A 139,537-nucleotide genomic window follows, 5' to 3' on the forward strand; every position below is an offset into this window, starting at 1 on the left:
GAGAGAGGCACGTAAAGGGCAGAGAAATTTTTCGTGTTTAAATTTCCTTGTCTTCCATGAAGCGTGAATTTTATTTCACACCATCTTCAACAATTGGCATGAAGGGTCACCCATTTCTTCAATTGGGAGGTGAAGGCCTGAGTCCGGGAGTGGGACGCGCAAACTCCGCTGTGTCGTGAGCCTCCGGACCGCAGGAGGCAGCAGCGAGCGAGGCGGATACAGTGTATCCAGGGCGGCGATGGATACGCTATAACGAGCCCGGCGGGGCGGCTACAATGTAACCGGGGCGGCGGTGGTCAGGTGAGCGGCGGGAGGGGCGCGGGCGGGGTTCTGGGTGGCGGGGACTCGGACGCTCGGGCCACCGCGCCCCGGAGCCCGGGGAGCCTCTCTCCCGAAACGGACACCGGTGCGTAGGGGACGAGGAACCTGGCCGAGGCCCAGGCCCGGGCGCAAAGTAGGATTCAGACTCCCGGACGATCACCTGGGGGCAGAGGGGCTTGGGGAGCTCAGCTGCCCCGATCCCGCTCTGTCAGGGTCTAGCTGGGAAGGCCGTCCCCGGGCACACTGTCACCCCTTCCAGCTGTCACCGCGCGCGTCTGTGGGATGCGAGAGGCCGGAAGGGACCCCACGGCTGTGCCACCGTGCTCTGGGGCTGGACCACTCTGAGCCTGTTTCCTCATCTCTGAAACTGACGAGGTGTGGTGGAAGACACCTGTCCCTGTGCGGAGCCACTTAGCGAGGGTCCCCAGAGTGTACGTTGCTGCTGTTGTTGTGGGTGAAGGTGGGGGAGGCCCTTTTGGGGTGGCGTCACCCAGAGGCAGGGGTGGCGCTGCCAAGCTTCAGTGGCAAGCAATCCTTAAAGGGACAGTAACGGCCCTGCTCCCGGTGGGGTCCTGGAGGCCTCCTGATGGCTGTGAGCAGCTAGGGTGCACCTTCGCCTTGTCCCCTCTGGGGCGAAGTTTAGGGACCTCTGGTGGCAGCTGGGTGATGACAGGACCTCTGGTGGCTGTGTCACAAGCAGAACAGGCAAGGCTGGTTCAGGCACCTCTGAGCTCTTTGTTCTCAGGGTCCTCTAAGTGCAAAGTCGTGGGCTCCTCACCCCGACCCCCGTGAGAGGAGGTCTCTGGAGAAGGGGAGACAGTGGACTAGTGGGTTTTCTGCATGCTGCTTGCTCAGTGTCCACCTTCCGGCCTGCACCTGCGAGGTCAGGCCTGAATTTGGGGTGCAGAGCTCTCTGTTGGCGGAGAAGGCAATGGCACCCCACTCCAGTACTCTTGCCTGGAAAATCCCATGGACAGAGGAGCCTGGAAGGCTGCAGTCCATGGGGTTGCTGAGGGTCGGACACGACTGAGAGACTTCACTTTCACTTTTCACTTTCATGCATTGGAGAAGGAAATGGCAACCCAGTCCAGTGTTCTTGTCTGGAGAATCCCAGGGACGAGGGAGCCTGGTGGGTTGCCATCTATGGGGTCGCACAGAGTCGGACACGACTGAAGTGACTTAGCAGCAGAAGCAGCAGCAGCTCTCTGTTGGTGAACCCGGTCAGGTGGTTAGGGTTGCTATTGCTCTCCTCTAAGCCGTTGCTGTGTACTTTGTCAGCTGGGCCCCTGCATTAGGGCCCCTTCTGGCTGCTCCTGGTACCCTCTTCTCCCTGGAAAATGCAATTCTCTTAACTTTGGCAGGAGAGGAACTGAGGCTGAGAGAGGTCAGGTTACCCCAGTCACTCACTCATCCATGGCCTCTCTGCCTGGCCTACCCATCAGGAGCTTAATGAGAAATGTGATTTCCAGGAGGGCTTGTATCCCAGAGAAGGGCAGCTGAGCAGTGTTACTGCCTTTGAGCTCCTCAGGCCATATTTTATTTTCTTTCTGACTAAGGCCTAAGAACCTGTGCATTTTGAGTATTTTAAAAAATTTAAATGTAATTGATTTACAATGTTGTGTTAGCTTCCGGTGCACAACAAAGTGCTTCTGTCACAGATACAGTTATCTTGTTCACGTTCTTGTCCATTATGGTTTATTACAAGATGTGGGCTATATTTCCCTGTGCTATACAGAAGGATCTTCTTGTTTATACATCCTTTATATAATGGTTTGCATCTGTTGACCCCATAACCCCAATCCAACCCCCACCCTCAACCACTTGGCAAACACAAGTCTGTTTTCTACATTCGTGTGTCTGTTTCTTATTTGCAGATAAGTTCATTTGTGTCATATTTTAGATTCCACATTTAAGGGATATCACATGGTATCTGTCTTTTGGACTTAGTGTGGTAATCTCTAGTTGCATCCATGTTGCTGCAAATGGCGTTGTTTCATTCTTTTTTTATGGCTAATATTCCATTGTGTATATTTGTACCACACCTTTGTCCACTCACGTGTTGATGGACATTTAAGTTCTTTCCACGTGTTGGCTATTGTGAATAGTGCTGTGATGGATGCTGGGTGCGTGTATCTTTTTGAATTACAGTTTTCTCCAGATGTATGCCCAGGAGTGGCATTGCACGATCATATTGCAAGTCTATTTCTAGTTTTTTCAGGAATGTCATCCTGTTCTCTATAATGCCTCTGGCTGTACTGTAAAACCCTGAGAGGTTTCTGAGGAGAGACCCATGGGGGTGGCTCCTGACCCTCCAGTCTTTGGGGGCTGGACTGACTGGCATGTGGTGTCACTGCCATGCACCTATGCTTAGTCTCCTGTTTGTAGTCTCCTTTAGACTGTATCTCTTTACAGCGGATACTCTTATTATCCCCGCTTGAAACATGCCAGCTCAAAGCACAGAAAGGTTTAGGCATTTGCCCCAGGTCACACAGCTAGAGCTGATAGAGTGTGGATTTGAGTAGGGCCAATTTGCCTGCTGATCACAGTCTGTTGGGGGTGATTAGTATGGATCTGTTTTGGCTGCAAGAGACAGAAATCCTCCTCCTGATAACAGTAGTTTAAGCAGAAGTTTATTTGTGTCTCAGTTGAATGAAGCCTGGGGGTGAGCAGCCCAGGGATTCTTCACCACTTGGGAAGAAGGGTCTGGTGAGTATGGGGACAGCTGGGTCTCCCCTGCATTCTGGAGGCTTCCCTGGGCCCTGTGGTTCCTGTCATCTGGGGAGGTGCTGGGCATCAGAGCCGAACAGTTTGTGAGCTTCCCAGAGACCTCAGGTTATAAGGGAGATAGGGGTTTGGGCTCATGGCACCATGTCCTGCCCTGCTGTGACCAGTAGGTAGCTGGTCTGCAGGTGCCAGTTCTACCGGTCCAGAACCTTCAACCCACATCCCTCCAGAGGCAGACAGGTCCCGCAGAGGTGTGGGGGTCCCCACCCAGGTGCAGGGCAACACCAGGGGTGAAGGGTGGCTTCGGGCCATTGCTGCTGGCTCAGTTTTCCTTTCAGTGTGTGTGTGGGCACACAGGAGTCATAGGATTGCCTTTTATAGTTACAGGTTATTTCAGACTGCAACCCAGGTGTCAGTAGAGCATAGCCAACATCCATGTCCTTCCTACAAAGTTTTGAAAACATCTTTCAACCTCCTGTGAACTCATTTTGTCTTTGGAGCAGAGAGAAGCTAAGGAATGTAGGTCAGCTAGTTAAGTGTGGGCCTCTGTCTCAGGAGCCACCAGCCCTGTGTGTCTGGTTTGCTGACCTCCCAGCTGTGAGCTCAGCACTTGTTGCCTGTGCCCTTGGGTTCCGGGGTGTGGGGCCAGCCGTGGGCTCAGGCCGCATGGTGGTTATAGAGCATTCAGGAGGCCTCTCCACAGGGCAGTGTTAAGGTTGGTCCTGCCCTGGGCCACACTGCAGGTGGCAGGGCAGGCCTGAGCCCTGGCATCAGCACTGAGCCTTCTGTTGGCTGGGCTTTCTGGGTGCTCTGACAGGGAAGGAGCACCCTGGGTCCTGGGCGAGAGGGAGGCACTGAGTGTTGGCTGTCCAGGCAATTTGTGCAGGACCAAAGGGGCTCCGTGCCGGAGGTCTGGCTGGGCACCCCCAGCCCTGCCTGCCCCATCGGTGGGCATCACTGCTTTCACTGAGGGGCCAGCCGTGGGGGCTGAGCTGGCTTGGGGAGGGGGTGCGGGGGGGAGGCCACGGTGTGGGGATATTTGGCCTGGACCCTCCAGGGGAAGTGAGAGGGGCCAGGTCTCCACTCTGATATCTCAGGCACTTGAAAAGGGAAGGAGACCCCAGTGAACCTGGGTTCTGGACACCCACCTCTGCTCTGCTCTGCTGTCTGCAGGTAGGATGCTATGGAATATGACGAGAAGCTCGCCCGGTTCCGGCAGGTCCATCTCAACCCCTTCAACAAGCAGCAGCATGAGCAGGGGGCTGGCGAGGAGGCCCTGGACATTACTTCTCAAGGTGGATGCGGGGGGCTGGGGTTGTGTAGGTGGTCTGCCCTGCTCACGCCAGCCCTCATCCTCTTAGGTGGTTCCCCCTGGGCGCATGCAGGTGGCTTCTTCACAGATCAGACTGCTTCCCCGTCGGTCCTCAGGAGAATGAACACGCCCCTGGGCGGGGATGTCTCACTGTCTTGCCTGCCTTGTCCCAGGGGCCGCACACAGCAGGCACTTCCTCAGGGAACACTCGGGGCGTGAACTCAGAGCCGAGCCCTGCAGGGTGAGAGGTCAGCAGGATGTGAGCCCTGAGATTGCAGACTGAGCGCACAGGGTGCCAGAGTCCACCCAGGGGCTCCCATGTCCTGGTATGTAGCCCTTCAGAGGTCCTCCTCCAGGCCACAGATGCACACACAAGCTGTGAGCCTTAGAAACTGGCGTGCTTCTGTAACCCTGGTTTTGCACGGCTCTGTCCTGTGGCCACAAGGACACAGGGTCCTCTGCTGGTGGACACGGGGCTCACCCCAGAGTAGAGCCCTGCTTCCCTGGGCACTTCTGTGGGCTCCCTGCTCCCCGAGGGTCCCTCAGCGCCCTCCTGGGGTGGCAGGCTGACTTGTCTCTCTGCCGCCCTCCCCACCTGCCCTGCTGCAGCGCGCCTGCCTGAGCTGCCTCCTGGGGAGCCAGAGTCCCGCTGCCCAGAGCGTGTAATGGATCTTGGCCTGTCTGAGGACCACTTCGCTCGCCCCGTGGTAAGGTTCAGGGTCTGTGGGTGGACAAGGTGACCACCCCCCCACCAGAGTTTGAGGGGTTGGCCATGTCCATCTCAGCTGGGTCTCCTAGGTGTGGAGTCTGAGGCCTGTGTGACACCCGGCTCCCACCTTATACCTGTGTGCTGGCCTGCAGAAATGGGTTGGATGCGGTGTTTGGAAGCCTGGGCTCTGTTGTCCTGGGCAGCCATTCTCTCCCCTCCATGCAGGATACTACAAAGCAAATATGGGGGTTGATTCCATCTGGGGTTCTGGGGAATCCTGTGGTCCATTGCAGGGTAAAGGCGAGGGCAGCCGCTGCCCACCACCACCTGCTCAGCTAGGCAGGACCACTCCTGTCTGAGCTAGGTTTTGTTCCATGAAAACCTTGTGGGGTGTTTTTTTTTTTTTTAAATTAAAAAGCTCTAATAACTCCTTTACAGTTTCAAAATCTTTGCAAACTATCTCCAACTGTTGATTGAGAGAGATGCTATGGTAACATTAACATAGGACTTTAAGATTCACCTGAGCCCCCATTTCTCGTTTGCTGCTCATTTTGCTGGTCATGTGGCCTTTAACTTTACATTCTGCAGGTACATACACTCCTCTTAGTTATGTGTTTGAACCCTTATTTTGCACTCCTGTGGGCAGTGACACCCCTTTCTTGGGGCCTCAGCCTCTAACTCTGAGACCTAGCCTGTTTCGTTGCCCAAGTTTAGGGCTTTGTTGGACCCGAGCTCGGGTCAGCCTGTTAGGTGCTGAGCCCAAGGGCAGGTGGCAGCCAGGGGTGTCTCTGAGCTTGGCAATTGAACCAGAGGCCACTTCCTCTCCTTCTTGACAGACAAGTGTCATTTCCCCTGCTTTCATCCAAGAGGAAGTTCTGTAGAAGCAAGCGAGATAGCACAGCCAGAAAAGCAATTGGATTTCTAAAAGAGGGAAGTTGTGTTTTGAAGAACACTGTGAGTTAGGTCTCCAGAGGCCCATGGGTGGAAATGTCCAGAGAGCGGGCAGGTGGTGTGGGCTGGTGCCGGCCTCTGCTGCTGATGGTCCTGGGCCTTGAGCAAGTCTTTGGGCCATCGGGGCTCGAGATGGGTGGGGAGATCTGTTCTGGGCCCAACGACACACAATCCGACTATCATCATCCCCAAACTGCCCTCCCCCATGTGAGCAGGGCCTGTTCCTGGCCTCTGATGTCCAGCAGCTGCGGCAGGCCATCCAGGAGTGCAAGCAAGTCATCCTGGACCTGCCAGAGCACTCGGAGAAGCAGAAGGACGCCGTGGTGAGACTCATCCATCTCCGGCTGAAGCTGCAGGAGCTGAAGGTGGGTGCCGGCCCACCCCCACCAGCAGCCAGAGCTGAAGTGGGGGCTGGGGGAGTGATGGGCCCTCAGCCCAGCTCTGATCCTGCCTGTAGTCCTGGGTCATGTGTCCACCCACTGAAGCAGGTGGGTGAGTTAGTCCCACCTTGAACCACATGACCCAGAGCGTGGCCTGGTTCCCTGGAGATGACAACAGAAGGGGTCGTGGATCCTGGACGCCAATAACCACTGGGGTCCATCATGTAGTCCTTGAGTCTGGTTCATGAGTCCATGGGATTTGGACAGTGGTAGGTTCATTAGAATATAGGTAAGGCAATAGTATGGGCTCAGACACCCCGAAAGACAGTGGCTTAAAGGATTGGTTGTGTAGATTTACTCACATGGAAGTGTTGCGGGTTCCCTGGGCCCATCTGGCAGCTACTGGCATTGGAGACTGCAGGTCCCCCTCTAATGTTGCTCTGCTCGTCCCTGGCAAGTCCAGGACAGCTTCCACCAATCTGGGTCTGCTCTCAGCCAGCCGAAACAAAGCAGGGAGGGCAGCGAGTGCCCCTCAGTACTGCTTACATGCCCTTGGCCCTAATGTGGCCCTGGCGCAGCACCTAGGTACAGAGGTGGTCTGTAATCTCAGTGGACCAGGCCTGACCGGGCACCCTGTTCTATTATAAAGGGAGGGGTCTGTGGTAACCTTTGCTGTATGTGGTGCCTGGAAGATGCAGTCAAGGGACTCATGTGCCCAGAAGGAGCTGTGACCCCTCCCTGGTCTCCTCCCTAGGACCCCAATGAGGATGAGCCCAACATTCGAGTCCTTCTTGAGCACCGCTTCTACAAGGAGAAGAGCAAGAGTGTGAAGCAGACATGTGACAAGTGTAACACAGTCATCTGGGGCCTCATTCAGACCTGGTACACCTGCACAGGTGGGCGGAGACCAGACTGCCCTTCTGGGCTGGCAGTCTAGGTCTCCAGGGAGAGGGGTTCTCTATCGTGTCCTCAGTATTTGCAGAACCCTGCAGTGTGTGGTGGGTGTAGCAAGAGGTGTCTGCCTTCACTGGGCTTAAGTCCACTAGCCACATGTGACGTTTCAAATTTAAATTATTGAACATAGATAAGTAGCTCCTCAGTTGTACTGTGCATGTTCCAAGTATACCATAGCCATGCAAGGTTGGTGGCCACCCCGCAGGACATTGTAGAAACACATCACTGTATTGGAGGTGCTGCTCTGGATGAGAAATCAAATGAGTCAGCGATGTGGTATGTTAGAAATAGTGAAGAAGGCTAGGTGAGGCACAAGCATGTCAGGGGGTGGGGTGCTGCTATTTTAGGGTGAAATGAAAAGGCTTCATGTGACATTTAATAAAAAAGCTTGGAGGTTAGGGGCAAACCAGGAGCATATCTGGGAAGGAACATTTCTGCAGGGGAGCTGTCTGTGCAAAGGCCTGTGGTCAGTGTGTGTCCAGCGTATTTGAGGAGGAGCAGAGAGCAGCGTGGCATAGAGGTGCTTCAGAGGTGGCAGGGGGCTTTTCTCTAAGTGCACTGGGGCCATTTGGGTGGATATACTTAGGTTTTAACTCCACCTGCTGATCTGAGTGTGGCATGGGGGAGGGAAAATGATGGGCTTCTGACCAGGGTGAGACTCTGACATTTAGATGAGAAGGGCCAAGTGCAACTGTGGCTAAAGGACTGGACATGGGTGTAAGAGAGGAGTCGGGATGACTTCCCAGTTTGTAGTCTCAGGAGGTTGAAAGACAGAGTCCCTGAAACCTGAGATGGGAAGCTGGGGTGGATTTGGGTAGGAAGAACCAGGTTTTACTTAGATGGCTTGGCCTTGATCCCTTGGGTATCCCAGTGGGCATGGCTGGTAGGCCCCTGGACTTCTGAGTCTGAAATTGGGGGAAAGGTGTGCACGTACCTTCAGGGCAAGGCTTGGGGTGGGGACATTTGGGGACCTGCAGTGGCACCTGGAGAGGCTCTTGGGTTGGTCTGGGAAGCCGAGTGGAGCCCCCTGGGGGTCCCAGAAGCTGAAGGTCATCCTGGGCTGCAGAGTGGTGCTCTTCCTAAGAGGCCTGCTGTTGGGCCCCCATCCCAGGGTGTTATTACCGCTGTCACAGCAAGTGTTTGAACCTCATCTCCAAGCCCTGTGTGCGGTCCAAAGTCAGCCACCAGGCCGAGTATGAGCTGAACATCTGCCCTGAGGCAGGCCTGGACAGCCAGGATTACCGCTGTGCTGAATGCCGAGCACCCATCTCTCTGCGTGAGTGCCCCCGGGGTGGGGGGCAGGAGTTGGGCAGGGCACAGGGCTGAGGGGAGCTGTTCTGGGCAGGGTGCCCTGCTATCAGCGGAGTGAGTAAGTGGGAGGAATGCGCAGTTGAGCTCCTCTCCTTGGGAAGCCAGAAAGGACTGCTTTTGGCACCTTTTCACGCCCGCCCAAACTGACCAAGGTTCCCCTAGGAGTCCCTGTAGGGCTGGGCTACAGTTTCCCTCCTGTGACTGCATCATCACAGAAAACCCACCCCATGGGAAGACCACACTACACTCACACCCTGTGTGTCAGGCCTTCCTAGAAACACACTGACATTGACTCGAGGGATTCCCTATCTACTGTCCCATTTTACTGATGGGAAACGGGAAGCGGGGCGACTTAGAAGAGGACGAGTCAGGGGCGGGGCCGGGCGGGGCGGGGGGCGGTGGGGAACCCTTGGTGCAGCTGGGGGAGAGGACCTCTCCGGTCTCCCTGACTTTGGGACATCTCCTCCACAGGGGGTGTGCCCAGCGAGGCCCGGCAGTGCGACTACACTGGCCAGTACTACTGCAGCCACTGCCACTGGAACGATCTGGCTGTCATCCCAGCCCGTGTGGTGCACAACTGGGACTTCGAGCCGCGCAAGGTGCGCGGGGAGAGAGAGCGGGGAGCGAGGGGTGCCGCCCTGGGGATTGGGTCGGGGCGTGGTGTGGCCGGGGGCGTGGCGGAGCGCTGGGGGGTGGGACGTGGCTGCGGGGGCGGGTCAGGACACAGACTGGGGCGGGGCCTCGGGGTGGGGCAGAGTGGGGCGGGGCCCGAGCCAGGGCGGTGCTGCGGGGGCGGGGCGGAGTGCAGAGGTGGCACCTTTCCGTCCCTCTGGCCCAGGTGTCCCGTGGCAGCATGCGCTACCTGGCGCTGATGATGTCGAGGCCAGTGCTCCGGCTCCGGGAGATCAATCCTCTGCTGTTCAACTATGTGGAGGAGCTGGTAGAGATCCGGGTAAGACAGGGGAGGGCCGGGCGTGGGGCAACCCTGCTCTCCCTTCGCAGCTGTGTGAGGAGATGCCACCTGTGTCGCTGGGCACCCCCCTCCCCTACTGTCCTTTAAGTTAAAGTCGCTAGAGCAACTGTCCAGTCACAATACGAAAGAGGACGCGAGGCTCAGAGGCAGTTTGAAATTTTCTAGCAACCACAGTAGAAAAATGAAGTTCATCTCAGTGACGTCTTTTAGTTCGTGCACATTATTGAGATACATCGTGTGGCGTGTCTGTATTGTGTTAGTCTGCATCCCAGTGTGTATTGTCAAGAGCAGCCTCACATTGGCCCAGCCATGTCTGGTTGGTGTTCTGAGGAGCTGTGTGTTACTGAGGGTCCTCTCTTTGGCACTCAGCAGGAGGGCAGGGTGGGGTGTGCCTCAGGCAGGTGCGGAGAGGAATGGGACTTGTTGGAGAGGAGCTGAGGCACAGGGCCACTGAGCTGAGGAGGGAATCTGGGTTCAACTGGGCCGTCTGATGCAAGCTCAGGTGCTCCCAAGGGGTGTGTTCACGTGTGGAGCTGGGTGGGGAGCAACTGTGCACGAAGGAAGTTTAGGGTCCTGCCTGGTGGGGAAGCTGTGGCTTGACCTTGAGCTCGGCTGGAGGGCTCAAAGCTGGGACTGTCGTGGGGGGACGGGAATGCACTTACAGTCCTCTGCTGACCTGGAGTGTAAAGTGACAAAGCTTCCCACAAAGCCAGCCCCGCCCCACCCGCACTGACCATGAAGACATGCCTGGCACAGCCCCTGCTCTGGCCAGAAATGCCCACCTGCCCCTCTTGTCCACAGAAGCTGCGCCAGGATATCTTGCTCATGAAGCCATATTTTATCACCTGCAGGGAGGCCATGGCAGCGCGCCTGCTCCTGCAGGTCAGTCCACCCGTCCCCCGGGGTAGGGGAGGGGTGGGTGGGGAAGGGGTCCTCCAGGAGGGCAGGAAACAGACCAGGATTGTGAGGGGAAGGCTTGACACTGAGCGTGTGCTGTGCCGTCAGCAGAGGGTCTCCGCACTGTTCCAGGGAACACCAGGTCTACCCACAAAAGCATTCTACCCGCAGAAGTGGTTTCTGCTTCTGTCAGCACGAGAAGCACTGAGAGAGTGGGTGTCCCCCTGCAGCCTTCACGGGAGCCTCCACAGAGTGGACCCAGGGAGGGCCAACCACAGAACACTTCGCGGCTCACCTACTTGTTTGCAAGCGCTCACTGGGTGCCTGCTGCGGCCGACAGTGTTCTGGGTCCTGGGGAGCAGCGAGCAGAGCGGGCGGCACCTGGCCCTCACCTAGGGGTGCACTCTCCAGATTGGGCTGACAGGAAGAGTAGGAAGCAGCGCATGGGGTGGTGAGATGTGTGGACAAGATAAAGCTGGGAAGAGGGCTCCGGGCAGGCAAGGGCCGGGTCTGGCGGCCCCGGGGTCACATGGCTGCGCCTGCAGCTCCAGGACCGGCAGCACTTTGTGGAGAACGATGAGATGTACTCGGTGCAGGACCTGCTAGACACGCACACGGGCCGGCTGGGCTGCTCTCTGGCTGAGACCCACACGCTGTTTGCCAAGCACATCAAACTGGACTGTGAGGTGGGCCCCCACAAGCCAGGTGGGGAGGTGGGAGGGCGGCTCGGGAGGATGTACCCCCCCACCTGGGAGTGGGCACTGACCTCCCCGCCTCGCCTGCAGCGGTGCCAGGCCAAGGGCTTTGTGTGCGAGCTCTGCCGGGAGGGAGATGTGCTGTTCCCCTTCGACAGCCACACGTCCGTGTGCGCCGACTGCTCTGCCGTCTTCCACAGGTCTGTGTGAGCGTCTGCCTCCATAGACTGTAGACAGGTGTGGGAGAGACAGGTGCTGGGAATGTTGGGTGGGGAGAGGCTGGGGCTTGACCTTTGCCACCTGGTTTCAAATGGGACTTAAGTTTACTGAGGCTGGAGCTTCCTAAGCTCTCTAGTTTTTGTGATTTTCTTTTTTCAAACATCCCTAGGCCACAAGAAATACCCAGCAGTTTTATTTATTAAGTACTTAGGTTCAACAATGGAAGCATTTATGTCCTAAAGACTTGTGGATGTTTGGAAGAATGACACACAGAAGTGGGAAGAAGATATTTGAACTCTTTAAGTACACTTAACAGTAGGCGTGTGCCTGTGGGGCCCACACGGCTTGTCACACTGGGCTCAGATGGGACCCCACCACCCTGTTTCTGTCCACACTGGACTTTCCTGGCCCTTGTTGTTTCTCAGAGTGACCCACAGCCTCACAGATCAGCAGAGCTGGACTGCAGTCTCAGTAAGGACTGTAGCAGAAAGTGTTGAAACTCTGAGCTCCCTTGAGCTGGCAGTTTGTGTGGTGTCCTATCAAATGTTGCTGTGTCCCTTTCAAAAATTAAGCTGCCATGGGAACTGTGTGCACCTCCACAGAGCCCTGGGCGGGGGACGCTTTACACAGTAGTGGAAACAGGTCAGGGAGGGGAGTCACTGAGAGGGTCAGAGGGTACCAGGTGATAGGTGTGGCCCCTTGGGATGTCTGTGCAGAGGTATGTATGGGATACAGGCCTGGCCGGCACACCTGGGTGAGACTGCTGCAGGCTCCCGTCTGCTAAAGGAATATTGTGAAGACTCAGGGTTACAATTCTACTTGTGGAGCCCCCTCTTCATGGCCATTCCTGTCTCCCCCAGGGACTGCTACTACGACAATTCCACCACGTGCCCTAGGTGTGCGCGCCTCACTCTGCGGAAGCAGTCGCTCTTCCAGGAGCCTGGTCCAGACCTGGATGCCTGAGCAATGGAAGCCCTTCTAGGCCTGTCTGTCCTGCTGGCCGTTGCCACAGTCAACATGTTTCCTGTACTGTGGAGACCTAGGGTCTGGCCCCTGGACCCCGCCACTGCTGAGCCAGCACCATCAGGACCACCGTCCCCCGGCTCGTGCTGGGGCTTGAAGTGTCTGTTTTTTGGGTTGGCTGCTGTGAGGGCCAGGATGTGCACCCTTCCTCCACTGCAGAGCTTTGAGGGTCAGGTGGGGGGAGCATCCCTCACCTCCTCTTTGGTCAAGAGCCCCCCACCCTACTCTGCCCACGTTGGGAGCAAGGCTGCTGGGCCCTGGCTATCCTGGAAATCCTGGAAGTCTTCCGGGAGTGCTGACAAGACTGAGGATGCAGCCTTAGCCTGACTTTTGCCTGTGGTGGATGGTGTGGGTTCTACTTGGAGGCCCCTCCCCCAGCCCCTGGCCTCTTTGAGGTCCCCTGGTTGTCCCTGGCTGGGGCTGTGTTCATCACTATCTCCCAAGGGCCCTGCCCCTGCCCCCGGGTTCTCTCTCTGGGGTCTTCGCCAGTAGGACCATTCCAGGGGCTGCTGGCTGCCGTGGAGATCTCACCTCCTAACCGCCCCTGCCTTGGCCCAGCCCAGCTCACTCTGGTGCTTCATGCTGGGTGGCTGAGGGGGTCCCACCCAGTGAGGAAGTGTGCTTCCAGGTATTGGGCAAGACCATGCCCCTGGCAGGTCAAGGTTAGGTGAGAGGGCTAGGGGACAGTAGACCTGGACCGAGTGTGCCTATGGAGGACTCTGAATCACTCAGAGACCCCCCAACCGGGGCCTTCTGTTTGGGGAACTGAGATCAGGCACTGGAAATACTTGCTCAGGGGAGCACCAGGCAGGACTCATGAGCTGTGGGAGGTCCTGCCACCAGCGGGCAGAGGGAGCTGGGCATGGAGGACTGACCCAGTGGGGAAGATGCATTTGTGGGGACCATCCAGGGGAAGGCTGCCCTGGCTTTGCTGGCCTTCTTCTTGCCCTGGATTGTGCTTGGCTGTTGACACCTGGGGCTGACACACACATGTGGTGGCTGGTGGGCAGGAGGCTGTCACCTGGACATCCATCACCTTTGACTGGGAAGCGCAAGGAGAGGCTTGGCCAACAGGGAGGCCAGCTGAGCCAATGTGGGGGGTGGGTAAGGACAGTGCCAACCCCTCCATGCCCCTTTGCACCCCAGGGAAGCCCTGCCCAGGGACTTTAGGCCACCCTCTGACTGTGCTGGGCTGTTCAGAATGTCAGTGTGGGGGGCTGGTCCAGATGGGGCCACCCTGCTTCCCATTCTTGGGTCTAGGGGGTTAAAGGCTAAGCACCCTCTTCCTACACCTCAGATCTGTACGTCTCACTGTGGCATCACATTTCTGTCCCAGGGATCCTGGCTTCTCCCAAATGGACTCTGTAATCAGCATCGTGTTATTCAGGTTACAGTCACTGTGTCCGTAAGAAATGTCAGTAGCCATTTGTTGAGCAAGGTTGACTCTTTTTTTTAAACTTCCTCCCACATCACGTCTTCTCCTCCCCCTTCTGGGTGACAGATTCTTTAAACGGAATCATGTGTAGGTCTTTCTGAGACCACATCACAGAACCCAGAGGAACCAGTTAGTATGGGCAGGCCTCCCAGGAGAGCTGTGTGGGCTGGGTGCTGCGGACACAGCAGGGTTTGCTGCAGGGTTAGTCAGAGCCCACAGGCCCCTCCCACAGGGTCAGGTGTAAATGGGGCACCTGACCTTGGCCTCAGTGTGCTGACACCTCTGTAGGCTGCACTAAAGCACACCCTCTGGGGTTGTTTGGGTTCCAGGAAGTGCTGAGCCCAGTCTGACTCTGTAACAGAACCTATGTCTTCTCTCCTGAGTCCTCCCAGAGGGAGGACTGTCATGTTAACTCAGTGTAAGCAGTGCCAGCCCAGGTCTAGCTCCCAGAAGCACCTCTGGTCTTCAAGTTTGACTCACTGAAAGGGCCCTTGGAGCTCAGGAGAACCCGAGACCCCCTCCCAAATGACATTCAAACCTCTGTGTATGTACATTTCTCTCTGGAGATACGACCTCTGGTTTTGAGGATGATCTCAAAGAAACATCAGCAGTGTGTGACACAAGGGGTGGGGGAAGGGTGTGTGTGGGCTGTCTGTGGGCCCACGCTGGCGCCTCCACGTCAAACAACTAAAGCCACACTTTGGTATCAGAGGGAGCATGCAGTCTCCACCCATCCACTTCAGGTATGAGGATGAGTTTTTGTTAAACTTTTAACTTTAACAGCTGTAGGTTTACAGAAGTGCTGCAAACACATTCCCAGGTACCCATCTCCTGGATTCCGTGAATGTTAACATTTTCCCCATTTTGCCTTACTCTTTCTCCACACACTTTCTTTTGAACCATCTGGTGGAAGTTGCAGATGGTGCCCCTTTGCCTCTAAGTGCTCCTGTGTTACCCCAGCAAGGACATGCCTCCCACAGCTACGGCGTAGTCATGACATCAGGATGCTCACGTGGATGCCGACCATAAAGCCTACAGCAAGTGTGTTCAGATTGAGCCACTTGGTTGCCATGTCATTTTAGTCTTTAATCTGGAAGGGTTCAGGACTCTGACACAGAAAATCACAGATAAATTATTCTGAAGACTTTCCTTCAGTGTGGGTTTTTTTTGACTGGACTCAGGCTTTGCACTTTTGGTGGGATTTTCCACCCACCAAAGTGGTGGATGGGTCCAATTTGTCATCTGTCCTACTCAAAACGCTCTGGTCCACTTGGTCCAGCTGACTGACATCTTCCTGGCACTCTTTAGGCACTTTCTTACTTCTAGCACAGGAAAGTGTTTCAGGCTTAGTTAGTAATTGCCCCAGTCCCAGCCCTGACACCAGTTATTTCTCTGAGGAGCCTTGGGATCTTCTGGTGGAGGATGAATGTGATAGTTGGGTGTGCTCACTTTTGGGCTGATCACTGCCCATAGGTCCTTTCAGTAGTGTGGAAATAGTACTCCTTATCTATTTCTTTTCTGGTCTATAAACATTAAAAACCATGAGTTCACAGTGAAACTTCCAACTTCAAAACAACACAAGTCATTCTTTCCCTTTTTTATGTTTATTATTTCCTTGCTCGACAGTGAGAAAGCTGGCTCCCTTATCCAGAGTACCCTTATTTGCTCAGTCCAACAGTACACAGAAAGCACCTTTGGGACTGGTCACTTACGCTGGTGAGAAATAAGGCTACTCATGAGCCTTTAATATTTGTCTATAGCCCAAGGGCATACAGTCAAAAAGTACTTGCTTTTGCTTCTTCATTGTGGGTGTGCGGTTCCTGTGAAATACGGTTCCATTCAGGTAGTCTACTGATTTATTTCCCCATCCTTGTTTACTTTTGTTTGTGCAGTACATTAACATGGTCCCCAAAGTCAGAACTTCATAAAAGGTAAAAAAGTTATATCTCCTCCCACCTCTGGAACCAATCTCTTTAGTCTGATTTCTCCCACCTTTGTTTCTTATTGTACAAATGAGTATGATGTATGTGTATTTTCTTACTTCCCTGTCTTTCTTCCACAAAAGGTAGCATACTCTACTCCTGATGTTGCTTTTCTTCTATTAATAATATATCCTGGAAACCACTCCACATCAGTTAAGTTCGTCCTTGTTCTATTATTGTAGTTATCATCACAACTGTCTAACTCGCCCTTGTGTACAAGCACCATTTCATATTTGACTTTTTACATGAGACTCTTCAGGCTATTTCCTAGGTTTTGAAGTTACAAACAAGGCTGCAACAAAATCCATGCATCTGTATTTTCTTTTGTTGGAAGTGTATCCTCCTAAAAGTGGGATTGTTAAATCAAAATAAATATATTTTGTATTAGTGCTTGATACTCCTCTGTAAGGGACGTACCAGTTTGTGTTCCCACCAGCAGTGAGGGTGCCTGTGACCCCACAGCCTAACCAGTGGAGTGTGTAGCCATACTTTTGATTATTGCTGATCTGAATAATGAGAAATGGTATGAGTGTTGTTTCATCTGCACTTATGTTTGAAGAGCTAATTTACTTACTTATGAATTATATCTTTTGTCTACTTTTCTATGGGGTTTTTGGTATTTTCTTCTCAATCTTTAAGAGTTCTTCACATATCAGAGATATTAACTCATTATCTGTGAGAAATTTTCTTCCAGTGTGTCGTTTGCCTTTGACTCTGTTTGTCCTCTTTTATTCTCATGGAAAAATTTTATTACATTTTCACATCATCAAACTGATTAATCTTAAATTTCACCTGGACTTTGAGTTACAGAAGATCTTCCTGATCACCCCTGGGGAAGAGGCATATATCCATGGGTTGTGTAGCATTTGTATTGTTTCAGCTTTTACAGTTAGATCCCTCATCTGTTTGTTTATTCCTGTGTATGCTGTGAGGTGTGAACTAACTAGCTTTTGCCAAATTTTAACTAGCTGTCCTGCACTATTAAAAAAAACCTATCTGTATCTACTTCTAGACTTTCTATTGTATTCTACACATTTGAGTACCTCCTTGATTCAATCAGAGGTTTTATAGTGTGTTTCAATGTCTAGCAGGGCTGGTCTCATTGTGTGTTTTAAATAACTTTTCCTGGATTTTTCTTTCAATCTTCTTAAAGCGCATATTTAAGCACAATTTCAGTAACAAGATGTGATGCTCTTTAGTGTCAAAATGAATGTACCAGAAGCAGGGTTTCCAAGGATGTTAAACATCTAGAAGCCAAGACTTGGCCAGGTGTCACCTAGGAGGTTGCCCTGTCATGTCTGGTCTTCCTGCCGCGGAGTGTGTTGTGCACTGAGGTCACCTAGGAGAGCTGTTTGGAGCACCGCTCCTTCTCACTGTACAGCTCCCTGTAGCAGCTTATTGCATCATTGATTGCTCTTGAAACTTGACGTTTCCACATGGCATCAGGGCTGTTACTGGTAAGGACCTGCAAGCCGGCCTCAAAATGTGAGAAGGCTGCTGACAGCTCCCGTGTGGTTAGTTGGCGCAGGGCAGGGGCAGCCTCTTCACCCTCCTCCTCCTCTCCTGCGGGCTCCTGCTCCAGCTGCATCAGCTCCTCATTCGAGAGACCCTCCTCGTGGGACTGCAGCAGCTGGTCCACATCAGCTTCTCCCACCTCTCCAACAGCCACACTCTTGGCAAGGATCACAATATTTTGTTGAAGCTGTGCAATGCCATCTGTTTGGGAAGCACTCTGGAAATGAACACACTCAGGCCAAATCTTCTTCCACACACTGTTCATTGTTGCTGGTCTGAGCTCTCCCCAGGCTACTGCAATGTTGTCCACAGCGTCCATGATGCTGTAGTTTCTCCAGAACTCCCTGATCTCTGCTGTATCCTCCCCATCTGTTGCTTCTAGGATGTGCTCAAAAGTCCTTCTCAGGTAATGAGCTCTGAAGGCAGAGGCTACACCTTGACCCATGGGCTGGATCGAGTCAGCTGTGCTGTCATGAAGATACTCCACTCTTACATTATTAGACAGATCGCTCAGATTGACTGGGTGGCATGGTGCCTTGTCTAAGATGAGCAGGGCTTTGTTGGTCAGGTTATTTTGGGCACAGTATTTCTCAATGGCAGGGCAAAAAAAATATGTGAACCATTCATGAAAGATGCTCCTGGTTGCCCAAGCCTTTCTGCTTGAGCGCCAAATCACGGGCAGATTGGGCTTGGAGTACCCCTTCAGAGCCTTGGGGTTTTCTGAGTGGTACACCAATAGGGGTTTCAACTTGAAGTCCCCAGCTGCGTTGCCACCAAGAAGCAGCATCAAGCGATCTTTGGATGATTTAAATCCTGGCTGAGCTCTCTCTTCTACTGAAAGAAACGTTCTTTCAGGCAGTCTTTTCCAATAAAGACCTGTCTCATCCACATTAAAAACTTGCTGGGGGGTGTACTCACCTTCCTGAATGATGCTCTTCAGTATTTCTGGATATTCATCCTCCTTGGCAGGAGCTGCAATGTTCATCTTGAAGTGGGGCAAACAGTGGCGTTCCTTGAATCTCACAAACCACCCTTTACTTGCAGTAAACTTTTCTGTTTGAGAGCTTTCACCTTGCTCACGCTGTAAGTCATCAAACAAACTCTTGGCCTTCTTCTGAATAACGGTGACACTCAGGGGCACGTTTCGCTGGCTCTGGTCTTCAAGCCACAAGCGCAACAACCGCTCCATGGTCTCCGTGACTGCACTTCGGTGGCGAGTCAACCGGGAGGCTCTCAAAGGAGTGGCTATTTGTGAACTCGCTTTGATTTTGTCTTTATTATCTCTGATGGTCGCCACTGTAGAGGTAGCAAGGCCTAAGGCCTTTGCGATCTGGCTGAGCTTCTCACCCACTTCAAACCGTCTTAACACTTCTAACTTCACGTCGAGGGTGATTGCTTTCCTTTCCCTTTTGGCACTCCGGATGACTGCGGCGTTTAGGGACCTTTTCCCAGGCATTTGCCGCCCGTATGTACTAACCACAGCAGTCTCAGGGGCAAGAAAGCCTGTGGTTGCTCCACGCCCCTTCGCAGAATTTGGGGAAGAGAAAGTGGGGCTTCCCGGAGGCGCAGGATGACGACACCGGGGACGTGACCGGGTCAGCACAGGCCGGCCCACGACACAGCCCAGGACAGGGCCGGTTCCTTCTGGGTTCCAGGGAGTCGATCAGAGCGGCCAAATCCCTGGACAGCAGGACTGGGTTTCCCTGATGCAGAAAACAAAACTCCGTGAGGGGCGGTAATACCGCACAGCCCACGCCGCCCGGGGTCTTCGGTTCCTGGGGAACCGGTTCCCAGCGCTGTACCTGGACCACAAGGAGCCGGCGGGCAGGGGGGCTGTTGTACGCCGCTTCCCAAGGAGGACTCCAGATTTAAAGTAAGTCTAAAGGCTGTCTCCTCAGCACCTAGCCCGCGTCTGCCACCGTAGTGTAGGTGGCGCAAACGTTCAGATCCGAGTCAGGCCGGACAGTAGACACCTGAAGCAAGGTCCCCACCTAGGCGCCTTGGCCTCACCGCGCATGCGCTAGACGCCGCGGTCCGCGGGAGGTGTAGTGCCCTATGACCTACTCGCCGCCGCACTGGGCGTGCGCGCGCCGCGCGGCGCGAGGTCTGAGGGGGAATGTCGCAGCGGCTGGTGGCGGCGGCCGGCAGCAGGGCTGTGGCGGGGCCGCTCGCCGTGCTGTGGCGGTGCGGCCTTGGCCCACGAGGGGGCAGGACGTTCGGGGCAGGCGTGAGGGCGCTCGGAACCGCTCAGCAGGTGAGCGGAGAGGCGCAGCCCGCCAGTTCCGGGCGGTGGGGGCGGTGGTCGCTCTCGACTCCGCGGTGACGCCATCCACGTGCGACGCCGGCTCGGGGAACGGGTGAGGGAACCAGATGCGCGAACCCGAGCCCCAGAAGCTGAGGCGCGTCGGCGGCGGCCACAGCTCTGGCCGGCTGGCTGGCCCCGGGGCTCCAGCCCTTCCCAGCGGCTGAGGCGGCTGCCGCTGGCCGGAACAGGTCTCCGTGTGCTTTCCTTCCTGTGGCCTCTTAACTCCCTTTTCTTTGAGAGTTCCCTGAGCCTCAGTGCCCTGCCCACTGCCCCTGCATACTTGTTCCCCGCTCCCAAGAGCCGCGTTGAGCGAATTGCGTTCAAGCCTTGTTCCGCTGTGAGCCTACCTTGTCTTCTCGGACTCTCGCTCCGACTGCGAGGTGGTTTCCTCCTGGGCTCAGCGGTGATACCACTTCTGCTCAGTGTCACAGGGTTGTTCTCCGTCATGATACAATTTTGTAAAGTGTTATGTATTTTTTATTCGGACAGCATTCGTCGAGCCCAGTTCTACACTGTAATCATAGCTAACGTTGTGTGAGGGGTTTCATCCTGAGGGCTTTACAGGGACTGTCTCATTTAAGTCTTATACCCGTGCGGCAGGTAGGCGCTGCACTAAACCCTGTTTTATAGGAGAGGAGACGCTAGAGCATAGCTAGTCAGTATCTCCCCTTTTAGATACTTTTGTATCGTATGCCTTCCTCTGGGTTAGATTCGCTAAAGTAGACCATACTTTAAGGTTTATTTTTGTATTGAGCATCCCAGGGGGACAGTGATCACGTTGATTTCTTTCGTGGCGGACTGATGTGGAGCCTCTGGATTCTGGTCAGAGAAAGCTGTCTTGATTTCAGACAGTATTAAAAGAGGAAGAAGGGGGCCCATGCGTTTGTTTTCTGTCCTGTTTCCAGGAGTCAACTTTTCCTTCTTACCTCTTCATTTTGGGCACCGTGCACTGTCAGTTTGATTGTTTTTGGCAATATCAGTGAAAGGAGAGCCTTTCATCTGTGGCCACGGGCCAACTCAGCATTGCAGGGGACTGTTCAAGTTGTTAGCTGGATGGAATGCAGTGATTGAGGGGTGCAACACAGTTGTGTCATGAGGCACTGAATTCCATGGAGCTCAGTGGTTTTAGTTAGGGAGGGAGGAAGTTGAATGATCTTTGAGTTCCTTCCCAGACAAAGCTGTTCCTCTGTGGAGTCTATTAGCCACAGCATCTCATCTGGAACAGATGTGAGCTCTCTTTTGAGGGACTTGAAGGCTTAGACCCGGTGTGGGAAGGCTGGAAATGAAGTCGCAGTTTGCCTTCTGGTTAAAAGAAGTGTGGGAGCAGTCAGTACTCCTCAAGGGGAAGCTTATGTTTTGGATGCTTCTTGCGGTTACGTTTTCATTGACTGAGCTTCCTACATTGTCCATTCCACTCCAGAAGGAGAACCAGACAACAACATGTAGGTAGTGTATTAGGAGATATGAAGGAGAAGGAAACAGAACAGAGGGAGTAGACAGTGAAGAGAAGGGTGGCGGAGGATGAGTGCCACGCTATGAGAGGTGGGGTGATCGACTCCTGAAGGATGTGAGGCTTGAGCAGGAACTGTCAGCAGATTTGCAAGCGCCTGCTGGGGCTGCACCTGTATGCATCTGAGACACAGGCCGGAGTCACCTGATTCGTGACCTGACAAAGAAAGGACAGTGGCACTTTGCCTGTTACGGGAAGACTGCTGTGCACAGCTTCACATGCTGGCTTTGCATATCCAGACACCAATAATGGGTGGTAGATCCCTGTCTTTGCAAGCTGTATCTGACCTACTGTGGTCCCCTAAGCAAATCAAAACACTAAGTCGTGAAATAAAGGAGTGGAATGTTTCTCAAGTTTTGAAGGCCTGAAGATCATACTTTGTCTTTCTAGGGCTGGAGACCTCCTAACACCTCTAGGAGCCCCAGCTCCTTCTCTGGGGAGCTGCTGGGGAAACCCTGGGGGCTGGGCGCTAGAGCACTCATCACATACTACTGGCTCCCAGTCACCTTACCTCAGGCCCTCACCTCCCTCTCCTCACTTCTGTGTTTTCCACCTGGCACGGGAGGGCCTTGAGGAGCAGAGGGGCCCAGGACCATCTTCTTCTGTGAGCCTTTGTCTAGGCCTCCCCTTACGGTGACAACCTTTGTGACATTATGTTCTGGTCCCCTTGCGCGTGGTGACTTGCTGTATGGGGGGAGGGGACACTCATGGAGCAAAGGCTCCAGGAGCCTCATCACCATTTCTGCTGTGTCTCCTTCCTGAGCCCCTTGTTTATGGTTTTCCCAGATTTCAATATTCTCATGGCTTACCTGACTTTTTAGTGCTCTGTGGCCTCTGATAAGGATGTGTGAATGATTGGGCTTATCAGCAAATTAATAATTACTAGGAAATGGAGTTTGCACTGGGGAATAGCTTGCCACCTTGACAGACGACACGGCTGAAATAACACAAGAGTCGTAGTGTATGGATCCAGTTTAATTTTAATAAAATATTGGGAACAATCCAAATCTTTGGTTGGGGTGCTTTTTTTTTTTTTAAACCATTTATGGACCTTTTTAAAAAAGAATTTTGTTTTTAATTGGAGGATAATTGCTTTATAATAATGTGTTGGTTTCTGCCCTGCATCAACATTTAAAAGAGTTTTTTCTTTAAGTATTTATTTGTATTGGCTTTACTGGGTCTTCGTGGCTGTGCGGGGGGGCTACTCTCTAGTTGTGGTGCAAGGGCATCTCATTGCAGTGGCTTCTCTTGTTTCAGAGCATGGGCTCTAGAGCAGGGTCTCAGTAGTTGTCCACAGGCTTATTTGCCCTTTGGCATGTGGAATCTTTCTGGACCAGGGATCAAACCTGTGTCCCCTGCATTGGCAGGTGGACTCTTACCCAGGGGACCACCAGGCAAGTCCTGGTTGAGGTATTTTGGCTGCAGTTAATACTAAGTGACTGTGCTTAGAACTGGTTTTTTACTGTGGTGGCTTCTGTTGTACTCGTTTTTCCTGTGATGGCTTTTGACCTATGATAGTGAGAAACCAAAATTGTCTTTTATCCTGTCTTTAACTGATGTTAAGTATTGTTAGTAGCTTATGGTAATAAAAACTGTCATTTTCCTTTTTGAGAACTCAAGAAAATACAGGGTTTCTCAGGTGGTGCTCCCTGCCAGTACAGGAGACATAAGAGATGTAGGTTCAATCTCTGGGTCAGGAAGATCCCTTAGAGAAGGGAACAGCAACCCACTCCAGTATTCTTGCTTGGAGAATCCCATGGACAGAGGAGCTTGGTGGGCTACAGTTCATAGGGTCATAAAGAATCAGACACAACTGGAGCAGGTTAGCAGGCAGAAAATGTTTGCTTTCCTGACAAAACCACTAACCTGTGGCTGATCAAAGATAAATCGTAATACCCTTTGGTTTTTAAATTTCACATGATTTTACTGTTTGTTTTTAAGAGTTATTAATGTTTGTTTTAATAGCTTCAGGGGCAAAAATTGCCTCAGGTAGGAAGTGATTACTTAGCAGTTTTTTTTGATAGCTGTAGCTATAAAAATTCTTCATGTATTTCTGCACTGAATGTAGTTTCTGTTTCTCCTACTTGAATCATATTTGTTTTTAAAGATTTTTTTTGATGTGGACTGTTTTTAAAGTCTTTTTTGAATTTGTTACAATATTGCTTCTGTAGTTTATATTTTGTGTTTTTTGGCCACAAATCTTAGCTCCCCAACCAGGGATTGAATTCTCACTGCCTGTATTGGAAGGCAAAGTCTGAATACCTGGACCATCAGGGAAGTCACATTGAATCATATTTTTAATGAGATAAAGCAGGTAAAGTCCTCAGGTTTATGTCTCCGCTCGAATCCTGGTCCTTTCAAACCTGGAACTGCCATTGTGAGAAGATGCTGCATCAGAATTTGTGGAAGCTAATTCTGTCTCCCGTTTCAGCGTCTCCAGGGAATCCGCTTTCAGCAGTCGGCTCTGCCGATAAGACTGGCGTCAGTTTCCCAGTGGCTGTGTTCAAAACCACCCAAAGGTACGTGTCTTTCTTCTGCCGTCATTAGCAGCATGAGGTCACAGGACCTGAGTGTGGCTTCCTTGGTTCCCTGTGTTGTGGGGAGCAGGGACAGGGTGCACGACGGTCCAGGAGACCCAGGCCGCCCCTCTTCTAGCTTCTGTATGTATTGAGTCACACCTAGCTCCTCTCCCGTTTCTGGGTCACCTGCCCAATGTCTTTGCAGTGTTAATATATCTGTGAAGGTGGCAAAAGAGAGAAGGTGTTCCAGAAGGAAGTGGTGGGTGAATCTTTGGGGATGCCTGGGAGCAAGCCTTTGTTTATGCACATCTGAGGGTTAAGCTGAGTCTCATGTTTGGAAAGCAGGACAGGGACCTCATGTCTATTGCAGTTAGTTTGGAGCACGTGTGCCCCTTGAGCGCAGGCTGTGGGCTGTGCAGTGGGTCTCTGAGACCCTGTGTGAGGAGGCTTGCAGAGTTCGGACTTGGAGCTGCGTGTCTATTGCACCAGGCTAAAGCCAGGAAGAAAACTGGCTTCTCCCTTACTCCTTTCCTGTTGGACAGTCTGGCTGCTTATGTGAGTGTGGTGCGTGCTTTTAAAGTGCCAGAATCTCATCGTTTTCCCTATGGGTTTGAGAAATTCTTTAAGAGGAGGAGAAGAAACACAGAAATGCAACAGCTCATAAAACAGCTCATAAAAGGAACAATTTGACCAATCAGACTATCAGAGTTTTACATTTGAGAATTTTAAATTTTTTTTAACTTTATTTTTGGTCATGCCACATAGCATATGAAGTCTGGGTTCCCCAACCAGAGATGGAACCTGGGCTTCCTGATGTGGAAGTACAAGATCCTAGCCACTGGACCACCAGGGCAGTCCCACATTTGAGAATTGTTGAAGCATTCATTAATTCTGGGTTAATCGTGGGAGGTGGTGAGCAGGTGGGCCCGTGTGCAGGTGGTCTCAGCACTTCCTTCCCTTCACTGGTTTGTGGACATGGCCTCACTACCTTCCTTTGTCTTCGGGCCTCTGCACCTGCGTAGCTTGTGTGGATCCGAAGCCTCGGCAAACCCATCTTTGAAGTCGTAAGTTTGGTGATGTGGGGGATGTGCAGTGGTGTCTTCCTGCTTGGAGAGCCTGGAGCATCGTGAGAGAAGAGGTGCGCAGAGCTCACTGGGGGATGATTCACTGTGACTGTAGGACTTCGTGTTTTGTCCTTCACGTTTATGCAGATCTTCGCTCTACCCTGTCCTGAGTTTGGTCTTTTCCTGGGGTCTTCTGGCCTTCCGGCCTTTGAGTTTGGTTGTTGCTGTGGTGCCTGTACATCAGGGGCTGCTCTGGCCCCGTTTCTCTGGGAACTCATGTGAGTGTCGTGCTCAGGCCCTGTGTCTGCTGCTGTTGACTGACACAGAAGTGATTTTTGTCTCACGCCTCTGTCTTTCCACCTTTTCTTTTCTCAGGGGAATGATTTTTTTTCTGTTTTGGATTATTTTCCTAAGTTCTTATGGGAAAACATATTCCTTTGTGTTCTCCACTCTCAACTCTTTCCTTCTGGTTTTGCACCAGAGTAACAATCTTGTGTTATTTCCTCTTGTCATTCTGTGTATGCTGAAATGCCTTCTGGATGTTTTAATGGGAGGAATAGTTGATTTAGTTGCCTATGCCCAGCTTTGCAGGATGGTGCAGGCCACCTGACCCTTAGCTTGTACTTGGAGGTAGTGGGAGCTTTAGACCACAGATGGGTGTGTCCCGAGTGAGACCCATCCCCACAGTACATTCTTGGCACCTGATAGAAGGGTGCGGGGGCTCCAGAAGTGTTTTTGGGGGTGCCCTGGTGTGGTTCGAGCTGTTACTACCTTACATACACATGTTAAGAAAGAGGCTTGGGGACTGGGTTCAGTCATCTAGTCTGTGCGTCTCAAATGTTCTGAGGGGTGGTGATGTGAGTGCCAGCCTAAGGAGTTCTCTGGCTGTCCCGAGGCTAGGACTTCATGCTTTCAGTGCCAAGGGATCAGGTTCGGAGAGCTAAGATCCTGAAAGCCATGAGGCTCAGCCCGAAAAAAGCAAACCAAAATGTAATGCCTCCTAGATCTCACCTGGCACACACAGTCACTCTGATTTCAGAAAACGTAAGAAACTGTTGTCAATTTCCCTTCTTGTCTGGAACTGTCTGGGATTGGTGTAGGCTTGCAGTCTCCACTACCCTGGCCCCTGCCCTGATCCCAGGAGGGCACTGCAGGTTTTCCTCTCACCTTGAGAAGCTCTGCCCCTTGCCACATGCAGCGCTTCCTTTACGCTCCCCGTTTATCTCCATAAGGCAGCGGTGTTGGAGAAGTTGTGTTTTGGAAGCGTTCTTCTCTTCTCTGAATCATCTTTCTCTGGGCAGTTTGGTGTGACCATTCCCTGAGGTCAGAGTTTGTTTTCTCTTAGGAACTAGTGAACCAAAGGATGCTGGTCCTGGAGCGGACGGAGGGAAGAGAGGAGGAAAGCGGGATGACTTTGCCTGGTGGAAACGAATGCAGAAGGTTCGTGCGTGTCCATAAGGGCCAATTCCAGACGGCCTGTCACTTTTTTGAGGAAGTAATCACTGAGGGCTTGGGCTTGGGCTTGGGCTTGGGCTACAAACTAATTCAAAGATTCTAAGCAGTGGATTTAATTTCTAAAACTAAGATCTCCATCAGAGTTTTTAAAGACCCAGAGAAGCGATGGTCTCAGGAAGGCCAGCTGCTTTCCCTGAGTGGCCTGGGAGCTGCCGTGGCCTTATACGCCGGCAGATGCTGCGCCCATGGAGACCAGTGGCAGGGAGGGTTCAGGTGGAGGGCTTGGCGACTTCTCCCTTGTCTGTGAAAGGACATTTTTGTGAGAGAGCCTCTCTCAGTGTAACCTATGTTGTGTTCTCCTCCTGCAGGGGAAGGTGCCCTGGGACGACAAGGATCTCCGCAGTCTGGCCGTGCTGGGGGCAGGTGTCGCTGCAGGATTTCTCTACTTCTATTTCCGAGATTCTGGGAAGGAAATCACTTGGAAGCACTTCGTGCAGTATTATCTGGCGAGAGGTCTGGTGAGGGGATTTGCATGCTGCCGGCCTTGGAAGGAGATGGCCTGTCGGCCTTGGGGTGCAGACGTGACTACCCTGCTGCACCCCCACACCTGCCCGCTCCCTGAAACGCTCACTCATTGTGTGTTAGCTCTGGCTTCTCATTTCACTTGGTTCTGTTTGTGAATCTTGACACTGCAGTTGTGACTGTGACTCAGAGCCTTTCTCCTTGAGGGCACCCCTGGCCCACTGCTAGGCCCTGGGACAGTAGGGGCCAGCACTGGGCTCTGAGTCACACCAGTGGAGTCCTCCATCCTCCTCACACTCAGGCTTGAGCGTACACCTTCACAAGCACAGTGGCCTTGCTCCCCGTTGCATGAACAGCGCACTGTTAAGACTTCCTGCTGTGTGGTGACATCCGCAGGGAGTTCTCCTTTGCCCTGGGGTCTGTCCACATTCTGTCCTCAGGGAGGCCCACGGTGATGGTCTCTACGCGGTGGGGGAAGGGCTGCTGCAGCTCCCTCTGCTGGGGACCTGCCCCCAGCAGATGTGGCCTGAGGGGCGGGGGGAGACAGGTGTCCTGTGCTTGTGGTCTGGACTGGTTCCAGAGGTTCCTCGAGGTCTTACGTGGCTGACAATGACATGCTTGTTCTGGAGCACAGCACGGCCCGGAGCACAGAAGTGTAACATGTCCATCCCCCGACTCAAGCCCACCTAATGCAGCCCTGGCCAAATCTGTGGTGCCCGATTGGAAGCTGACGCTCGCCTGGCCTAGCTAGACAAGGACCAGATCCCCTCACATAAGGGGACTTCCACATCAGCTGGGAGAGTCTAGCACCTGAACCTGAGGGCTGCAGCTTGTTCCAGCCCCTCTGAGCTGTCCGAAGAGGTCCCCTGATAAAATCTCAGGATGTCACGGAAATAAGTAATCTTATCTGCAGAGGTCCCTGGCCTGGACTGGTTGTTCTTTTGTGAAAGGCTTGTTTAGGAACAAAAAACTGTAACAAAACCTCAGTAGTGGTCTTCATTTTATTCAGTTCTTTACTTATTGGCTGCCTGGTGGGGCATGCTGGATCCAGTTCCCCACCCAGGGATGGAATCTGCTCTCCTGCGCTAGAGGCTCTCAGTCCTAACCACCGCACCGCTAGGGAAGTCCCTGCAGTCTTTGTTTCAAGCAGCATTGTTTTTTCTGCTCACAAATGTTACATGAAATAAAAGTATAAAGCAGGAAGTCACCGTCTGTGCCCACCCAGGGGCCTTTTTCTGTGACCCTGTTGGCCACAGTCTGAAGGCGAGGCTGCTCACCCTTCTGTGCCCTCTGTCCCGTTGCACACTGGCAGTGAGCATTGCGGTGGGGAGGCATGAGGAGTCAGCTGGCAGGAGTCTCGCAGGGCCAGGAGGACATGCCGCACCCTTGTCTCATGAATGGGCCTGGCTGGCTGGGACTCTTCATGTTGGCGGAAGAGAAACCAAGGGGCAGTCGCCCGGAGTCCTGTCTGCCGTGGTTTCTGGAGTCGTGTTGGGTGGCGGTGAAGTTCCACACTCAGGATCGTGTCCTCACTGTGCAGTCCTGAGTGTTGCTGTGTTTTCCAGAAGGAGCTTAGTCGTGGTTAATGAGGTGGTGACAGCAGGCCATGTCTGAAGCTCCCCAGAGGGTGTGTGGCTTCCAGGCGGTGGGCTGTAACTGGATGGACTGAGTGTTACTACGAGTGTCAGTACAAGATTTTCATTTGTGTTCCTTTTGGATTTTTTTTGTTTTGGGAGTTTTTTGTTTTGTTTTTTTGGCCATGCTGCACATTTTGTGGGGGCTCAGCTTCCCAACCCAACCAGGGATTGAACTGGAGCCTAAAACTTATTTTAGGATCCTAACCAGCAGGGAACTCCCCTCCTTTTGGAGTTTTAAGCCAGTTTGAAGGCTTAGTGCTCAGATGTGCCACATTTTAATTCCTCTTCTTGAATCGGTTCCTGTTTATTGCCATAATCTCAGGCTAGAATTGTCCATGTTGGTAGGAAGACAGAGCCGAAACTGTCCTGCAGAGTGTGAGCTGCGCTGGGACAGGTGCCACCCGTGCGTGTGGAGCTTGACTGAGACCGAGGCCCAGGGTACTGTTCTGGTCCTGACTGGCTGTCTGTCTTCTAGGTGGATCGGCTGGAAGTGGTGAATAAGCAGTTCGTGCGTGTTATTCCTGCCCCTGGGACATCACTTGAGGTGAGGGCTGGGGTCAAGGCCAATGTTCCACGTGTAGGTTTCAGTGTCAGCGTAAGGTGTAGTTTTCTGGGATTTCCCTGGTGGTCAAGTGGTTAGTACCAGATGCCCTCACGGCCGCAGCTTGTGGAACTAAGATCCCACAAGCTGTGTGACCTGAAAAAGAATCCGCGATAGTTTTCTGTTTTATTGGAGAAGTGCCTCTCCTGGCTTCCTTTTCCAGTACCCACCTGTGCCCATGTACCTGTAGAGAATAGTCTTCCACGTAGCATAGGACTCTCATGAAGCTGTAACCACGCTTCAGTTTTGCCCAGTACCATGGACAGTCACCAGCTGAGATCTGAGAGGAGAGACTAAAATGACAGATAGGGGACAGAGGCAGACTCAGCCATTGATAGATACTTATACTTTGACCTCAAACCCAAGCCTGTGGTTTGGGGCCAGGACAGGAGGCCCATCAGAGCCGCTCAGGGCTTTGCTGTGAGAGAAGCTGGGGAGCGGGTGGTGGCCATGGGGGGCAGACCCCTACATTGCTTGGCACCTTGGTTTCTGCAGAAGTATGCGTGGTTCAGCATTGGCAGTGTGGACACCTTCGAGCGCAACCTGGAGACCGCCCAATGGGAGCTAGGCATCGAGCCCCCCAACCAGACAGCAGTGGTCTACACCACCGAGAGTGATGGGTGAGCGGATGTGGTCGGGCCTGGTGCTGGACACACAGCGCTTCCTACTGAACTTGTTCAGGCATGTTGTAGGTGTCTTCTGGTAGTCAGTGTCTGTGGTAAAGACAAGTTTGTTAGCTGTGTTTTTACTGGGGAAAGAATTGGTGGGGAAATGTTTAGCTTGGTAGCCTGAGGGCTGTGGTGTGGCAGCAGGGCAGAACTAGCTGGGAGGAGGCCATGCTGGGTCAGGGGGTTTCTGAAGACAGGCCACAGCTACCCTGCCCTGCCCACAGGGGAAATCAGGCAGACAGATGCTCGTGGACAGGACCCTTTACAGTGGGTGAGGCCGTGTGTCCATACGGACAGTGCTCGCTTTTGTGTAGCAGAGCCAGGTCTTCTGTTCACAGCCTGTCTCTCAAGGGAATGTGACAGATGGTTTTCTTGGCCTTTCTAGGACTTTCTTGCGAAGCCTGGTGCCCACCCTTCTCCTGATTGGCATCTTCCTCTATGCCATGAGGAGGGGTCCGATGGGGGCTGGGCGTGGTGGGCGAGGAGGGGGCCTCTTCGGCATTGGTGAGACAATAGCCAAGATCATCAAGGATGACATCGGTGTGCGGTTTGCAGACGTGGCTGGTTGCGAAGAAGCCAAGCTGGAGATCATGGAGTTTGTGAATTTCCTGAAGAACCCCAAACAGTACCAGGACCTTGGGGCCAAAATTCCAAAGGTACTGACTTGAGAGAGCACACGGTGGTACCTGAGCCAGAACCAAGCAGCTTCTGGTAATGATTCTGTGTTTTATTAATCGTATCGGAAAGTGGAAATAGCATTTGCAGAGTCAAAAAAAGAATCCTCTTACCTGATAACAGCTGTAAACAGTGCACACCCACCTGTGTTTATTTCACCTGCAAGCACAAATGCCCGTGCTTTGTTTAGAAAACAGGCCTTCCTTTGAGTATGACACCAGCAATTAGATTCTCTGTTCAGTATCCTGCACAAAGCACTATAGTTGTTTGTTTTTTTTTTTTAGTGGAAAGTTTGCATTTTTTTGTTTAAATTTATTTTAGGGTTTACTGGGTCTTCATTGCTGTGTGCAGGCTTTCTCTAGTTGCAGAGAGTGGGGGCCGCTGTCTAGTTCTGGTGAAAGGGCTTCTCACTGTGGTGGCTTCTTTTGTGCTCTAGGGTGCACGAGCTTCAGTAGTTGTGGCACACGGGCTTACTTGCTCCTTGGCTGTGGGATCTTCCCTGACCAGGGATTGAACCTTTGTTGCCTGCTTTGGCAGGCAGATGCTTTACCACTGTGCCACCAGGAAAGCCTTTGTCTGTAGTTTTGTTTCTCTAAATTGAACTGAGAACTTCAAAGCAGTTCTAAGCACAGAATCATGTATTCTTATCACATTTTCTTACTATTTCAGTTTTTTGTCTGTTCAGTTTGACAGCATCTTTTTCTTTAATAATTTTCCTTGATTGATTTATTATGTAACAGTTTCAGCTTCGTTTTTGATGAAGCGACTTTCTATTCTATTATTTATTGTTAAAGTATATAATTAAAGCAAGTGCAGGGAATTCCCTGATCCAGAGGTTAGGACACCACACTTTCACGGCCGGGGCCCAGATACAGTTCCTGGTTGGGGAACTGAGATCCTACAAGCTGTTTGGTGTAGCCAGAAAACCCAAGAAAACAAAGAACCAAGTACAAACTGCCGTGAACGGGTCTGGGATCAGCTGCCTGTCAGATAACCCACGACCCAGCAGTGGGACAGGTGTGCAGTGTGGACGTGGGTCGAGGTTCTGCACACAGGAAGTGACACTGTGGAGATTGTGGCCACTGGCTTTCCCTGCAGGTGCCTCTGGGTGTCATGGATGTTCAGGGGCCCTAGCAGTAGCTGAACCCCTTCCCAGAAAGGTCTGCATCTCACGTGGAAGAGGCTCACAGACCACGCCCTCCCCCGCCCACCCCCACCCAAGGCATCTCTGGGCTCTAGATCAGGCCACAAGGTCTCTAGGGTGGAGACTCAGTGCACTGACTTTCCTGATAACCCTGTGTGCTTCCATGAGACTGTTCTGAACAGCAGAGAACGTGACTGACCTCTGGAGATTAGGGAGCAGGAGGCCTGTGCTTCTCTTTGACCACCTGGTAAGGTTGGCTGGAAAACCGGGGTGTGGTGGGCCCAGGGGTCCCCTGGTCCCGTGGCCCGCTGCCTTGTGGAGGCCCTTTGTGAGTCCATGGTTATGGGGCCCTGGGGCCCTGGCGCCTTGTGAGTTTTGAGGCTCCTTCATCCTCCCTGCCTTGATATGTTTTGTTTTTATTTTTACAGACTTAGAAAAAAAGAACTTTTTTGTTTCTTTTGAAATAAGTAGATGTTAACCCATACTGTCAACTAGAAATGAAGTAGTGTGGCCCCCCCTTTAAGTCCCTCCTCACTAAAGGAATACCTAGGTGTGTTACTGGGTGTGAATTTCAGCCTTGAGTCAGCCTAGAGCAAGGCAGGTTGCAGACAGTACCGCACACAGGTGCCACTGTCAGACCTGCTGGACAGAATCATAGGAGCGAGTATGGGGAGGGCCTCTTGCTCATCCTGGTGCGAGTTGGCGTGTTTCATAGAGCAATTTGACAGTAACTGTTAAAGTAAACATTGGATCGCGAGATCCATTGAGTCCTGCCCTGGGAGCGTCACTTGAAGAAGTAACCTGCTTGGTTGGGCTGGGGCTTTGGGGGGTTTCCTCTACCTGCAGCATTTGAACTTTTCATGGTGAATGTGTGTTCGTTTTACAAGCAGGAAGTTTCAAACGGAAGGCACACCTCGGCTGAAAGCGTGGAGTAGGCCAAGGAGTCAGTGGAACGAGATCTCCTCGGCCCGTCTCTCCCCTTTCAGAACCAGGTGTCGCCTTTCTGTTTCAGGGAGCCCTGCTCACAGGTCCTCCCGGTACCGGCAAGACGCTTCTTGCCAAGGCAACCGCGGGGGAGGCTGGTGTTCCCTTCATCACCGTGAATGGGTCTGAGTTCCTGGAGATGTTTGTTGGTGTTGGCCCAGCTCGGGTAGGTAGAGGCACCCTTGTCCTTGCCCTGGCCTTCGGGTGGGACCCTGGGGATGGGCGCAGGGCACAGCATAGATGTAAAGACGACCTTGCAGGCAGACAGCAGCCGAGATGGGAGTCAAGCCCCAGAGGTGGGGCCTCAGCCCAGGGAACTTAGTCCTGTCCTGGCTCCAGTGATGGAGCACAACTGTGTGTGGACCCCTGTTTCAGGTTCGTGACATGTTCGCAATGGCCCGGAAAAACGCTCCCTGTATCTTGTTTGTGGACGAGATTGATGCAATTGGCCGGAAGCGTGGCCGCGGGCAGTTCGGAGCCCAGAGTGAGCAGGAGAACACCCTGAACCAGCTGCTTGTGGAGATGGACGGTGAGCGGGCTTGCTCTCTGGGCAGAACTCTCTGGGCGAGACCCCCGCTCACTCAGTCTGAGGAAGGGTATCCTCAGGCCCCACGGTGCGGGGAGCTCCCTCTGAGCTCAGCGGCTAGATGAGGGCTGATGCCCGGGCTGCGTCCTTGCTGCCTCTGTCCTGCTGCCTCCTGCTCCAGAACCCTTTCTCCACCTCGGGACTCCTGTTCAGGCAGGGTCTGGTCCAGGTGACAGCTGTGGGCCTGCTACTGCCTCTTGGGGAAGGTCCGGTCTGGGGTGATAGCCATGGGCCTGCTGTAGCCTCTTGGGGAGGGTCTGGGTGTTTGTGCCAGGTTCGAATTTGGAGAAGCTTTGACTGAACCTTTGGCAGGTCCTGTGCTCACTTAGCTTTGTAGCTGAGTCAGGGTACCCAACGTGACCCCGGGTTGATCACTTGCTGGGAGGAATCCATGGGTCCTTGGATTCATAATCATAGTTGCCTGCCGGGCCAGGATATGGGAGAATCATGGGAAGCAGGTGCCTGGGCCGGGAAGGCGGCCACAGCCTCCAGAGCTCTCTGCCCACTGAGTCTGGGTCGCAGCTTCTTCCTGGCAGCCAGTTGGGTGACACTCAGGAGTGTTGTCGACCAGGACAGGGTTTCCCCTGCGGCTGGTCACATGTCAGTCTTTAACCAGCATGGGTCACAACCCCAGCCTCCCAGGAGGAAATATCATCTACTCAGATGACTGAGGCACGCAGGGCCCCTCCCTGAATCCCAGGTCCTGGGGTGGCCGAGGGCCCCAGCAGACCTTTCTGAGGACGAGTGCTGGTGAGTCAGGCTCTCACTCTGCTGGGTACCACCATCCTCTCCCCACTGCATCTCCCCTGCTCTCACCTAGCCTGGCTCCCTGGGCCCAGCAAGCTGTCCAGGACCTGGGTGGAGGGGTCCATGTGGCTCCTGCAGCTCGCTGTGTGGTGTGAGAGGTTGGCAGGGATCCATACCAAATTAAGATAGGAGTGTACACCCTGAGACTGGGCCATGGGGCTCCCAGTTGGCTGAGGAAGGTCGGGTTACAGCCAGAGCCATCGTTCCCTGCCTGTGACAGCTCCCTGGGTGGGCAGTGGTCCCGGAAAGTGGGGGCCAGGCGTGCAGGGGAGAGGAGACAGCTGCTGGCCAGGTCCTGCTTGGGCTCACCTGCTTCTCTCATGTCCAGGATTCAACTCTACCACGAATGTCGTTGTGCTGGCCGGCACCAACCGCCCTGACGTCCTTGACCCAGCCCTGATGCGGCCGGGCCGCTTCGACCGTCAGATTTACATTGGTGAGCTGAGGGCTGAAAGTTTGGTTTGATCATTCGTTATGTATTTGGAGGAGGTTTTGAGGTGCCCTAAAGCAGCTAACCCCACTTGTGAAACAGTGGAGGTGTGGGACTGGGCCCTACTTTGGGACGAACAGGTATAGCTGGGGTGCGGAAAAGGTCATAGTAGTCCATGCAGCTGAGAGTGAGGTGACAGTGTTGGGTCCTTCAGCTTTTCTTTTTCTTGCACTGTTTACGAGAGAAGCATTCACCCTGGCCTTTCCCGCCTGTGAGCAGGTCCTAGAAATTTAGGACCTAACTCATTCCTGCCCAGGTCCCCAGCTGCCAGAGCAGCCATCCTGGGGATTGAATTGTGCGGACTAGAGGCCCCGCGGTGAGGAAGGGAGAGCTGAATGGATGTGACCTGTGGGTCGTTTCTGCCACAGGGAGCTCTGGCCCTGGTCGGGTAGTCGAGTGTGCAGTGCAGACATGCAGGGGAGGGTCCTCCTGGCCCTGGTGAAGCGGCTGTGGGTGATCCCGCCCTGGCCACCTGTGCCTCTCTCTCTCAGGCCCCCCGGACATCAAAGGCAGGTCGTCTATCTTCAGGGTCCACCTGCGTCCACTCAAGTTGGACGAGAGCCTCAGCAAGGATGCCCTGGCGAAGAAGCTTGCGGCCCTCACTCCAGGCTTCACAGGTGCGTGATGGAGGCGGGCGGCTTCCCTGGGGCTGGCCGTGTCATCAGCAGGTGGTGTCTGGTTGTGCTATTTGGTCTTGAAAGTGCGCCCTTGTCTTCAGGACTGTGAATCTGGTGGGCACACCCGAGGCCCCAAAGCTGGCTTTTGTCGGCTTTCGCTGTGCCCCCCCGCCCCCGCCCACCGCCCCGGGTACGTAATGTGGTGATGATGGGGATAAGGCCCCATCCTCTTGGTATGCTGCTCAGGGAAGAAGTCCTGGTCCACCCTTCCCACATTGTGTAAGAGATCTGAGTCTGCACATCCAGGAAGTGGGATAAAGCACGAGATGCCCACACTGAGACAGTATCATAGACCAAAGGGTAGGAGCTGACTTCTCTTGGAAATGGAGGCCAGGAGGCAGTAGGTCAGGCAGAACTATTCTTCTGTAGTAAAGGAGAAATTAAGGCATCCCGTATAAAGGACAGGTGTGTAAAACCATAATCACATATCTGTGTTAATGGGCACACAGTGTAGAAAGATGTAACCTGTGAAGGTGAGAGGGGCTGTATAGGAGCAGAACCTTTGAACATTGTGAAGCTGGATCCTCAGCTTCACGTGGAGCTGCCAGGGGATGGAAGAGCCACACAGCCTGTAAGAACAAAGTGGCTTACACTTCCCCAGTGTGGAGCTTCTGAGGGCAGACGTGAACCATCAGGATAAAAGTGAGAGGCCAGGTGTGGGCCTATGCATCTCGGTCAGTTGTTTTGTCAAGGATGTGAAGACCATCCAGTGGAGAAAGAATAGCCTGTTTGACCAAGTATTCACAAGCAAAAGGATATAACTGGACGTTAGACCACATATAGCAGTCAACTCAGAGTAGTAAGAGACCTAAGCAGTGGAGCAAGAACTGTAAAAGGTCTTAAAATCTTTAGGACCTTGGATTTGGCAATGGTTTCTTAAAGCACAGGCTGCAAGTGAGAAAACAAAATAGAATTCCTCAAAACTGAAATATTTTGTGCATCGAGAGACATTATCGATGTGATGAAAAGAGCCCACAGAAAGGAGAATGTTTGGAAATTATGCACCTGGTAGGGTCTAGAATCTACAATATATAAAGAACCCAATTTAAAAATGGGAAAAGGGTTTGAATAGACATTTCTCCAAAGTATGTAGATGGCCAGAAACCATGTGAGAAGGTGGTCATGGTATTAGTTATTAGGAAAATGCATATCAAAACCGCAGTTTGACACCACCTCATGCCCACCAGGATGGCCATAAAAGACGGAGGGTTGGCAGGGATGTAAGGAGACGAGCACGCTCACATGTTGCTGGTGGGGATGTGAAGTAGTGTGGCTGTGGTAAGTTGGCCTGGTGCTTCTAGAAGTAAATACAGTTAGCATATGACCCCCAGTTCCACTCCTACATAAGAGAATTGAAAACATTTGTCTGCATAAAGGCTTGCACATGGATGTTCACAGTGGCATTACTCATAATAGCTAAACAGTGGAGACCACCCCAGTGTCCAGCAGGCCGTCACCAGTAGCTGTGTGTATGGTGGGCGGAACCTGTAGATAGAGCTGGCCGTGTTACATGAGTGACTCGAGTGTCTGTGGAATCTGGTGTCTCCTGTGGCTGCCTCAGGCCAGATGGAACCTTACTCAGCCATGAAAAGGAATGAAATATCAGGACACGCTCCTGACAGTGGATGAACGGAAAAACACTGTGCCGTGTGAGAGGAGCACACACAAAAGACCATACTGTGTGATTGCACTTCCGTGAGACTTCGGGAATGGGCATGTCTAGAGACATAGAAGGTAGAGTTGTGTTTGGCTAAGCCTGGGTACAGGATCTAGCCCCAGACAACACCTTCGTGATGGGGATGTCTGAGATGAGATGACAGCAGTTGTCGCACATCTTGATGAAATTACTGACAGTCTTTGAAATGTATACGTTTTTAAATGGATAGATTTTATGTTAAATGAATCACACCTCAGGAAATCACTGAGCCAAAAAACTGGCTGAAAGCAGCAGTGACTGACAGAGCAGGTCCTGTTTCCTTCACGCCCTTGACCTGTTTTAGCTCTGGCTCCAGTAGCGGAGTCCCTGTGACAGCCTGCCCCGGGCCCCTGACGGACGGTTTCTTCTTCTCCGGGTCAGGTGCTGATATTTCTAATGTTTGCAACGAAGCCGCCCTGATCGCCGCCCGCCACCTGAACCCCTCTGTTGGGGAGAAGCACTTCGAGCAGGCCATCGAGAGGGTCATTGGAGGTAAGCTGGGCGAGTGAGTGAGGTAAGCTGGGTGAGTTTCCACCCTGGGGCCCCAGGCTCACTTCAGGGTACTCCCCTGGGCAGCTCTCCAGACCTAGATCTGGGACGTGGGACCTGCCAGCAGCCCTCCTGCTCTTCCTGGAGCAACGTTCAGAATCTCAGAGAATTGTAACCTCCAGGGTCCCTGCCGGACCTTGTAGGTCCAGGTGCCCGCTGTGCCCTAGAGGACAGCCTGCTGGGAAGTTTACCAGGGTCCCCAGTGGCCAGCGTATCCAGAGGAGGTACAGGCTTCAGCCTGAGGAGTCAAGGTCTCGGAGTGCCATCCTGGGGACAGAGGTCAGGAAGGTGTCCGTGTGGCCAGCAGCCATCCACGACCCCATCTCATAGCTGTGAGCACCAGCCCATCTAGATGGCAGGCAGCCAGAGCTGCTTTGTCTGGTTCACTTTGTATTGAGGTGTGACACGTATGCAGGCATGTAGTATCAGGAGCCCAAGGCAGTTGCCACAGCTGTTTGGGGCTGTCATGGGCCATGCTGAGCTGAGCTGCCGTGGAACTGACTCACACTAGTTGTCTGTGCCTCTCCATGCCCCGTTCTCTGCCTGTGACTGGGTGTACAGGGTGTAGAGAACACTCCTGTCTCCCTGCTTTGGTTTCAATACCAGTTGAGCCACAGAGTAGCTAACACTGCTGCCTAAGAACAGTTTTCCCTGAGCATATGTTGCTTGCATGGGAAGTGGAGTGGGGTGCGGGATGTCTGCAGAGCAGAAGGCAGCTTAGCGTCTGGTTTGCAGGGACAGACCCCTGTGGGCCTGAGCAGTGTGTATGGAGCCGACAGGCTGCAGGTCTGCTCTGATCAGCCCCCTGAACGCCAGAGTGGGGGCTAGGTTCCCACCTCTTTGCTGGCGTTCCTCCTGTGCCTCTCACCAGGAGTGTAACTTGCAGGCCTTGAGAAGAAGACACAGGTCCTGCAGCCCGGCGAGAAGATGACGGTGGCCTACCACGAGGCTGGCCATGCGGTGGTGGGCTGGTTCCTGGAACACGCAGACCCCCTGCTCAAGGTCAGTCCAGCCCCTTACACATCTCCTGTGGGTTCAGGGCCCACTCCCGCCCCGGGGCCCATGTGTGCACAGTGTGTTGCGGGTGTCAGCCCTTTCACTTTTGAAGAGATGGAACCATCTATAATGTGTCCTTGAAGGGTGGGTGGGAGGGCAGGGGCGGGGTGCTGGTTCCAGGAGGGCTCTGGATCTGGCCAGCTGATACCTGGAGGTTCCTGGTTGAACTCACCTCACTGCAAGCTTCTCCCCGAAGGCAGGCTCCTCCACAGCTTCCTGGGGACTGCGGGACAGAGGGTGTTTCTGAGTTCACCCTCAGGGTGACCCCCTGTGAGCCCCAGGGTCCAGGGTCTCCCATTCTCCCACACTCTTGTGGAGATGGGTGGTGGTCAGGGGCCCTGGGGATGACAGGGCACCTTGCTGTGTCTGGCAGGTGTCCATCGTCCCCCGGGGCAAGGGACTTGGCTATGCCCAGTGCCTGCCCAGGGAGCAGTACCTGTACACACGGGAGCAGCTCTTTGACCGCATGTGCGCCATGCTGGGCGGCCGCGTGGCTGAGCAGCTGTTCTTCGGGCGGGTCACCACGGGGGCCCAGGACGACCTGAGGAAGGTCACCCAGAGCGCCTATGCCCAGGTAGACCAGCAGCCTTGGGGGGTGGGGGGTCGGGGTCTCTGCACCGGGCTGACCCCGCACTCGCCTCCTGCAGATCGTGCAGTTCGGGATGAGCGAGAAGTTGGGCCAGGTGTCCTTCGATCTCCCACGGCCAGGCGAGGCACTGGTGGAGAAGCCGTTCAGCGAGGCCACGGCCCAGCTCATAGATGAGGAGGTGCGGCGGCTCATTGGCTCCGCGCATGCGCGTACCCTGGACCTGCTCACACGCTGCCGCGAGCAGGTGGACAAGGCAAGTGGGCGGCCAGACCCTGGGCGCGGGCGGGGCTCTGCAGGCCGGGTGGCTGGCTGACAGCTGCTGGGTATGCAGGTGGGCAGGCGGCTGCTGGAGAAGGAGGTGCTGGAGCGGGCCGACATGGTGGAGCTGCTTGGGCCACGGCCGTTTGCTGAGAAGATCACCTACGAGGAGCTTGTGGAAGGCACGGGCGGCCTGGAGGAGGACACGGCCCTTCCCGAGGGTCTGCAGGGCTGGCGTGGGGAGCCCGCTGCAGGAGAGCCCAGCCTAGTGCCTCCGCCTGGAGAGCAGCCTCCAGAACCCCCAGGAAGCAAATTAAAGCACATGTAACTGGAAGCAATGGCATCCCACTCCAGTACTCTTGCCTGGAAAATCCCACAGATGGAGGAGCCTGGTGGGCTGCAGTCCATGGGGTTGCTAAGTCGGACACGACTGAGTGACTCCACTTTCACTTTTCACTTTCATGCATTGGAGAAGGAAATGGCAACCCACTCCAGTGTTCTTGCCTGGAGAATCCCAGGGACGGGGGAGCCTGGTGCGCTGCCGTCTATGGGGTCCCATAGATCGGACACGACTGAAGCGACTTAGCAGCAGCAGCAGCAACCTGCAAACAGCTGTCTTCCAATCAGGGTCTTTGAAGACCATGGGCTTCCTGCTCCTTGCAGGCACCCTCCCACCGAGGGGGGCTGGGACCTGGTCAGTGCAAGTGCCCTCACCTGCCCCAGGGAAAGAAGGCCCAGTTCAGAAGCCCTCACAGGTGGTGAGGTTCAGCAGAAGTGTGTAAGCCCAGAATCTAGGGAATGGCAGTTTGGGTATTGGAAAGCTAGCTGGTCCTCACGGATGGAGCTCAGCACTCCCACAGGCTTGTGGCCGGGGTTGGAGGACGGCTTAGGGGTCTGAACCTGAGAGGGAGGGGTTGCCCTTTTCTCAGGGTGGGGCCTTGTTGCTGGCATGTCTCTGGGAAGCTGTTCCTGGTGGCCTGGTTTTGTTAGAATCCAGAAGGTGACTCTGGGCTACTCCTTGGGACAGGACAACCCCTAGGGGTGCAGCTAAGCTCTTGGGCTGAGGCCAGCAGTTGTCTGGTTAGACCTGGAGTGAGACTAGGGCCCGGTCCCAGGGAGCTGGGGTTAGTGGAAATGGCCCCACAGGTTCCCAGCACACAGCCAGGGGGCCAGAGTCATCAGAGTTGTGATGGTAGCAGCAGTTCCTGCCTTGAGGGGATGGGGGGACAGGCATTCTGGGCTGACAGTGGGTGAAGGGGTGGCACCCCATGTGTCCCCCTGTTGCCAGCCCAGCCCACACACACGGCCTTGGGGATGAAATTTTCCACATCGGTTGGTATGTTTGCCTCAAAAATAGAATTTCCAACTTGGGACAAACACTTTCAACTTTGCTCTTTGTAGAACATGTATTGTTGATTTTGTTGTCTCTGGGGCTTGCCCTGTATTGCAGCCTTCACCATTTAGCCTCTGTGTTGAACTGCTGGGGACCCTGCAGGGGCCTGTTCTGGGACCTTCTGATGGAGGTAGGATGCTCCCTCATCGCAGGAAAGCCCCATGTTGTCCCAAGCCTGGGGTGCTGCCCCTCCCCAGGTCCAGGGCACACTCCTGGTGATAGTGCCCCTGCGTGTGTGCCCTGTCCGCTCACCCCCTCCTGTCTCCTCAGCTCCGTTCATCTGGCTGAGCAGCTGGGCTGAGGCCTGGCTGAGAGTGTCTGCTCAGGGAGGCTCCACCCTGTGGGAGGAATTGCCTGCTCTCTTCTTACTTTTCTGCTCACAGACTGGCCCTCCCTGCTGGCTGCCTCCCCAGATCTTGCCCTGGGCTGGGAGGAGCCTTTTGGGGCTGCCTCTTCCAGCTTGGGCTTGTGGGAACAGAGCCAAATGCTAGCCCCCAGTGTGTCACAGTGGAGCCCCCAGATGCTTCAGCTGGGGGAGGACCAGAGCACAGAGCTCCTGGAGGTTCCTAGAGCAGCCAGCCCCCTACCCCTGCACAGCCCTCACCCCTGAGCTCTGGTGTCAGCTGGAAAGGAAGACACTGATCCGTGAGACTGAGGACAGAGTGATGTTTTAATTGCGCTTTTTCGAAACGAGGTCACGGAAGCTGCAGCAGGAAGGACGAGTGCTAGAGGGAAGACCCTAGGGTGGGTGGGGTGTGGCTGCTTTCTATTAAGACTCTTGGTTGTATCTGGAAATCACCCCCGTGTAGCAGTGTCGCCCCAGTGCTGGTGCAGAGGCGACCGTTTCCTGGCAGGGTGTGCCCAAGGCTTCCACAGAGGAGCCTTTTTTCCTTCCCCAGAAATGTCTCAGTGAAGGAGGGGTCAGGACAGGTGGCCTTGGGGACAGAAAGCAGACTGGACTTGCTGTCAGACTGGAAGCTGGTCCTGTCCTCAGCACATAAGCAGCATTGGGAGCAGTCAAGCCTGGCATCTCTGAATTGAGGTTCGGGGGGTGTACCCAGGTGCCCTCATGTCCCCACCCCCTCAGACTGCTGCACCCCAGACTGGGATGCTAGCCAGGGACACAGACGTACACGTGTGTGTGCATGTGTGCCTGGTGGGCTGTGGGGACTGGGTAAGCCCTGCCTGCCCTGCTGTCTGAGGCCATCTTGATGGACTTGGCATTCCGCGCTTAGGAAGATGGGTCTGGCTGACAGGGAGGGAGGAGGACGAGCAAGTTGTTGGGGTTGTCTGGCGCTGACAGTGTTCCTGGGCAGCAGCAGGGAGCAGTGGGGAATCAGAGGTGATCTGGGGGACTCACTCCCCTATCCAATCCCTGGCTGGACAGCAGACTCCTGTGGGCTGGAGTTCGGCATGGCGGTTCATCCCCTTTCACCGGTAGTTCCCCACTCACCCTGGCCCCACCCAGGATTCTGGTGGCAGATGATAACACTGTTCCTGCAGACAAGTCTCCTCTCATCCCTGGGCCTTGTCCCTGATCCAGGGACCAGGAAGGAGCTGATATAAGGCCACTGGGCTGTGCTTATGCTGAAGTGCCTTGAGACCCCAGCCCAGAGCCGCAGTGGGGAGGGTGGGCAGTGTCCACGTGGCCACAGCTGTCCGGATGTGCCCCATCTTGGCCCCGGGCCAGCCGGCCTAGTCCTCCTTGGGCCTCTCCACAGTAAGAATCGTGTCCACAATGGCAGGCTGTCGCTCAGGGTCACCAAAGGATTGCTTCTCACGGTTCTGCTCTGCCCTAGTGCGCGTCCAGGAGGGTGAGCGCAGACAGCCGGCTCGGGGCAGCGGGTGTAGGCCTGGTGGGAACATGGGCTGGATCAATGTGGTGGACCAGTCACTCTGTATCTTCTGCCTGGCCTGTTTGTGCCTCCAGCATGGTGTCCGGCCACACCTTGGGCCCCCTTGCAGTGTGTGCATATGGGTCTGGGTGCAGCCTGGGCACTGGCTTTCCTGATGCTCCCAGAAGGGTCCCCATGCAGCCAAGGTCCCACCCTGGGTGTGAGCCTGGCCTGGAGCTGGTGTGGGTGGGGAGTAGGGAGGGGAGGAAGGTCTCTGGGCCCCCACACTCCAGTGGCTTGCATGCCATTTCTTTGGTCAGTGGGGTCCAGTGCTTCCTGGGAACTGAGCTGAGGAGCAGCCAGGTTTGGTGAATGCCACCCCTTTTGTGTTCTGCCTTTTAATTAAATCTGCATAGTGAATTCTCCTCCTGGGGGGCCTGTGGCTGTGGTCTTTTGCTGTTATTTGAAAGCCGAAATTGAGGGGCAGACAATTCCTTAAAGTCAGCACAAAGGTATGTAAAGTGCAGAAGCAGTGAGTGGAATGGTGCCATGTTGACAAACATGCATTAGAAAGGAAATAATTTTCCAGACCAGGTCTTCAGGGGGCAGTGCTGGGTGGTCTCAGGCCACGGGGCCTCCCCACAACACCCTCAGAGCCCAGTGGCAATCCCACCTGCATGCGAGTCGCTGGCCATGTTCTCGTCATCCGAGTCTGCAAAGACCTCGGCCAGCTCCTGGTCAGACATGTCGGTCAGCTCGGTGAGGTCCAGGAGGTCGAAGTGCACCTCCAGGGAGGAGACACTGCTCAGCGGCTCTGGGGGCAGAGGGATACGTTAGTGGGCCTGGTGATGGCCAGTGTGGGGGAGCAAGGTGGGGTCAACCCATTCCTGGCACCTGCTCCCTGGGGCACAGTGGGGCCCAGAGACCCGTCCCTGGTCCCAGGGGACTCGTGGTGCATGATGGGTGGGTGGGCAGTACTTACGCCGCCTTTCCGTGACCTGCAGGAGCCCTGGTGCTGGTATTGGGATGCCCAACAACTCCTCCTCAGCCACAGGAGACTGGCCACTGGTCCCTGTGACAGGGATGGGGGCACTGAGGGCAGCCTGTGGCACGTCGACCTCCTTAACTAAGCCTGCAACAGAGAGGGCGTTACCCGGGAGGGGCTGGAGTCTTCACCTCCACTGCCAGGACGCAGGCTGGGAGGACCTGAGAACCTGGCCCATGGGGCTAGCCCTCAAGGTTCAGGTAGTGACGGGAGTGGTCCTGGGTCAGGAAGGACAGGGCACTGGGGGCTTCTCTGAGAAAGCTGACTCCCTGGCTCCTCGTTCTCTGGTTTCCAGATCCTCTGCCCTCATTACTTGAATGGGAATCACCGCTGGTCTTGCAGGGACCCTTGCTGGTTCTGTCAGAGCCCCCAAGACCCCAGTACTGTTACCTGTCTACTTTTGGTCCCACTAGGGTTTACTAAAGAAGACTGTCTTTCAGCTGAAGACGAAGAAGCTCTATACGGTCAGCAAAAATTAGACCAGGATCTGACTGTGGCTCAGATCATGAACTCTTTATTCCAAGAAGAGTCTGGAGAGTCTTTTGGACAGCAAGGAGATCAAACCAGTCAATCCTTAAGGGAATCAGTCCTGAATATTCATTGGAAGGACTGATGCTGAAGCTCCAATACTCTGGCCACCTGATGGGAAGAACTGACTCATTTGAAAAGACCGTGATGCTGGGAAAGATTGAAGGCGGGAAGGGAAGGGGATGACAGAGGATGAGATGGTTGGATGGCATCACTGACTCGATGGACATGAGTTTGAGCAAGCTCTGGGAATTGGTGATGGACAGGGAAGCCTGGCGTGCTGCAGTCCATGGGGTTGCAAAGAGTTGGACACAACTGAGTGACTGAACTGAGGGTCTAGTGGATGGTAATACATTTGCTTTAATCCAGCCTGGCCCTAGCTCATGTGTCTGTCCTATGTTGTGTTTGAACTCAAAATAACACATTCTCATAGTGAAAGTTACTAGACGGGGCACGTGGCAGACCCATTCCCCACCAATCTCACAACTGGGGATGTTCCCCCAGGGATTTTTTCTGCTCGAATTTTGTTTTCATGTAACAGCTTGTCTCTGTCAAGTGAGAGCCGAGGCCCCTTGGGGATCTGCTTGGTGGGCACTACCACTCAGAGGTGGGGCTTCCACCCCAAGGAGGGCCGTGTCCATCCACAGCTCACCCATTCCTCCCTTCCAGAGTGTTCTAGTGTCCCTCCCACAAGAGCCAGGGTCCCAGTCGTCTGTCAGGCATGTGCCCTGAGGCAGCTGGACCCCTCGGCTACCCTGAGACGCCTCTCCACAGTGACCTGCCCTCAGCTGAGGGACCCCCCAGCTGAACAGGTGCCCAGTACAGAGTGCGGAGTCCCTCCATCAGCAGTGGGGCCTTGCCTATCCGGCGGGCGAGTTTGGAGAGTGGGGTGTGGATGAGGCCACAGGAGCAGCTGCCAAAGAGGATCAGGGGGGCCCAGCACCAACAGCTGCCTTTGAGGGGTGGGCCTGTGCAGCCAGCAGCCTTGACGTGCCTGGCAGGCCACGTCAAGGGTCCAGAGGGTCCTGGCTGAGTGGGAAGTGGGACATGGATTTGCGGCTGCAGAGCTGGCTGGGCTGCCCCAGCCTCAGAGGGCACCCCTCCCTGGGAAGCATGACTGAGGGCAGGTGAGCCTGCTGACTGGCAGGGTCTGCCTGGCTCTGCCCTGTGCTGTGTCACTGGGGCCCGGGGCCGGCCCTGCTGGATGGGGCTCAGGATCTGGTTTCCACCTCGCTGCCACATCTGGCACGTGGTATCTGAGCATCCTCGGAGGGCAGGGTTACACCCACTGGCGGCCCAGCCCACCCAGCCTGACAGGGGCACCTTTCCTGAACCTCAGAGTTCCTGCTGCAGCTCGAGGCCCAGGAAGCCCTTGGGGCCTTTGTAGGACACGGTTCTGTTTCTCAAGAGATGGCACAGTGGCCAGATCGCCCTTCCCCAAGGGCACATGCGTGCCTGGAGTGTCCTGATCCTCTTCTGCACACGTGGCCCATCCTGGTGGGTGAGCAGGGTGGCCTCTGTCCGGCTGGGGGCTCCGGCCAGGTGCTGCCATTTCTGTGGAGCCTCCACATGGGGCGGGTGACTCTGGGTTAAGAAGAAGAAGAGTGACAGTGGCTCCTGGTTTTCTGTGCTAGACACAACCCCAGCAACATGGCTTTCAGCTAATGTCACAACCAGCTACGAGGGAGGGACTGTGAGTTTTGTCCTGTAACATGGAGGGGATCAGCTTGTCACAGGCACGTTAACACAGGGGCTCTGGAGCGGGAACTCTTGGCCACCACCTGCCAGTCCATGGAGGGAGGGGAGACCCTGACCTTGTACCCACAGGGAAGCTAGGCCCTGGCCAGGCAGAAGGGGACTTAGGATCAAAGGTGGAGCAGAGGGCAGGAGAAGGCCCTGAGGGAGCTTGGCTGCTCTGGGAAGGAAAGCACCTACCTGCATGTTTATGGAATGGGACTCGGTCCAGGTGGAAAGGAGGACATCTACAGCTTCTGAGATGGGGGCAGGGCAAGCAGATGCGCCTCCTTATAGACCCTGGGATCCAGGGGTCCCTCCAGCCCCTACAGGCACAGTGGCCTGTTGTATTGATTGTGAGAAGCACATGTTAACAAATTTCAGTGTATCTGAAACAGCACCATTTAGCTGATGGTGTTGCAGAGCCAATGGAATATGTTAACTGTGAATTTTTAAGTCACCTTCTATTGACTTTTTTATTCCTTCTCCTTTTGGCAGTGGTCTGCTCTTTACTTTGTAAATCCTGGTGTCCTGGCCTGTGTCAGAGCTTTGGGAAGGGGGAGGGAGCAGCGGAAGACACAACTTTGGCATCAAGGACGCTGATCTTTCAGCCGGAAGTGAAGGAAACAGGCCCTTGGCTTGGTCCTCGTGCACAGCAGGTGCACCGTAAATGCTGGTTGAACAAATGAGCCCAAGACCCCACCCAGAGTTCCTAAGCAGCTGTGCTACCTGAGTCTGTCTGATACCCTCTTGATAGACCTCTGTAGGAAGAAGGGATAGATTCTCCATGGGTGAGACCCCCTGCTCTTCCTGGGGTGTGAAGCAGAGCAGTGACTGATCACGCAAGTAGACACAGGGGCAAGGGTGCTTGCCTGTGGCCCAGAGGTAACCCCAGGGTTGCCCAGGCCAGGGCAAAGGTGAGGGGTGTTTCTAGTTCCCCAGGAAGCTCAGCATGGACCAGCAGCCCAGTGCATGCCCCACTGAAGAAATGCAGCCTATGACTCCTGCAGGGGGACCTGCTGCTCTGACCTGCGGAAGCACTGAGGCAGTACCTGCATGGGGAGACTGGAGCTGGGGGGCCACAGTCCTGCCCTGCCCAGGGTTTGCTGTGAACAGATATGGTAGGGTTACCCTGTGCTACACTGCTGACCTATTTTCCAGCACATTCGTGCCAAGAACTTGGCCCAGATCTCAAGTTCCCTGCTGTGTGCCCAGGACTTTGCCCCAAGCCTGGAGGAGGGGCTCTGCACACACCCACCACAAATGAGTGAATTAATGAAGTGAATGAATGAATAGCATAAAACCAACATGGGTACAGCAAAGGAGGCATGGGCACCATCCCCTATGTCGAGGATGCCTGGTGGATGCTGGCTTGGCTCAGCCTCCAGGGTTGGGCCCCAGCCCCTCTCTCAGATGTTGAAGACTCGGAGGTGGGTGGGCTGGATGCTTGGTCTCCCAACAGCACTTTGCAGAGTGCACCCCCGCCTCGCCCCTCCTTGTCTGTGCATTTGATATTAAATTATTGATTCATTTAGGTTTTAATTATGAAACCTTATAGAAGTAATTTCAGAGGTACTTAAGGCTGAAATAATACGTCTAGATTTGCCACATTAGTACTGAAGGAAGGCTGGTGGAAGTGGGTGAGCAGCTGGCCAGGGGCACGCGGGGAGCTTCAGCTTTCTGTTCTGTATGTGCCCCTCTCTCCAGTATAAGTTCCCAGAAGTTGGCAAACTTAGAGAACGACAGTCACAGCCACCCACACGTGACCCTATGGGGTAGGATGTGGCTGTGGGGTAAGAAGTCTGTCTGCCGGCTTTGGCCCCAGACCCATTGTGTGCCTGCACAGAGTAGGCACCTGGTGAACACAGGTCTCTGGGGCTCCAGAACACTCCCTTCCCTCACGCCTGCTGTCTGCTCTCTTGATCTGCAGGGAAGGGGGTCTATCTACACTGAAAGGAGTGGTCACAGAGCTCAGATGGGTCTGGTTGCCGGCATCCCTCAGCCCTTGCTCACCAAGCCTTCCCCACCGAATCATCCATCATAAGGCTGCACCGGAAGCCCTGGGGTCCCGGTGCAGCCCACAGGAATACAAAACAAAGAAAACCACACCCACTGTCCCCCACCCTCCCCAGTGTGTCTCCTGGTGCTCAGGAGGAGGGTGACAAGGGCCCCCAGAAGGTGTCTGGAACGCACCTGCCCAGCTCAGACTTCAGACAGCAGTAAGTGGACTGACTGCTTCAGGACACTTCCACCGCTAGCATTTGGGTCTCCAGAGGCGGCCCTCGTGGGCTACGTGGCCCCCAGCGGATCCCTGTGTGCTCAGGGGAGGGGACCTCCAAGAAAGCCTAGGTGTGCCTGGGGTCTGGCCCGGTGGGTGGAGGAGCCCGGCAGTTTGCATCCAACTTCCTAGGCCGACGGCACAGGAAAACCCTTCCTGAAAGGGGACGTTTCTAGAGTTTTCCTCTCACCACCGGGCCAGGGTCAGGCTAGGGCCAGACTCCCAGGGGAGAGACCCCCGGGTACATCTCCACCGTCTGGACAGCTGACAGAGGCCCTGAGGAGGGGTCACTCCGTTCACCCCTCGACTCCCAGGTGTGTGCGCTCCTGGCCGCGCCAAGGCAAGTAATCCCTGCAGGCGTGGGAGCCCCCGCAGGCCGTCCGGGGCATCATCCGCCTCCCTCGCTCCGAGCCCGAATCTCAGCCTGCTGCCCCGCAGCATCCCGGCTGCCGCCTCCCCGCCCAACCCCCAGAGAGGTTCGGCACGGCCGAACAAAGCAGATGCGCGTTTGAGAGCGTAGCCTCCCCCCTACGCCTTGCTGACTTGGACCCCGACTCTGGTCCCGGCACGCCCCCATCTCCCGGATCCTCGGCTCTGCTGGGAGGGGGCGCAGGACCAAATTGTGCGCCGCCCACTCAGGAGCGCGCCAGGCACCGCTGCCTCGGCCGGGAGCGCGGAGGACGAGGGGGCGGGGACGCGGTCCGTGCGCCTCTAGCCCAGAGCGGGGGCCGCTCCCGGAGGTACCCCGGCCTGGCTTCCCCAGCACGGCGGGCTTAGGCTTCCACGCTCCGGCCCGGCATAGGGGAACTCGGAGCTGCCTACGGGTCTTGGCGGCCCTGGGGCGTGGTCGGTGAGAGGGCCGGGGGAAAGGACTGCGGGGAGGCGCAGATCTAGGGCTCAGGGGGGCCACACTCACCTCCCGGGCTGGCGCCCTCTGGGGGCTCCATGCGGCCGGTAGGGCCTGGGAGCCGACCGCGCGGCGGCGGCGGCGTCACTCGGCCCCGGCGCCCCTGCAGCTGCGGCGGCGACTCGGCCCCGGCTCTCTGCGCAGCGCATCGGGGCAGCAGCCGGGGGACCAAGGCAGCGGGGAGGAGCCCGCGGGGCGGGGCGCGCAGCTGCTCCGGGGCCGGGTCCCGCCCCCCGCCCCCCGCCGCCCCCCCGCCGTCTCCTCCTCTGCCCCCGCAGCACAGGTGCGGCCCCGCCCCGCCCTGCTCGCGCCCCCTGTCGGCCCCTGCAGACCGTTCCCCGCCGACGGCACCCCTCCTGTCCCGCTTCCCACCCGGACCTGCCCGCGGCCCCCATCCCTGGCCTGGTCCCTGCGCGCACCCTCACTCAGCATTCGTGCCACCGTGCGGGATCATCCTCACGCATCTGTGGGACTCCAGCGACGTGCCGGCGCTCCGTGGGACATGGAGGGACGGGCACAACATCCTAGGGCCCATAAGCCTAGAATTGCAGACCGTGGCAAATGCTTTGGAGAGACGCGGTGCGGGGGCTGGGGCGTGGGGGGAATGGGGAGGGAAGAGGGGAAGGGAGGTAAGGAGAGGGAGGCGGGCAGAGAGGGGGCGTCCCGAAAGGCAGGCAGGCAGCGTCTGGGCGTGCTGAGAGCTCCAAACAGTTCAGTGGAGTCCCACTTCCAGTCGCTGGTCTCCTGCACAAGGCCCTGGAATGCAGCCCTGTGCCAAGCTCTTGATGCACAGTATCGTATCGCATTTCTTTCTCCTGGGGAATCCTTAGCAGATGAGGCCCTGATTTTTCAGGTGAAGCTGAACACCGGGTGGGGGTGGGGGGGAGGGGAGTGCGACCAAGGTGCACAGCCAGTCACAGGAAGCTAGAGGAACCAAGTGCGAGCTCCTGGTCTAGACAAACCAACCAAAGAAGAGCCACACTCTGACAGTGATTACTGTCAGGTAGACAGACTTGGTCCCAGCTGGGAGTGGAGAAATTGGCAGAGGAGGAAGGTGTGAACTTGGTGTTTGCAGGAAAGGTACCCTCCTAAGGCATCTTCGGCCATTCAAGGCCTCAGTCCACTCCAGTCACCCGGAGCCCATAGCTTTCTCAACTGTCAGTCAGTGAGGCAGGCTAATAGTTTCTATTTTTCTTTAGCTTACAAAACAAACAAAAAAAATGATGTTATGACCCATTAGGACAAGCTGTTGCAGTTTGCACTCCAAGAGGCAGATCAGTCCCTCTGGGACAAAGCTGAGGGTGGTGGGGATATAAGCCTTAAGAGGTCAGGACAGTAGGTGCACACTGGCTACTGGGGTGGAAGTTTGTATTGTCTCACAATGGTCAGAGCAGTATCTCTGATTCGTCATGTCTTCCAGAACCTTCTGGTCCCATCCAGCCATACCCTGTTTGTCCTCCTGCTCGCACCTGGGCAAGGCTTGTGCTGCTCTGACCAGTGGACTGTGTCCAGCTGATGCCATCTTACTCCAATGCTGGGTCTTAAGTAGGATTCAGGTCTCACTCCCCAGGCTCCCCTGGAATTTAGCCACCCTGTGTGAGAAAGTCCAGGCCATTTGAAGGGCCATTTGAGTGTTGTCTGGCCCACAGTAGCCAATGAACCAGATGTAAGGCCTCAGCCAGGAGCCAGACCCTTCCTTTGAGCCACCCTCCCTGGGGTGGGGGTAATACATGGAACCAAGGTGAGCTGTCCCCACAGGGTCCCAGCCAAGTTGCAGATTCATGGGCAAAACAGATGTTGTCACTATATTAAGCCATTTCATTTCGGGGCCAACCTGTCACACAGCCATAGTAACTGTAACAGTCTTGGTGTTTAATAATTATCCCCGTCGGACACAAGAGTAAGTGGATACACAGGGAGTCTTGTCCAGGGGACCAGCTGACCTGACTCCAGAGGCCAGGGTCAAACTTTTCGTTCAAAACATTTTCATGGAAGTCAACTATACTTCTATTTTAAAAAATTAAATAAAAAGAAAAAACCAAACAGTAGTAGAATAGCATAATTAACCCACTTGTACCCATCATTCAGATTCAGTGATTTACTGACTCATGGCTGATCGTATTTCTTCTCTGCTTTCAATGCCTTCTTCTACTTCTGGGATGTTTTGAAGCAAATCCTATATGTATTATGTCATTTCTTTTGTAAATACTTCACGGGTTGATCTCTAAAAACGTTTAGTCTTCTTGAGGACTCTGTTATGCTAACATTCAGGCCTCCATCGAGTTGCTGTTGTGATCTGAGGCAGTTTACCTGGATGACCATGTACGTGGGTGTTAGGAAGAGCCAGATATTCACCATAGGTCATTGGATTTGTATTAACATTTGGTCTTTCATTTTGTAGGAAACTCAGATGTCATTTATCTGGGTTTCTGAGATGCTCAGCTTGATGCCGATTAAAAGTATCTCATGCCACCCATGTGGAGAAAGGCTCTTTTCTATAAATCTGAACTCAAATTCAGTATGAAAAGCACAGGTCACCATGGGCCTTGTGGGGAGCCCAGAGAGCTGGCAACAAGGCCTCCCTGAACTCTTCATCTCGGCAGTGCACACTGATAAACCATGCTGTGCTGTTCATTTGTGACAAACGAATACCCTGTCTTGTTATCCTGAGCTAACCCTCCTATTCTTGCCCTTTTTGTTGAAAGGAATTATTGTTAATGCATTCGTTTAATTCAGGACTCCCAGCCAGAATTCTAAAGCAAAAAGCCAGTCAGCATGAGGCACCTAGCATAGTAAGTGCTAAATAATAATCATTAGCACTCTGTCCTACCAGGCTGCACTGTCTTACTTGCCAGAACCCCTGTGGGAGGAGCCTACCTTAGGGGAGAAGACCCCTATCAGACCAGACGTGTCTGACACAGGCTCAGGCTCTTGTCAGCCCAGGCACAGAGACACCATCAGACCTCCCAGAGGCCCTGGGACTGCTATAAATGTCACTCTTTGTGCAAGTCGGTTGATACAGTCCCTCCAAAGGGCCATTCCTCTCCAGGAACAATTAAGTCTTGGGTGGGCAAAGAGGAAACCCCCAGGCTCTTTTTTGTGGCTCTCTTCCCTGACCTGAGCCTTTCTCCACTATTCACACTCTGTGCCCAAGGCAGTTCTCCAGGGAGAGAAGATTCCTCTCCATTCCCAAACTGACAGAAAAGCTTGACCTGCCGCAAAACCACTATTTCATAAGATGCTAATGTTGAGTGTGGAAAACAAGACAACAAATGGTGTTGTTTTGGGTATAGGTAGCTGGATGGTAAGAGGGATCAGAAATTCTCTCTGCAATTTGTAAAGCAGTTAGCAGTTTTCAGAGCAAGAGGTTAGAGGGAAGAAAACCCCTGAAGACTTTTTTTCCCTGCAGAGCTCGTCTGGAAGCCCGTAGCAAAGGTTTCTAGTTTTTCCTCACCAGGAGGACAAAGTCTCTTTAGGAAGAGCAGTTAGTTTTTGTGAAGGGGAGACTTGTTGATTTCAAAACTGTGGACCCCGCTGGAATATAATTTTCTCGCCTTACTTTTGCTTCCTCTGAGGCTTTGTGGAAATCCAGCTGTCTTCCAGCCTCAGGTGGGAGGAATCGTCAAAGGGGGGCAGGGTGAGGTGAGGCCCCAGAGCAGAGGTTCCGCGAGAATTTGAATCTAATTTGGGTAAAGTCGCGGTGTGGCCGCCTCCCCTCGCTCACTCTTTGAGTTCATGCACTGTAGGTCTTGTACCCACGTAGAGTACGTAACAAGTGGACGGAAACCGTTCCTCCAACCTCCGTGGAGCTTAACTTTTAGTGGGGAAGACCCGCAGTAAACAAGACCTGTCCCGAAAGGAATGCGTTCCCAGGTATCTTGGAGAGGTAGCTTGTGGATAATGTCCAGCTTCGGCCCAAATCTACAGACTCCGCCTGGTTAGTTGCTAAGGACTCCCGCCGTTGCGAGGCACCGGCCCTGCCTGCGGGGTATCGCGATGGTTCTCGAGACTTCGCGCGGGATCGTGCAGTCGTTGCCTGGAGACGGCGCATCCTGGGAAGGCCGGGCACTTTGGTTTGTTGGTCCACGCAGGCGGGAAACCACAACCATGGTGAGGCGGTCTCATAGGGTCCGCGCCGGAGCCCTAGGGCTCAGGGGTCGGCTGGCCTTGGGCGCTGGGAGTCCCCGGGACGGGAGATCTGGAGCTTTGGGGTCTTGGAGCTGCGGGCTTGGTGCTCTAGGGGGTGGGGGGCGGGGTGTCCTCGCAGACGCGGCTTCCCCGTGGAGCTGAGAGACTTGGTCTCTCCAGAATCTTGTACACACCCGGGTGGTGGTCAGAGAGCACCGTCTCTCCCGCCCCCAGACCTAGGGACTGGTGTGCACGTGTCCGGACCGGAAAACCTGGGTCGAGTGGCTACCCTACCTGGAATGGAAGGCTCATTGATCAGATCCTTGGGAAACAGAGGTCCTCCAGCCTCTGGGATCGGGAACCTGGGGTATACCATGGTGGCCAGAGGGTCCTGACAGCGGTTCCAGCGCACGTAAAGTCCCCAGGGCAGAGCTTGGGCAAACCTGAGAGGAGTCAGGCGGGAACTGAGCAGAGTGGAGCTTGCTGCCTCTGGGCTTCTCAGTCCCCACCCCTCTGTGGTAGGGCTCTCAGCTGCTCACTCCCCCCTGTGCTGTATGGGCTGTAGGTCACCCAGTTTCCAGGCAGGTGTGGCAGGGTGGCCATCAGTGCGGGGACCCCTCTGTGTGTGGGGGCCCCAGGGGCTCTAGAGGCCCCAACCACTGCCTTACTCCCAGATGCTGAGTAAGCTCCTGGGCTCTTCTGATGGGTTGGACTTCTTGGAGTAGAGGGTTAGAAAGAGGGCAGTGTTTTAGGAGTGAAGATTTCAGCGGTTCTGTCTTTTGCAAGTCAGCTGGGAAAAGATCACCAAAATACATCTACTTTCACTAACTTGAGGGAAATATGCATGATTTTCCTTTTTTTTTTTTTTTGTTACTATGCTTTCTAACATTTCCTCATAAACTTTTTTGGTAATAAAAATGTTACAGAGACGTGCAGATGCATGCCTCTTTATAGACAAAAGCATGAGCCACAGAAACTTGTGAGAAGTGAGGGCAGAGGATAAGGCGTTAGTTTTCTTTCTGTTGAGTGGCCCCTGGAGACGCAGTGGGGCAGAAGGTCCCCTCTGGCACCGTGGAGAAGTGGTTAAAAGCAGGCGTCACCGCACTGACAGAGCCCACAGTGTGTGAGTGCCAGTCTGTGCCAGCAGTCTTCACCCCCGGTCTCTGAGGCACCCACCTTGCGCCCATGGAGCGATATATTGCAGGTTTCTCTCTGGCACTTGCCAAGCACTATAGTCTGTGCTGCTGGGGATACTCCTTTGTGAGGCCGAGTAGCTTTTGCTCCACACCAAGGAAGTCTCTGCTGTATACAAGGAACATGTTCTCCCTCTTCCTTTCTGAGGGGAAGCAATATTCTCTTCTGAGAAGGGAGATTTCTCTTTGCTGTCCACAGAATATGCCTGTGGTTAAGGATGGGAAACCTTAGGGCAGAGTGAGGCGGCCCGGGTGGAAGCCTGAGACAGTGGGCAGTCAGATAGAGGTTCCAGGCAGAAATTCCTCTCCCGAATGGCCCTGAAAGGGAATGAACCAGCCAGAAGTGAACCCTAACCCGACCATGTATTCTTCAATCCAAGGCGCCCAAAAAGAAAGGGAAGAAAGGCAAAGGCAAAGGCACTCCGATTGTTGATGGGCTGGCTCCGGAGGACATGAGCAAGGAGCAGGTGAGCGGGCTGGCTGGGCCACGGCCCCTTGCTGGGGCAGGTGGGATGGGTTTGCTGCCCCACGCTGGTCCTAGGAAGTTCTTTTAGACTGCAGCACCCCGGCTCCTTGTCTGCTTCCCCTCAGTCTGGCTCCTGCCGTCTGCCCACACCAGGACATGTGAAACAATGCAGCACGTGTGATGGGTAAACTTTCCGCTAGGGTAGTAGGAACTTGGAAGGAAATGTTTTTCTGATATAAAGCTATTTTAAGTTTTCTTTCATTCTTACCCTTTTTAGGCCCCTACTGTTTACGGAGATGTTAATCATAGTATATACACTTACAGCATTCTCATTTATTTGATTTACCATTAAACACTGTGAGTTATTTTAGGCCGCATGTTCATTTCGATGACATTAAGAGCTAGGGAACATGATTTGATTAATTACAGTTTCAATTGAAAGGCTCCCAAAACCTATAACTTGCGCAACCCATGAGAGCAGATGTGGTCTGGAAGTGTTCATGACCCTTACTTACTTTTGATGGTTTTAAGATAAAAGAAATCAAGGGAGATTCAACAAGGCATAAGACCTGAAGATGGAGAGCTGGGCAGAGGCCCTTGAAAGTGGTGAACAGGCTCTCTTTCTCACACAGGGAAGCCATCGGCAGTCTGTAGAGGGTAATGAGGTCAGGCTGTGCTTCGAGGGGGTCACTGGGGATGCCTCATGGAGGTTGGCTTACCCGCTGTGTCACCCCAACAATCAGACTGTTTCCTGCCTACAGGTTTACTTCCTGTCCTGTGACACGGCAGGGGTCAGTCTGCAGAGCTTGGAGGCTCTCGGGGTCCAGGCAGTAGTAAGATGAGAGATTCAGGCCAGCTGTGGTCAGATCTGAATTTGGCAATAAGGAGTTCATGATCTGAGCCACAGTCAGCTGCCAGTGTTGTTTTTGCTGACTGTATAGAGCTTTTCCGTCTTTGACTTCCAAGAATATAATCACTCTGATTTCGGTGATGGCCATCTGGTGATGTCCATGTGTAGAGTCTTCTCTTGTGTTGTTGGAACAGGGTGTTTGCTATGACCAGTGCGTTCTTTTGGCAAAACTCTATTAGCCTTTGCCCTGCTTCATTCTGTACTCCAAGGCCAAATTTGCCTGGTACTCCAGGTGTTTCTTGACTTCCTAGTTTTGCATTCCAGTCCCCTATAATGAAAAGGACATCTTTTTTTGGGTGTTAGTTCTAAATGGTCTTGTAGATCTTCATAGAACATTCAACTTCAGCTTCTTCAGCATTACTGGTTGGGGCATAGACTTGGATTATTGCCAAATTCAGACTTAAATTAAAGAAAGTAGGCAAAACCACTAGACCGTTCAGGTATGACCTAAATCAAATCCCTTATGACTATACAGTGGAAGTGAGAAATAGATTTAAGGGACTAGATCTGATAGACAGAGTGCCTGATGAACTATGGACAGAGGTTCGTGATATTTTACAGGAGACAGGGAGCAAGACCATCCCCAAGAAAACGAAATGCAAAAAAGCAAAATGACTGTGTGAGGAGGCTTTACATGTGTGAGGAGGCTTTACATGTGTGAAAAGAAGAGAAGTGAAAAGCAAAGGAGAAAAGGAAAGATATACCCATTTGAATGCAGAGTTCCAAAGAATAGAAAGGAGAGATAAGAAAGCCTTCCTCAGTGATCAGTGCAAAGAAATAGAGGAAAATAATAGAATGGGAAAGACTAGAGATCTCTTTAAGAAAATTAGAGATACTAAGAGAACATTTCATGCAAAGATGGGCACAATGAAGGACAGAAATGGTATGGACCTAACAGAAGCAGAAGATATTAAGAAGAGGTGGCAAGAATACACAGAAGAACTGTACAAAAAAGATCTTCATAATCCAGAAAATCATGATGATGTGGTCACTCACTTAGAGCCAGACATCCTGGAATGTGAAGTCAAGTGGGCCTTAGAAAGCATCATTACAAACAAAACTAGTGGAGATGATGGAATTCTAGTTGAGCTATTTCAAATTCTAGAAGATGATGCTGTGAAAGTGCAGCACTCAATATGCCAGCAAATTTGGAAAACTCAGCGGTGGCCACGGGACTGGAAAAGGTCAGTTTTCATTCCAATCCCAAAGAAAGGCAATGCCAAAGAATGCTCATACTACCACACAATTGCACTCATCTCACATGCTAGCAAAGTAATGCTCAAAATTCTCCAAGCCAGGCTTCGGCAATATGTGAACCATGAAATTCCAGATGTTCAAGCTGGTTTTAGAAAAGGCAGAGAAACCAGAGATCAAATTGCCAACATCCGCTGGATCATGGAAAAAGCAAGAGAGTTCCAGAAAACATCTATTTCTGCTTTATTGACTATGCCAAAGCTTTTGACTGTGTGGATCACAAGAAACTGTGGAAAATTCTGGAAGAGATGGGAATACCAGACCACCTGACTTGACTCTTGAGAAATGTGTATGCAGGTCAGGAAGCAACAGTTAGAATTGGATATGGAACAACAGACTGGTTCCAAATAGAAAAAGGAGTACATCAAGGCTGTATATTGTCACCCTGCTTATTTAACTTCTATTCAGAGTACATCATGAGAAACACTGGGCTGGAGGAAGCACAAGCTGGAATCAAGATTGCTGGGAGGAATATCAATAATCTCATGTATGCAGATGACACCAGCCTTATGGCAGAAAGTGAAGAAGAACTAAAGAGCCTCTTGGTGAAAGTGAAAGAGAGTGAAAAAGTTGGCTTAAAGCTCAACATTCAGAAAACAAAGATCATGGCATCTGGTCCCATCACTTCATGGCAAATAGATGGGGAAACAGTGGAAACAGTGTCAGACTTTATTTTGGGGGAGCTCCAAAATTACTGCAGATGGTGACTGCAGCCATGAAATTAAAGATGCTTACTTCTTGGAAGAAACGTTATGACCAACCTAGACAGAATATTAAAAAGCAGAGATGTTACTTTGCCAACAAAGTTCCGTCTAGTCAAGGCTATGGTTTTTCCAGTAGTCATGTATGGATGTGAGAGTTGGAATGTAAAGAAAGCTGAGGGCCGAAGAATTGATGCTTTTGAACTGTGGTGCTGGAGAAGACTCTTGACAGTCCCTTGAACCGCAAGGAGATCCAATTGGTCCATCCTAAAGGAGATCAGCCCTGGGTGTTCTTTGGAAGGAATGATGTTGAAGCTGAAACTCCAATACTTTGGCCACCTGATATGAAGAACAGACTCATTGGAAAAGATCCTGATGCTGGGAAAGACTGAGGCAGGAGGAGAAGGGGACGACAGAGGATGAGATGGTTGGATGGCATCACAGACTTGATGGACATGAGTTTGGGTAAACTCCGGGAGATGGTGATGGACAGGGAGGCCTGGCGTGCTGCGATTCATGGAGTCACAAAGAGTCGGACACGACTGAGCGACTGAACTGAACTGTCGCCGAGTTGCTGCAGGATTACCCTGTGGGCGTTGGGCTCCAGAGCTGTTTTCTCATATTTGAAGACAAGTGAGAAATCCAGATATTTATAAGAAGTCTAAATATCGAGTGAAGGAACATCCAGTGTGAACCAGAGTCAGGAGGAGCCTGGCTTAGATGATTCATTTGAGTAACACAAAGGCAGCAAGCTCGCAGGTCAGGACTTTTCCTGGGGAGCCAAGCCCCATCCCAGCCCTAGTCCTTGCAGCCTCCTGGCTGCCCTTCCTTGCTGAGTTGTTGTCTTGGCCCTCTCTTGAAGTAAGACATCTGGTTTCCTTGTAGGGAACATGGTTATCAAAAGAGGGAAACTTTACAGCCTGGGCCTGAGGCTATGCTCAAAAGATAACTAATTCTTGCAGGTGAGAGTCTCAAGAAACTGGAAATCTGTCCTTTTTTCTTTTTCTTTTCTTTTTTTTTTTTTTTTAACCTATTTGCAGATTTGCATTTGGCTCTGGATCAAACCCTCTTGACTGTTTCAGATCTACTGGTTTTGTCTGCTATTTTTTGCTTGACGTGTATCCTTAAAGGTGAAAGGTTTTTACATTTTATATCATTTGTATGAAAATATTTGCATCATTGTCATATCTTTGTATCATAGGCCCATATGACCTTCTGGCTGATATATTCTTGTTTCTCAACCATGCTGTTTAGAAGCAGCTTGGATCGTGTGTCCATTTTAGTTGTCTGCTCTTGTGCTAACAGTGTTGCTAATACCTTTAAGTGGAACACTACTGTGTTCTTTTGAGAAATTTCTTTAGTGTAAATTCCCAAGGATGCATAAAAGGATATAATCATATTTTGACTGTTGGCCAAATACAAGAGATTTCTGCTGTCTGCTGATGTCCCCTGTTCCTGAGGCTTCCCAGCACTCTGTGTTAGGTTCTCACTTTACACTCATGGTTTACTTTGAGATGAGAGTAGCGCCCCCCACCGTCTTCCTGGCCTTTCTCTGCCCACCCTCCCCTGGTCACGGGTGGGCCCTCTGGCTGCCTCAACCCGCTCTGCCCACCAGGTGGAGGAGCACATCGGCCGCATCCGGGAGGAGCTGGACCGCGAGCGAGAGGAGCGCAACTACTTCCAGCTGGAGCGCGACAAGATCCACACTTTCTGGGAGATCACACGGAGGCAGCTGGAGGAGAAGAAGGCCGAGCTGCGGAACAAGGACCGGGAGATGGAGGAGGCCGAGGAGAGGCACCAGGTGGAGATTAAGGTGAGGGGGCTGGCCCAATCCCATGGGAGTCGCTGCGCAACAGAGGAGCTGGCCTGAGGTCCAGGGGCATGGTCATGCCTTGCTTTGGGCGGTCACGCCTTTTGTGTCCTTTGACATTGGGAACTTGAAGGTATTTTTTAATAACAAAGCAGGTGTGTCCAGCTAAGCACGTGAGCCTACGTGTGCAGGTGAGAAGTCGTGTAGAGGTGCGCAGGTGGGCATGTGTGTTCAAGCGAGCCTGTGTGTGCAGGCGAGCCTGTGTGCACAGGCGAGCATATGTGTGTGCAGGTGAGTGGACAGAGCAGGTGAGCAGCGGCACTCCCTCACCCCCAGGTCTACAAGCAGAAGGTGAAGCACCTGCTGTACGAGCATCAGAGCAGCCTGACGGAGATGAAGGCGGAGGGCACCGTGGTCATGAAGCTGGCGCAGAAGGAGCACCGTGCACAGGAGGGGACGCTGCGCCGGGACATGCGGGCACTGAAGGTGGAGCTGAAGGAGCAGGAGCTGGCCAACGAGGTGATGGTGAAGAACCTGCGGCTGGTAGGTGCCAGGGCAGCTGTGAACGTGTCGGGACTTAGCCACACCTGGGAATTCATGGTTCTGTATAAAAAGATTGCCGGTGGGCAATTAACTGAAATGTTCAGCAACAACAATTGCATCAGCCAAATAAACCCCTCTGGGGCCAGGTGCAGAGTTCTGTCTCAGACTTGAGTGACCGGTTGACTTCCCGACAGGGAGATCCAGCCTGGGCCGCTCTCCACGTGCTGCTGATCCCATGCCCCTGGAGTGAGCCGCCCGCCAGCCCTTCAGCTGGGGTGGCCTTGGTCCTGTGAGCATGCTGAAAAGCACCTCACTGGCCTTGGAGACTCTTTGATCCTTTCAGAGGGAGGCTGAGGGGCTCTGGGTGGAGGTTGGAATTCCTTCTTAAGTGCCTGTAGCACACCAGGCCTGGCTCAGATTGTGGGTGCTCAGAGGGTGGGGCTGACAGAATGCCTGCCCATGTGTGGCTGACAGTCAGGAGAGGACAGGCTTCCCCAAGACAGAAAACAAAGTAAACTGCCAAACACACGTCACAGGTCCCGGGCATGCGTGCTCCAGGAGATGTGGGAAGAGAGGTGGTTGCGTTTCTCTACAGGTTCTGTGAATTCATTGAGAAGGTGACACCCAAGCAAAGGTGGGGGAAGACAGGGCTGAGCCAGGCTAGGGGCGACCAGGCCGTGAGAAAGGTTGGGATGGACCAGCACGAAGGCTGCAAGGAATGAGGAGGCTGTGGACAGGACTGGGGCTTTGACCACCCTGCTGTACCTGAGTTGGGGACCTCTGGAGGGCCTGGACAAAGGGAGGATGTGTCCAACTTTGGCTTTCAAAGGTTCTCCTGGCTGTGAGTTGAAAGACTTTTGTCAATACGTTTGCTATATGTCTGGACGCAGCCCAGCCTCAACTGAATCTGGGAACATAATGCAGAGTTTTCCTTGAAGCTTGAGGGTGCTGAAGATGTGGTTCCTCGAGGGGCCTGGCTGTTTTGACAGAAGCACAGCATGGGCTGGCTTCTACCGAGTGTAGTCTCTGCTTACCCAAGGCACGGTGTGGAATAGTTACATGCTCAGAGTGCCTCTTGGCATGAAAATAAAGTATAATTTAAGCCTTTTATTCAAACTTTATAGCTGTCCGAGTAGTTTGTCCTGGCATTCGAAGCCAGAGCAGATCAGCAGCACACGGGGTGCCTGCAGCTCTGGGTGGGCCTGGTCCTGCTGCCCAGCCCGCGGGCACAGCCAGGGTGTGGGCGCCATCAGCATCTTGCCCAGCCCATTAAGAAATGTGGACTTTCCCAGACCCTCGTTCCTCTGGGCTGGTCCTGAGCTTGGGGTGAGGGTCCAGCCAGAGCAGCAGCCGCACAGGCTGCTGGTGCTAGTGAGGAGGGGGCCTGCCGCAGCGCCGGTGTCTGTCCTGTCCCGACTGGCCTCCAGTGACAGCCTGCTTCTGCCTCTGCAGAAACACACCGAGGAGATCACCAAGATGCGCAACGACTTTGAGAGGCAGGTGCGAGGTCAGTGCTTCCTGCGCTCCACTGTGTAAGGCAGCCCGAGAGCCCCTCCTGTCAGGAAGGAACTGCCCTCCAGTTAAAACAGCCCAGACATGTGGAGTGAGAGGACGTGGTCATTTCTAAGGCTGGTGTCTGTGGGAAGTGGGAGGCTGGGAGGACCCCCTCACCCCCCTGCCCTGGCACACAGTGACTCCTGGAGCAGGTCGCCCAGCTAGGGGGAGGCATGCTGTCCCTCCTGTCCTGCAGAGGCGCCGACCTCAGCCACAGTCTGGCTGGATGGCCGTGGTCCATGTCCCCTGGCACTGGGTGACGCTTGGCTGTTGGGATCCCCGAGGCAGGGACTGATCAGCGGTGCCTGCAACAGGCAGAGGAGGGCATGTGCTGGTGCCACACAGCAGGAGAAGCACCCCGCCCTGACCCCCTGTCAGCAGCCTCCATCCCCTGGGAGGTCTCCTGTCTTGGGCACAGCCGCCATCTGTTCTCGTCGCCACGGCACCAGGGGTTCTGCTCAGTTGCTCTGGGTGCTGCTCCCTTTCAGAAATCGAGGCCAAGTACGACAAGAAGATGAAGATGCTTCGGGACGAGCTCGACCTGCGTAGGAAGACAGAGATACACGAGGTGGAGGAGAGGAAGAACGGCCAGATCACCACGCTGATGCAGCGACACGAGGAGGCCTTCACCGACATCAAGAACTACTACAACGACATCACCCTCAACAACCTGGCTCTCATCAACTCCCTCAAGGTGCCGCCGGGGCTGCCTGCCACCTCGGGCCCACACCCCTGCTCGTAGACACACCTGGCCTTCAGCGGCCCCTGATTGAAACGCACAGATTGTGAGTCCCCTCACGTGGTGGGGAAGTCATAGGCCCATGCGCACCAGGGGTCTCGTCGCACCTAAGTGCTGGTAGTAAACACAGCGGAAGCTCTGCTTGCATGTAGGCCGCATTACTAGAGAATTCAGAAACTATTCTCCGTGTTTACACACGGAACACATGCCCCAGGACCATCCTCTCTGGGCAGGAGAGCTCGCAGCCCCCGTGCAGGCCACAGCCCCCAGTCCTGCCACCAACATCCCCCTCCCGCTCCTCCCCTGGCGCCCCCAGGAGCAGATGGAGGACATGAGGAAGAAGGAGGAGCACATGGAGAAGGAGATGACGGAGGTGGCCATGCAGAACCGGCGCCTGGCGGACCCCCTGCAGAAGGCTCGGGAGGAGATGAATGACATGCAGAAGAAGCTCGGGGGCTATGAGAGGGACAAGCAGATCCTGGTGGTGGGTTTCCGCTGCATTCCCAGGCCTCCCTGGTGTGAAGGGGCAGGAAGGTCGGGCAGGTGTCTCCCGAGTCCCAGAGTGGAGGTGCTGAACCCCTCTGTCCCCTGCCTGGTGACCTCCTGGGGGCACATGGGGTTGGCACCTGTTCTGGGAGCCAGGTGGCCCCTGGCTGCCATGGTGGGGCTCGGTCCATTGTGTCCGGGAGCCATTCGCTCTGATGATCACCTCACCTGCTTATCCCTCCTGAGCTGCATCTTGTGGGTGCCTGAACTGAGGGTGCTTTCTGACCCTTCTCTCCAGTGCACAAAAGCCCGTCTGAAAGTCACTGAGAAGGAGCTGAAGAGCCTGAGGTGGGAGCACGAGGTACTGGAGCAGCGATTCATCAAGGTGGGCTCCAGGTTATCTGGGGGGCTCCTGGCATGTCTGGGGGGCTCCTGTTGTGTCTGGGGGCTCCCAGGGCATCTGGAGGACTCCTGGCATGTCTGAGGGCTCCTGGCACATCTCAGGGGCTGGGTCCCCTGCTCTGGTTCCTCCCCGTTCTGCAGGGCTCTCAGTGGACGAGGTTGATGTCTTAGCAGTTCCCCACTGCTCTCCCCTTGGGCTGGCCTCTGAAGCAGTGGTGGTCTGGCCCATCTTTCATCCCTGTGTGTGTCTCCGAGTCCTAACCCTTTATGTGTGTGTCATAGGAAGCCTGTGGGTGAAAATGCAAGGCCTTGGGGCTGCACGCTGGTCCTCACACATGGCGACAGCACCCCGAGTTCTTCCAAACTCTCGAGTGTGCTGGTGTAGGGCCTTGCTTCCCAGAAGTGGGGGCACCTGGCACATGCTGGCCTATTCCTCCCAGCCCACGTTTCTCTCCAGAGTAGCCTGTGTCCCCTGGTGAAAATCCCTTGTCAGTCCTTACTGCTATAGGCACCCTGTTAGGTACATCTTTGTGTGGTGTGTGACCCTTTTTTGGAATGGTGATTCCTAGCAGAGGAATTGGTGGGTCAGACGGCTAGTGTTGAGAATGTGGACGATCTGCCTGAGGGCTGTTCAGAGTTGTGGCCTCATCCATGGTTTCCCAGGGGGCCGTCCCCCATCCCAGGTCCTCACTGATGGGACTGGGTGCGTGTGTCTCACTGAGCGTGCTTCTCTGCAGACAGCGCCCCCACGTGCTTGGTTCCCGGGGTCTGGCTGAGGGCAAGCACCTGTGTGTCAGCTGTTAGCACCTTTCCCACTGAAACACTCTCATAGACTGTGACGGTGGAAAGGACCCAGTTCCTTGGGAACATCCCACAAGCAGCTGGATCTGGAGTCACCCCACAGGGGCCTCCGAGGGCCCTGCAGGCAACAGGGAGATGCTGCTCCCACTGGTCAAAGTGGGCATGAGTCGGGAGGAGGCAGCTCAGGCAGGCTCAGGCCATGTAGGTCTGCACTCTCTGCCCCTTGCCCTCCATTTGTCTACACAGTATGTGAGAGAGGCAGTGTCCTGGAAAGCCAGGGTCATCAGGTTTTAAAGAGCAGAGGGCCTGGGAGTGGACGGAAGCAGATGTGAGGTGTGGCAATGTGGCCAGAAGGATGGGGCCACAGGTTTGCAGCGCAGTGCTCGTCGCGCCTCGCAGTGCTGTGTGTTCTTTACGGGCGTGGAGAACATTCTGGAAGGAGTCCCAGCCAGTGCTCAGATGGTGGCCTCTGGGAAGTGGGGTTTAGGAGGGTCACTTTTTCCTGTTACACCCCTGCTAAGTCTTGACTTCTAAATGGTGCACAGTTAAAAGAAGACGCGGAAGCACGTTGTCCTTGGTGGGCAGGCAGCTGGCTGTAGGATCTGGGGCAGATGGAGGGGACCTCCTCAAGGGCCCCCACCCCAGCATTGCTGAGTCTGAGGCCCTGATCTCCTGTGGGGATGATTAGGGGTGGGGTGCGCTCCTGAGCCTGCTGCCCAGACCCAGGGCAGGGCTGGCTCTGGCTTCTTGGTGGGAGGGTCTCTCTGCAGCTCATCCTGGGGGCCCCCATGGCTTCCTGCCACACCTCCCAGAGGTATTTTCTCCTGCCTCCCATTGTGTGGACACCGTACTCCTTTAATTTGGTTGCAGAGAGTGGGGCTCGGGCACAGACCAGCCTGCCCATGGCCAGACGCTGGGGAAGGCGGGGGCGTGGCCCTGGGCAGAGCGGGAGGGGCGTCCTGCCAGCGAGGTACCCGTGCCTCACAGGTGCAGCAGGAGCGGGATGACCTGTACCAGAAGTTCACCACGGCCATCCTGGAGGTGCAGCAGAAGGCGGGTTTCAGGAACCTCATCCTGGAGCGCAAGGTGCAGGCGCTGGTTGCTGCCGTGGAGAAGAAGGAGGTGCAGTTCAATGAGGTGCTAGCAGCCTCCAACCTGGACCCCGCGGCCCTGACCCTCGTGTCCCGCAAGCTGGAGGTAGGCCTCGAGGGCTGTGCTTGGGGCTCCGTCCCTCCAGGGCAGACCCTCAGTCAGCCTCGGGGAGGGGCGATCGCAGTTTCCTGGCCAGAGTGCCCAGGTCCGTGAGCGCCGTGGACTCCTAGCTCCAGTGTCTTCAAGGTCTCCCCAGCCCCTCTTTGGCCTTTAAACCCTCCTAGCCTGAGTCCACTACCCGCTCCAGCTTGGTCTCTTAGCCGAGGCCACAGCCGCCATCTGCCTGGACACTAAGCTATGCTGGAAGAGACCACGGCGGGCGAGAGGCAGGCCTGCGGTGGCCTGTGCGGCGGGTGGTGGGAAGGTTTCCCTGGGAGGCATGCCTGAGCACAGGCTGAGCGTCTGTTCCTGTGAGCGTCCGCAGTTGTCTGTGGTGTTCCCCTGGGGCAGGCTGTCCTGGGCACCGGGCATTGCTGGGAAAGGACAGATGAGGCCTCGGTGCCCAAGGGCCAGAGGGCCTGACCGCGCCTGGCAGGGACCCCGCCCAGAGCTGGGCCTTGACCTCTGCTCCCTGACCTGCTCTCTCCCTGTGTCACAGAAAGAGCAGGTGACGGGGACAGGAGTCTCTGGTGTTGCCAGGGTGGCGTGGCCTGGCTCTGGGGTCCTGGTCAACTGGGTGACCTGAGGCTCCTAGGCCCGAGGTTAGGTCCCCTCCGGGTCTAGGGGGTGGACATACACTGGGGTCTCACTCTGAGGCCTTCCCACAGCAGTCCCTCCCTGTGTGGATGTCCCTGAGGTGGGGCCAGGCTGTGGTTCCCTGATACCTTCCTCTCCCCAGGACGTTCTGGAATCGAAGAACAGCGCCATCAAGGATCTGCAATACGAGCTGGCCCGGGTGTGCAAGGTGCGGAGGGCCCCCCACCCCCCCTCACCCAGGAGCCCCCCATCTTGATGCTGACTCCCCAGATCAGGGTGCTGACCCAGTCTGAGGCCATCGGTGCCCGCCTGGGTCACTGGGCCTGTGTGTGGCCGAGCCTCTGCTGGCGCCTCCCAGTGCACAGCCTGCCTGGTGTCCCATGTGGCCCTTGCTCTGGCACCGTGGTGCTAGCCTGGCCTCTGGGGCAGTTGCCAGGGGGTTCTCTTTGCTCCCCCAGGTTAACGTCCACGTCCTCCATGTGGGGGCAGTTAGGGCTCCAGCCTTTCTCAACCACTCATGGAGGCTTCCTGCATAGTGCCCTGACCCTGGTACCATCTGTGTCCTGCACTGAGTGTCCCCAGCTCCCCAGCTGAGCCCACAGCTCTGTCAGGGCTTGGCCCGTGGGGACACAGATGCAGTGCTGCCTGCAGAGAGCAGACACCCCACAAGTGTGACTCAGACACGAGCCCTGGGTCTTGGAGCCCGGGTGAAGGCATTGCCATCATGGGCACTGCGCTCCTTGGTGACCAAATGCCCTGGCCTTCCCTGCCCATCGGGCCCTCCCTGGGTGCTCTGGCAACCCTGATGCGTACTCGCAGAAAATTAGGGCCATGCACTGGGTGCGTGTGGCTCTCGGGAGGACTTCCGTAACCCACATCTGATTGTCGGGAGGGCTGAGCCCCAGAGAAGGAGGAGGGCCGGGGCCCATACCCTGGAGCCGGTCCTTACTCACCCTTCCGTCTCAGCTCCCAGCATCTTGTCATGATAATGCTGAAGACAAGGTGTCCCTTTGAGCTTTTGTCCTGAGTCAGGCTGGGCTCTCAGCATGTAACATGCTCCGCTCATCGCATCCTTACCACCACCTTGTGAAATGTGCTCTTTGAGAAAAAGTAGGGGGGACAGAGATCCTGCCTACATCGGTCCTGCCAGCACCATTGCCCAGACCTTGGCTTTTCTGGGAAGGGGAAAGGGAATAGATGCCAACAGACATGGCGGGGAGTGTGGTTCCTAGGAAGGCAGGATTGGTGAGCCTGAGTGAGAGCCTGCGGGAACCAGGAACTCTGAGTGCACCCTCTTCAGCCTCCCTAGCCATGAATCAGGGACGTTACTGGAGGTCCCGCACATGAAGTAGTTGGGTAGCACCTGCTGAAGTTCTTAGACTTGGGCCACGCTTGTTCTCTCAGTAGGGAAGCCCCTGGTTATCTTCCAGCTGAGCTGGGAGGTGTCTGTGCATGACCACCACCACCCGCTTACCTGGAACCGTACTTCCGTGGGTGGGGCCTCAGTGACTTCAGCCCTCCTTCCACAGGGCCTTTCTTGGGTGAGTTTGGTCTTATGGAGGCCAGTCACCCGGGTTTGTTCTGCTTACTTTACTCATCCCCTGGAGAGTCATGTGCTCTGAAAAGCTTTACATGCCTGTTTGCACCGCTAACTGCCGAGCAAATGCTCTCCTTAAGACTGGGACATTAAGAGGGGGAATGACAGAACAGGGTCAGCACAGGCTGAGAGGCCACAGGTGGTGGTGGCTGAGACCACGTCTCTCAGGCTGACAGCCCGATCAAACGGGGGCTGTTAGAAAGCAACAGGACGCCCCAGTGGAGTCACTTGTGTGAGCCCGACCAGGGCTTCTGCCTGAACTGACCGCCACCTCGGCCTCTCCAGGAGTGGAGATTCTGACCCATCAGCCTGGGGCTTTCTGGTCAGCACTAGGGAGGTGACCTACTAAAGACCCCTGCCTCCCTCAGGGAAGGCACCGTTGTTGGAGGGTGGCCGCACCCTGCCCCTCCATGCCCATTGAGCCTCCATCTTGTGCAGCTCCTTGGAGGGCCCTTCTGTTTAACAAGTGGCTGTTGCCGACTCAGGAAGCCCCAAGTAGAGCTAGTTAAATCTAAGTCTTTAAACTTATATAAATGTGTGTGGGCCTGGGCCTGGGCCTGGCACAGTCAGAACCTGGAAAAGGCGTGTCCTTCACGGGGCTGGGTGGCCTGAGCAAGGGTCACCCCAGCTACCCCCACCCCCCGACAACACCGCTGTGTCCCTGCAGGCCCACAATGACTTGCTGCGCACATATGAGGCAAAGCTCCTGGCCTTCGGAGTCCCCCTGGACAACGTGGGTTTCAAGCCCCTGGAGACCGCTGTGATCGGGCAGACGCTGGGACAGGGCCCTGCAGGACTTGTGGGCACCCCAACGTAGCCCCAGCCTGGGTGAGGTCCCCCCACAGCAAAGACAGCAGGTATTTGTTCTGTAGACATGTGTTGTCAGAGAATGAAGGTTTCCACGTGTGCTGCGTGTCCTCGTGTGGCTGTGGGGAGAGGTGCCCCCAGGCTCCCCAGTGCTCCTCCTGTGCGCACGCCCGCCCCTCATCCCCCCAGGGCAGCTCCCACCAAGCTTGCCTCATGACTGAAGCCACCTCGCAGATGTCAGCAGCAACTTTATTGAAGCCTGAGTGACACCTGCCCCTGCGACATGGGGCCAGAATGTCCCAGGTAAAGTGTGACCCTCGTGCCCATCAGGAACTTGCCCACCCGCTGCTTGGGGGAGGCCTGGTCTGCTGTGGCGCCATGTCCGTGCCCACAGGCTGGCTGCCGGTCAGCTGCTAGCTCCCTCGGTATGTGGTGTAAGACCACGGGCTCAGCAGCAGTGGCACGTGGAACTTGTGGGTCTCATTTGTGATGGTGAAAACGACCTGCGGGGAGAGGGGGCACTGGGAGTGCACACAGCCTGGCCCAGCAGAGACAAGACTGTGGGTGGGGCTGGGGTCTGCCCAGGGGAAGCACTCAGTCTGAGGGGCCCCTGGGCCTGAAGGTTCCCAAGGGTTAGGACCACCCTGAACAGGTCAGGTGAAGGGGACAGAGACTGGAAGGGCTCGGGTGAACCTCTGTCCGCCTGGGCTGAGTCAGCCTGACTGTGGGGTGGCGCGGCACGGGCATGGTGTGGTCAAGGCCAGGAGCTCAGAGCAGGTGCTTATTGGGATGGGGGGCAGGACCAGCCTGCGGGTCACAGTGCATCTCAGGCCTCCACCCGTCTGGCCCTCACCTCCACGTATGGGTAGAAGCTTTCCTGGCCCCTCTTCTGCCAGTAGCCCTCGGTGTCAAAGGACAGCTTGTAGGTGCCTGCCTTCATCTGGCCTGGAGGTAGGAGCCCAGGGCAGCGGCCGTCACGATCTGTGCAACTGGGGAGAAGGGGGTTGCTGCAGAGGGGTCCCTGCCTGGGTCTCCTGGGTCTGTGTGGCCAGTGGCCTGACTCGGACCTAGGTGAGCAGGGCCTGGGTGGCTCTGCAGCAGGGCAGTGTCCAGGACCAGGGCTATGTCCCCTCACTGTCCTTAGGGAACCCCAGAGAAGAGAAGGGAAAGAACCTTCCCTTCCCCCCCACTTCATGTCTGGCACAAAGACTTCACATTTTCTCTAGGCGTAAGAGTGCTTATTTACAAATCAAAAAAAATAGGTTGTACTAGCTGTACTGTTTCATAACGTGTGCATGTGGGCTAAGTCACTTCAGTCGTAACCAACTCTCTGTGACCCTTGGACTGTAGCCCATCAGGCTCCTCTGTCCATGGGATTTCACAGGCAAGAATACTGGAGTGGGTAGCCATACCCTCCTCCAGGAGATCCTCCCAACCCAGGGATCGAACCCATGTCTCTGAAGTCTGCGTTGGCAGCCGGGTTCTTCACTGCTATCACCACCAGGGACGTGTAAAAACCAAGTACTTGCTGTTCACTACATTGCGCTTTCTGGGTGAGTGACTGCCAGGCTGCCATCCGCGTGTTTCCAGCTGCAGTGCCGGAGGCTCTGAGGGCCTCTGCTCACCAGGAGGCCATGCTCTCAAGTGTCTGTGCTGTGATCAGCATCAGCAGCACTTACCAGCGCAGTTTAGGGGGTTGGGAGTGGCTCTGTGTGGCTCCATGTGCTCCTCCATGCTCAGATTTGACCTGGACCCCCTTTCATGAAGGGCTCCATAGCCTCAGGCCCCAAGCCTTTGAGGTCCACCAGGGGCAGGGGCCTCCTGCCTCACCTTCCATCTCCTCATGTGTGGAAGGGTTTCCTGCAGGGTCTGTACACAGGGTACAGTGAGAACCTAACAAATGTCCAGTGCTCAAGAGCTGCCCAGCACAGGTCACCGCCAGTCAGAGTGACAACCAGGCCTCTCCAATCCCTCCTCAGGCCTCAGCTGGCCAGTGGGCAAGGAGAGACAGAGCCCTGTCCCAGCGCAGTGGGCACTCGGTGTGAGCTCTGCCAGCAAGGCTGTAGCACGACCAGGACTACTCAGCCTGTTGAAACAGAGGCTCTGAGATTCTGCAGGGAGACCGGCCGGCCGGGTCAGCCCTGCCACTTGCCAGCTGTGCCCACACCCTTTGCCCTGGTGCAGGGCCCCTTGCAGGGGGGGTGGGTGAGGTGGGGGGTGTTCTGGATTGAGCCCTGCCCCAGACCACCCTCCTACCTTTTCTTCAGCTCGGTCCACTGTTGGCCACAGTCCTCGAGCCTGGACAGACGGAGGTAGAGGCCTTGGGCCGGGAGCCCTGAGGCAGTGTCCAGCACATGTGTGGTCAGCGGGCTGCTGCCTGGCTCCATGCCTCTGCCCTAGGCCACAAGAGGGGCAGGGATGCGCTTGCGGGGCAGACGTTGTGTCCACACCCCTTGGTAGGAGGCAGTGCCTTGGAGTAAACAGCCCCCTGATCAAAGTCCCAAACTGCCCTGGGCAGGGTTGGGTGAGGGAGGTGCTGGGGGTGGGAGTGGCATTGGGTAACATATTGCCATACACAATGCTGACCCTTCCCCTTCCTCCCAGCACCGAAGGGGTCTCTACACCCAGAGCACCCTGGCCACCTTGAACCTCGTCAGGGCCTGGGTGGCCTCAGGGGCTTCTCTCTGAATCCAGCTCTGTCCCCTGATCCGCGGGCCACCTCAGAACTTAGCCCCAGGTGGAGGAGAGGTCAGGGGCTCCGGACCAGGTCTGTTCCCCTACCTCCTGGAAGCCCACGTGTCGCTGGAGTGTCTGCAGCCTCTGGGCGGCCCCAGAGCTCATGTCGCCGACCTGGGGACTGGCGAGGAGGCCAGCGGTCACACCACACCGCCACCCCCAGAACCTCCCTGGGAAGCCCTACCCTGGCACCTCCCACGTGTCCGGCCAATCCAGGGAGGAGTGGAAGGTGCCCAGCCAGAGGGTCCTAGGGGTCTTCTGGGTGGTGGTTGCGGGGGCCAACAGAGCGAACGCAGTGCGCAGACCTACGGAGGCTCCTCCGGGCGGAAGTAGAGGGGCCCTGCAGCGTAGGGTTGGGAGCAGGGGTGGGGTACGAGGGGCGGGTCTCGGATGTGGGGGTGGAGTGTTGGGCGGGACCGGACGGGGAGGGGCGCAGCACGGGCAGGGGGTGGTGGGGGAAAGGCGGGGCGGCGCTTCAGCTGGGGTCCGCGCCGGCGGCTGCTGGAAGCAGAGCAGTGAACCCAGTCACCCCCAGGGCCCTACACCAGTGCTGTTTCTTTTCCTTCCTTGGACGGTCAGGATCTGCTGGAAGCCCCGACAGGCCGCGTGGATGTTCCTCAGGCAGGACCGACCCCCGGGTTGAGAGTGACAGTGTGGGGTGACACCCTTGTGGTTGCGTTTTACCCCCTCCTACCTGCTCTGACCCTCGACCCCCAAGGTGCAGGGACCTGGCACACTGACAGCGTAGGGTGAGGGCTGTGCAGAAATGAAGGAAGAGACAAGTCTGAGCGCACAGGCGTGAAACCCATCGTTGTACTACAATATTATGTGATGTGCGCACGAACAGATTTTATATAACAGATAAAAATAATGGCATTCTGTATTTACAGTCTGCGTGACATTGTCTGACGAGTTGTGTTGCTCTGGGTGTGGGGTCGTTTTTCTTCTCGCTAAACTGCATGTTCTAATGATCCGATAGTGAGCGACCTCAGTTTGAGCTTTAAGGATCAAGCCCCTCTGAGGTGGGGAAAGAGACCTCTGGCAAAGTTTGTGCATTGGTTACAACTGCTTTGGAGATAACCAGGGAGTGTGTGTTTGAGATGTAAATATGATGACGTTTGGCAGGGCTTATGTTTTTAGGAGGTGACCCCACAGAGACTCACACACCTGTTTAGGCAAACTGCTATGGGGATGGGACCAGAAACAAGCTTACTTCCCCCATGAGGGATAATTAAATCAATGAACTCCTCTGCACACTGGCAGCTGTGCGGCCCTGTCCCGAGAGTGAGTCCAGTACAGCCCAGTACAGAGAATGAACTGAGTACCGAGAATGAACCCAGTACAGAGAATGAACCCAGTACAGAGTGAGCCAAGTACAGAGAGTGAACCCGGTACAGAGAATGAACTGAGTACAGATAGTGAGCCAAGTACAGAGAGTGAACCTGGTACAGAGTGAGTCCAGTACAGCCCAGTGCAGAGAATGAACCCAGTCCATAGAGTGAGCCCGGTCCAGAGAGTGAGCCCAGTCCAGCCAAGTACAGAGAATGAGCCCAGTACAGAGAGTATGCCCAGTACAGCCCAGTACGGAGAGTGAGCCCAGTGCAGAGTGTTGGTGTGTGAGGTGAGCGGTGAGAAGTGGCTGGTGACTAGGGGGAGAGGCAGCTTTAGCCTCATGTTTGAATCTGCAGCAGCTTTCACTCCATTACAAGGGTTCGTTCCCCTCTTCACCGTCACAGGCTCAGGGTGCAGCTGTCAGAGTCTCCGTGTCGCAGAGGACAAAGTTGATGTGCAAAGGGGCTGTGTGCTGGAAAACTTTCTGGTGTGGGACACAGGCGAGTGATGCCAGGACCATGTCAGGGATGAGCAGTGTCAATGGGCTGATCATTTTCACTCTGTAACCTTTCCTTGCACACGTACAGTCTCAAATGTCAGAAGCAAGCTAACAAAAACAACAATCAAACTTTTTTTGGCTGCCCTGTCACCCCCTCTGTTTAGAGCCCTGAAACCTTCTCTGCCCAAGAGAGAACCTAGTCCTGGGAGAGCGCTGGGCAGGGCAGGGCATTGCCACAGCTGCTTCTGTGGCCCCACCAGGGCCCCTGCCCAGCCTGCAGGCTTCACCTGGAACCTGAGAGGGCAGCAGATTGACTAAGAGCAAGCAAGGGGTCCAGCCTAGTAGTGCCAGGGCCAGCCATGCCACGTTCACCATGTGACCCCTAAGCGGTAGCTGCCACACAGCACCTTAAGGCTCCTGGGAGCAAAGTGCAGCTCTGCTGGTGGGCCTGCCCTTCTCCTCCCACTCCCTTTTCTGACTGTGTGATGTGATGCTGGAGGTGCAGCAGCTCCCCAGCACCAGGAGGCACAACTTGTGCTAAGGAAGACATGAGATCACAAGGAGGAGACAGGCAACTCCCTTTCTGATGTTGCCTCTGGGCCTCCTGGCAGGTACGTGGGGCCTTTTGTGTCTGGACTGTGTATGGATGTGAGAGTTGGACTGTGAAGAAGGCTGAGCGCCGAAGAATTGATGCTTTTGAACTATGGTGTTGGAGAAGACTCTTGAGAGTCCCTTGGACTGCAAGGAGATCCAACCAGTCCGTTCTGAAGGAGATCAACCCTGGGATTTCTTTGGAAGGAATGATGCTAAAGCTGAAACTCCAGTATTTTGGCTACCTCATGCGAAAAGCTGACTCATTGGAAAAGACTTTGATGCTGGGAGGGATTGGGGGCAGGAGAAGAAGGGGACGACAGAGGATGAGATGGCTGGATGGCATCACTGACTCGATGGACGCGAATCTGAGTGAACTCTGGGAGTTGGTGATGGGCAGGGAGGCCTGGCGTGCTTCATTCATGGGGTTGCAGAGTCGGACACGACTGAGCGACTGAACTGAACTGAACTGTGTTTTCTTGAGTGACCTTAAACCACTCCTTTTGATTGTTCCAAGCATGTAGCCCGAAGCATTCTCCCTGAGGAGGTTGAGATCATGCAGGTAGCATATGTAACAACACATAGGGTGCTCAGTACCATGGAACTGACAGTCCTTCCCGGGCAGTCGTGACCCTGAACAGTGACAAGAAACTCTCCCCGTTGTGGTCCCAGGGAGAAGGAAGCTGGTCTGCCTGCTGTCCGGGTCCGAGCCGGTGCTGGGAGGTCCCTGTCCTACCCTGACCACTGGAGTGGCCCAGGTGGGTGCAGCCTCTCAGGCTCCTCTGAGCCCCTGCTTCACACCTGTCTCGAGTCCTTCCAGGCTGCTGTGACAGGTATTTGTGGTGGGAACTCAACAGAAAGGGTGTGAAGGCAGCTGGGACCTTCCTTCACCAAGGACATAACATTGCCAGGTACACTGAGGTGATGCAGGTGTTGGGGAGGCCATTTCAGATGGCGGTGCATGCTGAGAAGGACACAGGGCACGGGGTGCCAGAGGCTGACGGGCAGTGAGTTCAGAGAGTCGCCTTCTCGGAGGACGGGAGATGCTCAGATAGAACTGCGGCTGCGGGCTGGAGTTTCAGGAGGGCCGGCCGATGGGCTGGGGATGGTGAGGCCAGGGCCAGTGGCCACAGGAAGGGTGCGCTTGGCCCCTGGTAGAATTTCTGTTCCCCAAGGACTGGGGTTATTATCTGTCTCCTGACAGCTGTTCCTGTGCCTGGAACATGACCTGGCCAGAGGCAGGTGCTAAACAAATATCCTTTGAATGAATGGACAGTCTGACTGTGTAGATGCACAGGACAGACAGCGTCAGGCTTCAGAGTGGGGGTTAAGTAGATTAGGAGGCAGAGAGAGGCATACAGGGTTTCTAAGCCCAACCTCCCAGCCCCCGTAGGGCTCAGCTCCACCCAAGCCTATCTGTTCCCCCAGACACTCTTCTATGGTAAACTCGCTCTGGCCTTCGCTCACCTATGTGTCCTGTTCTGCATGTCTTAAATGGCTCTGAGTCTGTTCCCACCACCTGCACCTGGAGCTTCTTTATGCTTAAGCCAGGGAAGCCCCTTCCCTGCCTGGGGACGGCTGGACCTTGTCCGTGCCGTGGACTCTGCCCTCTGCACCCGTCTGCCCGTTCAGGTCACTGCCTCGTCCAGGCCTGGGAGCACTGATGGGTCGGGGTGTCCCCGCTGATTCTAGCAGTCCACCAGGCTGAGTCCCGCTGGGCTGCATCGGGACACTGCTGCTTACCAGTGACACAAGGGCCCCCCTAGAGCACAGGTCGTGGAATGTGGACTGGCCTCAGCTGGACTTTGCAGTCGGGCCAAAAGCCAGAGGGTCGATGCTGTTGGTGCCTGTGTATTTCTTGTTTGGAGATATGTCTGTTTAGTTCTTCTGCCCTTTTTTCAACTGGGTTGTTTGGCTTTTTCTTTTTTTGAGTTGTATGAGCTGTTTGTATGTTTTGGAAATTAAGTCCTTGTTGGTCACATTATTTGGAAATATTTTGTCCCATTCTGTAGGTTGTCTTTTTCATCTTATTTATGGTTTCCTCTGCTGTGCCAAAGCTTGTAAGTTTGATTAGGCCCCCTTTGTTTATTTTTGTTTTTATTTCTGTTGCCTTGGGAGACTGACCGAAGAAACCATTGGTGTGATTTATGTCAGAGAATGTTTTGCCTGTGCTGTCTCCTGGGGGTTGCTACAGTGTCGTGCCTTTCGTTTATGTCTTCATTGCTCTTGCCTGTTCTCGTTGGCTGCTGTGTCTGTCCCTCACCAGGTGGGACAAGTGTCGAGTCGGTGGCTTCACTGGTGGACCCCTGCTGACCCCCTGACTTGTGGGTCCATCCAGCAGTGGGTATGCTGGTGGTCTCCACGTGCTAGCTGATGTGACATGGCGCCGAGGGGTCTTGGCTGAGGGTGTTGGCGACGGCCGAGCTGTCTGTGCTGTCGGCTTCATTACTGCCACCCATGTCCAGCGCTGAGACTCACATCGCAGAGGTTCCTGTGGGGACAAAGGGGAGGGGAGTCGGTAGTCTCAGCCAGTGTGACAAAGCAAACTAGCATAAAATCTAAAATCAAATGTATCCCTTTTTAGTCTACTCATGATGGAGATGATAAAATGATATCAAATGATACAAGTTCCAGTTCAAATACTTCACCAAAGTATTTTAATAGTTTCCACATAGTTTGCTTACTCTTCCAAAAGTCTTTAGGGCATCCTTTCAATGTGACTGTCACTATCGGGGAACAGGTTCCTCTTGATGTGATTAACTTCAGGGACTGGGAAACTGTTAAGTGCTGAAGGGGAGGGTGATGCTCCACACTCCCACCTTTCCATCATGCACTGCTCCCTTCTCCCCGCCCTTGTTAGGGGAGTCTTATCTGGACACTGGCCACGGGGCTGGAGCTGGGCCGAGCATACAAACCAGAGGGGGAGAAGTGCTTGGTTGGGGCTGGCCTGACGGGTTAGGGGCATGTGTCCTGGTTGTTAGAACTGAGCCTCTTCTGTTTGGTCCACTGACGGCCTGAGATGGCCTTGGCCTCACGTGGGTGATCAGAGCACAGCTTGTCTGCCTGCTGAGCAGCACAGGGTCTCATGTGAGTGATCAGAACACAGCTTGTCTGCCTGCTGAGCAGCGTGGGGGCAGAGGAGGCAGCTGGTCCACTGATGGGTCCTGAGATGGCCTTGGCCTCATGTGTGTGATCAGAACACAGCTCGTCTGCCTACTGAGCAGCACAAGGCCTCACGTGCGTGATCAGAACACAGCTCATCTGCTCGCTGAGCAGCATGAGGGCAGAGGAGGCAGCATTGGTGGTTGCAGGTCGGAGAGGAAGGAGAACACCCTCTCCCAGCTTCCTTTCCTGTGAAACACCTGGTACTTTTCAGTCCTAGGTGTTGGTCAGAGACTCTGGTTTGTGGACATGGCACCAACAGAAGCTTCCTGAGACACCGCGGTTGGAGGGGGGGGGCATGAATTTGAGAGCGGGACAGCACCCCTGCAGGGAGAGGTTGGCCCTGGAATGGCCAGTCATTCCTGTTTTCAGGGGCAGGAGTTGGGAGCATGAAAGGACAACCAGCAGCTGAGCAGGGATGGGGGCAGCCGCAGGGAGGAGGGCCTGTGAGCAGGAGGGACACAGCAGGGGCGGGGCTGCCAGTGGATGACCCTGGTCTGTGGGTGACCCCAGATAGTGGATAGTGGCAGCCCCACAATCCCAGAAGGGCCCCCTTGCTGTGAGATGCTGCCTCCCCAGCTTCCCCCCAGTCCCAGCACTCTGGACCAGGGTCTCTACTGCTTGAAACCACAAAAGCCTTTGCCGTCCTGGAGCTGCCCCTGCTCATCTCCAGAGGAACCGTCAGTGCAGTAAGATTTTCTTTGATATTCATACTTTAGTTTCCCAGAGTCTTCATATTTTCCCTGGTGGTGTTGCCATGTGTCACTAAGACCTTCCATTGTCTGACGGTGGGCTTCCTGTCACAGATCTCTCAGAGGCCATCTGCTGGGTGAATGCGGGTTTGCCAGACCTCTCAGAGGCCGTCCACTGGGCGAATGCAGGCTCTTGGTCATTCTGGTCTGTCACAGACCTCTCAGAGGTCGTCAAATGAATGCTCATTACTCTGGCCTGTCCAAGACCTCTCAGAGGCCATCTGTTGGGTGCATGTGGGCTTGTGGTCACTCTGGCCCGTCATAGACCTCTCAACCTCTCAGAGGCCATCTGTTGGGTGCATGTGGGCTTGCCAGACCTCTCAGAGGCTGTCCGCTGGGTGAATGCGGGCTCATGGTGACTCTGGTCTGTCACAGACCTCTCAGAGGCCATCCACTGGGTGAATGCGGGCTCGTGGTGATTCTGGTCTGTCACAGACCTCTCAGAGGCCGTCCACTGGGTGAATGCGGGCTCGTGATGACTCTGGTCTGTCACAGACCTCTCAGAGGCCGTCCGCTGGGTGAATGCGGGCTCGTGGTCATTGTGGTCTGTCACAGGTCTCTCAGAGGCTGTCTGATAGGTGAATGTGGGCTTGTGGTCACTCTGGTCTGTCATGGACCTCCCAGAGGCCATCTGTTGTGTGAATGCAGGCTCGTGGTTACTCTGGCCACACAGTCTCCATGGGGCTGTCAAGAGGCACTGTGTGGCTGCTCCAACTAGGGGCCCCTTATCCCACTCTTGCTGCCTACAAGCTAGGTCTAGAGAAGGCCAGTCCCAGTGAGAAGCTGCTTTCTGACTTCATCTCACATCCCAGGAACTAGTCTTCCAGCCTAAGCAGGTCATTCAGGATTTCCTGTGTTAGTGCTCATGGCTCACATCCCCTAGAGAGAGTGTTTGAGCTGGGGACACATGTCCCCTGCCACTGGACGTGACACAAGACTGTGTTCCCAGGGGTGGACCAGAAAGGGCTATGGGAGAACTTCTGCCCTACTTGCACTGTGCCCCCAGCCCCTTCCTTCTCCCCACTCAGGATGGAATGTGGGAGAGAAGGAGGGGAACCTGGGTCCCCAGTGAGGCCCTCTCAGAAAAGCTGGGCCTCGGTCGGGCTTGGAGTGTGTGACCAAGAGTTTTCTTGACAGGTCGCCACATTTAGAAGGCCTCCTGCAGTGTAGGTTTTAGGGCTACATAGCAACTCAGATCATGAACTCCTTATTGCGAAATTCAGACTCAAATTGAAGAAAGTAGGGAAAACTGCTAGACCATTTAGGTATGACCTAAATCAAATCCCTTATGATTATAGAGTGGAAGTGAGAAATAGATTTAAGGGCCTAGATCTGATAGAGTGCCTTATGAACTATGGACGGAGGTTCCTGACATTGTACAGGAGACAGGGATCAAGACCATCCCCATGGAAAAGAAATGCAAAAAAGCAAAATGGCTGTCTGGGGAGGCCTTACAAATAGCTGAGAAAAGAAGAGAGGCGAAAAGCAAAGGAGAAAAGAAAAGATATAAGCATCTGAATGCAGAGTTCCGGAGAATAGCAAGAAGAGATAAGAAAGCTTTCTTCAGTGATCAGTGCAAAGAAATAGAGGAAAACAACAGAATGGGAAAGACTAGAGATCTCTTCTAGAAAATTAGAGATACCAAGGGAACATTTCATGCAAAGATGGGCTTGATAAGGATCTCGATAAAGACTAGAGATCTCTTCAAGAAAATTAGAGATACCAAGGGAACATTTCATGCAAAGATGGGCTCGATAAAGGTATGGACCTAACAGAAGCAGAATATATTAAGAAGAGGTGGCAAGAATACACAGAAGAACAAAGATCTTCACGACCCAGATAATCATGATAGTGTGATCACTAATCTAGAGCCAGACATCGTGGAATGTGAAGTCAAGTGGGCCTTAGAAAGCATCACCAGGAACAAAGCTAGTGGAGGTGATGGAATTCCAGTTGAGCTGTTTCAAATCCTGAAAGATGATGCTGTGAAAGTGCTGCACTCAATATGCCAGCAAATTTGGAAAACTCAGCAGTGGCCACAGGACTGGAAAAGGTCAGTTTTCATTCCAATCCCAAAGAAAGGCAATGCCAAAGAATGCTCAAACTACCACACAATTGCACTCATCTCACAAGCTAGTAAAGTAATGCTCAAAATTCTCCAAGCCAGGCTTCAGCAATATGTGAACCGTGAACTTCCTGATGTTCAAGCTGGATTTAGAAAAGGCAGAGGAACCAGAGATCAAATTGCCAACATCCGCTGGATCATGGAAAAAGCAAGAGAGTTCCAGAAAAACATCTATTTCTGCTTTATTGACTACGCCAAAGCGTTTGACTGTGTGGATCACAAGAAACTGTGGAAAATTCTGAAAGAGATGGGAATACCATACCACCTGACCTTCCTCCTGAGAAATCTGTATGCAGGTCAGGAAGCAACAGTTAGAACTGGACATGGAACAACAGACTGGTTCCAAATAGGAAAAGGAGTACGTCAAGGCTGTATATTGTCACCCTGCTTATTTAACTTCTATGCGGAGAACATCATGAGAAACACTGGGCTGGAAGAAACACAAGCTGGAATCAAGACTGCTGGGAGAAATATCAATAACCTTAGATATGCAGATGATACCACCCTTATGGCAGAAAGGGAAGAGGAACTAAAAAGCATCTTGAGGAAAGTGAAGGAGGAGAGTGAAAAAGTTGGCTTAAAGCTCAACATTCAGAAAACAAAGATCATGGCATCTGGTCCCATCACTTCATGAGAAATAGATGAGGAAACAGTGTCAGACTTTATTTTTTGGGGCTCCAAAATCACTGCAGATGGTGATTACAGCCATGAAATTAAAAGACGCTTACTCCTTAGAAGAAAAGTTATGACCAACCTAGATAGTATATTGAAAAGCAGAGACATTACTTTGCCGACTAAGGTCCGTCTAGTCAAGGCTATCGTTTTCCTGTGGTCATGTATGGATGTGAGAGTTGGACTGTGAAGAAGGCTGAGCACCGAAGAACTGATGCTTTTGAACTATGGTGTTGGAGAAGACTCTTGAGAGTCCCTTGGACTGGAAGGAGATCCAACCAGTCCATTCTGAAGATCAGCCCTGGGATTTCTTTGGAAGGAATGATGCTAAAGCTGAAACTCCAGTACTTTGGCCACCTCATGCGAAGAGTTGACTCATTGGAAAAGACTCTGATGCTGGGAGGGATTGGGGGCAGGAGGAGAAGGGGATGACCGAGGATGAGATGGGTGGATGGCATCACGGACTCGATGGACGTGAGTCTGAGTGAATTCCGGGAGATGGTGATGGACAGGGAGGCCTGGCGTGCTGCAATTCATGGGGTCGCAAAGAGTCGGACATGACTGAGCGACTGAACTGAACTGAAGCAACTAAGTGTAGAGCATGGTGGCTGAGCTGGTAGCTCTGGATCCTGCAGGCTGAATGCTGAACCCTGAATGTTGGAAGATTGTCTGGAGTCACAGGACATGCTTGCTCTCTCTGCTGAGATGATCACAATGGGGACCCAGGTTCCCCCTCCTACTCTCTAGCAGCCATCAGACTGCAGCCACTCCCCACAGTGAGACCTGAGGAATTTCGGGAAGAAGAATACCTGCTCTCTAGCAGCTATCAGACTGCAGCCAGTCTCCACTGTGAGCACAGAGGAAACTCAGGAAGAAGACAGGATACTGGCCCCAGATGGTGAAGTGTGTATCAAAAGGAATAATTTCAGTGAGATGACTCTTGCATCTTCTCATTCATAGAAAAGTGCTAAATTCCTTACCTTTAGATGCTGCCTCCAGTTTTGAAGTCCTAAAAGATTCTCACTGAATAAAACTTAACTCTCAACACCTAGGTTATAAATATTTTTATGTCTACACATATGACGTAGACACTTTCCAAAGAACAACAGAAGACAAATCTCAACATTCAGAACACTGGTACCAATGGTGGACACTCCCCCAAAGATGTAACTGATGGAGTAATTAGAACAATCATTACCCCTTTTTCCATAAGATTGTGGAATGGACACTGACAGTGGGGAATTGTTACAGGGAAGAACGAAATCTGACTCCATGTTTTAAATTTTTTTTTTAATTAAAAAAAATTTTTTTAAGTCCTAAAATTGTTTTTTAAAAATTAAATCTTTTACTTTAAGCTTTGCTTCCTGTTGGTTTGTTTACTACAGGGATACTGTCCATACCTAATGGCCTACCTCAGGAAACCCTGCTCTCTGCTTTTGTTCAGGACCTGTCCACCTGTGGATGGGCACAGGAAGGAAGAAAGCGACACATCTCCTCCCGAGGCTGGCCATTCCAGGAGATATTTGCCAGATTAATGGCCTTTTTACTTTATTTCCTTGCCTCCCCAGCTCTGTGTCCTATAAAAGACACTGGCATCCAGACCCCAACAAGGTGGTTTCTTTAAGATATTAGTCTGCTATCTTCTTGGTCTGCTGGCTTTCTAAGTAAAGTCATATTCCATGCCTCAGCACCTCACCTCTGATTTATTGACCTGTTGTGCGGCAAGCAGAGCGAGTTTGGACTTGGTAATAATCCCACAGGCCTTGCAGTCAAAAAATCAAAACATAAAATGGAAGCAATATGTAACAAATTCAATAAGGACTCTAAAAATGGACCATATCAAAAAGGCCCGAAGCCAAAAACCAAAAAGAACTCAATGGTTGTCTGAAATTTTTAGAAAAGGGGTTAGTACCCTCTTGCCAGTACCCCCTGAAGCCACGCTGGACAGTTAGGCCCTGTCCATTCAGGACACCTTCTCCAGACCCCAGGTGCTGCTGCCCCCAGTGCTCACCTGGATCTCAGGAGGTAGAAGAGACACAACCTATGGGTTCTCTTCTCTTGTCCAGGGGAGTGTCACACCAGCCACCCTATCTCCCTGCCCATAATAAACACACCATAAGGAGCGTCTTGTCGGTACCTGGGCCAGTGATGCTGTGAACACCTGGACTGCCTTGTCCTTGTGAGATTTGATATGAAGACAACACAGAAAGAGAATCAGCCAAGAAGGATCTGATCAGGATTAAGTCCCTCTTCACAGGGACCCTGTGAGACCCAAGCTTGCTCTGCTCACCCTGCACTGACTTTTGGGAACTGGCCTTTGTCAGTCTCTGGGCAGAAGGTGGGAGAGACAGCCTAGTCTTTCTTCTACCTCCTGAGACCCAGGTGGTCACTGGGGGCAGCAGAACCTCTACCTGGAGCCCAGAGAGGGTGTCTTGAATGGATAGGGCCTAACCATTCAGTGAGGCCAGCCCTTGTCCATACTGCACTGACCTGCTGCAGGGTCTTGGGTTCCCTGGCATCCAGCTCACCCATCGTTAACCCCAGCTTGAGGTGTCTTGGGAGCCCCTCGCTGGCAGGCACCCAGGAGTAGAAAGCTGCATACCCAGCAAGAAATAAAAATTTCCTCCTTAGTCTCCACACAATACGGAACTGTGAGCAGATGAAGCCACCTAAGAGAGGGCCAAGTTAACACTGAGGCTGAAGACCTGTTTCATGTTTCCTAGGCTCTCAGGCACCCAGCACTTCCAGTCACCTACAGTAATCAGAGCTTCGTAGTTCTTTTTCACATTCCTATATCAGACTTTCCCCCCATTATCTCATCTCTGCCCATTCTTCCTTGGAGAAGTATATGGAAATGTCTTTGAAAGCATCTTTGGCCTAAGAAAAATAGTAAACTTCATCAGTGACTTACTAATATAAGTCAGAGTTTAGAGCTGGGCCTTTTCCTCCACTTTGGGTGCAGGGAGTAGCCTGAAGCTAGTGGATGGTCTCTGTGAGACAGGGATGAATAATTTCCTTCCTGACTGTGTCCTGCTTAACTGAGCAAACACTGAGCCTCCTAACTCTCCCTGGACACGGAGCAGTTGACGATGCTAGTGTCCTGTTCCACCCTACTCCATCCTACCGTCTCAGACAGGACCAGGCACTCCCATCCTGTGTATGTTCACAGAGTTTACTCAGTGGCACAGGCAAGCAGTCTGTGGTCCTTCAGGGACCACCTCCGTGTCCTTCCTATAGAGCTGGCTTAGAGTCCAGCTTTGCCACTCTGCTTCTCACCATGGGCTTCCACTCTGTTCTCCCAGGATCTCCCCCAGTGCTCTCCTATGGGAACCTGTTGGGGCTCATGGCCATGGCGCTGCCTCAAGGCCAAGGTTACCTGGGGAAGAAGATGCTGAGATAGCCTAGACCACTGTCCAGAGGCAAGTCTGTCTTCCTTGGGTGGAGTGTCCAGGGCAGGAAGGGGTGGGGGTATTGGTGGGATGGAGGGATCCTAACCAGCCATGGCAGACCAGCCTAATGTGAACTAGATTTGGTTTCTTTGATTCCCCTACAATGTAGCCCCTCTGAGGAAAGGTATTGGGAGTGTCGTGTCTGTGGGTGACGGAGGGAGTCCTGAGGAGACCTGGAAGCCCCTAACTGCTGGACTGGGGTCAGGTTGAAATCAGGGCTCTGTTCTAGTGCCGGAGAAGGAATATTTCTCCAAAAAGCGTTTTGGGGATCTCCACCTGGGTACTCTGGGAAAATCTGGGCACAACATGGGTTCTACATCTAAGGGACAAGTTGCTTGTCTTCAGGAGATCTGGGTCACACCGGCTGAAGGAACTGGGGTTCCTCAGAAGGAAGGGATTGGGAGGGGTAGTCTTTTGGCTGATGTAGAATGCACAGGGTGAGAGAACTTGGGATCTTTGAGGCTGAGGAAATTTGGGATCTCTCATTAAGGGGCTCTAGGTGTCCAACATGCAGGACAGTTGGGGTCTTGAGCATAACAGGATTAAGAGTTCCCAGGCTGAAGTATTCAGGGTCTCTGAGGTTAAGGAAATTTGGTCTCTCTGCAGGTGCTGTTTTTAGGGTGCCTCAGGCTGAGGGGAATTGGGGTTCCTCTAGGTATTGGGGGGTCGCAGCACTAGGGGATTCGGTGTTTCTGTGGGTGAAGGGACTTGTAGTCCCTAAGCTGACGAGACGCGAGCTCCCTTCAGGTAGGACCCGGGTTCCTCAAAGTTGACGGGATTTGGGGTTTCCCAGCCTGGAATTGGAAGACGCCAGGCTAAGAGTTTACGAGGGTTTCACAGAGCGCTTTTCCGTCTGTTCTGCAGCGCTGCCCACCCTGGTCGGGCGCGCGCTCGGAGCTGGGCGGCGTCCAGTCGAGCCTCGTCCAGTCCTCCCGGGATGAGGATAAGCGAAAGGCCAGCAGCCGGCTTATACAGGCCTGTAAGGCACAAGCCTCCAATCGGCGTTGCGACCGAAGCAGCCCGGCCAATAGGGAGAGTGCGGAGCTCGCAGAAGGTCCCGCCCCACCGCTCGGGGATTGGCTGCTCTGCGTCTCGCGCGTCTGTCAGGAGGCCTCCAGGCGCAAGCGCATCTTGACAATTTTCTGTTTGCAGGCGCCGAGTCTTAGTATTGGAGCCTGAAGTCGGCGGTGGGTGCTCAGGCAGGGTGTTTCCTTCCAGTTCCCTGAACTAGACTCTCGCCTCCACCAGACTTGAAGTCCTGCCCTCAAACTTCCTCCCAGGCCCACCTGTGCCTTACTTTGTCAAATCCAATTTTGGCAAGAACTGTACGTGATGAGTACTGCGTTATTCAGGGGAAAATTGTGTAATTAAATTCAGATGAGACACAAGATAAATAACATATAGTCAAAGATTTAAACGCAACACATGGAATAATAAGTATATTAGGAAAAACTTGGGGGATTTTTAACCTCAAAGTAGAAATGGTACTGATGAGTAATCTGTATATTTAATATAGGTGTAGGCTTCCCTGGTAGCTCAGACGGTAAAAAAATCCTCCTGCAGTATGGGAGACCTGGGTTTGATCCTTGGGTTGGGAAGATCCCCTGGAGGAAGGCATGGCAACCCACTCCAGTATTCTTGCCTGGAGAATCCCCATGGACAGAGGATCCTGGCAGGCTACAGTTCATGGAATTGCAAAGAGTTGGACATGACTGAGCGACTAAGCACAATGTAGGTATTAAAAGGCTTCAGAAATAAGCCATAAATAAAACCTCAAAGCCCTACCAGTGTTTTCCATAAAAGGAGGCATTGAATTGGAGGATGATGGATCCACAGAAGAGAGTTTGACACCTACTGGCTTCACAAAATAACATGGGGACACTGTTTCTGGCCCTTACTTAGCTTTGCTTGCAGAAAAATAACATGATTTCCATGTATTAGAAGCAAGACAACTGACTAGAATTATTATCAAGGGGAGCCAGGAGTGCTGGTTGGGAGTCTGGATGAAGAGGTGTTACCAGAAAAGTGGGTTTGCCTCTCAGGGGTTGTTGAACCAGAAGATACAACTCAGCCAAAGCTCATTGGAAGGAAAGGTATATTTCTTGAAGAAGTATGGAGAACATCAGGGAGTTTTCCAGAGCAATGTCTCTTCAAACTACAGTTGGGGAAGCCTTAATCTATTGGAACAGACATGTTCAGGCTTCCCTGCTGGCTCAGATGGTAAAGAATCTGCCTGCAGTGCAGGAGACCTGGGTTTGATCCCTGGGTGAGGACGATCCCCTGGAGGAGGGCATGGCAACCCACTCCAGTATTCTTGCCTGGAGAATCCATGGACAGAGGAGCCTGGCAGGCTACAGTCCACAGGGTCGAAAAGAGTCAAACACAACTGAAGTGATTTAGCATGCACACTGTCTCCATAGTGGCTGTTCCCAGCTGACTTTCCAGCATCGATGGAGGAGGGTTCTCATTTCTCCACACCCTCTCCAGCCTTGGTTCTTTGTAGAATGTTTGATGGTAGCCATTCTGATCGGTGTGAGGTGATACCTCATTGTAGTTTTGATTTGGATTTCTCTAATATTTAGCAAGGTTGGCAACATTTCCTGTGATTTTTTTTAAAGGGTGTGAGTGAAACCTCTTGGAGCTGACTTCTTGAATGGCTGCCCTGTTTTTCGATGAGCACTCCTAGAACATTTTTTGAGGGCAGTTGTTTACTCAACCCCACAGGCCTTCTGAATATTGTGACCATCAGCAGCTTTTAATGTTGTTGTTATGAAAAAAGGCCACAGGGTGGCAGCATTTCTTCATACCCCTTTCTTTTTTCTTTTACTTTCTCTGTAATTTCATTTTGATCTTATATTGGAACAGCGTTGATGTCCAAATGCTGTGTTTTGTATCAGGTGTACAGGAACTTAATTCAGCCATGCATAAACGCATATCTATTCCATTTCAGGTTCTTTTTCCCATATACAGAAGAACCTAAAAAGCACTGAGAAGCAAGTCAGAGAAGAGAATAAAAATGCAGCAAGATGTGGTGGAGGTGTTGGAAACAAATGGAAAATCCAAGAAATGTAATCCTGTAGAAGCAAGACTCTACAATATTTTTACATATTTATTTATTTATTTGTCTTTGTCAGGCCTTAGTTGTGACACTTGGGATCATCATTGCATCCCACAAAGTCTTTGATTGAGATGCACGGACTCTCTAGTGGCGGCTCGCAGGCTAGTTGCTCTGAGGCCTGTGGGATCTTAGTTCCCAGACCAGGCATCGAACCTGATCCCTGCATTACAAGGTGGATTCTTAAACCCTGGATGCTCACGAAGTCCCAAAGCCTCTGCAAATTTAAAGCACAGAAACTGGATTTTGGGATTCTTGGTGGGTCCATTTTGTCTAAGAAGCTGCCAGAGAAGCCACCCACCATCCCTATTGGCTTTGATTTTGAAACAGAGAAAAGAATCAAACAATGAGAAGCAAAGAAGACACAGGAGGATAAACACTTTAAATTTCATGTGGAGCCTTGCCTTTCTTGTAGCTTCTTAGATGTTGTGGGTGTTCCTGGAAAGAAAGAAATTCCACGGATTGACCCCAGGTCACCTGCCTTTGTTCAGAAGAAGAGAACCCCAAAACCCACCCAAGAAGGTGAAGATGAGGAACAGCCAGCAGTGATAAGAACTTAACAACTGCCTCACTGCTGCTGCTGCTGCTGCTGCTAAGTCACTTCAGTCGTGTCCAACTCTGTGCAACCCCATAGATGGCAGCCTACCAGGCTCAGCCGTCCCTGGGATAAGCCCAAAATCCTGGTGAGGAAAACCATGGAAATAGGCCCTTTCTCTTTTGATTCAAAAAATTCAGTTACAGAAGGAGAAGAAAATAAAACAACTACAGAAAGGGGAGGTGCCCAACTTCTAGGCACTTCCTTTGCTTCATTTTAACACCATTAACCTGCAGGAGAAGATGAAGAACACAACCCAGGCTGAACCTTCTGCTTGGAGCCTGGCAGAAGAGGTGCTTGAAGGCACAGACTTTGGTTCTCTCCGTGCCCTGGTGACAAGGAAGGCTCCTCCTGGTGTGAAGGAGAGAGCAGCTCTGGTTCCCAGATGGTATCTGCAGCCGAGTCTAGCAGTGGAGTTGACTGGAGAATTTGGGTGGTACCCGTATAGTCAAGGGCTGCTCACTTGCAGTAATTTGTGTGGCTTCCATCCTCCTCCTCTGTTTTATAAATGTCAAGATATATAGTAATTTATTCACTTAAAGTGTAATTTTTACTGCTTTTATCCTTTTTATATTTAAATCTAAAAATAAAGATACTTGATTTCGTTTATAGTTTATGTCTGATTCTTTTCTTGTCTCTGTGGAAAATGAATTTGGAGTTAAGGGGCCCTTTGCTATGAGGGGGAAGCCTCGTTAACTGCCTGATGAGTAAGGGACTTGACTGATGAGTCCCTCACCGAGGCTGTCTGCGGGCTTCTGGTGGAGCTGCTGTTCAGGCACCTTCTTCCCTTGTGGGTGCTGACAGTGAGGGAACGCTGAGCAGTTCAGTTCAGTTCAGTTCAGTCGCTCAGTCGTGTCCGACTCTGTCACCCCATGAATCGCAGCACGCCAGGCCTCCCTGTTCATCACCATCTCCCGGAGTTCACTCAGACTCACGTCCATCGAGTCCATGATGCCATCCAGCCATCTCATCCTCGGTCGTCCCCTTCTCCTCCTGCCCCCAATCCCTCCCAGCATCAGAGTCTTTTCCAGTGAGTCAACTCTTCTCATGACGTAGCCAAAGTACCGGAGTTTCAGCTTTAGCATCATTCCTTCCAAAAGAAATCCCAGGGCTGATCTCCTTCAGAATGGACTGGTTGGATCTCCTTGCAGTCCAAGGGACTCTCAAGAGTCTTCTCCAACACCACAGTTCAAAAGCATCAATTCTTTGGCGCTCAGCCTCCTTCACAGTCCAACTCTCACATTCATACATGACCACAAGAAAAACCTTAGCCTTGACTAGACGGACCTTAGTCAGCAAAGTAATGTCTCTGTTTTTGAATATACTATCTAGGTTGGTCATAACTTTTCTTCCAAGGAGTAAGCATCTTTTAATTTCATGGCTGCAGTCACCATCTGCAGTGATTTTGGAGCCCCCAAAGATAAAGTCTGACACTGTTTCCACTGTTTCCCCATCTACTTCCCATGAAGTGATGGGACCAGATGCCATGATCTTCGTTTTCTGAATGTTGAGCTTTAAGCCAACTTTTTCACTCTCCTCTTTCACTTTCATCAAGAGGCTTTTAGTTCCTCTTCCCTTTCTGCCATAAGGGTGGTGTCATCTGCATATCTGAGGTTATTGATATTTCTCCCAGCAATCTTGGTTCCAGCTTGTGTTTCTTCCAGTCCAGCGTTTCTCTTGATGTACTCTGCATATAAGTTAAATAAGCAGGGTGACAATATACAGCCTTGACGTACTCCTTTTCCTATTTGGAACCAGTCTGTTGTTCCATGTCCAGTTCTAACTGTTGCTTCCTGACCTGCATACACATTTCTCAAGAGGCAGGTCAGGTGCTCTGTATTCCCATCTCTTTCAGAATTTTCCACAGTTTCTTGTGATCCACACAGTCAAAGGCTTTGGCATAGTCAATAAAGCAGAAATAGATGTTTTCTGGAACTCTCTTGCTTTTTCCATGATCCAGTGGATGTTGGCAATTTGATCTCTGGTTCCTCTGCCTTTTCTAAAACCAGCTTGAACATCAGGAAGTTCACGGTTCACGTATTGCTGAAGCCAGGCTTGGAGAATTTTGAGCATTACTTTACTAGCATGTGAGATGAGTGCAATTGTGCGGTAGTTTGAGCATTCTTTGACGTTGCTTTTCTTTGGGATTGGAATGAAAACTGACCTTTTCCAGTCCTGTGGCCACCGCTGAGTTTTCCAAATTTGCTGGCATATTGAGTGCAGCACTTTCACAGCATCATCTTTCAGGATTTGAAACAGCTCAACTGGAATTCCATCACCTCCATTAGCTTTGTTCGTAGTGATGCTTTCTAAGGCCCACTTGACTTCACTTTCCAAGATGTCTGGCTCTAGATTAGTGATCACACTATCATGATTATCTGGGTCGTGAAGATCTTTTTTGTGCAGTTCTTCCGTGTATTCTTGCCACCTCTTCAGGACATGTTTTAAGTCCTCCTGTGACCTAGGCTGGAATCAATATGTTTGTCTTACTAAAAATTAAAAAAAAAGACAGTTCCATACTCCTCTCCACAGTGATTCTTAGCCTTTACATCTCGTCAGCACCGTAGGTATTCTCTTTCCTCTATATCTTCTCCACCATTTACCTTTGTAGACTGAGGATGGCCTTTGAAACAGGTGCAGAGTGTTCCCTCGCTGTGGTTTTGATTTGCCTATCTCTAACAATGTGCATCTCATTTTCATGGATTTTTATTTTAACTAGTGTGTGTGGAATTGACTGTGGAAACTTTCTTCTTCACAATCTGCCCAGTGTTTATTTATTTTCAATTAGTTCAGTTCAGTTCAGTTCAGTTGCTCAGTCGTGTCTGACACTCTTTTTGATCCCATGACTTGCAGCATGCCAGGCCTCCCTGTCCATCACCAACTCCCGGAGTTCACTCAGACTCATGTCCATCGAGTCAGTGATGCCATCCAGCCATCTCATCCTCTGTTGTCCCCTTCTCTTCCTGCCCCCAATCCCTCCCAGCATCAGAGTCTTTTCCAACGAGTCAACTCTTCGCATGAGTTGGCCAAAGTATTGGAGTTTCAGCTTTAGCATTAGTCCTTCTAAAGAACACCCAGGACTGATCTCCTTTAGGATGGACTGGTTGGATCTCCTTTCAGTCCAAGGGACTCTCAAGAGTCTTCTCCAACACCACAGTTCAAAAGCATCAATTCTTTGGCACTCAGCTTTCTTCACAGTCCAACTCTCACATCCATACATGAACACTGGAAAAACCACAGCCTTGACTAGATGGGCCTTTGTTGGCAAAGTAATGTCTCTGCTTTATGCTAGGTTCAATTAGTTATCCATGGAAATTTTTAAAGTGCTGGTATCATTTAGAGCCCAGCAGTCCTTGTGAATATGAAGTGTTCGTAAGTGTGGCAGTGAAATAAGAAGTAGTTTTCTTTTTCTCTTTTGCCTTTTGAGTCCTTCTCTGCTTTACCTGTTCCTGATCTACAGCCTGCATTGATAACTAAGTTTCCTTCTTTACAGGAGACTAATCTGTTATGTAAGCTATAGCCTGCACCTGTGTGTGTGCGTGTGCGTGTCTGTTAGTCGCTCAGTTGTGTCTGATTCTTTGTGATCCCATGGACTGTAGCTCACCAGGCTCCTCTGTCCATGAAATTCTTGAGGTAAGAATACTGGAGTGGGTTGCTGTACCCTTCTCCAGGGATGCCCCACACCTATCGCCCTCTAACTCTGCATGCGCCGTACTTTGCATCTATTATCTTTTAATTTCATGCTAGTCACATCCTTAAGTGATGCTTAACTTTACGTTATTCTCTCTGCAAACCTTCCCTTGTCATGTGTTTGTCCCTCTTTTTGCATTATGGAAAGAAAGGCACAGTGCAATCCACAAAAGGCAATGAGTCCAACTCCTGGGACTGCCTGCCAGACCCAAGTTATTGGGCTCGCTGACGCCAGCCTGTTGACTGTTTTGAAACAATGCAAAAAGAAAGAATACGGGATCCTTACATGTTTGCTCTTTATCTCCAGCCTCTGACTATGAGCCCTAACCGTGTGATCCGCTTAACTCCCTACTGGGGGAGACACAGTTCTTGAGCATAAGCCTCCTGTGTTCTCTCCTCTGCCGGCTTGAGGGTTAAAGCCATCTTTCTATTTCCTCCAAAAAACATTTATTTCCACAAAGGTATAAGGTTCCCATATTCTTGTTCCTTTTTGCATTGTTTCAAAACAGTCAATAGGTTAATCGTCTGAAAAGAAGGAAACTTAGTTATCAATGCAGACTGGAGATCAGGAACCGCTAATGTAAAGAAGGAACCAAAAGGCCAAAGAGAAAAAACTTTTTTTTTTATTTCACTGCGGCATAAGCAATAGCTTTAAAGTTTCTGTTGTGGGAAATGGCCACAAGGAGACAGGATTTCTTCATGCCTTACTCCTGTTGCTACAGTAACCAGAGCCTTAGGGTTACTCCCACACACATGCCAGAAGCCTGTGTCTCATTAATCCTTTTTTGTTTGTTTGTTTTTAAACTTCATGTTTACTTCTTTTGGAGGATAGCTGACTTACAATGTTGTGTTTGTAGGTGGAGAGATTCTTCATCAGTTATCCCCATACACATTGATTCATCTTTGCTTTTATCACATACATGTTATTATAGAGTGTGTAGTATAGCACCTTTTCTAAAGTAGGTCTGTGTTGATTCTATATTCTATATGTATTTCTGAGTATACGTTAATCCCAACCTCCTAATTTATCCCTTCCACCCACAACTCGCCTTCGTTAACCATGCTTATTTCCTAAGACTGTGCGTGTATTTCACTTTTATAAAATAGCTCATTGGTATCAGTTTCTCCTTCTGAAGTACTTCACTTACTATGGTCGTTCTAGATTAATCTATGATTGTTCTAGCTTATCCCTGCAAATGGCATTTTTTTTTCATGGCTGAATCACATTCCATTCTCTGCATATATGACTTCTTTATTCATTCATCTGTCCGTGTACATTTTGGTTACTTCCGTATCTCAGCTATTGTATATGCTGCTGCTGTGCATGCTCGTGTGTGTGTGTGTGTGTGTGTGTGTGTGTGTGTGTGGTTGCTGCTCAGGCGCTACTTCTATCTTGCAAAACCGAGACAGTCCCCACAAGACACTCAGTCCCCTTCTACCTCCCTCAGCCTCTGGCACCCACCATTCTGCTTTCTGTGACTATGGAGCCGGCTGCTCTAGGGGCTTGTATGAGTGGACTCAAACATCATCTGTTCTTTTGTTTCTGGTTTATGTCACTGAGCATAATGCCCTAGGGTTCATGACTGTGTCAGAACTGCCTTCCTTTCAGGCTGGACAACATTTATTGTGAGGATGGACCATAGTCTGCGTGTCCATTCTTCTGTTGAGGGACACAGGGAATATCTGCATTCATCTCTCACATCTTGTAATATTTGTGGAATAACTTCAGAAAGTCCCATGACAAAAGTCCCCAGAAAGTCACTCACCATTAACTACTTTGTAAACTTTTTTATTTTGAAACCCATCAAAGCTCAGAAGAAGGGAAGAATGCATGTGAGCTTCACTTGTGTTTAGGAACGGACGCCTTAGGGTATTCATTTTTTCCCCCGTGTGTGTGCTGTGTGTGTGTGTGTGCGCCTGTTTGCGGACATGTGCTGTTTGTGTGCACGGTGTAGGCGCACAGCGCATTATGTGTGCGGCATGGGCGTGTGTGCTTGTGTGGTAATGGATCATGGGCTGGGGGCTTGGGGCCCGAGGTGGGCAGGCGGGCGCAAGTGGGAGCTCCCTGTGGGTTCTCTGCTCTGATGGCATCTATGCCCCACCTCTGCCTGCATTCTCCACTTGGATGCAGCGCGGTGCCCTGTGGGCATCAACCCGGGCACGAAGTCACTTGACTGTGAGTCTAGGAGGTGTCAAGCTCCCTACCCCACCACCCTGCAGGGAAGCAGGACTTGAGCACGCTTCATCCCTAACTGACCATCAGGATGGACAGACCCGCTCTCCCCGCCGGACCCTGCAGGACTGTCCTTCTTGGGAGACCAAGGCAGCGCCTCCTACTGGAGGCCTGGGACGCTGCAGCCGGGCCACTTCCAATCTGTCCTGCGCTCCAGGAGGTTCCTGGCTCTCCCCTGGGCCCTGACCACCACGTGGCCACAGAACCTGGTCACAGTTTTGTTTTGCTCTTTAAAATGTTTAGCGACAAAGCTTTTGTTCCATTTCCTGATGTGGGTGATGTGTGGAGCCCAGTGATGATTTCTTCTTCAAGAAAAGTGCATCCTCGTTCTCACATGTGGGTGAGCCCCCTGTCCAACGATGAGTGACCCCAAGTGTGTGACCTGTGCCTTCTGGCACAGCCCTAAGCTGCTTTGAACCTGACCAAGTTCTGTCTGCATGGTAGATTCAGACCTCTGCAAGTCCTGTCTACACTGATTATGTTTAGATGAGACCGTGTGCTTCTACACTGAGAACATTTACACCTGACTGGGTTCTCTGTGCAGTAGGACATGGAGACCTGGGTAGAGACCTGGCCTGGCCTCTGTCCTGGAAAACTCTGTGCCTGCGTCTGAATGTCAGCGCTCAGATGCCTGGGGTCTGGAGCGGAGGTGGGTTTCTCTGGGTAACCGTGGGGCTCCATGGCCCTCCCAGGGGTCAGTGCTGAGGTAGGGCTCTTAGTCTTTCCCTCTGACGAGCTCACCTCCCCTGGGGCTCACCGAGACACCCCAGATAGGCTACCTGGTTGTTGATGTTCAGTCTCTAAGTCGTGTCCAACTATTTGTGACCACATGGACTACAGCGCGCCAGACTTCCCTGTCCTCCACCGTCTCCTGGTGTTTGCTCAAACCCATGTCCATCGAGTTGGTGATGCCATCCAGCCATCCCATCCTCTGTCATCTCCTCCTCCTGCCTTCAATCTTTCCCAGCATCAGCATCTTTTCAAATGAGTCAGTTTTCCCCATCAGGTGGTCAAAGTATTGGAGCTTCAGCTTCAGCGTCAGTCTGTCCAATGAATATTCACAGTTGATTTCCTTTAGGATTGATGGGTTTGATCTCCTTGCAGTCCAAGGGACTCTCAACAGTCTTCTCCAGCACTACAGTTTGAAAGCATCAGTTCTTCGGTGCTCAGCCTTCTTTATGGTCCAACTCTCACATCCATACATGACTATTGGACAAACCATAGCTTTGACCATATGGACCTGGCTTGGTTACACATTGGGGGCCCGCCGACCACAGCCATGGTGTCCTAACCAAGTGAACGTTTGACCCCAGGTTGGGGGGTCTGGGGACTGTGTGAGTCTCACCGCATCTGCATGGGTCAGAATCATATGCAGAGGGAGACCATACACTCAAAGCTAAGAAAAAGGGAAGAATACCTGTGAGCCTCACTTGACTTGTGTTTAGGAAATGCATTACAGTATCATTTTATACAGGCCTGTGCCTATTCCCTCTCTACCCCTGTGAGGTTCCCCATCCCTGGGGCTCCTGGAGACTCCTCAGGTGAGCTACCTGGTAATTATTCCAATTCACCAGCACGAGCATGGTGAGAAGGGAGCAGGTGTACCTGCGCAGTTGATTGCAGGGCACACGAATCGGGCAAAAAGCCAGTGAGCAGCAGGTGAGGTTGCTGCTGTGATCTCCTTCCAGTAGACCGTCCATGCTCAGCAGCGACTAGACCTGCCCCTCGTCTTCTAGCGCAGCGTCTGGGGTGCTTTCACAGCACCTCAGCGGGATGACAAAAGACTGGGACTGCCAGCACCAAGGCAGTGGCAGTGTGTTCAGCATTATCATGACAGCTGTAAAAAAAGTTAGTATCACATAGAACCAAAGGGAATAGAGGAGGACTTCTCTGGGACAAGTGTGGGGAAGGAGACCCACCCGACACTTCTATCTACCAAGCCAGGAGCTTATAGGAACTCACTCGTTTCCGTTGCAGGGGCCCAACCTGCAGAGACCTGCTGTCCTAACCAAGGGTCTTGCCACCCCAGGTGCAGGGTCTGGGAGAGGTCAGCCTGGTCAGCCATTGATTTTCTCAGTCTGTGAGTCTATTTTGTGACGACTGTGGAGACTGTGGACATGTGACCCCAGGTACAGGGTCTGGGAGGGGTCAGCCTGGAGACTGTGGACATGTGACCCCAGGTGCAGGGTCTGGGAGGGGTCAGCCTGGAGACTGGACATGTGACCCCAGATGCAGGGTCTGGGAGGGGTCAACCTGGAGACTGGACATGTGACCCCAGATGCAGGGTCTGGGAGGGGTCAGCCTGGAGACTGTGGACATGTGACCCCAGGTGCAGGGTCTGGGAGGGGTCAGCCTGGAGACTGGACATGTGACCCCAGATGCAGGGTCTGGGAGGGGTCAACCTGGAGACTGTGGACATGTGACCCCAGGTGCAGGATCTGGGGGGGGTGGTCAGCCTGGAGACTGTGGACATGTGAGCTCAGGTTCAGGGTCTTGGTGGGGAGTCACCCTGGAGACTGTGGGCGTGTGACCCCAGGTGCAGGGTCTGCGGATTGTGTGGGTCCCACCCCATCCACAAGGGTCTGGATCCTGTACCGAGAGACCCGCTTGTCTGCTCTTTACCTCAATGTGTCTATTCCGCTCTGAGATTACCAACGTCTGAACTGAGGGTGTTGCCCAGATTAAGCTGTGGTCCTTTTACGTCTCTTCATGTCGTCACATTCACATGAGGTCAGGCACCTCTGAGTGAGGTGCTGCTCTGCACTCCGCTGGCTTTCTTTGATACTAATGTGCCACAGTGATATCGTATATCTGATTCACACGGGCACCACTGTCTGGTCTCCTCTAGACCGAGTTCATGTAACTTAATGAGTAATTGATTGTTACTTTATATTGGGGGTAGAGTTGATTTCCAGTGTTTTGTTTTAGATGTACATGAACTTGATTCAGTTACACATAGATGTATATCTATTCTTTTTCTGTTTTTTCCCCCCCTCATATAGGCTATTACAGTGTGTTCAGTAGAGTCCTCGGTTCTATTCAGTAGGTCCTTTTTTGTTATCAACTTGATGTATATTAGTGTGTATATTTTTGTCCCAAACTCTTAATTTATCTGTCCTTTCTAACTTTCCTTTGATAGTTACGGTTTGATTTTCTCAGTCTGTGAGTCTGTTTCTATTTTGTGAATTAGTTCTTTGGTCTGAACTTACAGATTTCCCCCTGCACGTGATATCTTAGGATATTTGTCTTTTCTCTCTGAAAAGTATCTATAGTATACTTTCCTGGTCTATCCAGGCTGCTGCCAGTACCATTATTTTGTTCTGTTTCATGGATGAGCAGCATTCCAGTGTATAGATGTACCACGGAGTCTTCATTTTTCAGTCAATGGACATCTTGGCTATTGTAATAGGGCTGTCCTGAAAATCAAGGTGCACATGTCATTTTAAATGGTGATTTTCTCTGGACCTAAGCTGATGAATGGGATTGCAGGATCATATGATACCTTGATGTTTAGCGTTTCAAGGAAACTCCATACTGTTTTCCATCGTGGCCTTACCATTTACATCCCACCAAGACTGTGGGAGGATTTTATTTTCTGTACCTTCTCTGCAGTAATTGTTCTTTGCCACTCTTTCCGATGATGACTATTGTGACCAGTGCGAGGTGAGACCTCATAGTTTTGTTTGGCATTGATCTAATAATTACTGATGTGGACTATCTTTTCCATGTGGTTTTATTATTATTTTACATCTTGTGAGAACAATTGACCTCTTCAATCTGGCTTCTTTAAAGTCGGCCCTGTTTGGAATATTTTTCCGATGATTTACCCCAGGACATTTCTTGAGAGCATGTGTCATTTACAGCCCTCTCGGACTTGTCACTATTATGAGCCCTTGAGCATCTGTTCTCAGTTCAGTTAAGTTCAGTCGCTCAGTCATGTCCAACTCTTTGTGACCCCATGAACCATAGCACACCAGGCCTCCCTGTCCATCACCAGCTCCCAGAGTTCACTCAAACTCATGTCCATCGAGTGGGTGATGCCATCCAACCATCTCATCCTCTGTCGTCCCCTTCTCCTCCTGCCCCCAATCCCTCCCAGCATCAGGGTCTTTTCCAATGAGTCAACTCTTCGCATGAGGTGGCCAAAGTATTGGAGTTTCAGCTTCAGCATTAGTCCTTCCAATGAACACCCAGGACTGATCTCCTTTAGAATGGACTGGTTGGATCTCCTTTCAGTCCAAGGGACTCTCAGGAGTCTTCTCCAACACCACAGTTCAAAAGCATCAATTCTTCAGCCCTCAGCTTTCTTCACAGTCCAACTGTCACATCCATACATGACTATTGGAAAACCATAGCCTTGATTAGACGAACCTTTGTTGGCAAAGTAATGTCTCTGCTTTTCAATATACTATCTAGGTTGGTCATAACTTTCCTTCCAAGGAGTAAACATCTTTTAATTTCATGGCTACAATCACCATCTGCAGTGATTTTGGAGCCCCCCAAAATAAAGTCATAAATAAAATAAAGTCAGCCACTGTTTCCACTGTTTCCCCATCTATTTGCCATGAAGTGATGGAACCAGATGCCATGATCTTCGTTTTCTGAATGTTGAGCCTCAAGCCAATATTTTCACTCTCCTCTTTCACTTTCATCTAGAGGTCCTTTAGTTCTTCTTCACTTTCTGCCATAAGGCTGATGTCATCTGCATATCTGAGGTTATTGATATTTCTCCCGGCAATCTTGATTCCAGCTTGTGCTTCTTCCAGCCCAGTGTTTCTCATGATGTACTCTGCATAGAAGTTAAATAAGCAGGGTGACAATATACAGCCTTGACATACTCCTTTTCCTGTTTGGAACCAGTCTGTTGTTCCATGTCCAGTTCTAACTGTTGCTTCCTGACCTGCATATAGATTTCTCAAGAGGCAGGTCAGGTGCTCTGTATTCCCATCTCTTTCAGAATTTTCCACAGTTTCTTGTGATCCACACAGTCAAAGGCTTTGGCATAGTCAATAAAGCAGAAATAGATGTTTTTCTGGAACTCTCTTGTTTTTTCCATGATCCAGCGGATGTTGGCAATTTGATCTCTGGTTCCTCTGCCTTTTCTAAATCCAGCTTGAACATCTGGAAGTTCATGGTTCACATACTGCTGAAGCCAGGCTTGGAGAATTTTGAGCATTACTTTACTAGCGTGTGAGATGAGTGCAATTATGCGGTAGTTTGAGCATTCTTTGGCATTGCCTTTCTTTGGGACTGGAATGAAAACTGACCTTTTCCAGTCCTGTGGCCACTGCTGAGTTTTCCAAATTTGCTGGCATATTGAGTGCAGCACTTTCACAGCATCATCTTTCAGGATTTGAAACAGCTCAACTGGAATTCCATCACCTCCACTAGCTTTGTTCCTGGTGATGCTTTCTAAGGCCCATTTGACTTCACATTCTAGGATGTCTCTCACATTCCAGGTTAGTGATCACACCATCGTGATTATCTGGGTCATGATGATCTCTTTTGTACAGTTCTTCTGTGTATTCTTGGCCACCTCTTCTTAATATCTTCTGATTCTATTAGATCCATACCATTTTTGTCCTTTATTGAGCCCATCTTTGCATGAAATGTTCCCTTGGTATCTCTAATTTTCTTGAAGAGATCTCTAATTTTTCCCATTCTGTGTTTTCCTCTATTTCTTTGCATTGATCTCTGAGGAAGGCTTTCTTATCTCTCCTTGCTATTCTTAGGAACTCTGCATTCAGATGCTTATACCTTTCCTTTTCTCCTTTGCTTTTTGCTTCTCTTCTTTTCACAGCTATTTGTAAGGCCTCCTCAGACAGCCATTTTGCTTTTTTGCATTTCTTTTCCATGGAGATGGTCTTGATCCCTGTCTCCTGTACAATGTCAGGAACCTCCGTCCATAGTTCATCAGGCACTCTATCTATCAAGATCTAGTCCCTTAAATCTATTTCTCACTTCCACTCTATAATCATAAGGGATTTGATTTAGGTCATACCTGAATGGTCTAGTGGTTTTCCCTATTTTCTTCCATTTAAGTCTGAATTTGGCAATAAGGAGTTCATGATCTGAGCCACAGTCAGCTCCTGGTCTTGTTTTTGCTGACTGTATAGAGCTTCTCCATCTTTGGCTGCAAATAATATAATCAATCTGATTTTGGTGTTGACCATCTGGTGATGTCCATGCGTAGAGTCTTCTCTTGTGTTGTTGGAAGAGGGTGTTTGCTATGACCAGTGCATTCTCTTGGCAAAACTCTATTAGCCTTTGCCCTGCTTCATTTGGTACTCCAAGGCTGTACTCCAAGGTGTATGTATTGATCTGAACCAGCTAATTACTCCCTGTCCCTCTGCTTCTGTTTTGGTTACCATGAGTTTCTTTTCTAAGTTTGTGAGGCTGTTTCTCTTTTGTAAAGAAGTTTGTTTGTATCCATGCTTAGATTCCACAGGAAGTAATATCCTATGCTTGTCTCTCTCTTTCACGGACTTCACTTGGTATGATTGTCTCTAGTTTCTTCCCAGTAGCTGGAAACGCCATTATTTCAGCCTTCTTTGTGTCTGAGTAATGTTGCATTGTGCACATGGACCCGTTTTCTGTCTTCACTCATCTGTTCCTGTGCACTTAAGCTGCTTCCGTGTCTTGGGTATTGTCCCTAGTGCTGCCATGATCACTGGGTGAAGGTGTCTTTTTAAATTTTGGCTTTCTCTGGATCTATGCCTAGGAATGGGATTGCTGGGTCATTGGGTACCTTTATGTTTAGTTTTTTAAGAACCTCCATAATCTTCTCCCTAGTGGGTGGGTGTACTGACTTACATTCCCACCAGCAGTGTAGGAGGGTTCCCTTTTCTCCACACCCTCTGCAGCCTTTATTGTTGTAGGGTTTTCAGTGTGGCATTCTCATCAATGTGAGGTGATACCTCATTGTGCACTTGATTTGCCTTTCTCTAAGAACTAGTGATGCTGAGCATCATTTCATGTGCTTTATAGCCGTCTCTATGACTTCTTTGGAGAAATGTGCATTTATTCTTTGGCTGATTTTTTATTTTATTTTTTACTATTGAGCTGTACTAGTGGTTCGTATGTGTTGAAGAGAAATTCCCTATAAGTATCTTTGTTTGCAAGATTTATTTTTTCTATTCTGACGGTTGACTTTTTCTTTCACTGACAGTTTCTTTTGCTGTGAAGATGTTTATGTTTATTAGGTCCCATTTGTTTATTTTTGTTTCATTTTCATGGTTCTACAAGGTGGATCAAAAAAGAACCTGCTGCATTTTATGTCAAGGCATGTACTCTTTTCCCCAAGAGTTTCATAGTATCTGTCCCTTTATTTAGATCTTTAATCTGGTTGGAGTTTAGTTTTGTGTATGGTGTTGGGGAGCATTCTAATTCTATTGCTAAGGAACCTGCCCGATGTCCTCTATAGCGGCTGCTCCCAATTTCCATTCCCAACGTCAGTGTCGGAGGGCTCCCTTCACGCTACACCCTCTCCAGCATTTATTGCTTGTAGAGTTTCCATCTATGGCCATCCTGACTGGTGTGAGGTGATACCTTCTTGAAGTTTTGATTTGCATTTCTCTCATACTGAGCGATGTTGACATTTTTACATGTAATTTTTTTTTTAACAGTGTGAGTTAAACTTATTCAAATTGGCTTCTTGAATGCCTGCTCTTTTTTAATATTTTTCTGTTGATGTCCCCTAGGCCATTTCTTGAGGGCAAGTGTTTTTTACTTACAGCACCCCAGGCCTAGTGAATATTAAGTGCCAGTGAGCAAAGGCAAAATGGCTGTCTGGGGAGGCCTTACAAATAGCTGTGAAAAGAAGAGAAGCGAAAGGCAAAGGAGAAAAGGAATGATATAAGCATCTGAATGCAGAGTTCCAAAGAATAGCAAGGAGGGATAAGAAAGCCTTCCTCAGTGATCAATGCAAAAAAATAGAGGAAAAAAATACAATGGGGAAGACTAGAGATCTCTTCAAGAAAATTAGAGATACCAAGGGAACATTTCATGCAAAGATGGGCACAATAAAGGACAGAAATGGTATGGACCTAACAGAAGCAGAAGATATTAAGAAGAGGTGGCAAGAATACACAGAAGAATTGTACAAAAAAGATCTTCATGACCCAGATAATCACGATGGTATGATCACTTACCAAGAGCCAGACATCCTGGAATGTGAAGTCAAGTGGGCCTTAGAAAGCATCACTACAAACAAAGCTAGTGGAGGTGATGGAATTCCAGTTGAGCTGTTTCAAATCCTGAAAGATGATGCTGTGAAAGTGCTGCACTCAATATGCCAGCAAATTGGGAAAACTCAGCAGTGGCCAAAGGAGTGGAAAAGGTCACTTTTCATTCCAATCCCAAAGAAAGGCAATGAAAGAATGCTCAAACTACTGCACAACTGCACTTATCTCACACACTAGCAAAGTAATGCTCAAAATTCTCCAAGCAAGGCTTCAATAGTACATGAACTGTGAACTTCCAGATGTTCAAGCTGGTTTTAGAAAAGCCATAGGAACTAGAGATCAAATTGCCAACATCCGTTGGATCATGGAAAAAGCAAAAGAGTTCCAGAAAAACATCTGCTTTATTGATTATGCCTTAGCGTTTGACTGTGTGGATCACAATAAACTGGAAAATTCTTCAAGAGATGGGAACACCAGAGAACTTGACCTGCCTCTTGAGAAATCTGTATGCATGTCAGGAAGCAACAGTTAGAACTGGACATGCAGCAAGAGACTGGTTCCAAATAGGAAAAGGAGTACGTCAAGGCTGTATATTGTCACCCTGCTTATTTAACTTCTATGCAGAGTACATCACGAGAAATGCTGGGCTGGAGGAAGCACAAGCTGGAATCAAGATTGCCGGGAGAAATATCAATAACCTCAGATATGCAGATGACACCACCCTTATGGCAGAAAGTGAAGAGGAACTAAAGAGCCTCTTGATGAAAGTGAAAGAGGAGAGTGAAAAAGTTGGCTTAAAGCTCAGCATTCAGAAAACTAAGATCATGGCATCCAGTCTCATCACTTCATGGCAAATAGATGGGGAAACTGGAAACAGTGGCTGACTTTATTTTGGGGGGGCTCCAAAATCACTGCAGATGGTGACTGCAGCCATGAAATTAAAAGACACTTGCTCCTTGGAAGAAAAGTTATGACCAACCTAGACAGTGCATTAAAAAGCAGAGACATTACTTTGCCAACAAAGATCCGTCTAGTCAAAGCTATGGGTTTTCCAGTAGTCATGTATGGATGTGAGAGTTGGACTATAAAGAAAGCCGAGCGCCGAAGAATTGATGCTTTTGAACTGTGGTGCTGGAGAAGACTGTTGAGAGTCCCTTGGATTGCAAGGAGATCCAACCAGTCCATCCTAAAGGAAATCAGTCCTGAATATTCATTGGGAGGACTGATGCTGAAGCTGAAACTCCAATACTTAGGCCACCTGACTCTTTTGAAAAGACCCTGATGCTTGGAAAGACTGAAGGCGGGAGGAGAAGGGGACGATAGAGGATGAGATGGTTGGATGGCATCACCAACTTGATGAACATGAGTTTGAGTAAACTCCAGGAGTTGGTGATGGACAGGGAAGCCTGGCATGCTGCAGTCCATGGGGTCGCGAAGAATCGGACATGACTGAGCAACTGAACTGAACTGAGCAAAGGGTTTTAAATTGTTGTTATGGGAAATGGCCACAAGGCGGCAGCATGTCTCTATGCCCCTACCCTGGTTATGGGGGGAACCAGAGCCTTAGGGAAAGTCCTGTTCTTGGATTGTCAGTTAGAGTGGAATGTGCCAGAAGAAGCACCCAAGGAATGTGCCAGAAGGAAGCACCCTTCCTTCTTCCTTCCTTACCCTATCCCCTGGACACATCCCAATTACTGCAACACCAGTGGAGGTTGCTTTCATCATAGGTGGGGTGCGCCTTAGGAGGGAAGCTGGAGGTGGGAACCCCATCACCTGGAAATGTGGAACCCAGGGGGCTTTTCGAAGCTCTTCCAGCCCAGAGGCTCCACATCCTTTGGGTGCAGTAGGTGTAGTTTCACCGCAGGAGGACCTGCCAGGATCTGGAGGTTGTGGGCTGGAGTAGAGGGGAACAGTCTCACCAGGTCCACGATGCATGGCTCATTGGCTGGCACATCCTCCCCAGCTCCCTCAGCCCCAAGACAGTCCATCCAAGGCACCCAGGCCTGCCCAGACTTCAGGGATGTGGCAGCAGCCCAGGTCACTAAGGCCTGAAGGGAGTACAGTCAGCATTCTCTTTCTGTAGAGAGCATTCTCTTTTTGTCATTTGTATTTTGTAATGGTGTAGAGGTGACTTACAATGTTGTAGGGTTTATTTCTTTCAGGTGTACAGCAACACGATTCACTCATGCATAGTGACGTATAAATGTTCTAGTGATGCTTAGTACATGTTCTTTTTTCGGTTCTCTTCCCATGTAGTTTATTATGCAGTGTTGATTAGGGGTCCTCATCCTATAGTGGGTTCTTGATTATTTTACAAAGAGTCGTGTGTGTATGTTCATCTCCACCTTCTCATTTCCTTTGCCCACCACCTTTCCCTTTCGGTAACCGTAAGGTTGGAGAAGGAAATGGCACCCCACTCCAGTGTTCTTGCCTGGAGAATCCCAGGGATGGGGGAGCCTGGTGGGCTGCCATCTATGGGGTCGCATAGAGTCGGACACGACTGAAGCGACTTAGCAGCAGCAGTGGCAACCATAAGGTGCTTTGCTATGTTGTGAGGCCATTTCTTTTTGGTAAAGAAGTTCATTTGTATCCATTTTTAGAATCCACCTCCAAGAAATATCATATGATACTTGTCTTCCTTTGTCTTCCTTACTTCACTTAGTGTGATCGTCTCTACTTCTTTCCTTGTTGCTGGACAGGGCGTGATGTCACCCTTTTCATGGCTGAGTGATAACTGCCCTGAGTGCGTGTACCCCATCTTGTTTACCCAGCCATCTGTCCTTACCCACTTAGGCTTCATCCATGTATTGGCTCTTGTGCACAGTGCTGCCATGAATATTGGGGTGCACCTGTCTTTAATATTGTGGTTTTCTCTGGATCTGTGCCCAGGACTGGGATTGCTGGGTCCTATGGCACTTCGCTCTTTAGTTTTTAGTGACCCTTTGTCCTGTTCTCCTTCATGGATTTAATGACTTTCATTCCCACCAACAGAGAGGAGGGTTCTTTTTCCTCCATCCCCTCTCCAGCATCTATTGTCATAGATTTTCTGTGCTGACCATTCTGGCGCGTGTGAGGTGATGGCACTTCTGATTCACAGTTCTCCAGTACTTACAGATGCTGAGCATCTTTTCATGTGCTTCTTGGCCATCTCTATGTTTTCTGTGGGAAAAGGTGCATTTAAATCTTGTGTCCCTATTTGACTGGGTCGTTTCTTTGATATCAAGGTGCCTAAGCTGTTTGTATGTTTTGGAGAGAAATTCCTCATGGGTGTCTCTGTTTGCACATATTAGTTTCATTATGGGGCTTGTCTTTTTGTTGTGTTTATGGTTTCCTCTGCTGTGCCAGCGCTTTTAAGGGGAATTAGGTCCCTTTTAAAAAAATTTGTTTCATTTATTTATTTTTGTTTTATTTTTCATGATTCTAAGAGGTAGGTCAAAGAAAAACTTGCCGCATTTTATATCAAAGTGTGTTCTGCTTTTTCCCTTAAGAGTTTCATATTATCTGTCCTTTTTTTAGGTCTTTAATCTATTTGGAGTTTATTTTTGTGTATTCTGTTAGGGAGTATTCTAATTTCATTCTCATACATTTCTTTAAAAGCCTGCACACTGTTCTTCATAGTGGCTGCTACTAATTCACCTTTTCACTAACAGTGTGGAAGGGTTCCCTTTTCCCCACACTTTCTCCAGCATTGATTGTTTGTCAACTTTTGGGCAATAGTCTTTGTTAACCACGTGAGGAAATACCTCATTGTAATTTTGATTTGCATGAGTCTAATATCTGGTGATGTGGACATCTTTTCGTGTGATTCTTTTAAAGGGTGTGAGTTAAACTTACCTCTTGAAATTGACCACTTGAACACCTGCCTTGTTTTGAATTTTTGTTTCAGTGACACCTAGGACATTTCTTAAAGGTGTTTTTTACCCTCAGCCCCTTGATCCTTGTGCATATTAAATACCCAGCAGCTCTGCTTTTAGGACTTTCCTGCAGCTCAAGTGATAAAGCATCTGCCTGCAATGCAGGAGACCAGGGTTCAGTCCCTGGGTCGGGAAGATCCTCTGGGGAAGGGAATGGCAGTCCACTCCAGTATTCTTGCCTGGAGAATTCCATGGACAGAGAAGCCTGGCAGGCTACAGTTCGTGGGGTCACAAAGAGGCAGACCCGACTGAGTAACACACACACAACCACTTTTCATGGTGTTGTTAACTTAAAAGGCCACAAGGGGCAGCACTTCTTCATGTCCCACTCCGTTTTATCCTGTAATTTCCTTGTTATTTTGTGTTGGAATATTGTTGATTTCTGATGTGTTTGTTTCAGCTGCACACATACATGATTCAATTATGCATAGATGTTTCTTCTCTTTGGGTTCGTTTTCACGTATAGGTGATTATAGTGTGCTCATAAACGTTCCCATGCTATTTAGCAGTTACTTTTTGATCACCTATTTGATATATATTACTGTGTATGTGTTAATTCCGAACTCTTAATTTCTCCCACTCGTTTCTGAAGGTTGGGGGCTCTGCAGAGGGCAACAGGCAGTCCAGGTTCGTTGTGGAGATACACTGCCTGCGACATGCTCCCAGGTCCCTCAGCCCCAGGACACTCCAGCCTTGGTACCCAAGCTAGTCAGGCTCCAGGAATGTGACATCAGCTCAGGTCACTATGGCCTGAGGGGAATAGGATCAACGTATTTTTCTGTTTTTACCCTACACTTTGAACAGAGGTGAATTATGATCTCGTGGGGCTTTTTGTTTTTTCTTTTCAGTGGACTGCATCTTGATTTTCTTGGTGACCAGAAGTTTCTTGTCTAAATCTAGGAGGCTGTGTCTCTTTAGGAAAGGACTTCATTTGTATCCTTTTTTAGGTTACACCTAGAGGTGGTATCACACGATCCCTGTCTCTCTCTGTCTCCCTTACTTCACTTGGAATGCTCACCTCTACTCTGTCTCCTGTAGCTGGACATGGCGTCATCTCCTGCTTCCTTATTGCTGAGAAATATTGCACTGGGTGCATGTGCCCCATCCTCTGTTTCCATTCAGCTGTAATTTCTACATTTAGCTTGCTTCCCAGACTTGACTATTGTACCTTGCTGAGCCAAAATTGCAGCAGTTCCCATGTCTTTAAATTTTTTTTTTTATTTTCTCTGGGTTTATGTCCAGCTGTGGAACTGCTGGGTCCTACGGTACTCGTGTTGCAGTGAAAAGGGAATAAAGAGGAATTTGTTGCAGTGAAAAGAAAAGAAAAAGAGTGTAATGAGTTTTTCTCTTTCCCCTTCCTGAGAACAAAGAAGATAAAGAGAACAGTGAGCAGACCTGAACATTCCTGGTTTTTTGGTTTTTTTTAGCCTTTCCAAGCTCTGCATGTCTGTAACTAAGTTTGCCTTCCTGCCCCCTTACTCTTCAGGAGCTACACTTTGCAACTATTTAAAGTCTCCTCTATACTGGGAACAAATCATACTAAGAATAATCAGTCTAATAACACTAGAAAACTAGGCCGGGTGCCTTATGGACAACGCCAGTGTATAGTTTTCCTACAAAATAAGGGTTGGTATGGAACAAACTAAGTCAGATGACTTAGGTATATATCGGGCTATACATAGTGGAAGTTCTTGACTTTACTTCTTACTGATAACCTTATTATTATTGCTAGCTAAATTGTTTTCTATATTGCCTGTTTCGAAAGTGTTGTCCTGAGCCAGAGTGAAGTAAGTCAGAAAAACACCAATGCAGTATATTAACGCATATGTATGGAATTTAGAAAGATGGTAACAAGACCCTATATGCAAGGCAGCAAGAGACACACGTGTAAAAACAGACTTTCGGACATTGTGGGAGAAGGCAAGGGTGGGATGATGTGAGAGAATAGCATCGAAGCATGTGTATTACCATATGTAGAACAGATGGCCAGTGCAAGTTCCATGCATGAAGCAGGGCACCCAAAGCAGGTGCTCTGGGACAACACCCCCAAAGGGGGATGGGTGGGGCGGGAGGTGGGAGGAGGCTTCAGAATGGCGGGAGGGGGGGCACATGTACACCAGTGACTGACTCACGTCGTTGTATGCCAAAACCCACCACAGTATTGTAAAGTAATTATACTCCGTTAAAATAAATAATCTAAAAAAATTTTTAAAGTGTTGTCCCTTACATTACCAAGTGTGTGACAAAAATGGTCAGGGCTCTGCCATCTACCTCTACAAGATTAAATCATGGCCACTGAAGCTGCTGACCTTCAATACTCTCTCAAAGGAGTTCAGGGTGGAAATTAGGAATGAGGTACTCTGTGCTCTGAAAAAAAAAAAACACAAAACTGCATAAGAGGCCTTCAGATGGTTAGACAGTTTGGGGAGGAGATTTTTACGACCCCTGATTCTTGTATCTTCTCAAACCTAGAGAAACACTAACATCACCGACAGTGACAGCCGCTTTGGCTATTAAGCAAAAAATTTACAATTAAAGTCAAAATAGAGTAGCTGTGGAAATAACGAGGTGACACTATGGTGTGATTTCAGATAAGTCCTGTATTGTTGAGAACTTGAGTTTTCTGAGCTGTGTCAGACTTAGGATGCCATCGGCCATTCTGAAAACTGAGTCTGCTACAGCAGGTGACTACAATCTTACTTTTTAAAGGTCTCTTATAACTGTTATATGTTTAGACAAGGAAATTGCTCTGGATCATATGTTGACAAGAAAAAAAAAGTGTAATGATCAATAGCCACATTAAAGGATTAAAGGTTAAGATCTACGTAGATAAACCTAGATGACTGGCTACCTGGCGGCTTGTACAAGTTCCCTGACAGTGTTAAGTCTAAATTAGGATTCAGGTTCAATTTCAGGCTTAATTTTTTCTAATTTGTCTATTAATGTTCAGGTTGTCATTCCTCCAACTATTTCTGAGTCCAAATGGCTCCATCCCTTTGGACAGGATGACCCAAGCACTGACCCTATCTGAACCACAATCAAAATCATCATCAAACGTATCTTGGTTCTTATTCCTTGTTTGATCCCTAGTTACAATAACTCTTTTACTGATCTATGGCCTTTGTTTTCTCTTTTTTTTTTTTCCCTCTTTCAAGTCTCATTTATTTTTTTTAATTTTTATTTTTACTTTATTTTGCTTTACAATACTGTATTGGTTTTGCCATACATTGACATGAATCCACCACGGGTGTACATGTGTTCCCAAACATGAACCCCCCTCCCATCTCCCTCCCCATAACATCTCTCTGGGTCATCACCATGCACCAGCCCCAAGCATGCTGTATCCTGCGTTGGACATAGACTGGTGATTCTATTCTTACATGATAGTATACATGTTACAATGCCATTCTCCCAAATCATCCCACCCTCTCCCTCTCCCTCTGAGTCCAAAAGTCCGTTATACACATCTGTGTCTTTTTTGCTGTCTTGCATACAGGGTCGTCATTGCCATCTTTCTAAATTCCATATATATGTGTTAGTATACTGTATTGGTGTTTTTCTTTCTGGGTTACTTCACTCTGTATAATCGGCTCCAGTTTCATCCATCTCATCAGAACTGATTCAAATGTATTCTTTTTAATGGCTGAGTAATACTCCATTGTGTATATGTACCACAGCTTTCTTATCCATTCATCTGCTGATGGACATCTAGGTTGTTTCCATGTCCTGGCTATTATAAACAGTGCTGCAATGAACATTGGGGTACATGTGTCTCTTTCAATTCTGGTTTCCTCAGTGTGTATGCCCAGCAGTGGGATTGCTGGGTCATAAGGTAGTTCTATTTGCAATTTTTTAAGGAATCTCCACACTGTTCTCCAAAGTGGCTGTACTAGTTTGCATTCCCACCAACAGTGTAAGAGGGTTCCCTTTTCTCCACACCCTCTCCAGCATTTATTGCTTGCAGATTTTTGGATTGCAGACATTCTGACTGGCGTGAAGTGGTACCTCATTGTGGTTTTGATTTGCATTTCTCTAATAATGAGTGATGTTGAGCATCTTTTCATGTGTTGTTAGCCATCCGTATGTCTTCTTTGGAGAAATGTCTATTTAGTTCTTTGGCCCATTTTTTGATTGGGTCGTTTATTTTTCTGGAATTGAGCTGCATAAGTTGCTTGTATATTTTTGAGATTAGTTATTTGTCAGTTGCTTCATTTGCTATTATTTTCTCCCATTCAGAAGGCTGTCTTTCACCTTGCTTATATTTTCCTTTGTTGTGCAGAAGCTTTTAATTTTAATTAGATCCCATTTGTTTATTTTTGCTTTTATTTCCAGTATTCTGGGAGGTGGATCATAGGCCTTTGTTTTCTTAAACTACCTGTTAAGACTTGTCTCCTCCTGATAACAACAGATTTACATCAAGATAATAATGATGCGGAGAGAAAACACACGCCCCCAAAGAGATTACAGCCACTCCTCCGAACAGATCCTGTGGCAATAACCACAAAAGTCACTCTGGGGCCCCTTAATAAAACGGGGCAAGGGCTCCATGACCCTGATTAGATAGGGTCTCTCAGTCCCAGGTCAGCATTCAAGAAGTTACGAAAGATTGACCTTCTGTCCCTCATCACCCCCATGAAGACTTCTTGGAGTTCACGTCTCTCAAGGAAAATATGAAATAGGAGATAGATGGGCCCCTGGGCTGAACAGCTGGTGATTGTCAGACAGAGCAACACTGAGGTTTCGTCCTCAGCTAGACAAGAACAAGAATGACGCCTATTTCCCCTCTCCACTGATATGGAGGCAATAAAATGATGGGGGAATTTGTTGCAGTGAAAAGGAAAAAAAAAAAAGAGAAGTAAGTTTTTTTTCTTTTCTTTCCTGAGAACAAAGAAGATAAAGAGCACAGTGAGCAGGCCTGTGCATCCCTATCTTTTTTTACTTTCAGTTCAGTTCAGTCACTCAGTTGTGTCCGGCTCTTTGTGACCCCATGGACTACAGCACACCAGGCTTCCCTGTCCATCATCAACTCCGGAGCCTGCTCAAACTCATGTCCATCGCGTTGGTGATGCCATCCAACCATCTCATCCTCTGTCATTCCCTTCTCCTCCTGCCTTCAATCTTTCCCAGCATCAGGACCTTTTCCAATGAGTCAGTTCTTCTCATCAGGTGGCCGAAGTATTTTTACTTTAGTTATTCCTAACTCTGCGTGTCTGTAACTTAGTTTGCTCTTCTGCCCCCTAACTCTGCAGGAGCTACCCGTCACACCTATGGTCCTGTGCTTACCCTTACAACACCCTTCCCCTTGCAGTTACACATCAGAAAGAAGGCTGCAGAGACACCGACCTGCTAGACTCAATCACTGGGTTACTGATGCCAGCCTATGACTGTTTTTGAGAAGATTTTAACACATCTGTCCCTCCTCACCAACCCCCCACTGCGAGCCCTTGCCTTATATAAGCCCCTTGATTCCTTAGTGGGGGGTGGGTCTTGAAGTATGAGCCTACTGTGTTCCCCTCTCCACTGGCTGAGGATTAAAGCCACCTTTCTATTTCCTCCAAGTTCTGTCTCCATATTTTTTTATTCAGCTTTGGTGGACAGAGAAAGCCAAGATTTTGGCCAGCAACACTTGTATGTTATTTTTAAGTGACCCTCCACACATTCTCCCAAGTATCATTGTGAACAACAGTGCAGGAGGGTCCACACCATCTCTAGCATTTATTTTTTAAGATGTTTAGAGGCGGCCCATCTGATGAATGTGAGTGCTTACCTCATTGGACTTTTGATTTGCATTTCTCTAGTCATTATGAAGAGGAAAAATGAAACTTTTTACGTAACCGCCTCCTCTTTCTGCCTCTGTAACTCAGCTTGCTCCTTGCAAAGTCTAGATCACGTAGGTCTCAGAAAGTGGGGACTCGCAATACTATAGACTGGAGCTTATCTCACCCTTGTCCTACTTTTGCGATTGCCCTGGCCCCTGCAAACCCGCAAACCCACTTAATCATACCTGTGCATGTATAAAAACTCTGTAACCCCTTTGTTTGGGGCTCAGAGCTCGGAGTTAACTCCTCTGGGCCTGCCAGCATGGTAAGTTGCAATCTCCAACTCTCTGAGTGTGGTGCTTGGTTTCTCGAGTACTGGTTTCTGCAACGTTTCTGGAGGCTCCAGTGAGATTCAACCACGCTGGCCCCCTGAGCCCCGGCACTGGTGGCTCGGCCGGTCAGAGCAGGGGAACCCCGAGCGGAACGAGGAGGCGTGCGACCTGGTGGTATTCCGGGTTCTCTTTCCAGCTGGCGTTCTGACTCTCCGGATGGCTGAGCCCTGGCTGGACTCATTGGAGGGACGGACCTACTCACCATGAACAGCCACAGGATAAGGTAAGGCCCCAGGGCCGGTCCCCAGGCAGAAGCCTACCCCAACGGGTGGAAGAGGAGACTGATCACCTCCTTGGGCTCCCAGGAAGGGAGCATCAGACAGGGAAACCTGGGGACTCAGGAAAAGGGAGGGATTGTGATAACCTCTGAGGGACTGTGTATGCACGATTCCTGATTGGAAGAAGTGAAAATGAGCTCCACAGTCCTCGGACTATGGAGCCTGAGAGGGTCCAAAACCTGCAGTTCCGCGACTGAAAGGTGGTGCCTTTCCTAAGGTTCATAAGGCTGAAAGGTGGTGCCAGTCTCTGGGGGATTTGATCCCTCCCTGTGAGGCTGGTCTGGGTCGGCGGTTTATTTCGACCTGCCAATGCTAAGAGGGTTTTAAATCTCCCTCAAGAGAGGGGCCAGGAGGACAAAAAGTGAATGTGAATGAGTGTGCGGCCTGATGTGCTTACACTTCAGGCTCGATTGGTGGCTTCATGGCCTTCGTGGCTGCGGAGTCCGAGGGGGCCTTAGCTTGCGGTTCCGTGGTGACCTCATACGGCTCAGGGCGGTGTCTGCCTCTGGGGGACCCAGTCCCTCCCTGCAAGACAGATCCACATCAGGGGTTTATACTGATCTGCCAATGCTAAGGGAGAAGGCAATGGCACCCCACTCCAGTACTCCTGCCTGGAAAATCCCAAGGGCGGAAGAGCCTGGTAGGCTGCAGTCCATGGGGTCGCAAAGAGTCAGACACAACTGAGTGACTTCACTTTCCCTTTTCACGTTCATACATTGGAAAAGGAAATGGCAACCCACTCCAGTGTTCTTGCCTGGAGAATCCCAGGGACAGCAGAGCCTGGTGGGCTGCCGTCTACGGGGTCGCACAGAGTCAGACATGACTGAAGCGACTTAGCAGCAGCAGCCAATGCTAAGAGGCACCTAAGTTCCCCCTGGGGAGGCAGCTAAGAAGGAACCTGAATGGTCTCCTCTTTTGACGGGGCACCCACCCTTGTTTTTCTTTGCGCCACTGACTCAGGGCAGGATACACAGGGAAGGATAAATTATTCAGTTCAGTTCAGTCGCTCAGTCGTGTTCGACTCTTTGTGACCCCATGAACTGCAGCATGCCAGGCCTCCTTGTCCATCACCAACTCGCAGAGTTTACTCAAACTCATGTCCATTGAATCAGAGAAATATTTGGTTACTGGTTATTCTTCTGTCAACTGACTCCTTGAGCCGACATCTAAGAGATTAGGGTTTCCTCAAAACCCTGCCAGGTAGATTACATTTGTCAACATGGGGGGAAATTCCTGTAAGCCAAAGGTTTACATTGCATGATAAGGAACTTTAAGAAGGGCTTTGTAGGAGATTACGGACTCAAGACGACCCCCAGGAAGCTTCATATATAAACTTATGTGAGCTCCATTCCCCATCCTTTGACGTTGGATGGCCACCAGAGGGCACTCTTGACCTGCCCACTGTCCAAGCAGTACACCAGGTAGTCACTGGGACTCCAGAACATCCAGATCAGTTTCCATACATAGACTCCTGGCTTCTAATAGCACAGACCCTGCCCCCATGGGCAAGATTTTGCAGGAACAGACAGGGACAGAGTAGGGTATGTGTGGCCCAACCACTCGGAAAAAGTGAAACAGAAAGCAGCCTGGCTAGCAGCAGCATTGAGGAGCTCAGATCCAGTGGAACAGACTGTTCCCTCGTGGAAAGGGAAAGCTAAGAAGAGACCACCACTACGCTATGACCAGTGTGCCCACTGCAAAGAGACCGGACACTGGAGGAATGAGTGCCCCCATCACAGAGGGACATCTAAAGGGTCGGAGAAGTTCAGTCAACCCAACAAGGAAAGGTACCAGCCTGAGCAGGCTGTCCGAAACCTTATCAGCCTGGCTGGAGCAGACAGACTAGGGAAGACTGGGCTTCCTGATCCTGGGCCCTTGGGAGTCCAGGGTCACGATGAAAGTAGGGAGCCAATCAATGGCTTTTGTAGTGGATACTGGAGCTGAACTCTCCGTGGTAGCCACACCTGTGGCTCCCCTCACAGGCTGAACAGCACCTCTAGTCGGGGCCACAGGGGACATGGCAGCCCGCTCATTTTGCAAGACCTGTTCGTGTCAGCTGTGTGGCCATCTGGTGACTCATGAATTTCTGTACTTACCAGAATGCCCTGTTCCCCTGCTGCGTAGAGAATTACTGACAAAACTGGGGGCACAAATCACCTTGGCCCCCAGAAAGCCTGTGAGCCTCCCCTTGCGGAGCCAATCAGCTCTGAGGATGGCTGTGACCATGCCCAGGGAAGATGAATGGTGTCTCTATTCCTCAGGGAGGGAAAATAAATCCCCCCAGCCTGCTAAAAGAATCCCCTGATGTCTGGACAGAGAAGAGGCCCCCAGGTTAGGCCAAAAACCATGCCCCCATTGTGGTGGACCTGAGCCACAAGCCACTCCTGTTAGACAAAAACAAATATCCAGTACCATGGGAGGCACGCCTGGGAATCTGGTACCACATCCAGTGTCTACGAGATGCCGAGATCCTAATTAAGTGTCAGTCTCCTTGGAACATCTGCTCTTACCAGTCAAAAAATCTGCAGGGAACTACTACCTCCCCATCCAGGACCTCTGCGCGGTCAACAGTGCAGTGATCACCACCCATCCAGTGGTCCCAAATCTCTACACTCTCTTGAATCTCTTACCCACTCAGGCAATCTGGTTCACATGCCTCGATCTCAAAGTCACATTCTTCTGCCTCTAGTTGTCACCAGCCAACCCGCCATTGTTTGCCTCTGAATGGGAAGACCCACACACTGGGAGAAAGACACAGCTGACTTGGACTCAACTGCCACAAGGCTTCAGAAACTCACCTGCCTTGTTTGGTGAAGCCCTGGCTGCAGACCCTGCTGCCTTTCCCGGAGAAATTTTAAACTGCACCCTACTCCAGTACATGGATGACCTGTTGCTAGCCAGCCCCGCCCAAGGGGACTGCTAGAGAGGCACCAAAGCCTTGTTGGTTCTACTGTCCACCACAGGGTACAAGGTGTCATGGAAAAAGGCTCAGATCTGCAGACATGAGGTCAAGTACCTGGGGTTTATAATTGCAAAAGGGCATCGGGCACTTGAACACGAGAGGAAGCAAGCCATCTGTTCAATACCTCAGCCGAACACCAAGAAAGAAGTCCACAAGTTCCTCGGGGTTGCCGGATTCTACCGAACCTGGATACCAGGTTTCTCTGAGATTGCCAAGCCTTTGTTTAAAGCCACAGCAGGGTCTGGTAAAGACCCCCTAGAGTGGGAACTTGAACAGAAAAAGGCCTTCGAGGAGATAAAGAGACTCTTGACTCACGCTCCAGCATTAGGACTGCTGGATATGACACAGGACTTCAACCTCTTTGTAGGTGAGAAAAGTCACACTGCCCTGGGGGTCCTCACGCAAACAGCTGGGCCATGACAGTGCCCAGTCGCATACTTGTCCAAACGACTGGATCCAGTGGCCGCGGGATGGCCGCCAGGCCTCTGGGCATTAGCTGCCGCTATGGCTTTGGTCAGAGAAGCAGATAAGCTTTCTCGAGGGCAAAATATAAATGTAAAGGTTCCCCATGCTGTTACTGCCCTGATGAACAGCCAGGGACATAAGTGGCTAACCAACTCCAGGATGACTATCAAGGAAACCGAAAACCCACAGGTCCAACTTGAGACTGTGCGGACATTGAACCCCGCCACCTTTTTACCTATGGAAGCAGGAACCCCCAATCATAACTGTGAGGAGGTCATAGATGAGATTTACTCGAGCAGGCCGGACCCGACGGACATTCCCTTCCAGAACCCAGAACTTGAACTGTTCACTGATGGAAGCAGTTTCATCCAAGACGGACAGTGCAAAGCAGGCTCTGCCATAGCAACAACTGACGAGAGAGTGAAGGCTGAGGCCTTGCCACAAGGGTGGTCAGCACAGCAGGCTGAGCTGTGGGCACTTGCCCAGGTACATGCCGAAGGGAAGCGAGCCAACATCTATACTGATTCAAGGTATGCCACATGGAGCCATTTATAAAGAAAGGGGACTGTTGACAGCAGGAGGAAAGGAGATTAAAAACAAAAAAGAACTCCTTCAGCTGTTAGGAGCAGCCTGGAAGCCTTTCCAAGTGGCAGTCATCCATTGCAAAGGCCATCAGCGAGGAACTGATCCAATCAGCAAAGAAAATTAGTTGGCTGACCAGGCAGCCAAGGAGGCGGCGACTCAACCCAGCCCCACAGTGGGCCCCGAGGCAATCTTTAAGGTCCTCTTGACACCAGAATTGCCTCCGTCCCCGAGATACACCAAGGAAGAAGATCAATGGGCTCTAAATGAGGGAAGAATAAAAGAAAAAGAGGGCTGGAGGAAGCTCCCAGACCAAAGACTCTTTGTCCCCAGCAATGTAGCAGTCCAGGTGGTAAAACATCATCATGAGACAACTCATTTAGGAAAAACTGTGCTGGAGAGTTTACTGAGCTGAATGAAATAGTGTGTTTCATTCCTAAGCTCCCAACCCTGTGTGCCCAGATCAGGGCTGGATGTGTGACTTGTGTGTAAAACACCACCAGCCAAGGACCAAGACCCAACCCAGGGGTACAGACAGTTGGGACACCGCCCTTTGTGGATCAAGAAGTGGACTTTACTGAAGTCAAGCCCTATGGTGAAGTGAAGTCGCTCAGTCGTGTCTAACTATTTGCCACCCCATGTACACCAGGCTCCTCCGTCCATGGGATTTCCTAGGCAAGAGTACTGGAGTGGGTTGCCATTTCCTTCTCCAGGGAATCTTTCTGACCCAGGAATCAAACCCAGGTCTCCCGCATTGTAGACAGACGCCTTACCATCTGAGCCACCAGGGAAGCTCTATAGGGGCTCTAAGTATTTACTTGTGGTAGTCTGCACCTACTCAGAATGGACTGAAGCCTACCCCACACGCACTGAGCGGGCACAAGAAGTGGCCAAGGCCTCACTAAGAGACGTAATCCCGAGATACGGGCTGCTGCTTTCCATAGGGTCTGACAATGGGCCAGCTTTTGTGTCTGAGATAATCCAAACTTTATCCAGGACACTGGGAATCAAATGGAAGCCTCACACTACTTACAGGCCACAGAGCTCAGGGAGGTTGAATGCATGAATCGGGCTGTCAAGACTACATTAGCTAAACTGTCAGGAGACCCAGTTATCTTGGGTCGACATGTTACCCCTAGTCTCACTCCAAGCCTGATGCACCCTGAAGTCCTAAGGCTATTCTCTCTTTCAGATCTTATATGGGAGAACGGCCCCAGTGATAGGAAAACTCAATGGAACCCCCCCAAACTAGCTGAACTGGAGATGTCCCAACACCTCCAGGCCCTGGGAAAAGTCCTCCACCATATCGCCCGAGAAACCTTAGAAAGGACACCTATTCCTTTGGGCAGTTGGGTTCATCCCTATCAGCCAGGAGATGAGGTGTGGGGTTAAGGACTGGAAACTCCTCTGGGCCCACCAGCGTAATAAACCTGAGTTCTCCAACTCTCCGAGTGTGGTGCTTGCTTTCTCGAGTACTGGTTTCTGCAACATTGCTAGAAACGGCTCTAAGCAGTTTACATTTAACCTCAGAACAATCCTATGAAGTGAGTATTTTGTACATAAGAAAGCAGATGCACCAAGGGATGACAGCTTTCCCAAGGTCATTCAACAGGGAAATGGTGAATTATGATCATGCTCGTTACAAACTTGAGGCCAACAGCCCTAGGAAGGCAGAAACTGATATCCAGCATGACCTTATGGGGCCTTCTTGGGCCAGATCCTTTCCCCATATTCTCTGCTTTAGCTTCTCTTTTAAGTACATAGATAATAGTATTTGATGCACATTTCCTGAGATCTTTTACAGATGTCAACCCCCCACCCCCACACAAAATGGGAAATGTTAACTACTTGATTCCCATAACCTCCAAACTTCCTGGAGCCTAAAGATTGATAATGGTAACCCCTGTGACACCACCTTGCTACCTCACCATCAACCACTCAGGGAACTGTGCATGAGTTGAATACTTACACTGTAACCGCCCCCCTCACCTGGCCTTTAAAAATATTTTCTTGAGGAGTTTGGGGTGGTGGTGGGCATAAACCCACAGTTCTCCTTGCATAACCCTCTGAAAAACCTTTCTCTCCTCCAGACTCCAGCATTTTGGTTTATTTGGCCTCACTGTGCACTGGGCCCATGAATTTGCATTTGGTAATAGTAGTAGAGTCATATCATTTTATGAATGTGAAACTGATACTCTGAGAGAAGAAATAACTTGCCTAAAATCACACCACCAGGAAAGGTTGGGATGTAACTCAAACTCACATTTGAATGATTCATAGCCCCATGCTCCTAATTGTTCTGTTGTACTGCAGAAAGGCCAATATATCTATAAAGGGGATTCAACTTGCTCCATAGAACTTAGCAGCACAGAATTAGTGAGTTATAGGAAAACTGAAATCCCTTCACATGAAGAAAAATGGATCACAGCAGTGTGAGTGCCCCTCAGGACTCACATAAGGTCTCTTTTGTTGGTCTCACCGTAAGCCCAATGCTGACAAGTCTTATGTTGAGGTTGATGAAGAGGAGATTCTTGCATCATGAAAAGGTTTCATCAAGGACCTCTGAGGTCCTCTCCAACCTCCAGACTCAATGATTCACATGGCTAAAGCCCCTCTCCCTTTAATTCCTGGGAGCTTTATTCTTTGTGCTTTACACTTCTTACATTAAAATTGAGAAACAATAATGAGTGAGAACATAAGACTCATTTTGACTTTTTTCTATTTTTACATCTAAAGAATTGGAGTTCAGTTTAGGTGATCTGAAAAATATAAGGAACTAGCCTTCAGTGTTTGATTCTCCAAGGAGTTAATCTTAGTAGAAGTCACTTTTGAATTCAGCAAGGGTGTTTCATTTTTCAGCTGCCAATGAGTTGATCTCTGTGGCAGACAGATTGAGTTGTGAGCAGCATATTTGTATGGTCCAATGCAGACTGTGTATGCTTAGCTTGGGTATAAGGTTTTGTACTTGCTACAGATGAATTCCTTTAAAGATTTTTTGCAAATTTGACTCAAATAAGAAATCTTTGGCTAAGGCTTTGAATCTTAAACACCTGATTCACTTCTTCTGATAAATAATTTAAACATTTCCAGTGCTGTCATCCTATTCAGCTCGATGACCTGAGCATACCATGCTTTGAACATCATGCTTCTTTCTTTTTCAAGAACAGTTTATTTTGTCTGCCAAACTCGTAGGAAGGATTATTTCCAACAAAGGATAAAAGCCGAGAAAAAGAGTAGTTGACAGTTTGCATGTGTTCAGCTTAGCTCAGCATCTCCCCTTCTTCCCCTATGCAAGCTGAACTCAATCCTTCCAGACATGTAGGTCCAAGAAAAATAACACCAGTCTCTAGAGAAATATGTAATTCTCAGAAAAAATGGAAGCCATTGGATGGAAATGTTCTCATCTTCCATCTACGAAATCCATAAACTCTACTGTGGCAGTGCCTCTTCTCTTTCTGCCTCTTACAATTGAGGAGGAAGTCCTCCTGATATACATGAAAGGCCCACTCGTTTATTTGTGCTATGAGCCTCAAGCCTTTTATCCCTCTAACGGACCCATCGACACCGTTGTTCTCTTCCCGTCCTGTATCTCCATCATCCCCACCTTGGTATAGTGGACAGGAATGTTTCCTAGCATTCCAGTAAACAAGAGTCAAGCCATTAGCTACTATGGCTGCTTCCCAACCCTGTTCCCAGGATGCACCATGAGTGGAATTCAGGATAGAGAAAAATAGGAAGCTTTATGTGCTTTGGATACTGAACCTAGATAGTTCAAATGCACATCTAAGGAATAATTTCAATGACCTCAGATTCTTGCATCTTCCCATACATACAAAAGCACTAAAATCATTAACTTGAGATGTCTGGTTTTGTGATTAGCAGTAATCTTTTGATATCTGACTACAAAGATGTTTTCCTGGCAAAAAACTCCAACACATCCTGGTTCATCCCTTATCTCTTTGGAAGAGTTATCACGGCTGAGAAGCTGTCTCCTGAGCATAATCCTCACTTAGTAAGGTCTCTGAATAAAACTTAGCTTGCAGCTTTTAAGTTGTGCATTTTTCTTCAGTTGAGAGTTTACATTAAACAAATGCTCTAGTCTCTATCCTCTTTAAAAAAAGAAAACACAGTATACTGCACACTGCCTCAAAACCTGTCCTATTTCTTCTCTCCTCTTCACAGTCAGTCTTCAAAAGCATCTGAGTTGTCTACACGAGGTGTTGCCATTTCCCCTCACCCCCATTTCCTCTTCAATCCACCCTAAACTGGCCTCACCGTCACAACCCCCCGAAATGAGCTCTTACCAAAGGCACTAAGGGGCCCCAATGTTCCTCGATCCAATGACTACATTTTATTTTATTTCTTTTAAACGTTTTTACTTGATTAAAGTAAAAATAATACAATGTATTTTGGAGTGTATAGCATACTTAGAAGTTCAGTTCAGTTCAGTTCAGTCGCTCAGTCGTGTCTGACCCTTTGAGACCCCATGGACTGCAGCACACCAGGCTTCCCTGTCCATCACCAACTCCCGGAATTTACTCAAACTCATGTCCATTGAGACGGTGATGCCAACCAACCATCTCATCCTCTGTCGTCTCCTTCTCCTCCTGCCTTCAATCTTTCCCAGCATCAGTGTCTTTTCCAATGAGTCAGTTCTTTGCATCAGATGGCCAAACTCCAAAACTGGAGTTTCAGCTTCAGCATCAGTTCTTCCAATGACTGGTTCAGGACTGATTTCCTTTAGGACTGACTGGTTGGATCTCCTTGCAGTCCAAGGGACTCTCAAGAGTCTTCTCCAACACCACAGTTCAAAAGCATCAATTCTTTGGCGCTCAGCTTTCTTTATGATCCAGCTCTCGCAATACATGACTGCTTTGACCATACAGACTTTTGTCGGCAAAGTAATGTCTCTGCTTTTTAATATGCTCTCCAAGTTTGTCATAGCTTTTCTTCCAAGGAGCGAACGTCTTTTAATTTCATGGCTGCAGTCACCATCTGCAGTGATTTTGGAGCCCAAGAAAATGAAGTCTGTCACTGTTTACATTGTTTCCCCATCTATTTGCCATGAAGTGATGGGACTGGATGCCATGATCTTTGTTTTTTGAATGTTGAGTTTTAAGCCAGCTTTTTCACCCTCCTCTTTCACTTTCATCAACAGGCTCTTCAGTTCTTCTTTGCTTTCTGCTATAAGGGTGGTGTCATCTGCATCTCTGAGGTCGTTGATATTTCTCTGGACAATCTTAATTCCAGCTTGTGATTCATCCAGCCTGGCATTTCACATGATGTACTGTACATATAAGTTAAATAAACAGGGTGACAGTATTCAGCCTTGATGTATTCCTTTCCCAATTTTAACCAGTCTGTGGTTCCATGTCCTGTTCTAACTGTTGCTTCTTGACCTGCATACGGATTTCTCAGGAGGCAGGTAAGCAAGAGAATTCCAGAAAAATATCTGCTTCTGCTTCATTAACTACACTAAAGCCTTTGACTGTGTGGATCACAGCAAACTATGGAAAATTCTTCAAGAGATGGGAATACCAGATCAGTGACTACATTTTAATTCCCACTTCACCTGGCCTTTTAGAAGCATTTGCCGTTTTTCTTAAAAAGCTCTCTATCCAGGCTTTTGTGACTGAATGTTCTCCTGATTTTCCTATGATCTCTCAATCTCTGCCTTTTAGGTGTGCCATCTTCTCCACCCAGCTTTACATAGCAGAGTTCTTCAGGGTTTGGCCCTGACTCTTGGTCTCTTCATATTTCTTCCTTGGGATCTCTCTCTCTCCCAAGATGTCAAACACAATGCAAATATAGCCACAGCTATCTTGTTCGCCATAATTCCTCAGCACCTACTCTCCATCATCTTTGCTTAATTGATGAACTTGAAGCCAGAAGTGCTGGATTCATCATAGAGAAAGGAAGAGCATGTGACAGGGAGTAAAACACAGGGATTAAAGGTGTAATCTTTGGGGTCAGAGCTTTGTTCATAACCCAGCTCTTGTCTGTGATTTTGGACAAATGAATTTTCCCCCTTATTTCTAAAATAGAGCTAAATGTGATACCAATGATGGATTTTTCTGAGAATGAAATATATTCTAGAATTAAAATTTCATAAGGGCATATCTTTATATATTTTTGTTCAGTGGATAATATATATATCACTTAGAGTCTAGTTTGGTCAGTAAGCTATACCTGAACATCAAATCCAGCCCACCATGTATTTTTACATGGCTAAGAATGTTTTTTATATTTTTTAACAGTCTAGGCAAAGCAAGAAGAAAATGTGATAGAGACAGTATGTGGCTTGCAAAGTCTAAAACATTTACTGTCTACTGAAGCCGAGTCCCCCTAAAACTGTTGCGAGCGCTGCTCCAGGTCTTTGCTCAAAAATCATCAACCAACACCCCACCCCCAGCTTTAACAGGAGTGCATGCATGCTAAGTTGCTTTAGTCGTTTGCGACCCTAAGGACTGTAACCCGCCAGACTCCTCTGTCCTTGGGATTCTCCAGGCAAGAATACTAGAATGGGTTGCCATGCTCTCCCGCAGGGGATCTTTCCAATCCAGGGATTGAACCTGCATCTCTTATGTCCTACATTGGCAGGCAGGTTCTTGAACAATACTGTCACCCGGGAAGCCCTTAGCAGGAGTGTCCTTGCTTAAAACCTGCCAACACCTCTTTACCCTTTAGCAGGAGTTAACATAAAGTGCTTGCAGTACACTTATGAAGTGTTTTTAATATCGCCTCTGTGTACAGTACTAAATATGTATGCCTGCATCTTACAGGAAAACAATTTGGAACCTCTGATTTATGACAGTTTCCCTTATTTGGTAGTTAGGAGACCAAGGCCATCACAGAAGAAGGTGCTTCACGACTGAAGTCATGAAGCAAGTCCTGACGGAGCCCTGATAGAAACCTAGGACTCCAAGCTGATAGGCCGGTGCTCTGACCTCTTTATCAAACCTCTATAGATTTCTTCCTTCTAATCCAACCGCGCCAAAACTCTGGAGTGGGCCAAGCATAAGAACTTTTTTTCCAAAGCTCCTCAGATGATTCTGATGATCAGTAGATCTGCGAACACGGCTGCAAACTGTGCCATTGGCACACCAGTAAATTTTAGTCAGCCAGGTTCCTCTGTCGGAGAAATTTGCAAAGAATGTTGAAATTTCTATGAAGGCATTATATTTAATTAATTCTTATTGGATTCTCACATAGAAGATGTACATACATATGTTGGGACTGAAAAACAGTTTTTTACCAAGCCCCTAAATTCTGTCTTACTGTTGTACTAAAAGGAAGAAAATAAAAGGGGAAGATGTTTAAATACTGATAATGATTGAGCAGTAGTGGAATGGGGATAACATGAGCACCAGGATTGGAACTGGACAGGCCAGGTGAATTTCATCTCTATCAGTTACTAATTGTATAGCCTTAGACATCTCACTTTGTATTTCTGGATCTCAAATTCTCAATCCACCAAGTGGAGACAGAAATGCCTATCAGGCGAAATAATTACAAATTTCAAAGATAAAACAGTCAGTTCTGGATTACCTTGCCAGTGAGTTCAGGGACAGTAGGAGCCTCCTCCAGAGAACCAGGTAAATGTGCAGCTTCTGTTCTCCCACTGGGAGGGCAGTACAGCCTTATCAGCCCCAGCCCAGCGACCAAACCCGCCACAAAGGAAAAGACAGCCCAGGCTCATGTGGTACCTTTACCACTTCTGATGCTCACACTGATGACTTCAGCTCAGGTGTCAATAACTGACTCTAGGAATTTGTTAGCCGTGAGTTGGAGTTACCTATGAATGTCTACTGGCACATCCTACCTGTAACTGTAGACCTTAGTCATAAGGCACTTCGCACAAGGCCTGACATACAGGGGCAGCCATCATGATCATGATAATGATTATATGACTGTGGCATAGTGATTTACAGTCCCACTCTAGAGCCTGACCAGCCAAGATGCAGCTATGTGACTTTGAACATTATTTCCAAATGTCTCTAAGTCTCAAATTCACCATTAGTGAAATGAATGTAATAATAGTATCTCCTGCTTTACATTATTATACTAATTAAATGAGCTGATATAGAAAAGGGCTTAACATAGTACCTGGTATATAATAGATATTCAGTAAATATTCCTCCAATTGAGCTATTTCAAATCCTAAAAGATGATGCTGTGGAAGTGTTGCACTCAATATGTCAGCAAATTTGGAAAACTCAGCAGTGGTCACAGGACTCGAAAAGGTCAGTTTTCATCCCAATCCCAAAGAAAGATAATGCCAAAGAATGCTCAAACTACCATACAATTGCACTTATCTCACACGCTAGTAAAGTAATGCTCAAAGTTCTCCAAGGAAAGCTTCAACAATACATGAAGCATGAACTACCAGATATTCAAGCTGTCAAAAGAGCCAGAAATCAAATTGTCAGCCTCTGCTCAGTTCAGTTCAGTCGCTCAGTCGTGTCTGACTCTTTGCGACCCCATGAATCGCAGCACGCCAGGCCTCCCTGTCCATCACCAACTCCCAGATTTCACTCAAACTCACGTCCATCAAGTCAGTGATGCCTCCAGCCATCTCATCCTCTGTCATCCCCTTTTCCTCCTACCCCCAATCCATCCCAGCATCAGAATCTTTTCCAATGAGTCAACTCTTCGCATGAGGTGGCCAAAATATTTGAGTTTCAGCTTCAGCATCAGTTCTTCTAATGAACACCCAGGACCAATCTGCTTTAGGATGGACTGGTTGGGTCTCCTGCAGTCCAAGGGACTCTCAATTCTTTGGCACTCAGCTTTCAACATCTGCTGGATCATCAAAAAAGCAAGAGAGTTGAAGAAAACCATCTATTTCTTCTTTATTGACTATGCCAAAGCCTTTGACTGTGTGGATCACAATAAACTGTGGAAAATTCTGAAAGAGATGGGAATACCAGAGCACCTGACCTGTCTCCTGAGAAATCTGTATGCAGGTCAGGAAGCAACAGTTAGAATTGGACATGGAACAACAGACTAGTTCCAAATAGGAAAAGGAGTATGTCAAGGCTATATATTGTCACCGTGCTTATTTAACTTCTATGCAGAGTACATCATGGAAAACGCTGGGCTGGATGAAGCACAAGCTGGAATCAAGATTGCCAGGAGAAATATCAATAACCTCAGATATGCAGCTGACACCAACCTTATGGCAGAAAGTGAAGAAGAACTAAAGAGCCTCTTGATGAAAGTGAAAGAGGAGAGTGAAAAAGTTGGCTTAAAGCTCAACGTTCAAAAAAAAAAAAAAAAAAAAAGCTCAACGTTCAGAAAACTAAGATCATGGCATCTGGTCCCATCACTTCCTGGCAAATAGATGGGGAAACAGTGGAAATAGTGTCAGACTTTATTTTTCTGGGCTCCAAAATCACTGCAGATGGTGATTGTAGCCATGAAATTAAAAGATGCTTACTCCTTGGCAGGAAAGTTATGACCAGCCTAGACAGCATATTAAAAAGCAGAGACATTACTTTGCCAACAAAGGTCTGTCTAGTTAAGGCTATGGTTTTTCCAGTAGTCATGTATGGATGTGAGAGTTGGACTATAAAGAAAGCTGAGTGCAGAAGAATTGATGCTTTTGAACTGTGGTGTGGGAGAAGACTCTTGAGAGTTCTTGGACTGCAACAAGATTAACTAGTCAGTCCTAAAAGAAATCAACCCTGAATATTGGAAGGGCTGATACTAAAGCTGAAGCTCTAATACTTTGGCCACCTGATTGGGAAAACTGATTGATGGGGAAAGACCCTGATGCTGGGAAAGATTGAGGGCAGGAGGAGAAGGAGATGATGGAGGATGAGATGGTTGGATGGCATCACTGACTCAATGGACGTGAGTTTGAGCAAGCTCCGGGAGTTAGTGAAGGACAGGGAAACCTGGCGTGCTGCAGTTCGTGGGGTTGCAAATAGTTGGACATGACTGGGCAACTGAACTGAATGCAAAACATGCTGACTATAGTTGATGACACTGTATTGTATAATTTAAATTTGCCAAGAGAGCAGAATTTAAACGTTCTCATTAAAAAAGGATAATTATTTGAGGTGATGAACATATTAGTTACCTAGATGGGGGAAAACCTTTCATAAATATACGTGTAGCAAATCACCACAATGTACACTTTAAATATCTTACAATTTTATATATCAATTATACCTCAGTATAACTGAATTTTTAAAGGTACTAGTAAAAAATATAATTGAATATATTTATTGTCTTAGGAAAAGGATAATAATTTTGATATGAAAATTAAAATTGATGAAATAAAAGACTGCTAATATGACTACTCTAAAATGTTTAATTTCAGAGTAGCAGAAGCCAAAATCAGAATGAAAAATAAAAATTACTGTAAAATGTTTTCAACTCATGAAACGTATAAAATGCCTAATACACAGATGTGTTTACAGATCGAAAAGAAAAGGCATTCATAGAAGAAAGAGGAACTAAAATGACAAATAGCAAGTATGATGAATATCACACATATTTAAAGATATAAAATTATAACAGTGTCATTTTCACACATGAAATTACATTTTGTCTTCTTTGAGTCAGAGTATGTAAGGACGTGGTAACTAATTATTGTGGCAATCATTTTACGATATATACATGTATCAAATCACATTGTCGACTTTAAACTTACATAATGTTATATGTAAGCTATATCTCAATAAAGCTGGAAAGTTAAAAAAAATTAAAGTTGTGGTAGCTAAGAACAGCACAGTATAGCAATTTGGCAATTCTAAATCCATTTTTACAGCTTATACTCTTTGCCCCAGTATTCCCATATACAGTTATTTAACCCTTAAGAAGCACATACCAAGTGCAAAAAATATATCCATCACGATGTTTATTACAGTGAAGTATTAGTGAAAAATTAGAAAACCTAAATGCCCGTCAACAGATTTTGATCAGATTATCTATTATTGATGATGATGTTCAATATTATCATTGTAGCCACATGTTCCAGGAAACAAACTCACTCAGAAGGACAATGCTAATAGTGGAGTGCAGTTTATTACATCGGTGGACCCAAGGCAGAGTCTCTTCTTAGCCAAGGACCCCGGCTAGTTTTTGTGAAAACCTAAGTGTATGTGCTCAAACCCACCTCCCCAAATTCTCTGAAACTAGTCTGAACAAAGGAAAAGATACAATCTAAGTTAACCCGTGATTCGTATGCCTTAAGCCTAGGTAGTTAAGAGTGGACAGTTATCAATAGGCCTGTGGTCATACCCCAATAAACATAATAGAATTAAACAGATAATTAGGGTTTTTTTTTTTTTTTAAGGTGATGGAGAGCCTAGGTACAAGTCCTGGGGCTCTTCCATTGGGGGAAGGGGGGTGGTGTGTCTGATTTTCCAGTTTGTATATCATTTCCATAGTCACAGGGCATATAGCTCAAAGTCCACAGTCTGGCCCAAGATGGAGTCCTGCTTTCAAGATGGAACCTGTTCTGTCTGTTTCCTCCTTCATTATGTTCTCTACATTTAAAACTATATAAACATTGGATATTAGTCACAGCAGTTATGTTACAGACTACAAATGTGAAATTTTTTTCTACTGCTTTATTAACTTTACACCAAGACTTCGTCTCTGGAAGACAGAATACGCAAAATGTTGCTAAGAGATATGGGGATTGGAAAATATGAATTAGGGAATAACAGGGTTGGAAGAGCAATTAGATCATTTAGTACTCTATTTTCATTTTCATAGGGAAAATTATGATACAGAAAGGAGAAGTAACTTATCCAGAGTCACACAGTTATAAATAAAAATATTGCCTTGTTATATCAGAGGATGTTACAGCCATTGAGCCGTCACAGCACCATCACCCTTGAGGGAGCCTTGAGGGAACTTAGCATAGAAACAGGAAGCCCATTATTTAGCAGTCAGCAGCTGCAGCAACCCCCGATGGTGCACGCTGAGGGGACTCAGGATGAGAAAGCACAGGATACTGGCCTCAGATAGCTGAGGTGTATATCAAAGGAATGATTACAGCGAACCTAGATTTTTGCATCTTCTCATACATAGAAAAGCACCAAATTCCTAATTTTGAGATATCTGGCTTTCTTAACTTTCTTAATCTTTAGATATTCCAACTACCTGGTCTCTATTAAAAAAAAACTCCTATACATTCTGGCTCCTCTCCTTTCCTCTTCAGAGCAGTCTCTCAGAAATATCCAACACGCTTTGTCCCAGGCTTAAGACCTCAGTTTTTTCTGCCAAATAAAACATAACTCTCAACTTTTAGGTGCATTTTCTTTCGGTCAGCACAGTAATAGAGAAGGTATAAGACCTCAGGTATTCTGGCTGCAGTTTAGTATTTTGCTCCCCAGAAAAACATAAGCCCCTCGGGGACAGGTCCACACTGATAATGCCTATAGTAGAGCCTCAATATGTGGTTACAGAAGGGAGAACAAATGGGTATGTTGACTCATGCCCATCCAGTCAATTTGCTTGGACTGTCAGGTCATAGGCCTTCCCATTATGACCCAGTTGCCCTGGTGACTCGGAGAAGGCTATGGCACCCCACTCCAGTACTCTTGCCTGGAAAATCCCATGGATGGAGGAGCCTGGTAGGCTGCAGTCCATGGGGTCGCTAGGAGTCAGACACGACTGAGTGACTTCACTTTCAATTTTAAATTTCATTCATTGGAGAAGGCAATGGCAACCCACTCCAGTATTCTTGCCTGGAGAATCCCAGGGAAGGGGAGCCTGATGGGCTGCCGTCTATGGGGTCATACAGAGTCTGACACGACTGAAGTGACTTAGCAGCAGCAGCAGGAGCCCTGGTGACTTGGTCATAAAGAACACATCTGGCAATGCAAGAGACACAGGTTCTATCTCTGGGTCAAGAATATCCCTTGCAGAAGGAAATGGCAACCCACTCGAGTATTATTGCCTGGGAAATCCCATGGACAGAGGAGCCTGGCGGTTTACAGGCCATGGGATGGCAAAAGAGTCGGACATGATTTAACAACTAAACAACAAATATAATTAGATCCAGTGAATTGAAAGGAATACATCCCTTTCAACGCAGTGACTAGAGTCAAATACTTAAGTGCCTTAGGCCAAAGCTCTCACCACCTTGCAATGTAAATTTCATGAGACTTATATATAATTTGCTGAACCTTAAAGCCAACATAGAATTATTTTCTACTGAGTCCTGTTACATACTTGGTGTAAAGTATTACCCTGGAATTCAGAAATTTTATCCCCAGTCCTGTGCTTTCTTACTGTAGCAAGACCCAAACTGGATATTCTGTTCCTCTTGATAGCATTTTTTTGCTCTGGTTCTTCCAGAAAAAAATGCTGGGAAAAGGATTCAAGAATAAGAAATTTATCTGAAAGGTGATCCCAGGAAATAGAGGTAGAGAAATTGAAAAGTAAGATAGAGAAGATGATGGAGGATTAGGACAGGGAGACCACCTTCTACCCAACAAAGTCATCAAAAGATCATTTGAATGCTGAGCAACATTCACAAAACAACTTCTGAACACTGGCAGAGGACACCAGGCACCCAGAAAGGCAGCCCATTCTCTTCAAAAGGAGGTAGGACAAAATATAAAAGACAAAAAGAGAGAGAAAAAAGTTAGGGATGGAGACCCTTCCTGAGGAGGGAGTTGTGAAGGAGGAGAAGTTTCCAAACAGCAGGAAATCCTCTCACCGGCAGGTCTGTGGGACGTTTTGGAATCTCAGAGAGCAACATAACTGGGAGGAAAATAAAAAGCCCACAGAATACACGTCTAACCACAACGGCCAGAGAAGTGCCCAGATGCTCATGTCTGCCACCGGCGAGCAGGGGCTGGACAGGGAGGCGCGGGTTACATGCTTAGGATAAGGACCAGGCCTGAATGTCCTGAGGACAATCTGAGGGAGCTAACGTGAGATAGCAACCCAAACTGTGGGATAGCCAGATAGAGAGAAAAAAAGAGAGAGAGAACTTTCCAGCAAAAGGCTCTAACCTAAGGCGCAGCTTGGTCCGCTCATAGAACAAAGGATTGAGTGAACGCCAAAGGAGAGCCAACTGGCTGCGGACTGGCCCTCCACACGCTGGAGGCAGAGGCGCAGGCAGGTGACAGCCAGAGCCGGAAGGCAAGGAGCAATCTTGGCCCTAGAGACGGCATCCTCCACCAAACTGTGAGCAGGCCCCCAGTTGCTAACCACGTCTTCCTGGATTCCTGGACAGTTGATACCTACCAGGAGGGTTGTAGCCTGAGATCAGCTCCGCAGAGGTGACACATAGCACACCTGAGATGGTGTTCTCGCGGCACACCCAGGAAACCGAGTGGCTGGGACTGGGGAGGTGATTAAGACTCACACTCCACCTGGGACAGTGCACTCGCCAAGCACCTGGTCGCCTGAGCTGTTCGGGCCTGGGAAGGGCACAAAACGCATGCCCAACCGAGTCTGAGTCTGCCTTTGTGGAGTACCTGAGAACCGGAACCTGGGAAGTGCATGAAATACAGAGCCCGCTTTGGACAGTTCCCCTGCAGAGCAACCTGGACCCTGAGCAGTGTAGATCCAGAAAGCTCACACCACTGTGAGCTGGGGCAAACCCAGTGTGGTCCATACACTGCAACCGCTCCCCCCACACACCAGTGATATTTGTTTGCAGTGCTCCTCCCTCCCCAAAACACAGCTGAGCAGATGAGCCTAAATAAGTGACCACCTTCACCCTCTTGGGTCAGGATGGAAATTAGACATTGAAGAGACTTGCAAAAAGAGGAAGCCAAAATAAACAAAGAGGGAACTGTTCTGGAAGTGACAGGTGCAACAGATTAAAACCCTGCAGTTAACATTGACCAAGCATTGGAACCTAGATAGCATATTCAAAAGCAGAGACATTACTTTGCCAACTAAGGTCTGTCTAGTCAAGGCTATGGTTTTTTCTGTGGTCATGTATGAATGTGAGAGTTGGACTGTGAAGAAGGCTGAGTGCACAAGAATTGATGCTTTTGAAGTGTGGTGTTGGAGAAGACTCTTGAGAGTCCCTTGGACTGCAAGGAGATCCAACCTGTCCATTCTGAAGGAGATCAGCCCTGGGATTTCTTTGGAAGGAATGATGCTGAGGCTGAAACTCCAGTACTTTGGCCACCTCATGCGAAGAGTTGACTCATTGGAAAAGACTCTGATGCTGGGAGGGATTGGGGGCAGGAGGAGAAGGGGACGACCGAGGATGAGATGGCTGGATGGTATCACTGACTCAATGGACGTGAGTCTGAGTGAACTCTGGGAGTTGGTGATGGACAGGAAGGCCTGGCGTGCTGTGATTCATGGGGTCGCAAAGAGTCAGACATGACTGAGCGACTGAACTGAAGCATTGGAAGGGGCCTATAGACCTTGAGAAGACATACAAGCTGGAACAAGAAACTATCTGAAACTGAACTGACCCCACACTGCCCACAACAGCTCCAGAGAAAGTCCTAGATATATTTTTACTATTATCATTTAAAATTTAAAAAAATTTTAAAGTTCTTTATTACTCCTTTTTCATTTTTATAACCTTTCAAAAGGACCCAATTTTTAAAGCAAATTTCATATATATGTATATTTTAAAATAATTTTTGTGATTTTTGTTTTGTATTTTTAATATTGTATTTTTGAGAGTCTAACCTCTACTCTAGATTTTTTATCTTTGCTTTTCAGTATTTGTTATCAATTTTGTACCTTTAAGAATCTAATCTTCAGTATTCATTTTCATTTAGGGGTGTGATTACTTGCTTGATTGCTCTTTACCCTTTGACTCTCCCTTTTCTCCCCCAGGTCACCTCTATCTCCTCCCTCCCCCTTCTCTCCTCTACTTAACTGTGAATGTCTCTGGGTGTTCTGGGCTGTGGAGAACACTTAGGGAACTGATTACTGGCTAGATTGGTCTCTCCCCTTTTGATTCCCCCTCTTCTCCTCCTGATCACCTCTATCTCCCTCCTCCCTCTTCTCTTCTCCATGTAACTCTGTGAACCTCTCTGGATGTCCCTCACTGTGGAGAATTTTTTCACCATTAACCTAGATGTTTTATCATCTGTGCTGTATGAATGGAGAAGTCTTAAGGCTACTGTAAGAATAAGACTGAAAGCCAGAGGCAGGAGGCTTAAATCCAACACTTGAGAACACCAGAGAACTCCTGATTCCAGGGAACATTAATAGACAAGAGCTCATCCAAATACCTCCATACGTACACTGAAACCAAGCTCCACCCAAGAGCCAACAAGTTCCAGAGCAAGACATACCACGCTAAATCTCCAGCAAAGCAGGAACACAGCCCTGAGCATTAAAAGACAGGCTGCCCAAAGCCATGCCAAACCCATAGACACCCCAAAACTCACTACTGGACTCTTCATTGCACTTCAGAGAGAATAGATCTGGCTCCACCCACCAGAACACAGACCCAAGCTCCCCTAACCAGGAAACCTTGACAAGCCACTAGTCCAACCCCACTCACAGGGAGCAAGCTCCACAATAAAGAGGAACCACAAACTTCCAGCCTACAGAAAGGGTACCCCAAACACAGCAATCTAAACAAAATGAAAAGGCAGAGAAATATTCAGCAGGTAAAGGAACATGATAAATGCCCACCAAACCAAACAAAGAGGAGGAGATAGGGAGTCTACTTGAGAAAGAATTCAGAATAATAGTAAAGATGATCCAAAATTTTGAAAACAAAATGGAGTTACAGATAAATAAACTAGAGACAAGGATTGAGAAGATGCAATGAATGTTTAACAAGGACCTAGAAGAAATTAAAAAAGAGCCAGTCAATAATAATGCAATAACTGAGATCAATAGCACTCTGGAGGGAACCAACAGTAGAATAACTGAGGCAGAAGACAGGATAAGTGAGGTGGAAGATAGAATGGTGGAAATAAATGAGGCAGAGAGGAAAAAAGAAAAAATAATTAAAAGAAATAAGGATAACCTCAGAGACCTCTGGGACAAGATTAAAGGCCCCAACATTCAAATCATAGGAGTCCCAGAAGAAGACAAAAAGAAAGGGCATGAGAAAATACTTGAGGAGATAATAGCTGAAAACTTCTCTGAAATGGGAAGGAAATAGCCATCCAAGTCCAAGAAACCCAGAGAGTCCCAAACAGGATAAACCCGAGGCAAAATACCCCAAGACACATATTAATCAAATTAATGAGGATCAAACACAAAGAGCAAATATTAAAAGCATCAAGGGAAAAGCAACAAATCACACACAAGGGGATCCCCATAAGGATAACAGCTGATCTTTCAATAGAAACTCTTCAGGTCAGAAGGGATGGCAGGACACACTTAAAGTGATGAAAGAGAAAAACCTACAACTCAGATTACTATGCCCAGCAAGGATCTCATTCAGATATGAAGGAGAAATCAAAAGCTTTACAGATAAGCAAAAGCTGAGAGAATTCAGCACCACCAAACCAGCTCTTCAACAAATGCTAAAGGATCTTCTTTAGACAGGAAACAGAAAAGGTTTATAAACTCAAACCCAAAACAACAAATTAAATGGCAATGGGATCATACTTATCAGCAATTACCTTAAATGTAAATGGGTCGAATGCTCCAACCAAAAGACAAAGACTGGCTGAATGGATACAAAAACAAGACCGCTATATATGCCAAGATACCCACCTCAAACCAAGGGGCACAAACAGACTGAAAGTGAAGGGCTGGAAAAGATATCTCATGCAAATGGAGACCAAAGGAAAGCAGAAGTAGCAATACTCATATCAGATAAAATAGATTTTGAAATAAAGGCCATGAAAATAGACAAAGAAGGATATGACATAATGACCAAGGGACCAATCCAAGAAGATATAACAATTATAAATATATATGCACCCACCATAGGAGCACTGCAATATGTAAGGCAAATGCTAACAAGTATGAAAGGGGAAATTAACAGTAACACAATAATAGTGGGAGACTTTAATAGCCCGCTCACACCTATGGATAGATCAACCAAACAGAAATTTAGCAAGGAAACACAAACTTTAAATGATACAGTGGACCAGTTAGACCTAATTGATATCTATAGGACATTTCACCCCAAAAGAATGAATTTCACCTTTTTCTCAAGTGCACATGCAACATTCTCCAGGACAGATCACATCCTGGGCCATAAATCTGGCCTTGGTAAGTTAAAAAAAATGGAAATCATTTCAAGTATCTTTTCTGATCATAACGTGGTAAGATTAGATGTCAACTACAGGAAAAAAAAAACTATTAAAAATACAAATGTATGGAGGCTAAACAACACACTTCTGAATAACCAAAAAATCACAGAGGAAATAAAAAGGGAAATCAAAATATGCATAGAAACAAATGAAAATGAAAACACAACAACCCCAAACCTATGGGATTCAGTAAAAGCAGTGTTAAGAGGAAGGTTCAAAGCAATACAAGCTTTCCTCAAGAAACAAGAGAAAAATCAAATAAATAACCTAGCTTTACACCTAAAGCAGCTAGAAAAAGAAGAAATGAAGAACCCCAGGGTTAGTAGAAAGAAAGAAGTAAAAAAATCAGAGCAGAAAAAAGTGAAAAAGAGACAAAGGAGACTATAGCAAAAATCAACAAAACTACAAGCTGGTTCTTTGAGAAGATAAATTAGACAAACCATTAGCCAGATTCATCAAGAAAAAAAGGGAGAAGAATCAAATCAACAAAGTTAGAAATTAAAATGGAGAAATCATTACAGACAACACAGAAATACAAAGGACCATAAGAGACTACTATCAGCAACTATATGTCAATAAAATGGACAACTTGGAAGAAATGGATGAATTCTTAGAAAAGTATAACCTTCCAAAACTGAACCAGGGAGAAAGAGAAAATCTTAACAGACCCATCACAAGCACAGGTATCAACACTGTAATAAAAAATCTTCCAACAAACAAAAACCCAGGACCAGATGGCTTCACAGGTGAATTCTACCAAAAATTTAGAGAAGAGCTAACACCTATCCTACTCAAACTCTTCCAGAAAATCGCAGAGGAAGGTTTGGAATGAACTGCCAAATTCATTCTATGAGGCCACCATCACCCTAATGCCAAAACCAGACAAAGATGCTGCAAAAAAGGAAACTATAGGCCAATATCACTGAGGAAGAGAGATGCAAAAATCCTCAAGAAAATTCTAGTGAACAGAATCCAACAACATATTAAAAAAGATCATACATCATGACCAAGTGGGCTTTTCCCAGGGATGCAAGGATTCTTCAATATTTGCAAATCAATGTGATATGCCATATTAACAAATTGAAAGAGAAAAACCATATGATTATCTCAGTAGATACAGAGAAAGACTTTGACAAAATTCAACATCCATTTATGATAAAAGTCCTTCAGAAAGCAGGCACAGAAGGAACATACCTCAACATAATAAAAGCTGTATATGATAAACCCACAGCAAACATTATCCTCAATGGTGAAAAACTGAAAGTGTTTCCCCTAAAGTCAGGAAGAAGACATGGGTGTCCACTCTCACCACTACTATTCAACATAGTTTTGGAAGTTTTAGCCACAGCAATCAAAGAAGAAAAAGAAGTGAAAAGGAATCCAGATTGGAAAAGAAGTAAAACTCTCACTGTTTGCAGATAACATGATCCTCTACCTAGAAAACCCTAAAGACACCACCAGAAAATTACTAGAGCTGAACATAGTAAATGAACATAGTAAAGTTGCAGGATATAAAATTAATACACAGAAATCCCTTGCATTCCTATACACTAACAATGAGAAAACAGAAAGAGAAATTAAGGAAACAATTCCACTCACCACTGTGATGAAAAGAATAAAATACTTAGGAATAAATCTTCCTAAAGAAACAAAAGATCTCTATATAGAAAACTATATAACACTGATGAAAGAAATCAAAGATGACACAAATAGATGGAGAAATATACCATGTTCATGGATTGGAAGAATCAACATAGTGAAAATGAGTATACTACCCAAAGCAACCTATACATTCAATGCAATCCCTATCAAGCTATCAATGGTATTTTTCAGAGAACTAGAACAAATAATTTCACAATTTGTATGGAGATACCAAAAACCTCAAATAGCCAAAGCAATCTTGAGAAAGAAGAGTGGAACTGGAGGAATCAACCTGTCTGGCTTCAGACCATACTACAAAGCTACAGTCATCAGGACAGTATGGTACTGGCACAAAGCCAGAAATATATGTCAATGGAACAAAACAGAAAGCCCAGAGATAAATCCATGCACCTATAGACACCTTATCTTTGAGAAAAGAAGCAAAAATATACAGTGGAGAAAAGACAATCTCTTTAACAAGTGGTGCTGGGAAAACTGGTCAACCATCTGCAAAAGAATGAAACTAGAACACTTTCTAACACCATAAACAAAAATAAACTCAAAATGGATTAAAGATCTAAATGTAAGACCAGAAACTATAAAACTCCTAGAGGAAAACAATAGGCAAAACACTCTCTGACATCAATCACAGCAAGATCCCCCATGACCTACCTCCCAGAGTAATGGAAGTAAAAGCAAAAATAAACAAATGGGACCTAATTAAACTTAAAATCTTTCACACAACAAAGGAAACTATAAGCAAGGTGAAAAGACAGCTTTCAGAATGGGAGAAAATAGTAGCAAATGAAGCAACTGACAATTAATCTCAAAAATATGTAAGTAGGTCATGCAGCTCAATACCAGAAAAATAAACGACCCAGTCCAAAAGTGGGCCAATTAACTAGACATTTCAAACCAAAGAAGACATTCAGATAGCTAACAAACACATGAAAAGATGCTCAATATCACTCATTATCAGAGAAATGCAAATCAAAACCACAATGAGGTACCATCTCATGCAGTCAGAAAGGCTGCTATCAAAAAGTCTACAAACAATAAATGCTGGAGAGGGTGCAGAGAAAAGGGAACCCTCTTAAACTGTTGGTGGGATTGCAAACTAGTACAGCCACTACGGAGATCAGTGCAGAGATTCCTTAAAAAACTGGAAACAGAATTGCCATACGACCCAGCAATCCTGCTGCTGGGCATACACAAGAAATGAAAAGAGACACGTGTACCCCAATGCTCATCGCAGCACTGTTTACAATAGTTAGGACATGGAAGCAACCTAGATGTCATTGGCAGATGATAAGAAAGTTGCATTATATATACACAATGGAATATTACTCAACTATTAAACAGAGTGAATTTGAATCAGTTCTAATGAGGTGGACGAAACTGAGACCTACCTACTATACAGTAAGTCAGAAAGAAAAACACCAACACAGTATATTAACCCGTGCTGCTGCTATTGCTAAGTCACTTCAGTCGTGTCTGACTCTGTGCGACCCCATAGATGGCAGCTCACCAGGCTCCCCCGTCCCTGGGATTCTCCAGGCAAGAACACTGGAGTGGGTTGCCATTTCCTTCTCCAATGCATGAAAGTGAAAAGTGAAAGTGAAGTCGACCCCACGGACTGCAGCCTACCAGGCTCCTCCATCCATGGGATTTTCCAGGCAAGAGTACTGGAGTGGGTTGCCATTGCCTTCTCCGATATTAACACCTACATATATGGAATTTAGAAAGACAGTAATGATGTGAGACAGTAAGAGAGACACAGATATAAAGAACAGACTTTCGGACTCTATGGGAGAAGGCGAGGGTGGGATGATTCGAGAGAATATTGTGTGAAACAGATGACCAGTCCAAGTTCGATGCATGAAGCAGGGCACTCAAAGCAGTGAACTGGATCAACCCAGAGGGATAGGATGGGGAGGGAGGTGGGAGGTGGTTCGGGATGGGGGACACATATACACCCATGGCTGATTCAAGTCAATGTGTGGCAAAAACCAGCACAGTATTTTAAAGTAATTAGCCTCCAATTAAAACTAACTACTTAAAAATAAATACAGCAGGACACAAGACATGAGGAGTGGACCTGGACAGCCCTGTGGCTGAGGACTGGAGATGGCAGTGTGAAAACTGGAGAGACAGCTCACAAACCCTGTCTTAAGTCATCACCCCCATTTCTGAGCCCTATTACTTCATACAGATGCATGACCTCCCAGCCCCTGAAAGCTTTTGAGTTTGTGTAACTCTACCTAGTAGTGAGGATCAGTTAGCAGAGGGATGCAATAGGCAAGAGAGAAGGGAAGCCTGGACCAATGCAACAGCAGTGGGCCTGGATGGGAGGCCTGAGTGAAGCAGTTCAAAACAGAATGAATGGGATTAGGACAGAGGGACCTGGGAGGGGGGTCACTGGACAGACACAGAAGTAATTTGGTTCTCTTGCTAATAACGTCACATCCCTGCAGAGCTATCCTTCCTGTTGTGCTAAGTGAAAGTTCAGAGTTGGAGACACGGCTCAGAGTTTTCTGCCTAAAGATTGTATTTGAAGTTGTTTTCATAGAGGTAACCAGCAAGAAAGCGGGTATCTAGAGGAAGAGCACCAGTGACTACATGCAGCAGAAACAAGTTCCAACTCTTTGGACCTCCTACCACATATCCTTTCAGGAGATTCCTTTCTGTTTCCTGGCTAAGGGAGAGCTGTCTGAGGGACAGAACCAGTGCAGCCCCAGGGACCCAGGAGCAGGGACTTGGATTACACACCACCTTAGGAATGAGCAAATTCCCACCATTATTATTCTTCAGTCACTCTGCTCAAAAACCAAGTTCTTGGGCATTTGATGGAGTGTGTGTAGCAATATCTAGGAAAGCCTTCCTGAAATCATGGGAAAGAGGCCAATAATATTCCCATTTTACAGAAGAAAGTTAAGTGGTTGGGCCCAGATGACTTGGCAGGATCAGGGAGAACTCCAGTTTCCTTACCTCAAAAGTAGGTTGAGAAGCAATGCCACTTTCCTGGCCTGATGCTGGGGACATTTCCACAGGCCAATGAAGGGCTCTGTTTTATACAGAAGCATCATGACTTTTGTCTGCATATGTGCATTTTCACACAGTTAAACACTTATTACTTTGCATCTGTATTTCTTTTTCTTCAAATTATTTTTATATTTTTTTATTGCCCTTGTATATGTCAATCTCAGGCCACATTTGGTCCTAGAAATTTAGACACTTTGGATTACATGCACAGTCCACAATATCATCCAAATTAACATCTTTGATATGATTTGAAATGCAGCTACATGTTTTGGAATATAACTTATCTTTAACATGATGATAATAATGTTTGAAATACTGCCAGAAAAATAGTCCAGGCTGTATTTCTTAACCTGAGCTTGTATCACCAGTCTAGAACAGGAAACCAGAAATGACCATTGCCCCAAGACAGCATCCAATGTGAGAGTGGGAGGGGTCCCCTGAGCAAAACTGGGGCATTTTACCACGTGGTTTTAACACTCATGCAGAGACAACCATGCTGATACTAGGGGAGGGCACTGCCGGAACTCACGTGTGACCACTCATTCAAGAAAGCAGTCTCAACAGATGATGACACAGAACCTAGACTGTCTTCTTCCCATCTTCTGAAATCCTTGCAGAGACAATGGGGAGATAAATGTAGAGCAAACACTTAGGGAATGGGTTTGGAGCCATGCTCAAGGTTCAGTGCAATGTTCAAGCAACTCACTTGTGACTAAAAAGTAAACAAGCAACCAACCAACCTTGAACTCAAAAACATTCTTGGAGAATTTAAAAATACCTCTTTGGGGTATGAGGGATTTAAAAAAGTCTCTGTCTGGAGTCAGAACCCTGTCAGCACTCCCCGTGTACCACAGCCATCACTCACAGTGATAAAGAATGACCATCTCTGTGAGCCTGGGCTGCCTAATGGGGCCTGGGAGAGCAGCTTCTCAGTCAAGAAGACCAAGACAGGGAAACTTAATGAGTTAATGTTTTCAAAAGCTTTATGAGCTCTTTGATGTGAGCTGATGCACCACTACAAAGCAGCCTTTCATCTTCCC

The 139,537-nt window shown here is 50.1% G+C and overlaps 6 protein-coding genes across 29 annotated transcripts; 3 read left to right on the plus strand and 3 right to left on the minus strand.

Moving 5' to 3' along the window:
- Positions 1–220: 220 nt before the first annotated feature.
- On the plus strand, positions 221–16,489 carry DEF8 (differentially expressed in FDCP 8 homolog). 13 transcript variants are annotated; one of them, XM_060398291.1, is made up of 14 exons: positions 221–300; positions 581–752; positions 2,967–3,027; positions 4,219–4,340; positions 4,967–5,064; positions 6,233–6,382; positions 7,152–7,293; positions 8,463–8,627; positions 9,134–9,261; positions 9,501–9,614; positions 10,437–10,517; positions 11,078–11,218; positions 11,318–11,427; positions 12,307–16,489. In XM_060398291.1, the coding sequence occupies exons 4-14, from the start codon at positions 4,229–4,231 to the stop codon at positions 12,407–12,409; spliced, it is 1,344 nt and encodes a 447-aa protein (XP_060254274.1). In that variant the 5' UTR covers positions 221–300; positions 581–752; positions 2,967–3,027; positions 4,219–4,228; the 3' UTR covers positions 12,410–16,489. The 13 variants fall into 13 exon arrangements, with proteins under 13 accessions (XP_060254274.1, XP_042087497.1, XP_042087498.1 ...); XM_042231563.2 differs by lacking the exon at positions 2,967–3,027; XM_042231564.2 differs by lacking the exon at positions 581–752.
- Positions 16,490–17,225: 736 nt separating this feature from the next.
- On the minus strand, positions 17,226–18,857 carry CENPBD1 (Putative CENPB DNA-binding domain-containing protein 1). Its single transcript, XM_015100418.4, has one exon. It carries the CDS (start codon positions 18,855–18,857, stop codon positions 17,226–17,228), a length of 1,632 nt encoding a protein of 543 aa, XP_014955904.1.
- Positions 18,858–19,502: 645 nt separating this feature from the next.
- On the plus strand, positions 19,503–44,362 carry LOC101113264 (AFG3-like protein 1). Of its 4 annotated transcripts, none has more exons than XM_027977792.2 (16): positions 19,503–19,655; positions 23,648–23,735; positions 26,145–26,239; positions 26,623–26,772; positions 28,889–28,957; positions 29,510–29,634; positions 30,068–30,338; positions 32,514–32,651; positions 32,861–33,014; positions 34,207–34,314; positions 34,860–34,985; positions 37,123–37,233; positions 38,177–38,292; positions 38,720–38,920; positions 38,994–39,188; positions 39,267–44,362. In XM_027977792.2, exons 1-16 carry the CDS (start codon positions 19,518–19,520, stop codon positions 39,519–39,521), a joined length of 2,340 nt encoding a protein of 779 aa, XP_027833593.1. In that variant the 5' UTR covers positions 19,503–19,517; the 3' UTR covers positions 39,522–44,362. The 4 variants fall into 4 exon arrangements, with proteins under 4 accessions (XP_027833593.1, XP_042087494.1, XP_042087495.1 ...); XM_042231560.1 differs by having other exon boundaries at positions 26,623–26,673; XM_042231561.2 differs by lacking the exons at positions 19,503–19,655; positions 23,648–23,735 and adding an exon at positions 24,771–24,873.
- On the minus strand, positions 41,239–49,686 carry DBNDD1 (dysbindin domain containing 1). 6 transcript variants are annotated; one of them, XM_042231568.2, is made up of 5 exons: positions 49,333–49,686; positions 45,450–45,578; positions 43,404–43,553; positions 43,095–43,235; positions 41,239–42,439 (listed from the first exon to the last, which is right to left on the minus strand). In XM_042231568.2, the coding sequence occupies exons 1-5, from the start codon at positions 49,343–49,345 to the stop codon at positions 42,282–42,284; spliced, it is 591 nt and encodes a 196-aa protein (XP_042087502.1). In that variant the 5' UTR covers positions 49,346–49,686; the 3' UTR covers positions 41,239–42,281. The 6 variants fall into 6 exon arrangements, with proteins under 6 accessions (XP_042087502.1, XP_012045082.2, XP_060254279.1 ...); XM_012189692.5 differs by lacking the exon at positions 49,333–49,686 and adding an exon at positions 48,923–49,097; XM_060398296.1 differs by lacking the exon at positions 49,333–49,686 and adding an exon at positions 48,923–49,097 and having other exon boundaries at positions 45,450–48,162.
- Positions 49,687–52,960: 3,274 nt separating this feature from the next.
- On the plus strand, positions 52,961–87,791 carry GAS8 (growth arrest specific 8). Its single transcript, XM_012189700.4, has 12 exons — positions 52,961–53,023; positions 54,615–54,701; positions 59,181–59,378; positions 59,712–59,918; positions 61,371–61,425; positions 61,961–62,166; positions 62,528–62,695; positions 62,996–63,082; positions 64,888–65,097; positions 65,891–65,956; positions 68,013–68,202; positions 86,421–87,791. The coding sequence occupies exons 1-11, from the start codon at positions 53,021–53,023 to the stop codon at positions 68,160–68,162; spliced, it is 1,437 nt and encodes a 478-aa protein (XP_012045090.2). The 5' UTR covers positions 52,961–53,020; the 3' UTR covers positions 68,163–68,202; positions 86,421–87,791.
- On the minus strand, positions 68,383–71,219 carry LOC101109035 (5-hydroxyisourate hydrolase-like). Of its 4 annotated transcripts, none has more exons than XM_042231573.1 (4): positions 71,081–71,219; positions 70,409–70,548; positions 69,006–69,141; positions 68,383–68,655 (listed from the first exon to the last, which is right to left on the minus strand). In XM_042231573.1, exons 2-4 carry the CDS (start codon positions 70,537–70,539, stop codon positions 68,566–68,568), a joined length of 357 nt encoding a protein of 118 aa, XP_042087507.1. In that variant the 5' UTR covers positions 70,540–70,548; positions 71,081–71,219; the 3' UTR covers positions 68,383–68,565. The 4 variants fall into 4 exon arrangements, with proteins under 4 accessions (XP_042087507.1, XP_042087505.1, XP_042087506.1 ...); XM_042231571.1 differs by having other exon boundaries at positions 70,934–71,219; XM_042231572.1 differs by having other exon boundaries at positions 68,383–68,690; positions 70,934–71,219.
- Positions 87,792–139,537: the final 51,746 nt, after the last annotated feature.

This window comes from Ovis aries, chromosome 14, assembly GCF_016772045.2.
Source record: "Ovis aries strain OAR_USU_Benz2616 breed Rambouillet chromosome 14, ARS-UI_Ramb_v3.0, whole genome shotgun sequence".
NCBI lineage: Eukaryota > Metazoa > Chordata > Mammalia > Artiodactyla > Bovidae > Ovis > Ovis aries.

Bases quoted from the DNA above. Each gene is read 5' to 3' on its own strand.
- DEF8 (XM_027977789.3), top strand. From the start codon at position 4,229: ATGGAATATGACGAGAAGCTCGCCCGGTTCCGGCAGGTCCATCTCAAC. The intron at 4,341-4,966 runs GTGGATGCGGGG...GCCCTGCTGCAG, and splicing joins CCTGGACATTACTTCTCAAG to CGCGCCTGCCTGAGCTGCCT. The intron at 10,518-11,077 runs GTCAGTCCACCC...CTGCGCCTGCAG, and splicing joins CAGCGCGCCTGCTCCTGCAG to CTCCAGGACCGGCAGCACTT.
- CENPBD1 (XM_015100418.4), bottom strand. From the start codon at position 18,857: ATGCCTGGGAAAAGGTCCCTAAACGCCGCAGTCATCCGGAGTGCCAAA.
- LOC101113264 (XM_027977792.2), top strand. From the start codon at position 19,518: ATGTCGCAGCGGCTGGTGGCGGCGGCCGGCAGCAGGGCTGTGGCGGGG. The intron at 26,240-26,622 runs GTTCGTGCGTGT...CTCCTCCTGCAG, and splicing joins GGTGGAAACGAATGCAGAAG to GGGAAGGTGCCCTGGGACGA. The intron at 30,339-32,513 runs GTACTGACTTGA...TTTCTGTTTCAG, and splicing joins TTGGGGCCAAAATTCCAAAG to GGAGCCCTGCTCACAGGTCC.
- DBNDD1 (XM_012189692.5), bottom strand. From the start codon at position 48,953: ATGGAGCCCCCAGAGGGCGCCAGCCCGGGAG. The intron at 43,236-43,403 runs GTAAGTACTGCC...CTCTGCCCCCAG, and splicing joins GCAGGTCACGGAAAGGCGGC to AGCCGCTGAGCAGTGTCTCC. The intron at 42,440-43,094 runs GTGGGATTGCCA...TGTTCCCACCAG, and splicing joins GGCCAGCGACTCGCATGCAG to GCCTACACCCGCTGCCCCGA.
- GAS8 (XM_012189700.4), top strand. The intron at 54,702-59,180 runs GTGAGCGGGCTG...TCTGCCCACCAG, and splicing joins AGGACATGAGCAAGGAGCAG to GTGGAGGAGCACATCGGCCG. The intron at 59,379-59,711 runs GTGAGGGGGCTG...CCTCACCCCCAG, and splicing joins GGCACCAGGTGGAGATTAAG to GTCTACAAGCAGAAGGTGAA.
- LOC101109035 (XM_060398303.1), bottom strand. From the start codon at position 69,347: ATGAAGTGGGGGGGAAGGGAAGGTTCTTTCCCTTCTCTTCTCTGGGGT. The intron at 68,656-69,005 runs GTGAGGGCCAGA...CTCTCCCCGCAG, and splicing joins GCTTCTACCCATACGTGGAG to GTCGTTTTCACCATCACAAA.